The sequence below is a fragment of the Malaclemys terrapin genome, chromosome 12 (assembly GCF_027887155.1).
Source record: "Malaclemys terrapin pileata isolate rMalTer1 chromosome 12, rMalTer1.hap1, whole genome shotgun sequence".
NCBI lineage: Eukaryota > Metazoa > Chordata > Testudines > Emydidae > Malaclemys > Malaclemys terrapin.
This window is the reverse complement of record NC_071516.1, coordinates 12,540,501-12,675,952: the sequence shown is the minus strand read 5'-3', so window position 1 is coordinate 12,675,952 and position 135,452 is coordinate 12,540,501. Positions and strand designations below refer to the sequence as shown.

The following is a 135,452-nucleotide window of genomic DNA, read 5'->3' as shown; positions in this document are numbered from 1 at the left end:
TTTATAGGAGGCAAGGGATGAGAGTGTTGCTTTGATGGGCATGGTGAGATGACAGGTATCAAGGATTCTTCTCTTTATATGCATATCTACAAGTTGTTCTAGACTGACAAGAACAAGCACCTTCTTTGTCTTGGGTAAGCGTGTTGCCAAGCAGGACTCTTGCTGACCCAAATGATGAAACTTGCAATGCCAGCAATATCAAGCATGTTGAAGAAAAGAACCATTGGCCACCTATTTATCTTGCACCTGCAGGAGTACATTCTTGCAAGGTGATCCACATTATCAACACCACTTTTAGTGTCATTGTAGTGGAGAATTAGGTGGGGTTTCTTTTTGTCTCCTCCAACAGTCTTGTCTTGATACATCATTACTGACTTGTCCTTCTTTGGAGCGTAGGAAACCAGGGTGAGTAGCCCAGCAAACCCGAACAGTGATGACAATTTTTCTCTGTTGCTATATGGATGCATCTCATTGGGTATATCTATCTTGTTTCATCGGATTGTTCCAGCATAGGTCAAATTTTTGTTAAGTAGATCTTCAGTAAGCTTGAATACTGGTGAAGAAGGTATCCCCCCACTACATTTCATCCGATCTTGTACCAGGGCTGAACACAAGATCCTCATTGGCCGAAGACTAATTTGATAAACAATCAACGGAAATATGGTCTTCCTTCTCAGAGTAACTGTCAACACAATCTGGCACAAAGGCACTATCACCTAATATGTGGTCATCTCATGACAACTTGCGTTCAGAGTTGCAGATCATTTTTATATGGTCAGAATATGTGCTCTTCATTTGCCGTCTTGAATAGTGAAACACACCCAAGTCCCCTCAAGAATCTCTGAGTCTGCAGTATTTGAAGGGCCACGATACCTAGATTTAAAAACTCCCCACAAGAATGTTAGGCAAAGAGAGCCAGCATTATTCTGCTTTGTGTTGGGGATACCCAACATACCTGGATTTGAAAGGACAAACCTCCCTGGAGTATCCTACTTTAGGATAACTATATGCAGCACCGCTGTTAGTGCAATGCATTGTCAGTTAGCAAATGCTAACTATTACGCTACAAGAGTCTCACCTGAAGCAAACATGTACATAAAACTACTGAAAAGACAAGATAACTATGCAACACATTTGGAGTACATTTGTACCCCACATATTTTTAATATAGAAAAAATGTTTTTATGCTAAATTAATTTTTTTGCTCAATTGTGTACATGTGTGTAGGGGAGTCTCCTAAAACCGCATAGTTGGAGAGCAACTTGTTCATGAGTTATTGCAACATATGTGCTTGTGGGATACAACATTACCCCATGAATGTGGATGAAGGTTAAGTGTAACAGTTGATGGCAAAAAAATTTATTCTGACCTGTGTGTGCAACTCCCACTGGCACCATTGGGGGGGGAGGGGGAAAGCTGAATGTACTGTCTTTAGTTAAGAGTTTAAAAATCTGATTCCTTGTTCAAATATCCACATTTTAATAAATTAATTTGTCACTGGCTAAGCAGGTGCAACTCCACTAGCTTAAATAGAATTGTGACTGCTTATGTGAATGCTGAATTTGGCCAAGTTATATTTTCATTATGGGGTGTGGAACCAACAGTGATACTCCCTTTGCTTTGCAGTTTAGCTGCATGTTAATGTGTTGAAAACTGATTCCTGTAGGAATTCATGTCTTCTGCCCATCAGCAAAGGTTCAAAAATATTTTTGAACTAAAGCTATCACATTTACGGTTGTTCAGGTTAAGTTTAGAAAGAAATATTTTCAATCGCTTTCCTATGCACTTTGGTATACTGGATATATCCAACTATAAGGACAAAGTCAGGATCCAAACTTGACTTTTCCCTTTACCAAGGCTAGAAAAATGCCTTGGCAATGTTACTATGGCTTGAGGTGCTGTGGGATCATCATCTAAAATACACACAGCTGAATCCATACTCCATCCAAGTTCACACATGTAGGAAGATGGTATTCACATACAACTCAGTGTTACATATGGAAACTTACCCATTCACAGCATACTATGGCATTTATTTCTGGCAAATATATATAAGGTAAGTGGGGTGTATCTAAAGTTAAACATATATGTATTTTTATATATAAAATATGTTGTATATTAATTTTATAGATCAATACCTAGTTTAAATTTCTAAGTTCACTTTTATGACTATATTGCTCAAATTCTAAGGAGAGCAGAAGAAATATATCTAGGAACATACACCAACTCTGTTAATCAGCAAGCCAAGGAAGTGATATGAGTGTGTGGAGAAAAACCTTTACAAAAACGACCAGATCAACTATCTAGGCCAGGGAATTTAACTTTTGCCATTCAAGGATGTTAATTAATAAAGTAGGTTTAGAAAACTAAAACAGTTGGCATAAGAACATGACCAGATTTGCTTACTCTTTTGTGTGTTTATTTGTGCCTAATTACCATATGCAATGGCTATGTTTGTGCACACAAATCTGGTAATTAGGCACATGGAAGCTGAGAAGCTACATATATTTAAATGTGAAATCATAGCATCTGTGTCCAAATTAGTCCATGTATTTTTCATGTGCAGTTGTGTGCCAAAGTATATTTTAAAAAAAATCTTATAAAGTTTGATTTTGGTGGGGGTGGCATGTAGCCAATCCACTTGTAATAGTCTTGATATTTAAAGGACATCATGAGCCATCCTTAAATATTAGACTTCCAGTATTGACACTCCTGTGTAATTATTGGGTCTAATCTTGCCTTTATAGTCCTGTAATACAGCGTGCCCCTATCTAATCATGGGATTAGAATGGCAGGACTTGTTAGAGTGGAACAACAGAAGAAATATTCCTGTATGTCATACAGAGGCCAAGTTAATGGTATCAAACGTGCAGACTGATATATTTATCTGACTCTCATTTGGGTTTATGATTGCACTGCATGATGACTCACTACCAGGAACGGTAACTGAAACAGTAGCTCTTAGCTTTGCATTCGAGCTGGTCTAAAAATGCTAATTACATTTCTCATGAGAATTTCTGGTCTTTAAATCAAAAAAAAAAAGGAAAATTTCACTGAGACCCAAACACTTCTAACAAGAAAAAAAAAATCTTCAAAATTTGTTACTGTTTTGAAAACAAAACTGACTAGCTCTACTTTGCATGGAGTTGCCTGACAAGGAAAAATGACTAGGACTGAGCGATCTTGGGTCCCAAACCTGCCATTTCTTATGCAGTGTGTTCTTTTAAAAAGTTGTTACTATAAGACACGCTCTTGCTGAAATTTCCCCCATTACTAGCATTGGTTCAGATTCAGCAGTGGCAATGATGGGAAGAAGGCGAGTGTAGACAATGCCCCAGGTAGTCATTGTCTTTTTTTAAGGCGCTTTGTCAACTCCTGCTCAAAAAGTCTACACTGCATGGTGCTTAAAATGACCACTTCTATTTGCACCTCGTGTATTTTTGTTGTCCCAGTATTGGTATTGTTAGTAGAGCTGAATTAGTGCTAACGATAAGAAATCTTAGGGAAAATAGACGAGAGGGATAGACAAGTCCTTTTTTTGCTGCTGGATGTGAAGTAGAACTCTAGATGTAAATGGTAAAGGGATACAAAGTCCATCTCCAACCATCCGGTTCCCCAGCTTTTTCTATTATAAGGGGCAAACATGAAATTTTTTTTTATTAATTATGTGATTATCATTGAGGTGATGCTCTGTTTTTCTGTCTAATCTTTTTTCCAAATGTGCTAGGATTGACACTAATCTTGACCTGGATTTATATTAAAGTCCCAGTAAAAATGATTGTTTTGCACTGATTTTTTTGTATCACAAATGTAGTACTTTAGGCTCTGATTCAGGAAACCATCTCAATTCAGGAAGAACACTTTAAGCATGTGCATTAGTCTCATCAACTTCAGTGAGACTTAAGCACATGTTTTTAAAGTTAATCATGTGCTCTCCTGAACCCGGGCCTCAGATTGAGTTATTTTGAATTCATGGACTAAAAGGATGTAACCAGATGAAGATAACAAATCTGCTTGTTCTTTCTTCTAAGGCAATTTATTATTCTAATTGTCTGTTGTATTAGTCCTACTTCCAGATTACTCAAACGCAACATAATTGATACTTCCTTTGGATACATAACCGTTGGGATGGAAGGTGCTTGTGATGGCTGAGGATGAGGGAACCAATGGCTTTGTTTACTTAATCCATGGCTGAAATTTCACTTGTCTCATAAGATGTACTTTCTCAAAATTTACAAATTTCAAATCCTTTCTTCTTTATTTTAAAGGAGTGAACTGTTTTGGTGTTTAACCAGGAAGCTAGCTAATCTTTCTATCCATTTGGGAACCCCCATTGTTAATGCTGCATCATAAAGTATTTACCCCATGGATATGAGCACATATTTTGCCAATTCTGACTGGTTATGTTATGATGAATAAATGCTCTGTACTTCAACTGAAGAGTTCCTTCAATTTAAACTTGCTGTTGTAAATCTCTGTTTATACCAGAAGGTGGCACCATTGATGGTGTCTTCCAGGCAATCTTTAAATAGAGTAATGGATGACTGTCATATACAAACCCCCACTGTACCTTAAAGCTTCTGTAGGAAATTACAAGTGTAAATATGTATCTGCTATATTTCTAATGCAGAAGTGGATGAAGCTGAGGCCTTTGAAGAGTCCAGTTTTTTTCTATTGTAAATAAAGTAATAGGGTTTTTTTGTCTGATCAACTCTATACAATATGAAGTAGCCAAAACTGCACTTGAGGCCTTCAGGATTTTTATTGTGTGTAAGGAGCTGTAGCAGCCAAGTCAATATGCCTCTAAGTGCTATATCCTAACACTAAAAGTTTGGCAACTCTTAATAGATAAAGATCATTCTTGGTCTTTACAAACTTATATGCTACATTCCATAAAAGCAGATATATTAATTCATAAACAACTAATTACAGTCTGCTGCTATACTACTTTAGGCTGTGAACGAACACATTTAAGCAGAAGAAGGAAAGTCAGCTTTGCTAGGTGTGCAAGATACCTTGGGGGGCCTGGGTGATGGTCCTGAAAATGTTCTTAAACCAGACTCCTGCAGCAAGTGGTGAATGTGAATCACCAAGTGATAACACATCCTTTTTAGTCCAAACAGAATCAGACCTGCAGCATAGTGGGATGGGACAGGGTGCTTTCCTTTCCAATGAAATATAAAGCTTATGTTTTGTTCATTCAAATCTGGAAGCAGGAAGAGGATGGGGGGCCTTAGTCCTGCAGTCTTGGCCAGATTTCAATTTGAGTAACTACATTCTTGCTGCTGTTTTAATTGGTTTCAGTATTTATTGCCTATCCCAGGCTTTTATGTAGTGCAGGGGTTGGCAACCTCAGGCATGCAGCTCACCAGGGTAAGCACCCTGGCAGGCCAGGCCAGTTTGTTTACCTGCCACGTCGGCAGGTTCGGCCGATCACGGCTCCCACTAGCTGTGGTTCGCCATCCCAGGCCAATGGGGGCGGCGGGAAGCGGTGCGGGTGAGAGATGTGTTGGCTGCGGCTTCCCGCCACCCCCATTGGCCTGGGACGGCGAACCGCAGCCAGTGGGAGCTGCGATCGGACGAACCTGTGGACACGGCAGGTAAACAAACTGTCCCGGCTCTCCAGGGGGCTTACCCTGGCGAGCTGCATGCCACAGGTTGCCAACCCCTGATCTAAATGGTGCTTTGAGAGTACATTGATAACCACTCTGAAACCCTTGATAACCCATGCTTTTTTAAAAGTGCCAAACCTCTTGCTGGTATATTTGGAATTAATATCGGGGGAAAGTGTTATTCAGGGGGCTGTGGTAGTGAATAGCCTCTGGAGGGTCACTTGCATCATAAAATTGGCCAGGACAAAGCACTGGAGAATAGACAGTAAGGAACAATCCTAGTAAAAAGGATTCTCAAGATCAGGTCTGTGGCACTTCCTATATATTCCCACAGTTGGGCTTTGTATGTGACTGTCCTGCATCTTTTGGGTTCTAGCCCTGTCTCCAAATACTGTTAAATCATTCCTGTCAGGGTTGGCTTTTAGCTCTTTGATCCTGAAGACATTTCTGGAGTGTAATTTAATTTTTATGCCTTCGGAGTGCACTAGGTTGCACCAAAGGAGAAGGTATTTTTGTTTTAAATGCCCAGAGGAGGATGCCTTCTATTTTCTATCCAAAAGATTTATTTTCCCCCGTTGCAAATTAGTCAGTATCTTGGAGTGGAATGAGCTTACTTAGGCCACTTCATGGCTGTCCAAAAAAGGCCATTAGAGCCTGAACCCCTATATAGAGGGAGCAAAACTGTGACTGCAATTACTTAGCATATACCAAAGGGCTCACAAAGCTCGGAGGGGAAAAATGATCCCCGGCCTTTAAGGAGTTTGACAAACACTGGACTAGATGAGAGCATCCTCCAGCACTACCAGAAAATGGATGTTCAGTTAAAGGTGAAGGGTGTTTGAATTTTGAACAAAGCTGGTTTTCTCCCACGTGTTTCTCAACTGGTTGTGTTAAATACAAATTTAAAATATTCATGAAACCACTCTTTATTAATCAGGTTTCACTTATATGGCATCTCTGATGTCACGGTCCCACCATTTCCCCCCTCAATCACTCTCTTCCAAATAAAAATCTAATGTCTCTCTCTCTCCCCTCCCTCCCCCCAAAAAGGCAGAATTTAAGAAGGAATTTCCAATGTGTAAAACAAAACAAAACACGCACACTTGCCAGGCTTTTTACATCATAAAGATGTAAAAGGAGAAGCTCAAAAAATCCCCCAACCCAATTATTTCTTCCTCTGCAGGCAACCTTCAGCGTTTTCCTATTACTATAACTAGCAGAATCCTGGACCTTTACTCATATGTACTTTATGTATACAAAGCAGCTGTAATCTTTCCCTACTTATAGCTAGAGTTACCTCTATCTTTTATCTGTTCTTGTGTGTGTTTGATGCAGGAGCTACACCAAAGCACTTCCTTGCATATACAAACCAGAGATTAAGTTTCACCTGATTTAAGAGACTGTCAACCAGACAAAAGCTCATAGGTTACCTGCCCACTCCTACTAAATTACTGAAGTGTCTCTTGTAGCTGAATGTATACATGGAGTAATTAGTCAGGAGGGGAGCACCTTTCCCTTTAGAAAGCGGACACTGATGAATATTGCATCTCTTTTCTGTTTTAAAGAAATCTGTTTATACAACCAATACAGAGTAAACAGTTGGAGTTACTGTGGCCGTCAGCTAGGAAATATTCTAGGCTTATTTTGAATATGATTGTATTTATCATACTTAGCACTCATAGGGCTTTACAAGCAAGTCCACACCCCTGGGTAATTTACCATAGGTAGATAGCATTATCTCCAATTTACACATGGGCAAACTGAAGCACAGAAATCGGGGCTTGCTTGAAGGTGCTGGGAGTCAGTGACGAAGTTGGAAGTAGCATCCTGTCTTCCAGTTTTATGCTCTAATTCAGTGATACTCAGACTGAGGCTCGGGAGCCGTGAATAGCTCTTTAATGTGTCTCCTCTGGCTCTTTTCAGCTTGTTATATTAAAGTTAGTAACCAGTCAGGATGCTTTTACTATGTTATTACCAATTCAGTTATCAACTTGGGCTAAGTTATGAACTTATTTGCTGTGAAGCTAATACGTATATATAAAAACTAAATATTTCCCGTCATACTGTTTAAATATGAATAGTGCTATTGTTTTATTTACTATGAATTCACACTACTGTAGCTCTTGGGTAACTCTGGTTGCTAATTTGGCTCCTGAACCACTAAGGTCTGAGTATTACTGCTCTAATTATTGGTCTCCACTGCCTATTGGAGCTGGGCCTACTCTGTCAGTGCAGCTGCTTCGGTGCACTATAACCTGTAATGCTTGTAGCCATATATTCGATAACGTGCATGATGTGCTGCAATGTTTAACTCTAAATGTGGCTATTTTATACTGATCCTGTTTCCCAAGTGCCTTGGCTTCATTCCCCAGGAGCTTAGAACCTTTGCTTTGCTTATCCATATATGGAAGGTGACCCACATTAATGTCAGGAGGCTATTAGCAACTGATAGTCAAAACCATTACAACCAACTGACCTTCCTTCATTTTTTTGATCTTGGCAGGGGAAGTGCAGTAGCCGCTTCCATTATTGTAATGGCTGCTAAGTTCCCCTTTGCTGGAGCAAACAGCAATAGCATTGCCCTGGATTGGATTATGCACAAATGGGGCTTATCTAGAAATGAGACTCCATGCTTTTTCAGCTCCTCTTTTGATCTGCAGTAGGACAGAGGGATACACTCCACTCTGCTAACCTCTCTCACAGTTGGTGTGTACAAAGATGACATTCTGTCATCTTGGATATCACTATGGGCACAGTTTCAAAGCCTACATAAGTAGAAAAATTATGTGGTGGAAACAAGCATTTATTTACCTGTTATGTAATAATTATTAAACATGACCTTTTAAAATCTAAAATATGTCTCAATTATTTCTGTCTTTCTTTATTCTGCATATTTCGCATAATGAAAATCAGTGGAAGTAGAATTTCTAGCACTGGACGGAAATGTTAACTTGTCTTCAAGTAACTGTTTCCACTGTTTTTTTGTTTGTTTGTGTGGGGGTTGATTTTATTTTGGGCTTGGGGTTTTTTTTTAAGGTGGAAACATTTATGTTATTTTCAGTGTTTTATAAAAGTTTGGATTACAAAATCTAAATGTTTGGCTGTTAGTTTACAGCCTCCTTTTAATATAAAATAGGAAAACTAGGAAAGCTGCTAGGGAGCAGAGCAAGGCAGTTTGGGTAAAATAAGATGTGGCTCGGAGAGCTAAATTCACCAGTTACACCTGCAGAGAAGTCAGTGGAATTACACTACCAGAGAATTTGACCCTAAATCTGAACCCTCAAATGCCAGTTAACCCCCTCAACTCTCCATCCCAAACTTATTTTCAAATCCTTAAGCTTCTGGCCGCAAAATTTGACAAACCATCACTGACAACAAAGCTACCTGCAACTTTCTGTGTAAGCGTAAGATCCCCTAATTGTCATACCAAAACTTGAACCAAACCATTATCTTTTCATTCCAACATAAATTCCAGAACGTTAAGATAGAATTCAGACCCCCAGAACCAGAACCTACAAATACGGATCTTTCTTGGGGCAGCTAAAGCAGTTTAGCTCATTCAAAAGAGGGACTTGATATACACGAATTATATATGCACAGTGCTTCATAATATAATGTACATCTCTGTATATCTACTTCTTGAAATATAAAAGAAATGAAGGAGAGATGGCAGATAAGAAAGACAAAGATTATATATATAGGGATCAATAGAGAGAATTGCTTAAGAAAATCTATTTCATTGGAGCCTTCTACTAAGTCCTGGTTGGCCTGGGGTCCTTGAGAGGCTATTAAGATACTTGGTCCATATGACAGTCTGAGTCACAACCAAGACTGACATAGGTCCATCATCACAATGGTCTGGTCTAGCTTATCCACCTCACAACCTGGGCACCTTTCTTTGGTGCTGCTGTTGCCATGACCAGCACCATTGGGAAGACAAGAGTAAAGATGGTGTACTAACCCCTGCCAACTCTTTTTCTAACTATGATTCTGCTAGGAGAGAAGATTCCCAATAGCTGCCTTTCCATCAGTGAGTCCTACCAGAATGTACTAGCTACCATCCTACTCTTGTTGGGGCTCCTTGCCTTACTGGACAATGCCATCAAAAATGCACTCCTGGTAAGCAAGCAATGTTGTGGATGGGGAGGGTTGCTTCTTCTATTAGGCCCATGACATTTCTCTTTGAGTCATTACTAACCACAGGGCCCTAGCTAGGTGCTCCTCTCCTGAATCATTACTGACCCGTGTCCAAGCATTTTATTTATCTACTGGAATTAAGAAAAATATTTTTAGGGGTTCATCCCATGCTCTGGGTGCTTATCTCATGGCTTAAAAACAGAGTGGTAAGCAGATCTGTGTTGGAGGGAGTGGCGTGGGTTACTAATTAGGGAGCATTCTCTCCTCTGAGTCAGTATTGATGCCACTGCCACATTGTGAGGTTAGGGGGCACTGTATTGCAGTGGGTGATTCACTGGGCATTTTTGCCATTCCGTAGTGATAGCTTGGTGCTAGGGGGAGCTGTGCTGCATGGATTGCTGTGGGTGACTCAGTGTGAGCATTCTTCCCTGGGTCACAACTAATCTACTGCCCTGATATGGCACTAGGTGGTACTGTGCTGATTGAACCTTCTGGATAAGACAGAAAAGGTCTTCTGAGCACTTATGATCCTTTAAGATCATATGGCAATTTATGTAAAAGACAAGAGTTTAATCGTGTCTTGCTCAAATTCCAGTCTCAGTGACTGCTGATTCTCTCCTCTCTCAGTCCCAATTGCATATAGTCTTTATTTCCTATCCTAAAGTGGTCATCCCTGGTCAGTTGCCACAATCCACCCCACAGCTGGCTGCCCCTCTGCAGTGAATGATCCCTGTTCATTTGTTGTATTGAAAAAGGAGGCTAGATAACTTTATGGCTAATAACATTTGTAGTTATGCCCTCTGAGAGAAGGGTAATGAGCTGTTATGCTGATCTCCTGCAGCAGGGAGCTAAAGGGCATTTCCTCCCCCTGAATGGCATTCCACGGTTGGCTAGCTGTATTAGGAATTTTAACACTTTCTTCTAAAGGCATTGGTCACTCTGGATGAGAGAGATCAAATTAGCTGGACTAGTGATCTGATCTGATATGTCAGGAACTGGGATTCACTTGGACCTGTGGCCTGATTTAATATAGCAGGTTGGGGGAGAAGGAAATATTGAATTGAGTGGAGCAGTGGTGTGGGATACAGGATAGATATGGGTGTCTGATCCACTATTACATCTCGGTTATGAGTTCAATCCTTGAGGGGGCCACTTAGGGATCTGGGGCAAAATCAGTACTTGGTCCTGCTAGTGAAGGCAGGGGTCTGGACTTGATGACCTTTCAAGGTCCCTTCCAGCTCTATGAGATAGGTATATCTCCACATATAATATATTATATTAATATATTCCTTTTCTGAATACAGTTCTGTTCTATTGCTGTTAATAATGTCCACAGAGGTATGACTGCCCAAATATCCCCCATGTGATACTAGGGCCAAGGCAGCTTGAAGATTGTGAGGGTTTTGTTTTTTTGTTTTGCAACAAGAATGGGTGGGCAATTCCTAGCTAGTTTGCCCTGCAATTTCAGGTGTGATTACATTACAAGTTTGCTCAGTGGATACTAAATTTTTTGAAGGCTCTTACACTTGTGGTTCAGGTACAACTAGGTCAAGAATTTTTTAACTAATGTTTTTTCATCAAAAAATGCCAATTCATTGGAACTGAAGCTGTTTGTAGGAAAGGGTTGATTACAATGAACTGACAGTTTTTAAATGGAAGGTTCTATTTTTATTTCAAAATATAAGTTTAATTATAGTTTAAAAAAGCCAAAACCAAAATGAAAAGTTTTGATTGACCCGAACCAAATTTTTTTTCTTCAGATTTTTGGTTTGTGAAAAAATTTGAGATTGACTTTTTGTCCCAGTTCAAAATGGGGAAATGCTTCAAAATCTTGAAAATTCTCATGGTTTTCTCTCCTTCTTCCCTTCTTTCAGATCTGGATTTACCTGTGTCAGTTTCTGAAGAGAATCTTCCACTATTTCACCACCAAAGGTAAATTGGGGAAGATGAGGAAACGTTCAATTTTGTTTGTTCTAAACTGGTTTTGGCCAGTTCTTATTAGATGATACAGTGCTCTAAATGCTAGTGTCTACAGGAACCCTGTCTACACTAGGGCTCCCACTCACCATTACTACCACCAGCAGAGCTGCACCAGGATTAGCAGCACTGGGAAATTTGAGAACAAAACCTTTAGTGTAGATGTAGCCTGTCTGTGTCTCTTTCACTCCCCTTTCCTTTCTCTCTTTCTGTTTCTGTCCTTTACCTTCCCTCTCTGTCTCTTCCATTGTCAATGTGCAGGCAGGTCTGGGGAAGATGAAAGAAAGGAACCAGACATTGTCTGGCCAGGGATTACATGAATTTACTATAATAGGTTAGCCACCACATGGACACTGTACTTCCGTTAATTCATTTCTTCATTTTTTATTCTTCCTCTTCATTCCTCTGAAGCATACGGATGGATCAAGGCACTAACAGCCATTTCCTGCAGCAAGAAATCCAGCGGTTCGAAGGAGCTGGTGCTGACCAAAGGCCAGAGAAATATCTCCGTGTTGCGCTTCCACTGCACTCTGGATCCTCTGAGGCTAACCGTGAACATGAACAACCTAAATGGGCTGAAAAGCCATTGTCCCCAGGGTCACAAGAAGGGCAAAGGTTACCATGGTTCTTGGCCAACCCATCAAGACACTGATGATGAGAAAGCCAGTTGGTATGGGCACCAGCAGCAACACCGTCAGGCGAACAACCGGCCTAACCTAGGTCAACGTTACCGTGACTGGGAGAGCCAGTCCAGCTCCCGTCACTCAGACAGTGACAGTCCTCAGCCAGTGTGCCCGGCCGGATCCACTGTGTCATCAGTGCGTTTTCGCACCAGCTCCCCAAAGCAGGTTGTCAAGGCCAGAGGCAGCTTGGCTGACTGGGGCATTTACATACACAACCCACAGAGGGTCACTGGAGATAAAGAGCTCGGCCTTGACAGTGCAGGAGAAACTATGCAACGGCAGAGTTTCCTGCATCAATCTGCTGTTCCAAACACAGAGGAACCCATCGGCCTCCATTCAGAGTGCTCTGCTGTGCACATTCACCCCCAAGTCAATGAGGCACACTTCATACCCAGCCCAATCTTCCCAGGCCCTAAGCGGGTAGTGTACTCTGCCCTGGCTCCCACCCCAGAATCCAGAACATGTCTCAACAATGATTACCACCACTCAGTGTCCCAGGCATATCATCAGAGGAGTCCTGAGCACCATCCTGGGACTGAATTTCACCAGAGCTTGCCACTGGTCCAGCGAGCCGAAGTCTACATCTATCTTGTCAACCCATCGCCTTCCAGCCCAGAGCACACCGCTGAACAGTCCACCCGCCCCTTTTCAGCATCTCGCACCATCTTGGTCAAGGACACATTGGCAAACCGGGTATCTGTTGGCCACACCTGGGAAAGTTCCAACCAAGGCCCCACAGGGCAGATTATCTGTGACACCCACACACAACGCAAGAGCATATGGGAGAGAAAGCACCAAGCTAGCACTCTGCAGTTTAGCCCAGACTATGAGAAGCTGGCAGGAAGCAGTGATGGTGCCAACCTGATCCACAACCCATCTGTCCTGGCAGACACGACAAGAGGAGCTTCTGAAACAGCACCACCCAACATTAGCAATTGAAGGTACCATACAACTGGATTTACCACTCAGCTGACTTCAATTCCTGGCATGGATGAGATTCCGATGTCTGATGAACCCTGGGGGATCTGAACTAGGTGGGTGGGAATAGTACAAATGGCATTCTCTGCTATTTTGTGGTGCTGTCAGGACGTGCTGGGTTCAATAAATAGCAAAGCACAAAGCTCCTAGTTATGCAGATTCTCTGTAGTGACAGCTGGGGGTGTGGGAAGAGCCCAGGTGGCATGGCTTCTTCATATAAGAAGCAGCACTTCACTTGTACATTTTGACCCCACCCAGGTTTCCTAGCTATGCATTGCAATTCAGTCTCTGTGGCAGGAATGCTCAAGTGAGTATGAGCTCCGTGATTTCTCCTCTAAACGGATATTAATTTGGGGCACATAATTGTCAGTAGGTGTAATAAAATGTGTCTCTGGTCTTGGCACAAATGAGAAACTTTCTGCAGACCATCTTGGGGTCAAGAAGGGAAATAGCCATTCTGATGAAGACTCCAGTTCTCACCCCATCCCATACCATCCTGGGAAACTGATGCAGGCATGCTCATGGGGTATCAGTTTGAGAAGCATGCCTCCCATGTGCCCTTCCTATCTAGGGACGTCACTCCTGTCAGTCCCAAAGTTACCTACATTCCACACAAATTTCATGTCCCCTTACTTTTTATTGATGAAAATTATTTACATCATTAAAAATAATCAATCATGGAACTCAGATGAAAAGCTGTTTACACTACATTGATCCTGCAACATTTTAAGTTTTATGTATGTATAATTTTTGTGCCCCTCTTTGAAGGTCTTTATTATCCATTGCATCCAATATTTGGGCCTTGGCAAGCTAAGAGCTTTGGTGAGAGGAGCCTGGCTTGCTGTGGAAGCATTTTGTATGACCTGCCATTGCAGTTTGAACTCAGGGGATCCTTTGCAATACCTGCTCTAAATGGTCTGCAAGCAGAGTACTGCTGTAGTCTAACAAGTGGTCACAAGAGCTGGGCTTGGCACATCTTAATGAGTTTGCAACAGAGGGCATGCCTCCCAGCCCAGGTAGCCAGATACGCACTCGCTCTGCTTCAGCTAGCATGCTAAAAATAGCTGTGGGGCTGTTGCAGCACCAGCGGCATCACAGGGTAGCCGTCTGAGTACAAGCCCACCTGAACCCCTGGGTCTGTACTCGGGTTGATAGCCCATGCCTCAGCATAGAATCATAGGACTGGAAGGGACCTTGAGAGGTCATCTAGTCCAGTCCCCAGCACTCACGGCAGGACTAAGCATTATCTAGACCAGGGGTGGGCAAACTACGGCCTGCGGGCAACATCTGGCCCATGGGACCGTCCTGCCCAGCCCCCAAGCTCCTGGCCTGGGAGGCTAGCCCCTGGCCTGCTGTCCCCCTGCCCCTGCAGCCTCAGCTCGCTCGCTCCGCCGCCGGCGCAATGCTCTGGGCAGTGGGGCTGCGAGCTCCTGGGGCAACACAGCTGCAGAGCCCGGCCTGACCCAGTGCTCTGTGCTGCATGGTGGTGGTGGTGGTGGCAGCGGCGGCAGCATGGCCTGGCTCCAGCTGGGCGGTGCAGCTATAGTGCCGCCGGCCACCGGTGCTCCAGGCAGCACGGTAAGGGGGCAGGGAGCAAGGGAGGGGGGTGGATAGAGGGCAGGGGAATTTGGGATGGTGATCGGGAGCGGGGGTGTGAATGGTGGTCGGAGGGAAACGGGGTTGAATGGGGGCAGGAGAGGTCTCGGGGCAGTCAGGAAGGAGGGAGGTTGGATGGGGCAGTAGGGGGCAGTCAAGGGCAGGGATCCTGGGGGGCCCGTCAGGAATGAGAGGCGGGGTTGGATGGGGTGGCGGGGGTCCGGGGGCAGTCAGGGGACAGGGTGTGTGGATGGGGCAGGGGTCCCAGAGAGGCCATCAGGAAACAGCACGGGTTGGATGGGGCAGGAGTCCCGGGGGGGGGGGGGGCAGATAGGAGGTGGGGGCCAGGCCACAACCCCCTCCCCTAACCGGCCCTCCATACAATTTAAGAAACCTGATGTGGCCCTCAGACCAAAAAGTTTGCCCGCCCCTGATCTAGACCATCCCTGACAGGTGTTTGTCTAACCTGCTTTTAAAAACCTCCAATGATGGAGATTCCACAACCTCCCTAAGCAATTTATTCCACTGCTTAACCACTCTGACAGTTAGGAAGTTTTTACTAATGTCCAGCCTAAACCTTCTTTTCTGCAATTTAAGTCCATTTCTTCTTCTCCTATCATCAGAGGTTAAGGAGAACAATTTTTCTAACTTCTTCTTGTAACAACCTTTTATGTACTTGAAAACTGTAAAGGCCTCTCTCAGTCTTCTCTTTTCCAGACTAAACAAACACAATTTTTTCAATCTTCCCTCATAGGTCATGTTTTCGACTTTTAATCATTTTTGTTGCTCTTCTCTGGACATTCTCCAATTTGTCCACATCTTTCCTGAAATGTGGTGCCAGAATGGGACACAATACTCCAGTTGAGGACTAATCAGCGCGGAGTAGAGCAGAAGAATTACTTCTCATGTCCTGGTTACAACGCTCCTGCGAATACATCCCAGAATGATGTTTGGTTTTTTTGCAACAGTGTTATACTATTGACTCATCTTTAGCTTGTGGTCCTCTATGACCTCCACTATGACCCATCCACACTGCTATTATTAGTGCGCTAGCTGGAGCGGAGCTAGCTCATGTCTGTCTACCCAAGCTGGGAGGCACGCTCCCAGTAGCAGTGTAGACATACCCTGCGAGGCCTTAACTATGGTAGGACAAGAGATTGTGATTGGCCCCATGCTGCCTAGCACATCGACTACCAAGACTTTGCCTGTAGTGTAGACAGCTGTTAAACTATATGCTCATTGTTCTGTGTTTGTACAGCACCTAGAACATGACTCAGGACATTAATTAACCATCGGAACAACTTACCAAGGATCGTGGTGGATTCTCCATCACTAACCATTTTAAAATCAAGATGGGATGTTTTTCTAAAAGATAAGCTGCACTAGGAATTATTTTGGGGAAGTTTCCTGGCCTGTGTTATCATCTAGTCTGACCTGTATCAGAATGGTCCCTGCTGGCTCTGGAATCTATGACTGGGGGTCCTACTTGTTAGCACAGTGGAAATAATAATAATGAATAATTTAAATAAATAAATAAATAAATAGCTGATCATGATAGACTCTAGTGGGGAGCTTACCTAACAGCATCAACCATGGCCTCTTTTCCTAGTGTTATCAATGGCCTAAGAGTCACATTCTGCTGCCAACCGACATTCTGTGGAAGGTAAAAGTAAGCTGTAACAAATTAACTCCGTGGAGATGTGAGAGTGTTGGAGAATACAGAATCTGGCCTAATACCTATTTTCAAAGCACTGTGCAATGTCTGTTGGGAATTCCCAATTCTGAAATAACTCAGAAGATTAAGCTGTTCCATCAAAAGACTCCAACTGAAGCAACACACATGGGCAAGGGAGAGGTCCTCTGTTTGAATGTTCCATTAAAAGTGACCCACAAAGGATTATAAAAGCAGGTCTGTTGTAGCAGCTGCACAGAGATGAGCAAAGGTCACCATGCATTCAGGCCACCAAAACTAAGAGAAAGAGAAAGGGCTGGAGAATGTATTTCCTCCTACAAAACAAACCAAATGTGATTCAGTGCAACTTCCCCCCAGGATGTCTCAACCCTCCTGCCACTCTCAGCCTGGACAGTGGCCAGCATCCAGATTAAGCATTAATAAAACTAACAAGCTGAACAATTCCCACAGTATATTTCTTATTCTTTGGATAACTAACTTAACCACAGAGCGTCCAAAAGGGATGTCCCATTCAAGGTTGCTGCAGTAACCAACAAGCAAGGTCTCCATAGCAAATCCAAGTGCAAAGCCCTTCAAGCCTGGCAGAAAGCAGCAGCATTAACTGAAATAGGTCAACGCTCCACAGTAGCTCTGCTCAGTTTTAAAAATAGTAATAATCAGTTCCCTGTGATGGGGCCTGATCCAAAGCCCCCTGAAAGGAGGGCATTCAATGGCCGTTGGATCAGACTCATGGTATGCACATGCTTCACAGTCCTCTCCCAAGGAGAAACCAGAGAGAGATGGGGAATTGCTTGGAAAAGCTCACAGGGGAGTCCTTCCTCAGCAGCCCTAGAACTGGGAGGAAGCCCAGTCACCCTAATGGGCTCTGACTAGTCTGTCTCCCTCATTCTCAACTCCCATACCGGTAGCCTCGCCCACTTTATTTTCACCATATTTACTCGTTCCCTCTGGTATGATCACTGGTAGTCAGGACTCTTTTGGCTGGGGTCGTAACACCTACATGATGGGGCAACGCAGTTCTCTTACTACAGTCCTGTGTTCTGGGATGTGGCTCAGTCAGGTCACACCAGCAGCTGAGCCGGCTTTTGCGAAGTAATGGGAAGTCAAAGTAAACAGAGGTTCACCATATTTTTTCTCCCGTTCTGGACGTACTCTACTGGTGCTGCCTGCCTGGCTGCAAGGAGAAAGAGGAACTGGAGTTCAGACATGTCATAGAACTGCTGTGTTTGTGCTCAGTGGAGAAAGCAGGTGATATTGTTCTCCACACACATTTCCTGCTGGCTGACGTGGGTAAGCATTTGTTTAGCTCTCAAAAGAGGGTAGACGTATTAGCCATCTGTTCTTGTGCAGGAGCAGGGAATCTGTTATGAGCCTGATCCTGCACCACTTAGATGAAGTGGAGATTTGCTATTGCCATCAATTGAAGCAGTATGAAGAACTAGGGAAAGAGGGTAAGTGAAATCAATGAGTTTTGTAATTAGCCGTTAGTAATCCAAGAAGGAGCCCACACATCTCTAATGGCAGAAATAAGGTAGGTGTCAGTGGTATGAATCAATGATCATGAAGACTCTAGGCCTAGGAATACTAAGAATTGGTCATATAGCAGGGAAAATGTGTGACCAACCACAGGCTGTCTGCACTATACATTGTGGAAGGTAGGCAATGGCTTGTGACTCCACCAACACATGTATGTCACAAAACAAAGCACAAGATTACATCAGGCATGCAATTTTTCAAACATTGACTCTCTTTATTGCAAAGTGGCATGAGCTTCTCATTCATGCAGTTATGCTGGGAGATACTCAGCCAGCACTATTAAGATGGGGCCTGATCCTGCCTCATTGTAGTCAATGTGGCCTTGAAGGGGAATATGACACTTTGAGAAACAGGAAGGTGGACTGCTTCCTCCTTAATCATTCATGAAGTCTATAATGTGTGGAGCAATAGAATCAATGCAACCAAACATATAAATGGACAACTGTGGAGTTCAGATTTAAAAAAAAAAATTGCCTTAAAACAACTGGCTTTTTGTTTGGGGGCTTTTATAAAAGAAAAATATCTTTAGAAAACTCTAGTCCAAATCTGTTTTTCCCAAGTGTTCATCCTACAAAGGCAAGACAGACCAAGAAGTTTTTTTTTTATTGTGGACAGACTTCTACCTCTTGTAATGGGCCCTGGTACAGAACCCTCTCCTTCCCAGCCATACACACAAAAGGTAAATTCTGTTTGCTTCATTTACTTCCACAAGCAATATGATCAAGTAAGCAGCAGGACAGATTCCTAAAAGAGGATGGCTGAAGAACTATCATACCAGAGTCAAGAACATGTTTGGGAAGATGTGGGTATAAAACACTAAATCAAAGTAAAATGGCCACATGACTTGTCCTGGGTTGCCAGTTCTTCAACTTTCTTATGTTTCACCATGATAATAGGAAAAAATCAGATATAGATTTTTCTTGTCAAATTAACTTTTAAGTACTATGTAGAATGAGACCAGTTACTCTTCTATGTGCACTGGAGGAAAGTAACATTTTGGAAAAGAATCTAATTGATGAAACAGTATTACAGATTTGCAACAATAGCTATGTTTAATGCCCACTTTCTGTTCTTTCAATTCTTTGTTAAAAGCAGGGCTGGGGTTCAGCTGGTATGCAATAGTATGGCATACTGACAGCTCGCTGAAATTCCGGTCTTGTTTTCCACACAGTCAGTTTTCATTTCAAAAGAGCAGCAACAACAACCATAACAAAGTCTCTGGTTTGTCATGGTTGTGATGCTAACTTCAGAACTGTGAACCGGGTCTAAGAGATGCAGAGATGGCTATGGGTATGTCTACACAGCAGCGGGGAGGTGTAAAGTCCCACATAGGCAGACATATATGCCACCCAAGGACATACCTGTGGGGTTGGGCAGGGCAGCTAGGCAGAGCTGTCAGGCCACTCTGCTATTATTAGCTGCTAGCCTGAGCAGAATTAGCTGGTGTATGGGGAATGACACATCTTATTTGCTGGGTAGACATACCCTATGGGAGTCTGCAGAGAGCCTGGGACATTATCTCTGAGAGGTTTGAACTGCCCCATTCATCTATGTCAGGGGTTCTCAAACCGGGGGTCGGGACCCCTCAGGAGGTCACGAGGTTATTACAGGGAGGGTGTCAACCTCCATCCCAAATCCCGTTTTGCTCCAGCATTTATAATGGTGTTAAATATATTTAAAAGTGTTTTTAATTTATAGGGGGGGGGTCGCTATGTGAAAGGGGTCACCAGTAAAAAAAGTTTGAGCCACTGATCTATGTGAAGTGTCAACTCTGATGCCTAGTGATGATAATGTAAATACTGTTAACTATTTCACTGCTGATGTAAGAAAGCAGAGGGAGATTCACAGCACCATATAATTCACTGAGTCATGTCTCCTTTTGGTGCCACAAGTGGCTCGTGTTTGGGAGATGCCATCACTTACTTCTCTGCCATCATGAAGGAGCAAGCTAAAGGAGCTTAGCAAAGCCCAGGGGCATATCCAATGTCTCACCCAAGGAGAGTCAACCTCAAGGAGTCCAATGGAGCTCAGAGAACTCATATTATCATATTTTAAACATCTGCACAATCTACTGTGAACACTCTCATTTTGGCAACTTATGTGGGTGGAGTTTATTTTGTGGGCGGAACGTGGAAGAGTAGGACTAGTATCATTTTCCCTTCAAGTCAACCCCCGCTTAAAACACACTTTTCCAACAAAGCCTTTTAACAATAACTCACCAACGAAAGAACATTGTCTGTCTGTCCCGCTTTGAGAAAGAGCCCTAATGTAGACTGTGTACTGTTTGTCTAATTCAGCCTGTACACACCTGACCTTGTCTGCTCTGGCTTTTCTTTTAAAATCTCCCACCTTTGCAGCTCCATTTGTGGTAGCAGAGGTGGAAGTGCTAGTGTAGATCAGCTGCCAGTGTTTTAACTGCTGTGTCATCTGCAGTGCTGCACAGGGGGAATTACAGCTGTGGGAGATTTTAAGAAAAATGGCAGCGTAACCACAGTCCTTGGGGCAGTGTAGCACCCATGTATTCCTCTGCGTTCATGTACATTGAAGGTGCTCCTTACAAAATAGCAATACATTAAAAGAGACACGTCAAATCGCTTATCTGAAAAACAAAAGTTTGAGGGCATAACCAGAAGTGTGTGAGCTGAGGAGGAACTGCTAGTGGTTCATTTAGTGCATCCCTGAGTAGGGAGGCAGAACAGATTTCCTCACCATCTAATCCATCTCTGGATAGGCCTTGAATCTCACCAGAGGAGTGGGCTCTCACAGTCTCCTTTGTGGTGTTGCCCAAATTGTCCTTAGTTATAGGGCAACACCACAGGTTTGTCTCCCCTGGGGAGGCGGGGCCGGAGCCCGGCTGTGGGGCGGAGGGAGAGGATGGTACAAAAAATGGGCCAACCAAAAGAATCCCTTTGTCATACAGTACTCAGAGCGGGAAAACCTATGGGATTTAAGAACATAGGAGACAGGCAAAGAACCACCCAGGATAGACAGGGATGGTGGAGCCTCATTTGTGCCCTAGGTGACAGCTGATGGCACAGGAAGCATTCAGACTCAGATACAGGGTGCCTAAACAGTACCCAAAAAACACGTGCATGTGCCTAATGTGCACGCTCTGTGTTTGCATGCTCAAATGCCTGCTTTGCACATGCAAACATCTGTTCATACATGCACCAATTGTACAGGTGCAATGTCGAAGGGCCAGTTTAGAAATGGGGTTGATAAAGGCACCCAGCTCCTCATCTCTATATTTATTTTTTCCAGCGCTTGAGCTAAAACCTCAGGCCTGCCCCTTGTACTACGTAATAAGAGAACAAGTTGTCCCAGCCTTCTCCTTCTAGCACCCCTTTGTGGTCTAGTGCAGCCCCAAAGCACAAAGTGAGCCAGCCAGGCGAGGCACGCAAGCCCTTTGATTAATTTATCGGAGTGCCTGAAAATGTGCCAGTGATTAAACATTTGCAGTCACGATTGCTGCAAAGTTTAAAAAAAAAACCACCTCGTTTTAAGCGGCTTTTACTGGCGGGCTCCTGGGCACAAACATTTGCTTTGCAAACATATGTTTCCTACTCAAATTCAGTGCTGCCTGCTCCGCTCGCCCTCTCACTCCACCCTATTCAGCTTGCCTCTCTCCTGCTGCTGATTTGCATGCAGCTTTCACCCAGCAGAAGGCTCCCGCTGAGGCTGCTGGGACTTGTAGTCTACATCAAAAAGAAGCAGGCGTTTGGGAGATTTTCGTGGGAATTTTAAAGACTCTTCCAGGAGGCGCCTCCAGACTCAAGTACCAAGGTACATACAAAGAGTACTAGGCCCCTAACCGTGTGTGCATTAGATTCCCGGGGAAACCTCAATCTAGAAGTAGATTAGAAAAATTAAGAGATGCAGAGAACTGCCCATTTATTTGGCCTTTTCAGTGCATGAAAATATATATTCCCCTTGCACTTACATAGGCAGTTCTAGCTGGAGAAGTGGAGACATCCCTAGCTACAGAGATATTGTGAGATTTAGAGCCAGTGCATGGCATTAACCAGGAAAGAAGCTAGATTTAGCAATTGGCAAGCCAGAAAGGGTTTATTTACTTTTATGTTGTACCCCATCCCCTATCCGTTGTCTGGTTAGACTGTAAACCCTTCGAAGCAGGGATTGTTTCCTTTCTGTATTTGTACAGCACCTAGCACAGTGGGGCCTCAAGCCCAAATGGGGCATTTGGGTACCACCATAATATAAATACTAACAATAACCATTACAGGGTTACCCTTTTTTATTTGCCTTTTTGGATGTGTCTCTCTCTCACACACACACAGTCTCTCTCTCATCACACACACACACAGAGAGAGAGAGAGAGAGAGTCTCTCTCTCTCTCTCTCTCTCAGCTAAACAAGCAAATTTAGCCGAAATCCAAAGACGTGGAAAAATAAGTATTTCCCAGTTTCTCGACGTCTCTCTCTAGCTACAGTTACAGCTCGAGGCAATCACTTAGTAGCTCGCTTTTGCAAAACACGTTGAGACAAAATGATGCATCATCCGAGCGCGTGTCTAAAATGGAGTAGCTGCGAGGTGACCAGATGTCCCGATTTTATCGGGACACCCCCTATATTTGGGACTTTGTCTGATCTGGGCATTACCCCCATCCCTTGTCTCGATTTTTCACACTTGCTATCTGGCCACCGGGCTGGAGACAGATGTGTCCCTCTCTCCAGCTGACACGCTCGGTGGCCTCGGTTAATGTCAGCCGCGGCGCGGTTTGCAGCCCGCTCAGTTCCCTTTGGCTCCTGCCTCGCGTTGTTATTTCAGCGGCGGCTGCTTCATGGCAGCCCCGGCTCCCCGCCCCGCCCCCAATCGACCCTCCCCGCCGCGGGTGGGAACTACAAGCCCCGGGGGCCTTTGCGCCTCCGGGGTTTGTCTCCCGTGGGGAGGCGGGGCCGGAGCCCGGCTGTGGGGCGGAGGGAGAGGATGGTACAAAGCCCGGCGCGGCGGCTGGCAGGCAGCGGCCGCTTCTGTTCCCCGGCGCCCTGCGGGAGGTCATTGCACAAGAGGGGCTGGAGCCAGGGCTCTTCGCGGGCAGCGGTTCCCGGTGCATGGGGGACAAAGCGACAGCTGCTGCTCCCGCTGCCTGCTGCTGCGTGGGGGCGGCCCCGCCTACCTCTGCCCCCAGCTGCGTGTGGTGAGGAGGAGGATGACGACCCCGGCCCAGGGTGTCTCACGCCTCTTCTGAGCCCCTGAGCCGTTTGCTCCCGGCCGCCCGTGGCATTTTGGATGCTTTTTGCAGCGGCCGCCGCCCCGCGCCCGCAGCGCCATGCACACCGTGCAGAAGGACACTACCTTCACCAAGATCTTCGTCGGGGGGCTGCCCTACCACACCACCGACTCCTCCCTGAGGAAGTACTTCGAGGTGTTCGGGGACATCGAGGAAGCGGTGGTGATCACCGACCGGCAGACGGGCAAATCCCGGGGATATGGTTTTGTAAGTGCGCCCCCTCCCCTCCCCCAGCCCAGGCAGGTGCCGCGGTGATGGGCGCGGAGTGAAAGGCGGGCGTTAGCCGGGGCTGGTGCCCTGGTCGCTTCCTCGTGTTGGTCCTAGTAGCCCGGCTCAGGCATGTCCCAGAGGAGCCCGGTCTCTGAAGCTGGGGGAGTTGGTGATTGTAACTTGCTTTGTGTCGGGTAAAGAGCGAGTGAGCCTGGGATCCCCCCTCTCCCAGGGAAGAGAGCCCCTACCCCAGGGAAACACCGTCCTCCCCTCCCCACTGTATCCCATTAGCCTCCTCTAGTTGTCAAGGGTGGTTCCTTGCGGGCCTTTCTTCCCCTGGATTCTCTCTAACGCAGGGGAGAATCTCTCTGTATGCCCCCCACGCTCTCCATGGGCAAGACCTCCCCTTCATTGCTCTGCTCTCGCACCAGCTAGCGTGGGGGTTACACAGGGCTGGGTGGTTTGGAGGTCTCTTCTGTGCAGAGCCACCCTCTGCTAAAAAGTTGGTTCCCCCTTCTTCATCGCTCAGATCTGTTTTTCTTCCTCCAGGACAGACTGCTGAACGCAGGAGAGCTCGGGTGTGGGGGTGAGGCAGAGAGTAACTCCCCCACCCCCAAGACAAAGGCCCTTGATTGAGAGCATTGGGGATAAGAACCTCCGGTGCTGGCTGTTCTGTAGTTCATTTCAACACCCCTTCCCCCACGCGTTGCTGGCTTGTTTCTTTAGAGCGCTTCAGTGAAGCACATTCTGTACAGCCTCAATTTCTGCATCTTCTGTATGATTCATGAGTGTGTCCTTTGCTTCAAGTTTCCTTGAGCAGCCTCTGCTTTAGGGAGTGTTGGGTGGGAGGGGTTAAGTTACTCTACCAACTTGTGTGTGCTAGAGTGGAAAAAAAAATTGCTGGCAGATCCCCAGGAGAGAAACTTGTTGGTGCTTTCTGTTTTCACCCGAGTGCACAGGACCCATTCTTGTCCCTCTGAGTCTTCTCCCTCCCCCGCAAACTGAGATTTCAAGAAAGCAAATTTAACTCCTCACCCAAAATAAGCCAACTTCATCAAGCCCCACTCAGTGTAGGTTTTGTGGAGAACCATTGCTACAAAACAGGTTGTGCTTAACTCCAGGTGACCATGGCCGACAGAGCTGCAGCTGAGAGAGCGTGCAAAGATCCCAACCCCATCATTGATGGCAGAAAAGCAAATGTGAACCTGGCATATCTGGGAGCAAAACCAAGGAGTATTCAAACTGGTGAGTTCTCAGCTCTCTCTGTTCGAAGAAGCCTTCGTTGCAAAATGGGAAATGTGTTGGTAATTGATCTGAAAAGCCACACTGGCCACTCAGTTTTGCCTCTTTAGTGCACTATGTAATTCAGCTTTCTCAGCTCCCCGTTTCCTTACTTGAACTTTCTATGCCAAAATTATGTGTGTGTATCTGTATATACACGCAGCCTCACATAGTTGGGATAAGGATATTGTCCCTGGAAGCTAGTGCATTTATATTCTTTTTCTTACAACTGCTATAGTATAATTGTTTCTACCACTCCACCTTTGGGTTTATTGCATGTTGTAGAAAATGAGTGCTTGTCTCTTTGTACGAGTGAGTTTTCTGTGTTCAGAATTCCAGTCTGATCTGTGTGCATGTTACATGAGTATATTTAAAATAATTGTACCTCTAAAAAGTATTCTGTTAGGGAGTTTAAAATGTTCTCTCTCTCACTCACACACACACACACACTTGTGCATGTATGCATTATAATATCTACACACTGTAGTGAATGCTTTTGTTTAATACTAATGCTTTCCCCATACTTTTTCAGGTTTTACTATAGGTGTGCAGCAGCTACATCCAGCCTTTATTCAGCGACCATATGGGTAAGTGAAAGTATTTTTTTTATGTAGTTAACTTCAGTCAGTTTGAAGTCAAATGCTTGAATCAACTTCCTCATTTTTAAAATGTGTGAGAACTCTAAGTCATAAAGAGGAATACAGCTTCAGCAGCAGTAATTCAACTTCATAGTACTTTTTCTTTTAGGCAAGCATTGGAAAAGTTTTGTGTAGCATTTTTTTTTTTTTTTTTTTTAATTTTCAGTTTTCATATGACTCCTAAAGATCCTCTTTTCAGCATCAGCAAATCCGTCTTCATAAATCACGAGAGGTTTGTTTTGTAATAGGTTTTCTTGCTTCTTTGGCAATTCAGAGAATGCAGAAGAATCCAAATAAGTGGCATGTATTTTTCTTGTCATAATATTATTTAAGGTGTCAAAACAGTCAAGAAAATAACATGTTCCATAGCATGCTTTTTGCACAAGATCTACTCTCTCCATCTTGTTTCCCATGGAATCACACTTGAGGTACCATTTTAGTCAGGGAAACAAACTGAACTGGAAACAAAGTCTAATACTTAATGAAAGTAACATTAGGTCAAAAATTGATTCTGGACAGATGTTATACACGGCTTGAATAGTCTGTAAAAGTGGGCTTTTGTCTGCTGTTTTCAATAGCTTATACCATCCCGACTCAGTCCGAGAAGTCCTCCTTTTTATACATCTAATAGGATCTGGCAGCTGCTCTGGAAAATACAAGTGTGCTTCAGGAGAACAATAGCTACTGTCATACTGTCTTCATTTAACTGTTAAATGATTGATGCCGTTCTTTTTCACATCATTTCAGAAAGTGAATCTTGATAGTGGGTTTTTGTTTAGAGCATCAAAAAAGTGCACCCATTTTCTTAAAGTTCTTGAGCACTGCCATTTTGTAACTTTATATGACAATATACCTCGTTTTTATTTAAACAATATTTCATTCCTTCCCTGTCCTTAATTCATAGTCTCCTTCTTTCATTCCTGTCCCCTCACACCTATAGGCCCACAACTGTCTTGGTATTCTTTCCAGCGAGTGTATGGATGTAAGAGGCGGTGTTGCCGTAATAGTACTCACACCATATGCTGAGTGTGTATTGTTAAAACATGCTAGGTTTCTTAAATAGTTAAGTCTGTGCTGGAAGGACTGGAGTAACATCTGTTGTGAAAAGAAGTCTTTCGTCTGAGGTGCGAAGAGCAGAAATGTTTCAGGTAGACAGTATTTTTTGGTCTTGTCTTTTTAAAGCTTTGTTTGCATGTGAAATACAACAGCTTTCTCAGCTAATGAGACAACTAGTAACCTTGGTATTTCTGGCACATGCACGCTAGAGGCTTTTCTAAAGGGTGCACAAGCACATAATTAATGTGGATCTTAAAAACTGCCCTCAACAAGACTCTCCCCATGTGAAGTGTAAAGAGAAGAATAATGCAGTGAAACAAACTAAGCGCCGACTGAAGTCAGTCGGCTTTGGATCAGGCCCTAACTCAAGCAAACATGCTCTTGTCATTTCTGTCCCTGACACCCTGCACAGCCATTTCAGCCATATAGGCGGGGCAAACAAAAGGCTCTTTTTTGCAGAGGTTTTTATAACTTCCTTTTAGCTTCACGTATTAAGAAGTGTGAGACTGAATGTGTTCATTGTGATCCACAGTTAGTGTTCCATTTCTTAGGCCTCAGTTTCATCATTAAAACCAACGGGGATACATTTAGTACATATGACAATGAGCACTACAAATTATTTATCAGTTGCCAAGAGATGGAGGAGGAGGGAGGGGATTATAGATCTCATTTGCAAGCATCAGTAAACAAGAATTTCACTGCATTCTTCTCTGGCAATAATTTAATCACAGGAAACGTGCATTGGCAAAAAAGTCATACAGTTTACCTTGGTGCCATGAATTGTACTATGTTTCCAAAGTGAGGTGTTCATTTGAGCAACAAAGTCTGTCAGTTCTGATTTTGTCCTTTCAAAGCAATCAGCAAAGTAAAAGCCAGTCTAGGGTCTAATCCTGCATTTCTTGATAATCCAAAACTTCATCTGACGCCAGTGGGATTTTTGGATCTATTACGCTTCTAGAATCAGGCCGCAGTTTGTTTCACTTTAAGTTTAATTTAGTCATCTCCCACCCTCTTTGGTAATTGGCTTGTCTACTATTCAGTGACTTACAAATATTACCTAAATAAGTAACCTGTTTCTAAGCTACCTACATACTTGGTACAGGGGCAAAACACACTTCCAATGCTGTGCCACTCACAAACATCCCTATTAAAGTGTTAATGTTCCAATAATGGAATGCTGGGATTTAGAGACCGCTGCTACGGTTCTCTGCATCTCAGATGCTGCCGCAGAACACAGCAATGAAGTGGTTAATGAATAATTTATTAAATGCTACACAATGAACTAGTTTTAAAAAAAAAAAAAAAAAAACTAACTTCAGAATCCTGCTGAAGAGCATGCTGAGTAGCGAAGGCCCAAAATGCAGACTGATGGGGGAGGCAGGAGCTTATTGAACTTAAAATGAATAGGTGTTTTCATGCAGGTTAAAAACCCTAAATAACCGTGAAAGGTATTCTTTTTGGTAGCTTTAAATTTAAACCTTTCCCGGCACTGCTGGGGACCCAAATGCAGCTGCAGCATTAGGCTAGTGCATACAAAACAGAAAGTGAAACTAAATCCGCTTCTGTGCTCTTCACTCTGTTGAAGCAGCGAAGCTAATCAATAAATAAACAACACAAAGGGGAAAAGCAAACTTAGATTTTTTTTTTTTTTTTTGAATCTCCAAATTCTAATCTAAGATTTCAATAACACAAGCACAGTAGTATTTTCCTAATTTTTGAGAGGCACTCTAAATTTATGGGCACAATTTTGCATCCACCGATTGTTCCTGCAACTAACAGGCTTAGTTTGTAGAATTGACACAGTTGGCTATCTTGTTTGTGGAAAGTTGGGAAGCTAAATGTCTGAGTTCCACGAATTTGTGTCTGCAGTTATCTGTGGGCATGATTACTTGAAGACATAAAATTGCACCCCGATGATCAGAACATGTGGTGAGGCAACAATCGGAGCTGTTTTTGTTGCTATAGTGTCCCTTTAAAATTTTCCCCAAGAACATCTGAGACTTTATAAAAAGCAATGAGGGGCAACTGTGTAGATGGTTTGACAAGAAACCTTTGGGGCAGCTGCAGTGTGGTGTATGCAAAGCTGGCTTTAAGTCCTCCTTTGTGGCCCTCTGATCTAGGGGCTGCTGTGCATCAGCCTGTCATTTGGCATAAACTAGAACCGGGCATAGGGAATTCCTGGCTACATCCTCTATCCTCAGACATGTCTCATGCTCTGGTCAGCAGCAGTGTGTGGCATAGGCACTGCTACAGCTGTTCTACCCCCACCTATGGAGCCCTCTATGGGGGGCGGGGAATCTTTATTTGGCTGAGTAAGCTGGCTTTAGGGCTGCTTTCTGCACTGTTGGACTATTACAAAGGTGGTTTAATGCAGCAGGATGTGGCCCACTGAGTAAAATACCTGTCTGAAGTGGGTCTGGTGCCAGCTATTGAGCCTGATTCTCCATTGCCCTGCACCTTGTGTAGTTGCTTATATCAATGCAAAGTGGATGTAAAATGCTACCAAACCAGATTGGCTTGCACTCCCGTAAGTGACTACCCAAGGTAGAGGCGAATGGAAAAAGTACACCGCATCCAGTTGTGTTGGGCCTGCTTGCTCCAGGTCAGCGTGTGGCCGCTGTCACTTTTGCCTTGAAATAGTTAAATCTTTTCGGTTTCTTTCACAATCTGCTGCTACAACCAGGAAGTGAAGAAAGTCCCTTGGTAGTGGTTATCCTTAATGCCGTTCAATTGGGGTGCAAATAAAAAGAAATTTTCTTCTCTTCTCTGTGGTTTTGCTGTTTTAAAAGTCACACACATTCCTGACTGTGGTGCCTCCCCATGCTCTGGCTTCCTGTTGTACGACTCATCAAAAAACACCCTGCTGCAAGACCCCAGGCTGCTCTGTCAGTCACAAGCGGCTCCTGTGGGGTGGCTCTCGCAGCACCTGTTGTCTGTCTGTGCCAGTAACATGAAAGCTTTTTGGGAGATTTCCAAAGAAATAGTCAAATCCAAGTGGCTTCAGCTGTTAATTCCCAAGCATGGCGGACGCACAGGCCAAACAACTGCCAGTCAGAAAGGCTCCCTCTTGAACTGAATGCCTGTAAATACACACCTACACTGTACTGCTTTACCACTTTGTCTGAGACCTGTGTATGAAAGGAACAAAGATTCAGAGTGCAGTCAAGAGCGCCATTCTGTTCTGTTGGGCCCAATTCATCATTGCCCTGCATCTTGTGTGGTTGCTTTCACTAGTGCAAAGTGAATGCGTAAACACTGCCCTTCTCATCTGATAGCATCTTGTGCTTATTTTGCATGGGGGTAAATGACTGCTCAAAGCACAAGGCAGTGTCTGGCCTGTTTCATGAGCCAAATTCTTTATTCCACTACACTCTGAGCTACTCCACTAAGTCACTGTAAGAGTCAGTCTAATCTAGAATATAAATTCTGCCCCCACTCTTAAATGTGAGAGTAGGGGCTGGTCTCCTCTCATACTGACATAATGGCTTCAGTGGAATTACTCTTGATTCTCACCAGCGTGAGGGCAGTCTTTAGCAGTGGAGAACTGAGCCCTCCCACCTTGTGTAGAGGCTTACACCTGGGCTAAGTGGGTGCAAGATGCAACCATTCTGATCTGGTATTTAATACACCTAGGCCAAATGTAGTATTTACACTGGGTGCAAGGCACACAGGGTGTCTTCAGTATTGTGCCCTGAAAACTTGCTCAAAGCAGGTACTGAAAGTGTGATGAATGCAGCCCTAATAAATTCATGCTGAGGATACCAATAGGGGTATCTAATTAGCAGCCCTGGTAGTGATTTTTGGAGCAAGGACAGCTCTTCACTCCTGAATTATACTCAGATCAAGAACTTGTTTTTTCCAGAGGCCGTCAGACTTGGCAATGACTTTTTTTGATCACTACATAGTTGGGCTGGATTTAATCTCTTAAACTAGAGATGAAAGGCTCAGGACTGCATGGTTAACCCCTGAGCCTTCCATTCCGCACTCCCTCAAATCTGACAGCTGGATCCTGGATGACCCTAGCAAGCCCTCTGGAGCTGCCTTTACACGTTCCAGCACTCCTGAAACACAAATGTACTGAACCTCCACCTGTTCTACGTCTTTGGCAGTGATTGCATGCAAGTTGTGCAAGACTCACTGTACACACAGATGCAGCCAGGAGGCTTTGGAATAGATGGAAACATGGTGCAAAGGGAGGCATTCCACCACCTGGTCCTTCACAGTAGGTTTTGGAAGCAGGAAGAAAGAAGTGTCTTGGCTAGTTGAGGTCAAGGAGGTTTGGAAGTAGAACTGACCAAAATCTTTTGAATGTAAACTTTTTTTTTTCTCTGAAACATTTTGAGAAAAAGGGTAATTTAACTTTTTTGAGAAGTTTCATCTCTTTTGTTGGTACCAAAAAAAAAAACCAACAACCTTCTATCCCCGGCCCTCCCTCCCAAAATCTAACCACTCAAACAGTGTTTTATCAAAATCTTTAATTTACCAAAAATGTTTTGGTAAATTAGATTTTGATTAAAAAAAAAAGTTAATGATGACTTTTTGATTAAAGGTGGAAACATGCAAAATTTAAAAAGGTCAATTTTGATCCCTTCTGAAACAATACTTCTAAATATTTTGCAACTTTTTCCCCCCAACCAGCGCTACCTGGAGGTCTTAGGAGGATTTAAAGAGACTTCTTCAGGCTCTGGCCTTCTTTCAGTTGCAGTGGAGGGTTGGAAGTATTCAGCAAAAGGCAGCATTCTTGTGAACCCAAAAGTGGACTTCTTTATGCTTCTGTTTTCCTATCTGTAATTTGAAGATAATATTTACCTCATGGGGTGTTCTAAGACTTAATGTTTCTAGCACTCGCACTCCTTTGGTATATAGATATACAAAGTAGTACATTATTTCTTTACCATCAGTATATTCTGTTGTATCTGTGTTACATTGGAAGACAAGAGGTTGCTGTATACCTGAGATCTCATGGTGAGACTTCCAAGTCTGAGAGTTTTTCTTTGTCTTCACTGTGATGTGATTCTTGTTTTGTCCAGATGTTTCCATCAGCTCTGTTGCTTGAGTATTTTTAAGCCTGCTTGTCCAGAACTATTTCTTGTCCTTTAGAGCGTCTCTTTGGGGGGTTTTCTTGGGTGTGGAGGAAGCAAGATGTAGAGGATAAGGCTGTGGTCATGTTCAGCCTGGCACAACTGGGTTTTGATCTCGCATTGTGGGTTGAGCTGAGAGAGGAGGATTAGATCTTTGTTAGGGGATGTGCACACCACGTGTTTGTCACCTCTTTCATACCTCTGCACTAGCTGTACATCCTAGGAGCAGGTGTGGGTGGCGTCTCCTGTCTCTTTTTCCACCTGTTGCATTCTGTGGGATCTGTTTCCTGGATCTTACTGAGGGTTTTTTCCCCTCTACTACAATCAATTTTCTAGCGGGTGTTGTGTTTTGTTTTTTTTTTATCATCATAAGATAACCAAGCTGTTGCATCTTGATGTTGTCAGCCTCATAAAGTAATGACGTATTGCTGAGCCATATGGTTTAATGTTCCCCCACTCCTAAATTGCCTAGCCTTTCAAAATTAGGTTAAGTGGGAAATCCATTGATCTCTTTGATTTAACCACTTCTCATTCTCTCCAGTGGTAGCCTTTTGTGCCACTTCTGTGGCCAGCAGTAATAGCCTCAAGTCCTATTGTGTACATGTTTTCCACTCCTCTCCCCATCCCAGTCAGTGATGCTGGCATGTAGCCCTTACTAAACTGCTAAAGATAGTTAAGTCCAAAGCAGACTGTGAAGAACTTCAAAAAGATCTCACAAAACTAAGTGATTGGGCAACAAAATGGCAAATGAAATTTAATGTGGATAAATGTAAAGTAATGCACATTGGAAAAAATAACCCCAACTATACATACAATATGATGGGGGCTAATTTAGTTACAACAAGTCAGGAAAAAGATCTTGGAGTCATCGCAGATAGTTCTCTGAAAATGTCCATGCAGTGTGCAGAGGCGGTCAAAAAAGCAAACAGGATTTTAGGAATAATTAAAAAGGGGATAGAGAATAAGACTGAGAATATATTATTGCCCTTATATAAATCGATGGTACGCCCTCATCTCGAATACTGCGTACAGATGTGGTCTCTTCTCAAAAAAGATATACTGGCACTAGAAAAGGTTCAGAAAAGGGCAACTAAAATGATTAAGGGTTTGGAACGGGTCCCATATGAGGAGAGATTAAAGAGGCTAGGACTCTTCAGCTTGGAAAAGTGGAGACTAAGGGGGGATATGATAGAGGTATATAAAATCATGAGTGATGGGGAGAAAGTGGATAAGGAAAAATTATTTACTTATTCCCATAATACAAGAACTAGGGGTCATCAAATGAAATTAATAGGCAGCAGGTTTAAAACAAATAAAAGGAAGTTCTTCACGCAGCACACAGTCAACTTGTGGAACTTCTTACCTGAGAAGGTTGTGAAGGCTAAGACTATAACAGAGTTTAAAAGAGAACTGGATAAATTCATGATGGTTAAGTCCATTAATGGCTATTAGCCAGGACGGGTAAGGAATGGTGTCCCTAGCCTCCCTCTGTCAGAGGATGGAGATGGATGGCAGGAGAGAGAAGCCTGTTAAGTTCACTCCCTCTGGGGCACCTGGCATTGGCCACTGTCAGTAGACAGGATACTGGGCTAGATGGACCTTTGGTCTGACCCGGTACGGCCTTTCTTATGTTTCCTGGTTTTCTCCCAGAGTGTTTACTGCTTCCTTGTTGGGATTATGCTGTCAACACAGTTACTGACATGTTGAGCTTGCTTTGATTGCTGTGTAAATCTTCTTGCTGAACCTAAGAGAGAGAGCGTAAGACAGAAGAGGAGGCCAGAGGGAGTTTTCCTAAGATGCGCCTTGATTTTGTTAAAGGCAAATGAGTTGCAATGAAACACCTGCTAATCTTTAAGGCCGCCTAGAGGGCACCTAAGGCAAATCATATACATGTAAGGAGAGAATTATTGTTGAAGCATTTGTAGAATATCTATCTCTGTTTGGATCTCACTTGGAAAGGGCAAAAATAACCAGTTAGTGGCACAGAAGACGTTGAAGTAAGAGCGGTCCTAGACTTCCTTTCTCAGTGCTAACTTTAACAAACTTTATGTAGGAGACTAGAGGGTTCAGAAGTGTGGTGTCAGGTCACCGATTCCAATCCAACCCACAACAGTAGAGATGAATTGGTTGTTACCATCTGAAGATTGTTCTGGTGGCCTATGTGGAATGAGGTTGCTGGTCAATGTCGAAGTCCTGGTGGACAGATGCCTACAAAATCTCCGCCGAAGTTGGAAATCCTTGGCAATCACAACAGAGAAACCAGAGACTAAAGTATATCTGAACTGTGCTTCACCCTGAAGATGTTTGTTTTTGTTTTTCCCAGCTCCATGTCGGAGAGGAGGGACGATTTTGTCCCACTGAACTAGGACTCCTGATATGTGAGTTCAATTCCTAGCTCCAACAGTCTTCCTGTGTGGTCTTGAGTGAGGCACATAGGCCCCCCATCCTGCAAATGTTTGCACACATGCTTTACTTTAACCCTGGGAGTAGTCCCATTTACATGAGTGCTTGATGGTCCAGGGCCTATATTTCGGTCTTCCATTTGTACAATAGGAATTATACAGTCTTTAAAAGCTGTAAACTTTGAAAGCAGGGACTGTCCTTTGCTAGGTATTCGTACAGCACCTAGTGCAGTGTGGTGATCTCAGTGGAGGTGTCTATTGCTACTAAAAGTATGAGGCCTATTGGCATCCCAGAGCCAGGGGATGGCACGGGTATGGGATGGCAGGGAATCCTTCAGTACTGTTTAGAACAATGACTTCAGTCTGCAGGATGCTCAGACTAGCACCTTTCAACGCACTGAACCCAAAGGGATTTATCCTTTAAACATATATCTCTTAGCTGCTGAGCAGCCGGAATGAAAATAGAAGAACAGGAGTACTTGTGGCACCTTAGAGACTAACAAATTTATTAGAGCATAAGCTTTCGTGGACTACGGCTGTTACTCTGAAATGAAAATAGAGAGACCCAGTTCTAGTGGCCAGATGTCTTACGCTTGCACTTGTTGGCAAACACCAAGGGCTCTGTTTTCCTTTTTCTTCAAGAAATAAGGAGGCTGTTTGGCCAGTATCACTCATGTGCTGATCTTGCTGCCAGGTGCCCTGTACGTGGTGTACTCAAGCAATAGGCAACTTGGCATTTCTGTGCTAAACCTCCAAAGCAGGCTCGTGCCTCTGATGTGATCTTTGCACATACTGCTGATTCTTTCAATGCTTTGGCAGCACTGTTGTCCCCCCCACAGGATGGGGGACTTATCTGATTTATAGGGATGTTGTCAAGGTCGAACAGGAGGCCCACTGTATGGCCTATCATTTTATTTCTGGCCTGTGTACAAAGGGCTGTGTGGCAAGGCTGTTCCTAGAGAAGGGCAAGGATGGTGAAAAACAGCAGTCGGGCTACCCTCTTCCTAAAGCAACCAAGCAAAGCCCAACTTCATGGCTTCTTTGGGAGCTAGAGCTGAGCAGGATGTGGGAGTAAGAGCCACCCATCTTCCTCGCTGCTTCCCCCTAAGCCTGTCTCCTCTACTCTTAAATCTGTGCAGCACACCGAATGGCCCTGTAGCAATCCTGCTGCGTGGCTGGTGGCAGTGGGACTGCGAGGGTTTAGAAGAGTCCTGCCTACTTGCTGTTGTGGAGAGCTGTTGGGAAGGGGGAGAGTCCTTGGCAGCACACAACGTAGTCAGCACTCTTCCCTAGCAGCATGAGCGGCTAGTCACCTAGCTGTCTTGCCTCTTTCCTGGATGACCCTCAGAATGCCACCATCAGCTGCCTAACACAAACCCAACCTACAGTATTCTGAGCACTGCATCCTACAGTAGCAATGCTAACAGGGTGCGTGGGTGTGACTATAAGTGCTCTCAGGGAGAATCCAGCAGCTGGAGTTCTTAAAGGTAAGCCTCATAAAGGCCAAATGACCCAGTCAGCACATTCTGTGTAGGGTTGTTTCTTGTTTTTTAAAGCCTGTTTTGAATGTATTGGAAGCTGCATCTTTACTCTGTTCAAACAAATGTATCTTACATTTAAGCCAGCCCTAAAATGTTCAAATATATAAAGTGTTTCCAGCATGAACTGAATTGCAAACAAGCTATATTCATCCTGTTATTTTTATTCTGCAAAATATAATATCAATAGCTAAGTCTGCATGTCCTCCTCCGATGGCTCTATAACCGTATTTCATTGTCTTTTAATTTTGGCTATTGGGGCAGGTGTGGCGTTGTGCCACATAGTTAGGAACGTTGGGTTAGCGCCTTGATCCTGATCGCCAGCCATCTCACGCTGCCTTTGGCCAAAGGCGCAAAGCAAAGCCCTTGATGAGTCTCTCCAGCAGGCACCAATGATTCTAATTTTAGGTTTGACCATGTTGTTCATTGTGTTCTCCAAGTGTTTGTGGCCTCTACCAATGATTAATCATAATACTCTGAAGCATCTCGTATTGTTGCTATTCACAGGATGACTTTGATGTGTGATGACAATTGCTGATCACTTGACATTTTGTAATCACGCGGTGTATTCTGGATGAAGTTCTCTTCTGGCTTTCAGAACTTCTGGGGAGGCCCTAGAGTCTGATTGAAAAATATAGGTCAAAACTACATTGACATACCCAGATGACAGAATTCCACAGCAGGAGAATAAGAATCTTAAAATACCACTTCAAAATGTAATTAAATTATCCAAAAAGGCTTTTGATGAACTACACAGTTTGTTCCATTTTTACCAGGATCATGGACGGTTGCTACTTGCAGAAAAGATGGACGGCAAATGCAAATTGCGTTCAGCAAAGCTTTAAAAGGCTTATGAACAGTCTTCCTTAAAAATCTGGAAATACAGCTTCAGACCACTTGTGACTAGTAAGCCCAGCCAGCAGATAACTTCATCACGTTGCACTTGATTTTGTTGTGTTTTCTTTGTAGTTGCTAGTAATCAAAGCTGACCTTACCTGGGTTTGTAAGTGGTTTTTTAATCAATAAATGAGTTGCTGTCTGCTCAGCCAATTAAAGTCCAATTGGCATAAACCCTGATTGAAATGTCTAGCTGCAATTAAAAACTGCCAGTGGTCCCTTTAAATAGAACTGGATCCTGGAGTTGCTGTGTGTGATTTTTGAACATAATAAAAGAAGGTGTTTAGCATGCATTAGTACATGTGCTGGGCTGGGGCTTGGCTTTGGAAATGAAGTGCAGAAGTACATGCTACTCGGGTCTTAATACTGTTTGTTCTACAATGTCCTATTTGAGAGAAGCAAATACTAAGAGGAAGAAAATAGTCCAAAAGTTAGTGTCATAAACTGGTCAATAAACCGATCTAGCTTGTCAACTACAATTAAAGAAATACACTTAAAAAAAAAAAAAGTTTAGTGTTCTGTAGCTAAGTGATCAGAGAAAATAAAGCTGTTTGAGGTTTGTGGGGCGTTTTTAAGTCCAGTCCTGCCAGATATTGCCTTCAGCTCCCACCAAAGTTATTGGGAGTTGTGGGCTCAATGCCTTGCAGGGTCCCTTTCTCTTAGGAAAGTGCACGTGTATCCAGCCAAATGGCCAGGAAATAGATGTGGAGGGTGTGTGTGTGTGTGTGTGTGTACACACACAGCATGCAATTCTGCAGTATGAAAGATTGTTCTCCTGCACCTCTGTTAGTTCTGAATGCAGCAAAGAGAATTGATGTCTGGGGACAAATATTTTCATGTCACCCATAGACATCCATAAGGCATTTCAAAGGTTTCTATCCCACTCAGCATCTTTATGCTTTTCAGTGAGTTTATATGTTGGAATGGGGACAGTTAGGTCTCAGTGGGAGATGTCAGAAGCTTGGCCGAGAGTTCTGCATGTGAGTTACTAGGTGCCTGGGAGAGCGGTTTTGAGCATTTGGCCATAAATATTCTCTTGTTAAAAAGGGCCTCAACCCACAGCCTCTAGGTGCGCACTTGTAAATTTGCATGTGTGGGTAAGAATGTGCACAGAATTGAGTGCAAACACAAGGCCTGTTGGTGGTGAGAGGGGAGGAGTTGGGTTTGGTGTGGACTGTTTGTTGCACTTGTAACAGTTAGGATTATTCAATTACTTACAGGCATTCACTTTATTAAAAAAAAAAAAAAAAATCATACCAAGCCCTTTCCCTAGAGACACTGGGAATACTTTATTAGATGGACCATAACTTGGATGGGTAGGGAAGAGGGTTGGTTACAGGTCACCCTCTCGTCTGGAAGGAGCACGTCTTCGAAAGCAAACTTTTTAAAGAGGACTCCTCGATAGAAGAATGTTAGATTTAGGGAGATGATCTGACCCTCTCTTCTTTAACTTTGTCAGGCTAGTAAAGGGGAGAGCAACTGTTTAATTCTTTACGGGGTTTGGGGAAGATTAATATTGATATAAAGAGCTATTTAAAAAAGTACTTTTGAACCCAGAGATGGGCCAGCACCAGAACCCTGCCTCTGGGTTAGATTCAAATCTTCCAATCTGAACCCACCTTTATGGTTCTAGATTAGGTTCAGATCTAGAAAAGGCCTTGTTCCTGGTTCTGAGCTGGGTACAGCTGAAACCTTGCAAGAGCTTGTGAGATTTCAACACCATTGTATGTGAATTTGCCTTTAGCCCTGACTTAGCCTGAAATTCCATCCTAACCCTAATTCAGATCCGAATTAAAACCAACAAAAAGACACAGGCCTTGGCTGCACTCGCGGATTCACAGCGCTGCCGCGGCAGCGCTATGAAGCGCGAGTGTAGTTGCGCCGCCAGCGCTACGAGAGCTCTCTCGCAGCGCTGCAAGTACTCCACCTCTCCGAGGGAATAGTGCTGATTACACTGGCGCTTTACAGCGCTGCGCTCGGGGGGGGGGGGTGTTTTTTCACACCCCGAGCGCAGCAAGTGCAGTGCTGTGAATGGCCAGTGTAGCCAAGGCCACAGGAAATTTCTAGCAGGTTCTTGTTTTATTCTGTTTGGTTAGATGAGTGCTGACATCTAGAGACACCATATGGATAAAGACATTCATGGACGTAAAGGCCATGAGGTTATTGCTTCATGCAGTAGATCTAGGAGTGGGTTGACCGCTGGATTTGTGACTGCCCCTAGCCCTGCAGAGATTTGAGGTAATAGTCTCGAGTCTGCCTCTCCCCTCTCTTCAAGGGGTAGTGCTGTTTCTGAATTGCTTCGCTGATAACTATAGCGCCTGAGGCAGCTGTTGCTGGGGGGCCTCTGCAATGGTGGTATGAGCCATTCACGCTCTGAGCCAGGGATCTAGCTAGTGTTGGCCTGAGAACCCTGCTTAGATGAGCCCTTGCTTACAGGAGATTCCTGAACTGGGCCTCAAGTATGGAAAAGGCTCTGCCATGTTCTAATGGTCAGAATGACCAACAGGAGTATGCACTGAATAATTAGATAGGAGGAGAGTTTACAGCAATCCCAGTTGTTCTATATAGATTCCAGTATAGTGGTGTTACAGAACTGTGTAGTGGGTACTGAAGAGTGCCCAGTACAAGCAAGATCAGAGGAACTGACACAAACCAATGAATTGTTGTTCACAAATCCTGATGAAACATCTTCTTGCAGGGGACTGTGTCCTGTCCTCGCAGCAGAATGGGTTAGATTGTTTGGGTCTTTTCCACCTCTAACTGTGATGATTCAGTGACTTATTGGCCAAGGGTAACATTTTTGACAGTCCCATTTTTAAAAGTGGTTTAGGTACTTGGGCTCCTAAGTTTAATTGGATCAATGGGAGACTTTGGAAAATAGGACTTATGCTCCTAAGTCATTTAAGCACTTCTGAACATTTTTACCCCAGATCTCTCTGGCAGAATTTAAACACTGCATTTTTTTTGAATGACTTAGTGGGTTTTTTTTTGTTATCCTTATTGGCTTATTTAAATATGTCAGTGCAATAGAAGAGGGTATTTCCATGTAACAAGTTTAGTGTAATGCCAGTTTTTTGGTGTAACAAAAACTCGTCTTGGCTTTTATTTTTTTTCAAGGGTCATCTTTTCTGCAGACAGTTTTGGGCATGCAGAGAAATGCACTGGGCCAACAATTTCTCAAGCAGCCTCTGAAACTGCAGCCATCTTGTGCACTGAAGTGTTTTTACATGCAAAATCAGGAATTGTCTAGACCCGTGGTCTCCAAACTTTTTTGATCGCGCACTCCTATCAGTAAAATATTTTGAGTATGCACCCCCTGCCGCGCCAGCTCTATCAAAAACCAACAAAAAAAGCCACTCGGACTCCCGCCTGAACTGACGAAGCAAAAAAAAAAAGCCGGTCCTCTTGTGCACTTGGGAGACCACTGGTCTAGACCAACGTCACTTGTACCTGCAGATTCTTGGACATCTTGCATCCCTTGTGTGGGCTAGTTCAGTTTGCATGTTCAGATTTCTTTTCAGGTTTGCGCAGTCTTGCCCACAGTTTGAGACCCAGCATTTTCCGCTTTTTTTTTTTTTTTTTTTTTTTTTTTTTGGCTTCTTTGTAGTCAGCAGCTTTTAGCTCACCAATAGGAGCTCCTGTATGAATAATCTCAGATTATTTTCATCCCAAAGGGTCTTAGGAGAGCATCACTAAATTCTGCTTAGCAATACAGCCACGTCCAGGATGTGACAGATCAGCTGTTTAACAGTATACAGCAGCACCACAATTTAGGACAGGAAGTGAAGAATACAGTATCCAATTGAAAGTGCAGAGTGAATACATAGGGACTGAGCTGGTTGAGTAGGCAGGTAGATGGTGATACGAGGTTCAGTCTGAAGTTTGGATTCCCATTCACAGTAGAAGACCTTAGCTGTCTTATGTAAGTGGGGCCCAGCACTGATCATGAAATGGAGCCTTAAGTCCAGTCCAGGGAATGGTTTTCCCCGCAGCAGGGAGTCTGTTTTTCCAAGGGAGGTTAGCACTGTGTAAAGCTAGGCAGCTCCTCTTTGTCATCTGTGCTCTTTTGTTTGAAGATCCAGTTAGGTACACCATTATCAGAAAGAGAAGCAGCAGAAAGGTCACAAATACTGAAAATAACGCAAGTCACAGCTTGTTTTTGGGGGGCAGCAGGTTGTTGACATGGTAACTGCTGGGAAGTATTACTCAAAGGAAAGCAAACAGAATTACGTTTCACGTTTTACAATAATCCCCACGTAGCTGTTCGCCCAAGCAGTCTGGCATTGTGGAAACACCAGTGTAAATATATTGTAAATGATAAGCTGGCATGTTAAACCTGGAAGCCCTTTACTCTGATTATATCCTGGAGATATCGGTCCTTGTGTAGTAAAACCATCCTGATAGGGACTTAGGGGTGAATAGCCTCACATCCCTGTTTATAGAGGAATTCCCCAGGAAGAGGAGATCATGCCATTTTAATGGTGTCTTGGGAAGTGCAGTGGTGGGGAAAGCGCAGAGGGATTAGGAAGTCAGAAGGCTGAAGCTGGGCTGTGGTTTTTAACGTGAGTTGGCAACAAGCCAGCATGCCATCCTAGAGTCGGATGCACTCACTGGGTGGAGAAGGTTTGTGAGTCACCAGCATAGAGGAGAGAGTAGAGGCCATGAGAGTAGATGAGATCACTCTGGGAGAGGTGACCAAGAATATGGCTCCGAGGACACCAGGGGGAGGAGCTGCTGAAGGAGACAGCAACACAGTGGAGGGGAAGTTCAGAGAAGTGAGAGAAAGCAAGGTGATGGGGCAGACGGAAGACATTAAAGAGGTCCCAAGACTTCTTCAGGGAGAAGCCGGCGAGAACCATTTCAGTGGAGCGGAGGGATTTTCTCCCTAGAGAACTCCAAGCCCGGTTTCTTTCCCCTGTCATTGAGATTCAGTGGAGGATACTGTAGCGGAAGGGGCATGAGTCAAGATTAGAGGAGCAGAGATAAGGGAGGATAAGGATCAGCTAAGTACCCACAGTATAAGCTTCACCTTGTGCTACTTCTAACCTTCAGGATTTGCCTTTCTTTAATTGTGCCCACCTTTTAATTACGCTGGCACCACACCTGGATGGTGTTGGCAGGCAACACTTCTGTTATCAGTGCACTTAGTTTATTTTTGGTGGGGGGAACCTGACTGACTTTCTATCTGTTTGACTCCACAGGCTCACCCCTCACTATATTTACCCTCAAGCTATCGTTCAGCCTAGCGTGGTCATCCCCACCCCCGTGCAGTCTATCACATCTCCCTACATAGACTACACCTCTGCGAGCCAAGCCTACTCCCAGTACACCACCGCTGCCTACGACCAGTACCCCTACGCCGCCTCTCCTGCTGCTGGGTTTGTGGGATACGGCTACACGAGCGCAGTTCAGCAGCCCATCACAGCTAGCAATCCGGCGGCGCACACCACGGCTTTTGTTCAGTATCAGCCCCAACAGCTGCAGCCTGACCGAATGCAGTAAGGGCCCTGCCCATGCGTTCGCCATGTAGGACAATCTTTTACAGTGGAAGGATACAAACAAAAAAAGCAGAAAACAAAACCACCCAACCTTACTAGGTGCATACGAATACCTAAGCTATTTATAGTGTTAAGGACGAACCTAAACCCTTGCTGTCTGACTACGCTCATGGAAAAGGACTTCCGGTAAGTTTTCTTTCAATTGGGGCAAATATTGTCTTGAAGATGGACTTAAATTGACTGAAATGTTAAAAGGAAAACTACAATTTCTTGCACACTTAGTGATCTGCTTCCATTACCTGTCATCTTCTCACTCCCCCTCCTTCTCCCTTGCCCCATCCATCAGTTGTTTCCTACTCCCCTTCCCCTCCCGAAATCAGATCTGCAATCCTCTCATTTACTGTTGAGGTATACAAGGTACTCGGAGAACATGGATAAAAAGCAATCGTATTTTTTGGTTGTACAAAAACTTTGTAATACTCAGAGATGCCTTACAGAAAAAAGAAGAAAACTATTTTTTAATATTTATTGCGATTTTATGCGCATGAGCTGTGAATTGCAGACAGAAGAATAGTAGTAAGTATCTGCCTTGTTTAATTCTCATTTTACTAAATTATTGTACGTAGGTAAAAGTTCCTAAGTAATTGCTGAATCACTTCAACATGCAAAAGGGAATATTGGCTTTAAGGAAAGCAGAATATTCCTTTAGTCAACGCACTGTAATATTTTCTTATTGTAATTCTTACTCTTAAGATTATCTCAGACTTAGGTATATTTTTAAAATGCGAAAAAAAAAAAAATCAAAAACAAATCCCCCCCCCCACCTCGAATACTGAACATATTGTCTACTATGATAGATCTTTTGTTATAATGCTGCAACTTATGGAGAAATGGACAGTATTTATGTCAAAGTTAGACAGAGTTTTCAGGCTGTTGGCTGGCAAAGTTTAGGAGAATGTCAGGAATGGATTAAAACCTTTTTTTACATATTTGAACAAATGAGTAAATGTAACCTTTTTATGCCTATGGTACAACAGCCAAATAAAGAGACAACAGACCACCTAGGATAAGTGCATTTTTACAAGGAGGAGCAATAAACTTTTTTTTTTTTTTTTTTTAAACCACTCAATACTATGTTGTATGCTCCAGCCAAATAAATATGGTATTAAAGACACAGATGAAATTGACTTGAATTGGATACACTGGGCCTTACCTTGCAGCTGTTGTGGACTTGATCCTGAGCGGTTCTGAGCCACCTTCAAGTCTCCTGGACCCCTCTCTGCATTCAAACTACAGTTTCCAGCAACTCCCATTGGAGTCACATGCCTGGAAGGCACCTGGCCCTTAGTTGCCCTGTAGGTTGTGTTGTCCATTGAGTCCAGTGTCAAGTGGGTCTTTAGTGCTCCCTTTCTAAGCTGGTAGCGTTTTCACCGACAATACGCTGATGTAACTGATGACCAAGGTGCTAGGCAATGGAGACTCACAAGGAGTGCAGTATCAGTATTGTCCTGAGGGGGTTTGCATGGTATCGCAAAGAAACCACATGCTTCTTCTAATGGAAGTTTGCACAATTGATTCCATCCAAAATTCTGTCTCGTGTAAGGGCTGGGTTTCTGAGGGCTTCTTCAATCAGACACGCTGGGATTAGTATGTGCCCTCAGGCAAGGTGGCTCTAGGGCCCTGAGCCTTCCTCAGGTTGGCCACATGGTTCTATTTTATTTTCCCCTTGAATTTCCTTTAGTAATTTGGTTTTCAACTTTTGACCCTCAAAAAAACTGTTTTTAAAGTAAATAAAATGAATCTATTTAAACATGTTTAATTTTCCTTTTATTTCTCCTCTATAAACATCTACAAAGAACTTTTTTTTTTTTTTTCTTATCTTGACTTTTTCTTCTATTACTGGTCACTGAAAAAGTAAGACTTAAGCCATCCTTGTGTTTTAGCACTACCACATGCTGCTGCTAAGAAGATTCTGATGCATAAAATCATTAGTGGGAGTGTGTCAGGTTAGGGGCAAAAAGTGGTGATACTCTACTCACAATCCCAGCTCCCACCCATTATCCTAGACTAGCTGGATGGTTTTTGCTACACATTTTCAGCAGTAAAATAGGTAACAATATTGACATTTATAGGGTTGTTATTATGCTTCAGACTAAACACCCCCTTTAGACTAGTAGACATTGATTTACTCTAGTCACTGCTGTTGTTTCAGGCTGCAGATACATTTCATACAGCGTTGCTCCAGCTCCCTCAGGGTAGGGGGCAGGGGAGAGAAGCATAAAACTAACACACAAAAAGTTCAAGTAATTAGGTTCTTGGCTGCCCCAGAACTTTTATGTGATAGTGACAGCGCAGCACACCAATGAATACTGTCTCAATATGATTCTACGCTCGGGGGAGGATCATGGTCTGAGAAGTCACTAGTTTAGAAATACTAGAAGGGCAACAGCTTATTTAGCAATATTTTTCTCCCTCAAGCCTTTTTTTGTTCAATGGTTTTGGTGGTCACAAAACCCAAATCTGTTGATGTGTAAGTACCTCTTTTTCTCCCTGCACCTCTTGTCAGCATTCCTTGTTCTTCACTAAAGCAAAGCTCCTTTGAATTCAGTATGCAGAGTGCTAAATGTAGTCTGTCTTCCTCCAGGATCTTCACCTAGCTCCCCCTAAAGCCAATAGGAAGACTAATTTGTGAATCAAAAAGCTGTACTACAGTGTACCTTTTTGCTTAATAAAAGAGATTTTTCCCATTACCTCCAACTTCCTAACAGGTGCCCAAAACAGGAAGCAATAGTTACAAGGGAAAACTGACCCAGATGTCTCCTTTTCAATAAATATTCAGCCCATTATAGAAATAGATTGCTGGATCCAGATCAGTTTTGCCCCAGGCTTATTTCTAGAAAAAGCCACATCAAAACAATTGTCTAGGCTGCCAGCTCCCTGTTTGTGAAAACCCAGCGGTGGCTTGGTGGAATAACAATGAACCACCCTGTAGAGCTTTCCAGGTGGAAACAGAGTAGTGACCCACACAATGGAAAGTGAAATGTTTAGCCTTTATCAAGACAATAAAACATGTCCCTCATCCAGTGCCAGGCTAGAACCCCAAAAGCCCCCTTAGATCCATCCCTCTGTTGGAGGGGCCGGTTCAAAATGCAATCTGCTAATGCTGATGTAGGAATAAGAGGTTTCAGCCTCTGGATTGTTACAGGGTCCTGCACAGGAAAAGTCTACACACCTGCCAAGCTCCTAGAACATTCCCAGTCTCTAATGTAACTCTCATGTGGAAGCTTCACACCAAAAGAATGACTTTCCCTCTTCTCCTGTCCTTTGGGATGAAACCTAGAACCAATGTATCTGAAGGGGCTCATGAATAAGGGCTGAAACTGGGCAATAGCTTCCTCTCTCTGAGGCAAGTTGTACTTTGTGTAGCCTGTTCAACTAAAGCTCGCCTGCTCCAGCTGTAGATGAACAAGGGCATCTAGCATATCCAAGAGTAGCTAGGAGCAATGTGTGCAGGACTGACAGGGGGTGTATCTGTTTACCAGGTACTGAACTGCTGTTTGACATTGTAAAGCGCTGAGAGGAGGCTGATGCAATATCCTAGGTGTGTATTTGCACGCTGGCTTACTAATGGGAATTGGAGGCATACCACTAAGTACTATGGGAGTTTTAAAATGGGGGATGGGGAGGGCCCACAAGACTGCAGGGGTGGAGGGGGTGGGAGAAGACAATGCTAGGAAGAAGCTGCAGTGGAGGCTACTTTCAAGTGGAGCTAAGGGGCTACCCCACTTGGTCAAGCCTGCTTGGGGAAGTTTACGAGCCCTAGTTTATGCTCAGGGTTGACAAGTGCTGCTGGATGCTGAGAATTAAAGTACACTTGATGGTTGCACTAAGATTTTTTTTCTTGTATTTGCCTTTATCAAGAGAACAAAACATTCCCCTCACCCAGTGACAGACTAGAACCCCAAAAGCCCCTTAGATCCCTCTGTTAGAGGAAGGGCCTCCTGCACCCTTTTTTTCTGTGCTCCCTCCCCACTTTGACCCCTAGCAGTTCTCCTTTCTCACCAGGGTCAGAATGTCACATGCCTGAGAATTTACATGAAAGATCCCTGGTGTAAACGGCTAGGACCTAGCGACTTCAGAGGGGTGAGCTTTGAGCCGTGTGGGTACAAATGGCTGGAGCTCTGACTTTTAAGGGGAGCGGGAGAGGGGCAGGATTACCTGATGGAATTTTCAGTCATAAAAACTCTTTGAACCTAGGATTCAACAAAACGATCCAGGAGTTCAAATGAGACCATGCTCGTGGACTGTGGTAACGTGCACTGTGTGTATGAGAGGAGGACTAACAGCGCAGTGTTTGCAGCAGATCAGGGGCCTAGGGGCCAGGCCAGTTCGAAGCTTTGGGTTGAACAGCACCAAACTCTCACTGTGATATTTCGGTCCCAGCTGCTGGATACTGTGGGAGCTCAGTTGTTCTCATGAGATTTCTCCCAGCAGTAGGCTGGCATCCCCCTCAAGACTCAAATCCCACTGGAGTTTCTCCTTTACTAAAGAAAGATGCACCCCTCCCGATTTAACATGTGAGGTCAAAGGGGGCTGACCCAACAACCCGTTTACTGCCATTGAGTCTCATTTTTAAACATTTGCTGCTCTTGATAAACTGCCTGGTGAAGGCAGTGGCCTGAAGTCACTACAGTCACCGGCCAGCGTGTTTTATCAGGTTCAGACACTTGTGGAGACTGAATGTTTCCTGCTGGAGGCCTGGGGTTTGCATATCAGCCTAGCAACATTTAGAGGACTGCTGCAACTAAATGAATAGCTTTCCTCACTCCCTGGTGTATTAGCAATCCCTAGAGAAAGGGGCAGAGTCACATTAACCCATTCCCTGGTCTCTTGTGAACTCGGGAGACCAAGAAAACCGGGCTGAGGTTTGGGAGAAGCCCTGATGTGCTGTGGAGAAGTGTCAGCAATGGTGGGGATTAGTTAAATGTGAAATCAGTCAGCAGCCACATCAGCCAATTTGTTCCATTTGCCCACAGTGTTCTAGTTGCTAGGGGCTTGATCGGGCGAGGTACTGAGTAGGTCCTGGAGCTGCTAAGTGCCCTTGACTCCCATGGTGTCACCCCAAGAGAAATAGAAATAGGTCTTTCATAAGACCAGAGCCTAGACAAAGGGACTGAAGAGATGTGGAATAGCAGCTGGGGTAAGGTGGTTTATAATCTTATCACTAGAACAAGCAACTGGGAGTCAGGTCTCTTGAGTTCACATAACCTTTCTGGGACCCCGTTAACTTCTCTGTAGATGAGGTATACTGCCACTTACGTCAGAAAGAGGAGGCATCCCTTTTGTCTGCAGCCACCCATATTTGCACAAGCAGGTGGAAGGTTTGGTCTTTATCTAAAATGCTTTGCCCACAGATCAACCAGAGCCTGCTGAGAAGTGTAACACCATAGCATTTTAACTTTACATAGTTTAGGGCAGGAAGTGAATCAGAGTATCAGGGCCAGATGGAATGAATGGGGGGTGGGATGCTAGCTTAAATACCATGGGATCCTTGATGAGTGCAAAGAGCCAAGGACCTGGGTTATCAATTTCATTGAAAAACACAAGATGGTGCCTGTTTTCATCTGACTGGAACCAGGGTCCAGGATTGATTCCATGGGAAGAGAAGTGCCCCCCTACTGCATCTCCGCCTCATTTTCCACAGCGCAATGAATCTTCCTCAGACGTCTCCCAGGCAAGCACAGAGAACAGCCAGCCTTGCTTAGCTTATGAGACCAGTGCCCAAAGGGGTGAGGCCTAGAGGGGAAAAGGATGAGCATTTATTTGCACATTAACTGAGATAACTGGGCTTTTGCTGCAGTTTACCCGTTAGGCTTGAGTGCATGGTAATGTTTTCACCCCCATGACACATACAAAGAATGCTAACACCATCTGTTTCATTTTCTGGCTGGAACTAGCTTTCCCGTCCTTTGTGCCTCCCTCAATCCTGCCAACGTAGAGATTCCCTTGTTTAAATAAAAAAAAAAAAAGCCCGGATTAAAAACCATCCCTAAAATAGGTTGAATAACAAAGTCAACTGACTCTGTTGCATCGTGCCCAGTGAATGGCTGCCATATATCAGGATATAGTCAAGGGGGGGGGGGGTGGAGGGGGGAAGTCATGTGTTTTACTAGATGGTTCCTGGAAAAGTTTCTGTTCAGCCTGATAGAATGGCTGGCTGCTGTTATCTCTGCACTTGCACTTAAATGGATGTGCTGTGTCTGCTCGCCAGCTATGGTGGTGGTGGAAAATTTCCTAAACTTAAAAAAAAAAAAAAATCCTCCTGTGATACAATAGAAATTGGTTCTTCCTGTGACCTGAATAATAAACAACTATAAATGGTAATCTAGGCTGTGCAAGTTTTCAAATCCTTGTAGTACACACGTTTAGAATGATGATATGAGCATTACTTGGCAGGGGGCGAGGGGGCGGGGGGAGGGGGGGAAGCCTGCCTTGTTATTGAAAACAGAGCTGAAGGGCTGAGCCCTCCTATCTGGGAAACACTGCAGGTGAGGATTACACCTCTCTTCTCATGCCAGATTCGCCCAACTTTTATTTTTTATTTATTGACATGGAACTTTTCAGCCTTTCTTCCAGTGGTTACAATACTAATCAACGAGGATGGGCGCAAATGATGTAATTGGCCTTGGGGAGAGGGAGCATGGAGGAGGGGAGGAATTGGAAATCTGAATTTCACAAACAACCCTTCTTTTATTACGGAGAGCTGAATCCACACAGCAGATCCCAAACTGGGGGTGTTTGACATTTGCATCTGGCTCAAGATCTGAATTTGGCGCTTGAGTCTATTGGTAACAACACCACCTCCAATAATAATATCAAAATAGATCTATGCACTCAAAGGAACTAGAGCAGGGGTAGCTCTGGCAAAGGGAAGTGTCTGTCTCAGATAAGGATAAAGAGTGTGGGAAGGAGATTGAGGCCCACACTTGTTAGAAATGTGCATCCAATTGTGTGCCTAATTTTCACGCAAACCTGCACTCACAGTTATGATGATTGTGCACACAGCTGTAAATGCAGGAGCCTGACCAGTTGGATGGTTAAAATCCTGTGTTCACTAGAGCTCCTGCCATTGTTCTCATTGGGAGTCGCACCTGGGATAATGCACAGATGGAATTTTCGGAAGAAAAGTCCAGGTTAGGCCAGAGCTATGTAGGAGCCAGCTGTGAACAACGGAGCGGCTTATTTAGCTGTGAATGGTTGGTTGAGTTGTGGTTTCTCATGGCAGCAGAGTGAAGGAAAACCTCCACATCCCAGTCTCTATGGGGAGCCCTTACACGTCACAATGGAGTCCCGGATGTGGTTTATATGAAGTGTATGTGGCGCTCTCTTTGCATTGCTGCACGGGAAAGGTTTTTGACAGCCCAGTGATGATTAAAATAAATATGAAACTAGAATGTGCAACGGGGCAATAAAGCCACAGCAGGCCCTTCTTAACCTAAACGCCCACTGCAGTCAATAGAAATGTGGACTGAGCAAGGCTCCCAGGATGTAGCCCAATTAGTTTTCTCGCCACTATTCCCCTGAAAAGTAACTTGCCTTTAAATTGCTGCAACCAATTCACAGGATGGATAAAAGAAAAAGCCAAAGCAGAGGGGTTGGTTCAAAGAGATTAGTATTATACCTTCAGCCAAAGATTTAATGAATGCAGGGACTTCCCAGGAGCACGTCTCTCATTCTGCACTCCCCCTCACCCCCTTTGCTCCACTCCTTTTGCTATTCAGATGCAGAACGATGCCAGTTCAAATGCAGAAGACAGTCTCAAGGCATGGGGCGCAAGTAATCATTTCTCGGACAAAGGCGCTAAGCAAGCCGTGTCAAACATCCTTCTCACTTCCTACGGCCCTGAGAGCAAAAGCTTGTCTGAAACTGCAGAGCGCAGAGGGACAGTGCTGGTGTGTGCAGTGGGGGTGGGGGGCAGTCCAGGCGACTGGCAAACAGTAAGCATAGTCCAATTCATTCTGTGCCTTGCAGGCTGAAACCAAACTTAGGGCAGAGTCACAAACAAATCAGTGGTAACAAAAAGGCATTGAGCCCCGAATAAATGAGACTCGCAGTGTTGAGGTTTCACGTGCACTCTCGTTTTGCTGACACGTGGCACAGGCATTTGGTCTGCTTGTCACCCGGGTCCTAACTACAGCCAACAATACAAACCACATATAGAAACCAGCTCTGCATTAACCCTGACGCGCCACACCTCACACTAAAGAACATCAGCTACATATTCACAAGAGGCAGCCGCCCATTCTTGGGCTATGCCCTGGTAGCCTGTGGATGTCAGCCTGGGCCTCAGTGAGGGATCACTGTCTTGCCTAATGCTCTGGTTTGTGCTGGTGCCACATTAAAACCTGCCTTCCATAACGTGCTGCAGAATGCAGTCTGGCAATTCTTCAATACCCATTGCAAAAGAGCCAGTCACTTCCAGCAGTTGGAGGCTGGTTTGGAGTTGTGCTTTGCTGTGAAAATTCTTTGCGTTTTTGCAATCGATATAGGAGAGTAATATTCCTTATAAAAATGACACGCTTAAACCATCATTATCAGCCATTTACAAACTACTGTTTGGCCTCTGCTTTCAAGCACTTTTACACACACCTTTAACTTAACATTTCAATAATAAGTTAAAGAGACTGAGGTCAAATTTTCCCCAACCCCTAAATGGCACAGGTGCCTTTCAGTATGACAGTGCTTTACCGTATGAACAACTAGTGTTCAACAAACTGGGGTGTAAATCTACCTTGCGGTACCATGCTGTGCACTAACGCCTCATATAGACCATGCTGCTGCATGCTAAAACTGCCCTAGTGGGTGTTGCTAGCATTAGGACACTTTTAGTGTGGCATAGCAGGGCTTGGCCGTCCCTGGGCGCCAGTGGGAAGGGGGACCTCAGGCTGGCCCTTTGCAGGCAGGCGGGCTTGGGTGACCCCGCATGTGGGGGGGAAGGAGGGAGGAATAGGGTTAGCCCAGGGGGAGGGGGAACTTCAGCCCAGCCCTGTGCCAACCGGAGTCAGGGAGGTCTTGGGCCAGCCCCACATGGGAGGGGGGGTGCTCAGGCGGTGCCCTGTGGGTGTCCCGTTTTCCCTTTGGGAAAATATGGTCACCCTAAGCAGGGGCGATATGGACAGTCAATGCAAGGTAGATTTACACCCATCCTGCTGCATACTAACTGTTCATCTTAAGAAACCCTTAAGTGCCTAGGAACAGATTTTTAATGATACTTAGACAACTAAAATTGTAATAGGTGCTTAGAGGGATTTTTCCAAAGCCCATAGGCACCTAACTCCCAGTGAGGTCAATAGCATCAACATACATATTTAAAAAAAAAAATCTGGCCCTTCGCCACTTCAAAATTTTAACCTTACCTCTATATTTATAGATATCACTTGCTATCGGGCTAGGTAGATTTTTTTTCCCCCATTCTTGAGTCACTAATAACACAAAACTATTTAAAGGTGATTTTAGATTGGGAAAACTAAAACCACACATAAAAATGAACTAGAGCCAACCCTCATTATTAATGCTGAGGTCAGGCCTGAACTTTTGAGTAGCACCCAGTGTTTTAAACATGCGCAAGTGTGTTAAAATCCACCCCCTCAACAATCCAGTTTAGCGTTCATCATTTATGCTGCTTTTTATTTCCCACAGCGTCATGTGATGCCGTAATTTCAGTTTCTGTTGCTCATCAACGTCACATGCTCTAGCCACTGTTGTAAACAGGCTTCAGGTACTGCCAGGGCTTGGTTATATATGTATGTTAGATTAAGTGTAGGAAGGCTCACAACATTATACAGATGGGCTGGATTTGCAGGGATTCAGCCATCGCTAGACAGCAATGAGTAAAGCGCCCATCCTCTGTAGTCAGCATGGGAATAGTTTCAGTCATGCAGGTTGAAAACGGTCAAGACTGGAAGGTTCCTTTTTTGGCAAAATGGAAGCAAGTTCTGTTCTCGTGCTTAGCCCACAGTAAAAACAGCAAACGGTGCTTACAAAGGCTTTGCAGCACTGTAATAGTGTTATACAGTGCTGACCGTACTGAAATGGGCATGGCAGACTAGCTGTATTAAAGAAGATTTGGCCTTGCCATGGTAATGATGCAGTGGCTTATGTTTATAATACTGCCTTTCAGCCTAAGCATTATACAATATATTGGGCAGTATCACTTCACTATTATTATTTAATATTGCTATGGAGGAGAGGGTAAAACCTAGAGGCCCCAATCAGGGATTAGAGTTCCACTGTGCCAGGCACTGCATACACCTATGATGAAACAGCACTGTCCCAGCAGCCCTGAAATGCAGCCACTCTGGTGTGGCACACAGCAAAGGATGAACACGCATTGCAAGACTAAATAACAGTTTAAGACCCACATACTTCCAGGAGGTTTTTTTACATAATGCTTCCAACTTTCTAACCTCAACAGCGAGGTGTTCTGTGACAGCCCATAGTACAGCACAATTGTTGGGAGGAAAAAGGGTAGCGTGTATGTGTGTGTAAAAGTAGGACACCACTCGATGAAAAAAATAACAACTATTTTAAAAAAAGGAGGATAAAAATTTCAAGCGTCTGAATTCCACCTTCAAAAGTGACTTTGGCACTTCGGCGCATCAGTGAGATTTGACTGTAAAGCACTTTTGTAAATGAAGCTTAGGCACATTTAAACATTTTCCTCATAGCCTACAAGGCAGTTAATTCTCAGTGAAGTAAACTGGTCACCTCTGATTTGCCACTAAAGGTCACCATTCTGGATGTGAGAAACCCAGGGTAGTTTAGAAAGCTGCTCTAAGGACTCAGTTTGGTCTATTGGTATAATATACATTTAGGCAGTTCTTTGGCTATGTATATTGCTGGGTCCCATGAAACATATACTCTGGCCTGTCAATAAACAGCTATCTGCAACGTGCCTGAAGGTGCCAATCCTGCTGAGAACTCTGTACAGGCACAGTGTTAGCACACGTGGAAAAAGCCCATATGAAAATTGTTTAAATACGGTGGCTGCATTTGCAGAGTATTTTGAAGGAGAGAAGCCACCTATATAAATCATGTTGGTGCATTTAGGTTTGCCGGACTTGGCCAAGAGGTAGATGCTTGCTGAATAGTGAAGCCACTTGTGGTCAAACCAGAGGTTATCAGTAATGGGTGACTAACAACAGCTGCAATATACTGCCATAGAGAGCCATAGAGCCAGATTTTTCAAAAGCGCACAGCCAGATTTTTCAAGTGCTCAGTACACACCATTGGTGCAGGTTCCTAGACCTGCTGAAAATTCTAGCCATAGCTTTTATGATAACTGATGAGCTAATAAATGCCAAATTCCAACTGAACAAATGTGTTGATCTCACCAGCTTTCAAATGGCCAGAGACTGATTATGTGACTTTAAAGTGATGTGATGACTACACGTTTCTGTAACGCTTCCTATGCGCTCTGTTTCCGGAGTCAGCATTTCTGTGGGCGACATAGAGGAAAAAGCAAGGCGCTAAGCCCAGGTTTTGTGGACGAATGGAAGGAGCAGCAGGTGAGTGAGCAGGTTGTTTTTTCAAAGCCTTCTGCAAATAAGCAGGAGTCCAGCAACGCCTGCCTAGAAAGAACTACAGCATGAACATGGACGGCATTGTTCCACTAGGGCCCAAATAATTAACAGCCACTGTCCGTGCTGCAAGGAGGCCCCTGTCTGCTCTGAAATAAAAGAAACTGCAAACTCCCTGACTTTGGAGGGTTTTTTGCACCCAGGGTAGTTACACTGATAGTGCTGCTCTTGCACAACTGCTAGCAATGACGTGCTGCACTGCTGTAAAAAGTGACTTTTACCAATGTAGCTGTGGGTACAAGCAGCCTACAGTCTCCCTGAGGCTTTCTATAGCATCCTGGTGTCCAAGAGTCAACCAAGCTGTCCGAAGCACAGCAGCTCAGGACAAAAGGTGTTGTCTGCTCTCTTCTTTGTTTTAGATAACTTTGCACAACAAATACAGGAGGGTTGGAGTCCCACCACACTATGCTCGGTGAGGAGGAGTCTGGTCCGACTCTTGGGCGTCACGGTTCCTGGGTTCTCAGCCTCGCTTTGCCACTGACTCACTATATGAACATAGGCAATGCACTTCCAGCTCTTTGAAGACCTCAATTTTTTCACCTGTTGAATGGGTCTATCGATAAGGTGGACTATAAACAGTCCCTAATTCACAACGTTAGTTTGGGGGTTAAGTATATTTTGCAAAGTGCTTTGAATGAAAGCAAAAAAAAAAAAGGACCAAGTTCTGGCTGGACTTAATATTATAATACAATAAAAATACTGGCAGCGGAGTCGAGAGGACTGGAACTCAGGGACCTTGGAGTGTATTCTGGGTTCTGCCACAGAGTGGCTGTGACCCTGGGCAGGCTGCAGCACCTGAGTTTCCTCTTGCACCTCATTTGTTTAGCTCTCTGTGACAGGGACTGTTTCTTATTATGTGGTCAGACAACACCCAGCTCAGTGGTTGGAGACCTTCTGGTGGTACCCTAAGACCAGGACTGGCTCTAGGCACCAGCACACCAAGCACATGCTGGGGCGGCACAAAACCGAAAGGGGTTTTTTTGTTTGTTTTTTTGTGCTTCGGCAGTTGCACTCTCGGAGGGTTTGGGGTTTTTTTGTTTTTTTGTGGCTTGGGGCGGCAAAAAACCTGGAGCCAGCCCTGCCTAAGACAAATAATAAACAACAGCAAACGATTTGTTTTGTAATTTGCAGCCTACGAACATAGAGTTTTAAGGGTTTACAATTTCTTTGTTTAAGTCACTGCAGCTCCCCGCAGACTGTTGAAAATTCGGACCCCAGATTCACACAGACAGCATCCTCCTTCCAACCATAACTGCTATCAGTAGGGATGTGTAATAGATGAAATGCCAGAGAGAAATGCTTTCATGCTGCCTCGCTCCTGCATCGACTGCCATGCGTCGTTACAAGGCAGAGTCCTGGCTTGGTACATGGTAAGGGTTACATGCTAAGCTGATTTAAAAAAAATGAAACGTTCTTCAGTCACCATCTGGTCACAAAAAGAGAACTGACACTTACTCATTTCTGCAGTGAGGAAAAGTGAGCTACAGCACCCTACTGCCATTTACTCATGGTGCAACTTTAAAGACCACAAACCTACTCGCTCGTAGGCTCTTCCAACTGCAAAGTGAAAGGCTGCTGGGTCTGGGTTGTAGAGCTGCCAGGATGATAAGAACCAGCTTCCTAATCTCGACTCCAGCAGCTGACAGGATGACACAGATAATAAACATTACCCTCTACTGCCATAGAGGGATGGCATGTTTTTAGATACTTTCAGACTGGCCTGTTTGTAAACTTGCCCTCACGTCAGCAGGAGTCTTAGGCAGGAGAAAGGGGCGGGGGGAAGTCTCAGTGGAACCGAGGTGGGAGCACAATACAGCTAGCTGGCTGTAAGCAGTCCAACCCTTCGGGAAAGGGGTGACTTTAGTAATATTGGGCAGAGCAGTGGTGCCTACCTGGCCATATTATAGGAGGGCTTTGGAAAGTCAGGGGGAATTGGATGGGTTGCATATCCTTACAGATCAATTCTTAGGACAGCCCTGAGAATGATCCCAGAAAAGACCTTAAGTGGGTTCCATGCTTTTCCCTCTGAGTCAACAATGGCAGAATGGGCTGCAGGGACGGCTGGGGGTACAGAGGGGCAGACGGTAGAGGATATGAAAGCCAGGAAAGCTAAAAGCCCCTGGATCTCATGTGTCCCAGTATATACCGGGGTCAAGGGCAGTGAGGTGGAGTCAGGCTCCAGTTTCTAGGACGTGGGTGGAACGAGGGAACCACAAAACAAGACAGAGTATGAAACCAGATTAATGGATTGGGATATAAAGCCATGGCAGTAGTGATCGTACTTCCCCCAAATCTCCTATCAACCATATGCTGGAGCACTGCTGAACCTCAAGGGTGGGACAAAGAGATTAGGGGTTTCCACGGGGTGACACTGCTAAGGACTCAGCCACCCCAGCCTTGATGACATTGCAGGAGCAGAACACACAATTCATAGGTGAGAAACCTAAGCAGCACGTATACAATATTAGTGGGGCTTGCGGGCTGGGTGGTTCCAAGTGCTGGATGTCAGGATTCCTGGATTCCTTTCTGCTATCAGTGACTTCCCAGGTGACTTGGGCCTCTCAGAGACACTGCAAAGCATAATGTGTTGTGGTCTGCAGATTGTGAATGCTACGAATGAGGAAATCTTTATTTTATATCATTAAACTGCAGTGTTAAAATGCACCAAACTGCAGCTTCCTAAACATGTTACATTAGAAAAGGCTCCAGTAGTGTTGGGCAGAGACCCAGAGCATTCCCTACCTCCATGATCAGATATTGATAATCCCTAGAAGCCCCCATGAGAATGTGGATTTAAGCAAGTTCTGCTGGAGGAGGAACCTTGCAAGGGAATATGAAATCATAGAATCATACAAGATTAGGGTTGGAAGAGACCTCAGGCGGTCATCTAGTCCAACCCTCTGCTCAAAGCAGGACCAATCCCAACTAAATCATCCCAGACAGGGCTTTGTCAAACCCAGCCTTAAAAACCTCTAACGATGGAGATTCCACCACCTTCCTAGGTAATCCATTCCAGTGCTTCACCACCCTCCTAGTGAAAAAGTTTTTCCTAATATCCAACCTAGACCTCCCCCACTGCAACTTGAGACCATTGCTCCTTGTTCTGTCATCTGCCACCACTGAGAACAGCCTATCTCCATCCTCTTTGAAACCCCCCTTCAGGTAGTTGAAGGCTGAATGGTTGGTTAGAGCTCCTGGAAAAATATCACACCAGGGCTTTCCTTTTGCTGAAATGAGGAATGAGACACGCTTTAGGGGTTGAGGACTTTTCTTCTAGTGAGCTTGTCTCTTCCATGCAATCTGAGCAAAGGAGGAGTTTGAGATCTACGGGCAGGAATGTGCCAGAAATTAGTACTATGAATGTTTTCCTATGTGGTGGTGAGACTCTTCTCTGGTTAACAAAGTGCTTTACAAACATTGTACAGGTAGGGCAGCTGAAGCACAGAGAGGAAACGTGACTTGCAGCAATCCAGAGAGGTGAAGGTCATGCAGCAAACCAGTGATATAGCTCAGGGATATCCTGTCTCCTGCTCAATCCACTAGATCTCAGCTGAGTTTGTCATTTATGTTCTGATGTACCATGCAGTCGAGTGGGTGAAGATTAAATGGAAGTAGTACAACGGGATGGAGAGGGGGAGAAGAAGGTGAAGGAAATATTTGGCCATTAAAAAAAAGTTGTATTAATTTTTCTAAAAGAGAAAATATACATTTTAGTGACTACAATCATACCCCAGTGTATATTTACACTGCAAATAAAAGGTATGTTCTTAACTTGGGTGCTAACCTGTGCTAGCAAACTCATGTTAAAATGCCAGTGAAGACACAGCATTTCTGCTTTTAACTTGGGTTAGCAGCTCCCCAACAGCCTTTCATTCAAGCCACTAACCTGAGTTAAAAGTCAAGCTGCTGCGTATTTTAACCTGAATGATCTAATCCAAGGCAAGAACACACTTTTTTTTTTTTTTTTTGCAGTGTAGACATACCCCCATGAACGGTATGTACAATGCAAAAAGAGAGATAGTATTCAGCAAATGTGAAAAACGAAATCATGCAACAAATATGAGTAAAAAGCGAGGAAGTCAAGAACAGTGGAAAATACAGACAAGCGGGTGGGAAGAAGCAAAGAACAGGTGTTGAAGTGAGTAAAATGACATACGTTTTCAGTGTAAGACAAGAAATGTACCCATGTATAATCAAGATGTCTTCATGATTTAGTAATCTATATGCATTACTCTCCCACAGTGCATGTGTGTACATCATAAGAATTATCTAAAGAAGTAGACAGCTCTTTAAATTAGCAGAATTTTTTTTTACGACCTGGGACAGACACCATAAACAAGAGAATTGCCATACGGTCTTTGGCTTCTCTGTTGAAACTACCAGTTAGAAGGCCAGTTAGTACAAAACGGCTTTGTGTTTTGTTGTGATGTGGACATCCACCCGCTAGGTTGAAACTCATTTCGCAAGGACACCCAGTCAGTAAATCACCGAGCTGAGCTGAATCTGGATTTTTGGAGAATTGAAGGACCGCAAGGCTCTGGTTGGGACTCAGTCCCCAGGTCAGTCAGTCCCACGGGAAAACTTCAGCTGTGATTTTGGCTGAGACATGTGGTTTCACCTACTACTTGTGAGACTTGGCTTACGCCAATATGTTGCGATGGCCATAATGGTTTATTTAGCCTAGAATCCAGACTCCAGCAGTGGCCAGTAGCAGATGCTTCAGAGGAAGGTATAACCTCCCTACCTTGAAGAATTATAATTATGGACTAGCATACCCAAAGGAGAAGTGTCTTCCTAGCCCCCAGCAGCTCAGAGATAAAAAGCCATGGTTACAAAATCCACCTCTCCCATCACCAGACTTCCATGGATAAACCTCAATGGACTTCAAAGGGTCTGATCTGAAGTGTGGCTTCTTTCCAGTGGCGTGAGATAAGTCATAAAATAACTTACTGCTAGTGGTGTTTGCTCGTGTCCCTGTTGTTACATTTTCCACATGCTGCCACCCTCCCAGCACAACTTTGGGCATAACAAGGCTCATCCTAGCGGGACCACATTTTATTTTTACAATTAAAAAAAAAAAAGTATTATTAGTGTGCCGAGCCAGGTATGTCACAGCGCGTCACGTATGCCAAGCGGCACAGCACTGAATGATGCCTGCGTCTGCAGCTTCTGAAGACAAAAACCCTGCCTCTGTTTGGTGGGTTGTTTTTCCCCCCCACATTCCCCCACTTCTCCACACACTACCTACCCTACACCACACATTCCCCCCCTACCTCCTCCAGACTTGGCCAAAGGGGTGTTATCATGCTACTGAAGACGGCAGAACACAGAATGTGTTTGTACCTGGGAGCCTCAGGCACTGCAGAGTGGGCATGTGCCAAAGAGAACACTGGATTCTGTTTTCCGTGTCTGTTTTGGCTACTGCATAATGTCATTTGGCCAATTCCACTGAAACAGAACAAAAGCAGAGAATACCAGATGAGAGCGAGCCAATGGCAGGGAGCCGTGGGGGCCGGGGGAGGGAAGGAGAGGGCCTGTTTTTTACAGAGCTTTTCAGCAATGGTAAAAAGCTACATTACATAAAAGTTAAAATCACGGCCCTCCACAAACACACACATGCCCTTTCTTAGTGGTGGAGTTTCTTTATGTTAGCGTGAATGGTGCCTGATTTGCTGGTCCCATCAGTTACATTGCAGATGCTGGATGCCAGCTGAGAAGAATGTGGACGAAAGAAGCCAGCATCCCTCTCTGAAAGGCCAGCTCCACGCTGCTTGGAATTAGCAGCATATTTTTAACCCCTTTGCTGCCAACTGAACAAATTATTAGTTTTTTGCTTTTTTAAAATCAGAAGTTATAAGTGATCACAATAATTAACAGAGCTTGGCAATTTGTATCTCAAAGCCTTGTATTAGCCAAACAACTAATCATCCACAGTTTTCTGACAATCATATAAGTTGTATTTAAAGGAAAAGTGTCAAATTTGGCCCAGTATTTGAAAAGAAGAGGGGGAACACTTTAAAAACTTAGGTCTCATAGAAATGTTTTAATGATTAAAAAATAAAAAACAAACAAAAAAAAGCCCATGGAAACAATTGTTCTTAAACAACTAAATATTTGCCAGAAGAATCTGCAACCCAATTATTGCAGCATTAAGAACCTGAAAGTTACTGTTACAAAAATGTAACTGATTTCATTAAGTGTCATTGACCAAAATGAAAGAAATGGCACAAGTAAACAGTCTAAAGAGCAAAAGTTAAATTGGACTTTAAAATCCCTCTCCGTTTGATACTTAGAGCAGCCACCTCTGAGGTAGCATATAACAGCTGTGCAAAACTACGTGTTACAAGAGATTAGGCCAGGCCGTTGGGTACGGCATGTGGACATAGGTGTAAAGGAAAACCTCAGCTCATGGAATGCTGTGAGGAGGGTCGGTCAGCACATGCCCTGGGATCTGGAAAGTGTCACAGACACTCTTTTGCAGTGTGTTACACAGAACTAACTCACCAGGTCATGTAAAATTCTAGGCGGCAGCAGAGAGCTGGGAGCCAGGAAGCCTCAAATGCTAATTCTGGATCTACATGATGTGGTTTTAGGTAAGATACTTAGGGCCTGATTTTCAGAGGTTCTGAGCACCCACAGCTCCCAGTGACTTCAGCTGTATGTTCTTGGCATGTTCTTGGCAACCTGTCTGACTCAGTTTCCCCTGTGTAAAAATGAGAGATTATGATCACTAATTATTGTTTGTTAAAGCAGAATACTATATAAATGCTAAACATTCTCCTTAGGAGGAGCTCTGTGGAATATTCCTTGGGGTTCCTTAGCTGTATCATTCCACACAGTTCATGTGAAACAGTTCATAGGCTCTGGGATTCTTCCTTCTTTCCACTCAAGAGGAAAGAGCTCATATTTTGATGAACTTTGGTCAAAGCGTGATTTTTGTAATACCAGAATTTGAATTGCCCTTCATTCAAAGTGTCTTTATTTTGCAATTGTACTTTCATTGAGGTCAATGCACTCCTTGGCCCAGACTCTGGTGCAAATCTGGACTAACTCCATTAGTCACAATAGAATTATACCATGTCAACAATGAGATAGGAGTCCGACCCACTTACTAGTGGTGGTGCTATCATGTATGGGATGCTCCATTTACTTTGTCATGTATTTACCGAAGGTCACAAACGTGCAATTAAACAATAATTCTCAGCATTATCTGCAGAGAGCGGCAAGTTATCTGCCAGGCAGGTGCTCACTAATATCCGGGGGCTTGGCTCCTTCTGTGAGAGGGCACAGATACCACCCATAAAATCTAGCTGGATTGTTTTCCAGCTGTGAGACTGCCAGTACCTACACACGGCGTACCTCTCCCCACACAGTGCTGTCATCCCCAGAGCACTGCCTTATGCTAGAGGGGTGGAGATGCTGATTCTGGGAAGTCTGTTACAATGATTTAGTTCTCACATGCTAACTGCAGGTGAGAGCCGGACACCCCCCCACCCCACCCCACTCCTGACACAACACCCAACACAATGTAGGTGCCCAAACACTCCTCCACTTCCAGGGGCAAGACAGGACTTTCACACATATGCCTTGTACCCTTGTGTATGTAGATGAGGAATTCTCCCTGCAGGCCATACTGACCTTTCCTTTGGCTCTGTCTTACCTCAGAGAAACTCCCAGCCTTTCATGGTCCTGAATTGAGATGAGGATACTCACGCTGTCTGGAAACCAGGCTGAGTCAGCAAAATCGCGCCCTGCACCTGCAAACTGGGATCTGCGGTCTGAATCCTCCAGTGCAAGAGAGAATAATTTCATTCAAATGCGAACAACAAGCCAGCCGGAGCCTATTCTGAGCCCGTGGAGCCATCTGGTTCGTTTGCATACCTGCAGAAATTTTCCTAAAGACCAGGCCAGCTGAGCAAAGTTCTGAGCATCAGGGAAAAAAGATGGGACGCTTTTTATTCTACCATTTAGCTCCCTGTAACAGAAAGCATTGGAGTCAGTGGAGTCTTGACCCCTGCCACATGACATTACTTCCCAGCCAAAAGCAAATGCAACCAGTCTCCCTTGCCAGCACTCCTGTGTGTCACATCTTCATTGTACCCAAAACCTGCTTGATGAAACAGCCCCAGAAAAGGACAATGGAACAGACCTGGGGCTGATTAAACTGGGCTTAGCTCTTCCACATAATGAATGAAAATCGTTGGACTTTATTTCCTTCCTATAATTAGAAGTGGACATACTGAATTAACCCCCAAAGTCTGGTATGTTTTGATACCCTTCCATTGCACTCCTTCGTTGTTACTTCCTGCTGATTCATGGATACCTAATAATGATTTTAATATTGAGTGTTGGTGAAAAGTGCTGCATTAGCACCCCTGGAGCCTCAAGGCCACTTCTATGGACTCACTTCTGCCTTGATGCCCAAAAGACATGGAAACAAATCACACAAAATCCATCACTCCAAGTTCCTCCTGCCGCTGGTCTTCCCAATGTCCATCTTCTCGGTTTGTAAATTTGAGACTGTGCACATTCTGGGGCAGGAGCGACCTTCATTTTGTGCCACGTAAGCTCCAAGTATATTGCCAGTGCTTAAAAACAATAAGTGAGAGTACCTAGTGGGTACAGCACCCAGTACAAACTTCATCTTGTTCTGCATGGCACCTCTCCCTCAGCCTTCAGAGGCAACCTCTAGACATGAGGAAGGTAGTTCAGACTCTGTTCCCATTCAGTCCTTGGCCTCTCTGCTGACACTGCCAAATAGTACAAACCATGGTGATAGCCATTGTGAAGCCACCAAACCAGTTCTGCCTGGGGCACTGTATGGCCACCAGATTGTGACAACAGTCAGTTACTACCAACCCAGGCTGGATTCCAATCCAGGGCCGCCCGGGGGGGGGGGACAAGTGGGGGCAATTTGCCCCAGGCCCCGGGCCCCACAGGGGCCCTGCGAGCTCTGGCCCAGGGGCGGTCCAGGTCTTCGGCATTTTTCAGTGGCGGGGGGTCCTTCAGTGCTGCCGAGGACGCGAAGCAACTGAAGGGCCCCCCGCTGCTGAAATGCCGCCGAGTGAGTACAAGCACCGCAGCTCCCCCGCTTTGCCCCAGACCCCTGTTCCAATCAGTGAGCTGCAGGTGGAAGCCTTGGTATTCCATTTCCAATCGCACTAATCTGGCCTGGCCAGCCATCAAAAGAAGAAGAACTACTGAGCATTTCACATGTGCTTTTTGGAGGGGGAAGTAGGAGTGGGGGAGTGGTGCCCTCCTTTTCCCACCTGTCTGCACCTGTTGACAGCAAGGATATTAAGTCCAGTGGCCAATATATCAGGTGCCTCAATTTTTGGGATGCCTGACCTAAGACATTGCAAAACAGCTTGATTTCCAGTGGGTGAGTGCTTGAAGCAGGCTGAAAATTTGGTCCCTGTATGGTATCTAAAGTTCAGCATCCAAATATTTAGGCACCCACAATCATTAGTTGCTTTAAAAAAATCTTATCCATGCATATCTATAGACAATACATTTCTATCCCAAATAACAGAACAGAGACCATGCCATCAGCATTAACCTCTGTATGACTACTTGCAGCCAGGGCAAGAAGCAGGAAGTATGGGTCATGGTGAACATGAATTATGTCTCTTTATTAAAGTGAGTTTAGCATTCAAAAAAGAAAGCCAGATCATCAGCATTGGACACTGGAGCTTCTGCTTATCCACACAGCAAGTTTCCCCAATGCAGCCCCTCCAGTGGGCTCATCCTATAACGTGTGGAGGTCCCTCCAGAGGGAGCTTAGTGACTGATAGAATAAAGCTAAGGTGGGTGCTAATGATTATCTCATGATCTAGCGCTCTGGGCCCCTTATTGATCCTCTCATCTGTCTAGCCCCTCAAATGAATTGACTCCTCATTTGACACTAGCTCTTTTGCCTTCTGCCAATGGTGCATCTATACGGCGGCTGGGGGCATGAATGGCAGCTGATGTAGACGTACCAGCGCCAGCTTTAATCTGACTTGCTCAATAAAAAACAGCAGCACAGGCTTCAGTGCGCGTTGCACAACCCCGTCTACCCCTCCCCCGCCCCCAGGCCTGTACTTGCTGGTGCAGCCCATGGCACGACGTCAGCTGTGACTGCACCCTGAGTTCTGTTCTCCACGTTAGCGAGTAGGGGACTTACAGCAGCCTGATACAGCCTGAACACTGTGGCCACCTTCCAGAAATAAAGGCAGCTTCAGGAAGCAGTTCCTTTTAGCCTTCATGTCATCTCACTGCCCCATAGCAAATAATCCCTGTCCTATTATTGGGCACCAGGTTTGATGGTGCACCGGGCACCAGGATGTAATTAAAATCATACACTCATATTACCTATTGTGGGTTATAATCTAATACACAATAGATTTTTAATTGGAGAGGGTCAGATCCTCGTCTCTCACCAGATGTATTGTGCAGATTTACTCCTCATTTTCCCCAGTACAACATGAGGTCAGAATCAGATTCTTTTTTCCAGTGAACTTCAGAAAGGGGGCTCTAACTGAACTGGTCTTTGGTTCAAGCAATGGCTTTTGAAACTGCTCTCTCCCCACTGACTCACAAGATGGGACAGTGCTCTGAAGTGAGTGGGGCACTCCAGATGGGGTTTGCCCCAAGCAGAATTTATGACATTTAAATATCGCCAATGACGACTGGAAGCGGCCAGCTCATATCTATAATAAGGCTAGTCACTGAACCTGGAGCGTACAAATGAAGCGCTGTGTTTGCACTCTGGTTTTGCATAAAGCCTAGTGCCGCTTTGAAAGGTGACTTTGCAAAAATGCTCCATGCTCACTATGTCTCACTGTCCTTCCTTGGGAGAGGGATAGCTCAGTGGTTTGAGCATTGGCCTGCTAACTCTAGGGTGGTTGTAAGTTCAGTTCTTAGGGAACTGGGGTAAAAATTTGTCTGGGGATTGGTTCTGCTTTGAGCAGGGGGTTGGACTACATGACCTCCTGAGGTCCCTTCCAACCCTGATATTCTATTATTTCAATTGTGCTCAGTTTAAAGTAAGAAAATGTTTCTTTGAAAGTCAGTCTGGTTTCTTTCATCCCACACACCATCACCCATGCCAAAGGTTCAAAAAGTGCTCAGGGACAACTGTGCACCCCCATTGTCCTCAAAGGATGTCTCGTGATATCTGTGCAGTCCCATTGCCTTTGCTGGGTTTACACAGGTCTGGATGATTGGAACTTGGCAAACATTTGTGTTGACGGTGCATGAGATGGAATAGAATCCTGCGTTTTATCTGTGCTGGCTCTGCAGGGCTAGCAGGTCTGAGACTCAGCCAGCACTAGCTTCAGCGGCTGTGACCCTGAAGAAGCAAATGGAACAGATCTGCCGAGTAAGGCGGTGCCATTTTTTCCACCGTCACTTTTCAGAGTGGTAATGTACTTCAAATGCTTTGTCTGCGGATCTGGTAGACACTGCAGAACTCTGTGAAGAACATGGCTAAGAAACTGGTTGAGACAGTTTAGTACATGGAACACTGCTGCTCTCCCCACCCGTAGCCTTCATGGGGCTTTAGAAATCACTCACTCAATCTTTGCTGGATTAGGTTGAAGCCTTCATGTCAAGTAAGCACTTCAGCACTGGTGTCCAGACGAGTCTTCTGTGCCTGAAACATGTGAATGGGAAACGGTGGCTCATACTGGTTGCATTCCATTAGCTGCTGGGATTGCTAATGTGGATGTCGTGGGTAAAAACCTCACTTCCGTGGGCAGCTTACCCACGAAAGCTTATGCCCAAATAAATCTGTTAGTCTTTAAGGTGCCACCAGACTCCTTGTTGTTTTTGTAGATACAGACTAACACAGCTACCCCCTGATACTTAATGTGGATGTGAACCATAAATCCAAAAGAGTTAGATTTAGTTTGACTGTAAATAATTTAAGGCCTAAGTCTCCTAGCTGATGATTGCCATTTCTTTGTCCTTTCTCTAGAGGGTTTACAAGGGTTTAATTCCATGCCATGGCTGCCAGAACACCATGTCATGTTTTAACATAGCCAGTGAGCTCAAGCAAGGACATGCTTTTCTGTGTTAGGGAATAAAACCTCTAGCTCAAGGTGTGTCGGTCCCAGGTCCACTTCTGGCCATGTATATTTCTGCCTTTGTCTGGGAATTAGTTTGAGGTTATCCCGTCCCCAAAGGGCTCTGCGTCTAAGGGGCAGCTCTAAAGCCCATTGAAATCAGTGGACAGACTCCCATTGACTCAGTGGGCTTTGGATGAAATACCAAAGCCACTTGTCTGCCATGTGATACGTGCTGTCACTCATGTTCATGAATGTCTGGGAGTCCATTCTCACCCTACAAACTTTATCTTTAATCTCCACCATTAGCTGCACTATTTATATGATGTGAGACAGAAACAGAGAGACAGACTTGTGGGAGGGAACACGGGGGAAGAGATCAATGTGTGTGTCTCTTTTGATAACTACAGGCAGTGTCAAATGATACTTCAACAGGATTGCACCTCTCTGAATGTGAGGGAGCATTGCTGTGATCATTCGAATGTATTTCAAGAGCTGCACATAGAGCTTCTGACCCATGCCAGTCTCCTGACAGTCATTTTTAGCACTATACATCCTGAAAAACACATTTAAGTAAAGATACAAATAGCCATGGGCTGGCTTAGCTAATCTCTGGATATACACAAATCATTTCCCAGAGACTTCTCGGGAACCACCAGAGCCTGGACACACTGTGTGAGCGACTCAGGGCAGAAGAGCTATTTGTGAAGCATCAGCTATGCTTATGTTGCTATATAAACAGCAACTGTAATTGAACCCAGAGGGGGCAAAGGCTGAGAATAACTAGAAAGGTGTGGCTAGTCCTCAGCACCCGCAAGTGAGGGCAGATCTTCTTCTGAAGAACTCAGCATTTTGGGCATTAGCTGCTTTGAAAATCTGGGAATAAGTCACAATGAGTCCTGTTGTAAATCGGATCCTTCCATGGGTTTCTCAGCTAGGTGATGGGCTCTTATGAAAATTCTGGCTTTAAAGCTTCTATATTGCAATATGTAGACCAGTGGCCTCCAACCTTTTTACGCCCAAGATTACTTTTTGAATTTAAGGGCAGGAGTGGCGCCAGGGTTTTTGGCGCCCTAGGCAGGGGTCCTTCCGCGCTCCCGGTCGTCGTCGGCAATTCTGCGGCGGGGGGGTCCTTCTGCGCTCCCGGTCTTCGGGGCACTTCGGCGGCGGGTCCCGGAGCGAGTGAAGGACCCGCCGCAGAATTGCCGCCGAAGACCCGGAGCGCGGAAGGACCCCCCCTGCCACCGAATTGCCGCCCTCCCAAATCCTGGTGCCCTAGGTGACCGCCTAGGTCTGTTTAAGGGCAACACCGGATCTACTCAACCCCTTCCCCAAAGCACCACCCCACTCACTCCATCACCCCTTCTCTCCATCACTCGCTCTCCCTCACCCTCACTCACTTTCCCCGGGAGGGGGCTGGGGTTCGGGAGGGGGTGCGGACTCTGGGATGGAGCCGAAGGGTTCGCAGTGTGGGAAGGGGCTCTGGGCCGAGCCTGGGGCAAGGGGTTGGGGTGAGGAGGGGTAAGAGGTGTAAGTTCTGGGAGGGAGTTTGGGTGCAGGAGGGGGCTCCGGTCTGGGGCAGAGTGTTGGGGTGCAGGAGGGGGTACAGGGTGCTGGCTCTGGGAGGGGGGTCAGGGCTGGGGCAGAGTGTTGGGGTCCAGGAGGGGATAGGGGTGCTGGCTCTGGGAGGGGGTCAGCACTGGAGTTTGGGGTGCAGGAGGAGGTTTGGGGTGTTGGCTCCGGGAGGGGGCTCAGAGCTGGTTTGGGGTGCTGGCTCTGGGAGGAGGCTCAGGGCTGGGGCTTGGGGTGCAGGAGGGGATTTGGGGTGCTGGCTCCGGGAGGGGGCTCAGGGCTGGGGATTGGGTGTGGCCTCCCGCCAGGCAGCACTTCCCTCTGGTGGCTCCCGGTTGGTGGTGCAGTGTGGCTGCCGCTAAGGCAGGCTCCCTGCCGACCCCTGCCCCACGCCCCTCCCGGAAGGCGCCAACACACCCCTGCGGCCCCTGGGGTGGGGTGGGCAGCACATGGCTCCGCGCGCTGCCCTCTCTGCAAGCACCACCCCCGCAGCTCCCATTGGCCACAGCTCCCCATTACCAGCCAATGGGAGCTGCGGGGACTGTGCTTGCAGGCAGAAGCAGTGCGCAGGGGGAGACCCCTGGCTCCCTCACCTCCAGGGCCACGCTGGCTGCTTCCGGGAGTGGCATGGGGCCAGGGCAGCCAGGGAGCCTGTCTTAGCGGCAGCCCCTCTGTGCCGCTGGAGATCACGATCGACTGGGAGTTCCTCTAGGATCGACCAGTTGGTGACCACTGATGTAGACAAACTTCTACCTGTACCAGAGGAAGCTACACCCAGCACCTTGGTATATTACTAACACAATGCACTCCATATTTCTGAAACTGATGTACTGGGACTCGCTTATTACACCAGCCTTACAGCTTCGTTCCTGTACCATGGGAGGCACTAATAATGAGGGGGAATTATAGTGGTGAATGGTAACATCACCCAGTATATGGTAGCATCACACCAGACACATTGGCTGCAATGGGCTGAAAGAGCTTACTGTTCTGTCAGTTATTAGAGCAATCTCTTGAATTTATTTTAATAAAAATGAAAAATATTTTCATATTGTTTCAATTATCTCACATTAGCTGCAATGAGTCTTTTCATTCTTAGTTGCCTTAAGTATTATTATGCAGGATCTTTTCTAAGACTCTTCCCAGGGCCGGCTCTAGGCTTTTTGCCGCCCCAAGCAAAAAAAACAACAAAAAAAAACAACCTCCGAGCGCACCCGGAATGCCGCCCCTGGAATTGTGCTGCCCCAAGCACGTGCTTGGTTTGCTGGTGCCTAGAGCTGGTCCTGACTCTTCTTAAAGCATTATGAACTGCAACACTGCTGAGCGATTACGCAAAAGGCCAGGGAATGTGTCTAGTGGTTACAGCATACAACTGGGAATCAGAAATCCTGGGGTGCTAGACCCCACTCTGCCACTGACTTGTTGAGTGATCTTGGGCTAGTCAGTTATTCCCTCAGCTTCTTCATATGTCATAGTCAGATAATCAAATAAAAACAGCCATATAATAATACTTCTCTGCCTCTTTAGTTAACAAAAAGTGTGTGATCCTTGAACACAAAGAGCTACGTATTATGTGCGGCGCCGTGGCCTAGCTGAGAGTGCACTGGACTGGAACGCAGTATACCTGCGTTCTACACCTCTCTCCTTGTGGTTTGCCTATGAGCATCACCCTCTGTGTGCTTCAGTTTCCCCCCCTCCATAAAATGGGGATAACGAGATTGACTGCTGTTGTGATCTGTCCATGAAAAGCACCATATAAGAACTAGCTTGTGTTGTTATTATACCACCTCCCATTTAAGAGTCCTAAGGAGATATTCTGCAATTCTGTACAAGGCCCAGATAGCTGGACTTTCTGTGGGTCTCCTGCCAGGGGGTTGTGGAAATGAAATCCATGCAACAACTCACAGGTAACCCCTGGGCCTGCAGTCCAGTCCCTCAGTGCCCTTCCTTATTTGCTACTCGTTGTCCCTGCAAGTAGCAGCATTTCCCATTTCACAGCAGAGGCAGCAGCAGCTCCACCACTAACTAGCCCTGTGCTCTCCCCAGCACTCTGCACATGCATTCCTATTCAGAGCTGGCATGAACTGCTACTCCCTAGCACACAGGACGTTAGTAGGCCCTTCTGGGTGGCTGCTGCTCATGCCCTCATCATGGTGAGAAATACTGCAGTGCTCAGTGTCGTGGGGCAGGGCTTCTGCCCAGCTTCCAGGCATACTCTGCCCCCGCCCCCAAAGCCACCTTTAAATGGGCTTTCTGTCCAAACATCGGCAAAACAAACACAGCTCACCCTTAGTCAGCCAGTTCTGCTCTCCGCTGGTTCTGTTATGCTTCTGGAAGAGCAGGTCTTGGGTACCTGGCCTCTTGCTACAGCCCCCCCCCCCCAGGTGTTAGCGCCACTCCTTCGTGGCTCCACTCCCCAAGCACAGCCTGTACCGATAACACTGCCTCCTGCCCTCTGACAGCCCTTGCTAACCCCAGGTGTAGCCTGGCCCCCTTTAATTGGGCCAACCTGCTCTGACACAGGAGTGCTGGGCCTAGTCTACTCATAGCTACCCTGTGATACTCCCCCTCGCAGGGGTCCCGCACCCAGGGGGTGAATTTCACGACTAAGGAACTCCCCTAAGGTAAGCACAATGGGTTTGCCCAGTTGTTCTGTCTAATCACTCTGTTGCATATTTTCTGGGGGGGGGGAAATTGCAGCCCATAGACACATCCTCCCCATGAAACATGGGCTGGAACCCCCTCTTCCCACTGTCTACACTCCCAGGGTGGCATGTGCGCTTCAGGATTCACATGGAGATGGAGCCCACTGACACTGAAATTCATCTAAACTGTGAGCGAAAGGCTGTATCTGTTCTAAAGAGACCTGAGATACAGAGCCTGTAGGATGTGACAAGGGTGTCCTTCTCCTGGGCCATGACATGAGAACATCGCTTTCACCAAACAAACGAGAGTCAGTTACTCTGCTGGATGGATGGATGGATGGGAGGGAAGGGACTCTCAGGCCTAGATCCTCGAAGATATTTTAAGCAATGGGAGTGAGGAGCCTAAAATACTGTTGAGAATCTGAGCCTCGGTCTCTCTGAACACTCAGGAATTGTTTCTGGCAAAGAAATGGACAAAGCTGTTGCTTTATTTCCAGCTGTGCCCGGACAGTGAAAAGTCCCTAATTTTGGTGCTGTGAAGTTCCTGAAAGTTCCATTATTCTAGGTCTTGCTTTGGGACTAGTGATTTAGAAACAGCTTCAAAAGACATGGCCAGTACCTCACACCAGCCAGTGCATCCTAGGCCAATGTTTTGGTGACAAGTCGGTTCTAGCCATCCAGCCAGCACTGACACTACCAGTTCTTTACTTCTGAAGGGAGTTTTAGGCTCCATCTATTCCTGTCTCACAGGCACATTTAAGAAGTGTGTTTAAATGTTCCCCACGGAGCCATGCTGTAGGGTGGTTTGGCCAGCTGGTGCTCTAGCCTACACAAGAACATGCTTTTAAAAACGGGGCTTAGCGAAAGCTGTTTCAGTTCTCTGAATTTTGAAAGGGTGACAAAAAACTAAAAAAAGAGAAATTTTTTTAAGTTGTGATTTAAAAAACCCAAAACTCCTCCCCCATCCAAGAAATAAACTAGGTTGATGAAATTTTTGCAAATGTCAACCAGCTCTAATCTTGACAAGGTTTGGCCCATCCATGCAGGCTGCTACCAGCAATCAGGCCTGGTGTGCAGCACAAAATGTTACCCATCGGCATATGGTAAGCTCATTGGGGCGGGGGGTCTTTTTGTTATGTGTTTGTACAGCATCTAGCACAGTGGGGTCCTGGTCCATGATTGGGCTGTTCAGCACTACTGTAATAATTAATAATCATTAATTAATTATTATTAGTATGGATGTTGAGCACAAGTTTGTGGTCAGCAGAAACTAAATTCAGCATCATGCCAACTAACATAAGCTTTCAGACCTGGTACAATTTTACAGTGTAAAACAGGCCACTTTGTTATAAATTGGTTGAGCAGAAACCACAGTTCAAATTTGGTTGTTAATCAAGGCTGGGAGGCTGGCATGGACAGTTTCCACCGACTGACTGGCCTTATTTACACCATTGGACATCTGTAATAAAATAAGCAGAGCTCCTAATGTTCCTCCCCACTGTGCAAAGCTGTGGAATTCTGCTGGGCAGTGGCTGTCCCGCTGAGATTCAATGGGCTGCCTATGTAGTTCTGCACATGCAGTGCAAGCGCCGAGAGGCATGACTGGACTGTGAGAAAACGAGGCACAGGAATTTCCAGAAAGGGCTACGCGTATAACACCCGTCATATAGAAAAAGTGAGGCTTTCCCCTTTTAGCCTGCAACTCTGTACAAAGGGAATTCAGCGAGATGCTGGCTCATGACAGCATAAATTTAACTTGGGAGTGCAGCCAAAGACATTAATAAAGACCATTCCTGCTACATCCACATTTGGTGCGTGGCTGTAAAAACAAGATGCTTATCTGACGAAGGGGAAACACTTTCTACAAAAGAGGCTTAAATGGGTGGGCAGGGAAAAAATCTCATTTTTGCCTTAACTTTACCTACCTGGTGGCCTACAAGCTGGGAAGGTGTTTTTGCACTTAACCACCAAGATAGGAGAGATTGATTTCCCCCCTCATCTCCAGATAGTGATCTAAGTAATAGTAATGAATAGTTCTTTGCACTTCTAAGCACCTTGCAGCCAAGGGTCTCAAACATTAATTAATTAAGCCTCACACCATCCCAGCAACCAAATCCTGATCTCTGTTCTGCTGGCGTAATTGAGATAAGAATCTGTCCCAGGGATTTTTGCCACAACTCACAGCAGGAGCTCTGTACCTCTGTTTCCTCCATTTGCACATGGAAATAATAATTCTTACCAACCACCCAGAGGGTTGTGAAGCTGAATTCATTAATGAGCCTTCGGACAGTGTTAATACAGGGAAAAGGAGTCCTGGTCCCCCATTGCAGATATCTATTTAAAAGATTATTTCCCCCCCATTTTATTATTACTCCACAAGCTCTGCTGGGAGAACAGGCCAAAAGGACAGCTGCTTAGCCCCGCCCCCACTCTGAAATGCCCTGGAGTGCATAGGGCAGGAAATCTCAAGGGAATATGCTCTCTCATGAGAATTGTAGGCTTTCGGGCTTCCAGTCAGGCCAGAAGTACGCTGAGGACTGACAGCCTCTCTCCCCTAGGCCAAGGAAGGGCAAAGGTAGGCAGAATGCCAGGGAGAACACACATGAGAGCAGCCATTGCTGTACCCTTTACCACTGCCACACCTTGAACTAGCCTGAGAGCCGGCTCTGGGCTGAGCGTGCCAGGTGGAGGAGCAGGGTATGTCTTCACTGCTGAGTTAACTCAGATGCTCAGCACCCGGGTGGGAGCCTAGCCTGGACATGAGCAGCCACACAGTAAAGCCCTACCCATGATACCGTGTGCTCCCTGGTGCTGCACTCCTCCACATGTGCTACTAGGACGTCTGGGGACATATCCTGTGGTCCTTTGTGCTGCAGTAGGCTGAGCTGCTCGACGAGTATTTCCCCGTGAATGGTGGGATAATTTATCTGTCCTTCTGGGCATGCAGGGGGAATTGTGGGAAGGCACTGGAGGACTATCAGCATTTGAGTGACTGAGCCTGCATCCTCACTGCAAAGTGAATGGGTGGGTTACCCACCTGAGTGAAAGCAGCACCCGGGCTTTAACCCAACCCCCCAGCAGTGCCACTTGGCCTGGATTGAAAGCACCACTGAACTTGTGTGAGAGAGATTTGTGCCTGGACGGGAGGGGGACAGGGACAACACCCAGGTAAGAGCCTGGGCTAACTCTGCAATGAAGACATGCTCTAAGGGCTGGCTATGTCTCTTTGTATCCTGCCCCTTCCCCACACCTTGCTCACCCAGGCAAGAGTGACCAGAGTCTAGCTGTAATGAATCTCCAAGGGGGATATTGTTATTCCTGTTTTGCAGATGTGGAAGTGAAGATGTGGAAGATGAAGAACGGCATTACTGCTGACCCCTAACTTGCCCGAGTCAGCAGCAGAACTGAGAACAGAGCCCTGGAGTTCTCTGACTGAATCATAAGACCGTCCTTCTCTACTTCCTCCAAACCAGTTCATCCAGTCCTAAACTTCACAGCCAAGTGCAAAGTGCAAAGTACAAATAAAACGGGTGCAGCCCAGTTGGGAGCTGGATGATGATGAGAAAACCAGAAAACACCATGTAATATTTAAATCAGACAGGTCACTCAAAGCCTATGGACCCTTGCTGAGCTCGAGGGGAATTCTAGGCTCTTTCATCTTTCCCTCCTATGCACCCCCACGCTGCAGAAATGAAGGTTATTCGCTTGAAACCAGAGGTCTTTGAAATACTCTCTACCATCAGCGTCCCAAGAGTGTGAATGTGCAGAGCGCCTCTCGAAGGAGAACAGGACTTTCTGAGGGGCTATTACACAGACATAAACTGAGCTGCATACATGTGCCATGAGGAACAGCAGAATGAGTTAGGATTAGGGTGACCAGATAGCAAGTGAAAAATCGGGACAGGGGATGGGGGATAATAGGTGCCTATATAAGAAAAAGCCCCCAAAATCGGGACTGTCCCTATAAAATTGGGACATCTGGTCACCCTAGTTAGGATTGAATCTAGAGCACTCAGGCTGTGTCTACGTTGGTCTTTATTTTCTTAGTTCTCCACCGTTGCAGCAATTTATGGGTTCAGTGGTGGGAACACTGGACCATCCAGGGCTGTTTCTGCTGTTCTAACCACCATGCCCTGAAATACTGCTCAAACCAAGTCTAGACATCCCAGTGGATGAAAGGGCTAGTGTGGATACAGCTTGAGGAACGGGTTGCTTGGAAAACATGCTATGGCATTTGTCATATAAACCATCACTGATGAAATGATGAGTTCTTACCACTGACCTGCAGCCTCCGATGATGACTTTGCCTCATTTATTTGAGTCCTTTTGTAATCAGCTGTAGCTCTGCTCTTGAGTCTAATTGGGAGCGGGATCTGGCCCACACCTTGTAAGCTGTTCCAAAAGGGAAAGACGTCAGTTTTAGACGCCATGCACCGTCATCACACTATATGAATAGCAGTAACAACGTACAACCATGGCACCCATAAACCACTCATCTGCATGTTCCAACCAGGAGTTGGGGCAGAAGGGAGCTTCTGGACAAAAGAACGGAACTCAGGCACTCAAATTTCTGTCCTGCATGTTTGCAAATGGGCCCTTTGTGGGTGCAACATGCAAACGTGGATAGTTGGCAGCTGTGAGGCTGCAAGGCTGGAACATTTAGTCCAGTGCTTTTCATTTGTCCAAACTAACCTCTCCCCATCGCCCTGAGAGCCTCATTTCAAACAAGAAGCAAACTGGGAAACATTCAGGTGGGTATGCAGTGCACGTGCAGTCAGGAAGTGACTGTCTTCCTGTTAGCACTGGAATTGCCCTTTAAAGTAGCACCGATCTGCCCCAGCACAATCCTGGAGATAAAGCTAAAGGATGATAAGTTTGTGCTGCCATTATAAAAAAGAAACCCAGACCACCTCCAATACATTTTTTTAATTGTTCTATTTTTCAACTGCTTGTGTATCCCTGGCTGTACAGACTCTTGCCAGGAAAGCAGAGGGCTTTTCATTTTCAGATGGTTCACACAGCTCGAGCTTTCTTTTTTTTATTATTATTTTGTTTGTTCAAGGATCCAAGATGATAGGGGAGGGGAAAGAACTTTTGTCCTTTGCTTAAAATAATTCAAAGAGCTTTCCACTGCACATGCCAGGCGCAAGTAGACATTTGCATAACAAATGAGCCTTCCTCACTTTTTAGCAGGGTACAGCAGGCATACTTAACTGACTGTTGCAGCTCCTGCTACAGCTCTGTATCCAATCCCAACATGTCACGTACAGACTTCTCTCCCATCCTGGCTGCCAGCTCATTGATAACTAGGCCTGAGTGGAAAAGTTTTTTGTGGGGTTTGAACTTTCACAGCATTTTACATTTTTGGGGGGGAGGGGAGTGGGTTACATTTTTTTCATACTTTATGTACTCTACGTTTTTATTAAAAATGATATTAAAATGTTCATTTATGAAAAAATCCAGTTTGGGATGAACTAAAAATTGTAACAACTATTTCATTTCTGATAAAAATGGTTGCAAATATTTTGTGGGGGGAAAACTGATGAATTCTTTTTTATTTAAACCCCTCCCCCCTAGTGCTGTTGCAAACGGTTATTAAAAAAATATGGACTAGCTCTATTGTTAATTGATGGTAGCAGAAGAGGGTGAAAGCTTTTGTTTTGTTCTGTGGGTATGTCTACATTGTAGCCAGAAGATGTAATTTCCAGTTCAGGTAGACATACCTGTGTTAGCTCTGATTAAGAAAGGGATAGATAAAACAGAAACTATCCTAATATCCTAATCCTTCTATATAAAACCATGATACACCCACAACTTGAATACTGCATGCAGTTCTGGTTGCCCCATCTAAAAAATGATATATTAGAATTAAAAAAGGTACAGAGGAGGATAACAAAAATGATTAAGGGTATAGAACAGCCTCCATATGAAGAGAGATTAAAAAGACTAGGTCTGTTCAGTTTGGAAAAGAGACAACTGAAGGGAGATATGATAGAGGCCGATAAAATTATGAATGGTATGGAGAAGGTCAATAAGCAAGTGTTATTAACTCCTTCACACAACACAAGAACCAAGGGTCACACAATGAAATAAATAGGCAGAAGGTTTAAAACAAACGTAAGGAAGTACTTCTTCACACAACGCACAGTCAACCTGTGGAACTCATTGCTTGGGGACTCCAAAACTGTAATGGAGTTCACAAAAGAATTAGATAAATTCATGGAAAATAGGTCCATCAATGGCTGTTAGCCAAGAGGGTCATGGATGCAACTCCATGCTCTGGGACTGGACGACAGGGGATGGATCACTCCATGATTGCCAGTTCTAGTCATTCCCTCTGAAGCACCTGGCATTGGCCACTGTCGCGAGAGAGGATACTGGCATTGATCTGACCCAGTATGGCCATTCTTATGTGCTAAAAATAGCAATGTTGTGATGACTGCATGTGCTGTGGGATGGGCTAGCTACCCTGAGTACAATCCTGTCTGAAGGTACATACACAAGGCAGCTAGCCCCTCCGATTGCCCACATAGTCATAGCCGCACAGCTGTTTTTACTGTGGTTCCTAGCACAATGGCATCCTGGGCTATGACTGGTGCTCAATAATAAAGCTAATCAAGCCCCTAATAGATTTACAGAGAGGACTGTTGCTTTTCCTCAAGCCAGCTAAACACCTTTATTACTTTGAATGTATATATTTTTTTCCCAGTAGAAAGGAAAAACCATTTTGCTTTCGTTACTAAATAGACTCTGCTTAAATAGCAAGTCCCAGATTTTTCAGCACAGGGCACGTTTGCCTTCATTGCAGGTAGTACCATATTGGCTCCGTTACTCTGGTCAGCCACTGGAGGGGGGAGCCAAATTTCTGCACATTTTGAATGTGTTCTATTGGGACTGCGGGCCAAGACATTCGAGGTATCAGCTGCACTTTTTGAGCTGGGCTCTAGGATTTGCCTGGAAAGGCAGAACAGAATTGTGTAACTCATCACCTCCGATTTCTTCCTACTTTACAACTGCACAGCAGTGTCAGCACTGTAAGATCCAGGTCCAAGACCAGAGGTAGAATTGAACCTCTGAAATTATGAGCGGCGGGGCAATGCTGAGTTTCTCACGCAACCTAGAAGGCCAATATTTTCAACCATGGCACTGGTTTAAATACTGGACTAGAGCTGGCTGGACCATTTTTGACGCTGTTTCATGGAGAGGTACCAATTTTGATGACATTTTCATCTGCATGTTTTTTGAGCAAGCCATTCACTCTCTGGAGCCCGGTGGATAGGGCGCTAGCCTGGGATGTGGGAGACCCACATTCAAATCCCTGCTCCACCTGATTTGGAGCTGAACTTTTCATCCCAAATCGCACAGCAAGGACTTGAACCTGGGTCTCCTAGGCTCCAGCACACACACTTCCTGGATCAAAAAGCTCAGGTTTTGACCCGAAAACAGACATTTTGACACAATTCTATGGGGATAAAAATGTTCCAAATGTTCTGTTTTTGTTCCAGTATGGAAGGAAAACAACTCTCAAAAACTTGAAAGTTGCTGCAAAAGAGTATTGTCATCCTCCAGCCAGCTCTGCACTGGCATCTGCAGAACTTTGGGGGCCACCTTGGAGCTGCTCTGAGCAACACCTTGGAGCTCTTCCTGAGGCAAGTTCTGCATGCAATGCAGCTGCAGGAGCAGACATGCTACCCTCCAGTGCAGCATCAACCCACAGAATTGTGGCTCTACAGCTTATTGGGGTTCTTAAACTTCATCGCACTGCAACCCACTTCTGACAACAAAAATTACTGCACGACCCCAGGAGGGGGGACTGAAAGCCTAAGCCCCACCTCCCCACGTGGGGGAGGTGGAGCGGGTGGCAAAGCCCCACCTCCCCATGCAGGGGAGGGGGAGGGGGGTGGCCTGTAACCTGAGCCCCACCACCCAAGGCTGAAGCCCTTGGACCTAGGTAGTGGAGCTTGGCCTTCGGCCCTGAGACCCAGCAAGTCTAACGCCAGCCCTGGCGACCCATTAAAATGAGGTTGCGCCCCACTCTGGTGTCCTGACCCACTGTTTGAGAACCGCATCTGATAGCTACATCTATAAATAACAAACATAAATGTTAAATAACTGCAGGAAGGTCCCTCCGGTAAGCGCTCCATTGTTTTCCGTTTGTAAGTCATGCATCGTTTCTCCTTGCCACTTCTTCATTTTTGTGGTTTATTGAAATATTCTCTTTTAAACAGCCCCGCAGTTCCAGCACTGGAGCCAGTGTTCTTGTCAGTCATCTATATTTTCTACAGCATGTACCTCCCCTCTAGCACAACAAATTAGGCTGGGGGTAAAATTTTCACAAGTGCCAGAGTGATTTAGGAGCCTAAGTTCCATTTTCAAAAGTAACTTAGGAACCTAAATCCCATTGACATTCAATAAGAGTTAGGCGCCTAAGGCATGCAGCCACTTGTGAAAATGTTGCCCTAGGTCTACACTAGTTTCATTCCTATTTCCCACCATTGTACTGCTGGTTTCATTCAGGGGTGTTAGTGTAACCAATACATCACAGCCATGGGTGCTTTAGTTTGACTGAGAGTTTCAAAGTAGCCTAGGGGCATTAGGTGCCCAAGTCTCACTGAAAATCCCAGCGTTAGCCATCGTGGCTTCTAATCCTCCTCAGAGATAGCTCCCTTGTAGCGATGGATTAACCCAAACAGTGTAGATAGGTTAGCTTCATATGGTACCAGCATTCCAGCCATCACCCCGCAGCCACCATTCTATTATCTCCAAGTGTGTTCAGACACAGGTGTTGACAGCTGGGTTCTAGGACTCACTCCGGAGAATTTTCTAGTTTCTCTTCCCCCCCCCCTCAAGAACCACCTTATAACAATGGTATAAAGCCTAAGGAGGGGTAGATTCTGCCGCAAAGTCTGGCTCACATTGTACGCAGAGTAAACAATCCCTATAGACAGGGCAACAGCGAGAGAGCCCTGCTAGCCGCAACCATGTTTGAAGTCAGTCGGAGAGAGCACAGTTTTGATCCGTGGGTGGGCAAATACGAGAGCCACCACTGTGGTATATCTGTGATTTCTTTACAGAGGCGTCAAAAGCTATATCATTTGGACCTAGAAGCCCCAATCCTCAGCTGCTCCAGAGCTCAGGAGAACATAATAACCTCTGAGGGAGGGGTAATTCTGCTGGCTGGGGTTTGCCTTCACCTGCCCTGTCAGATCTCCTTTGCCAGAGGGGGGGTGACACAGAGCTGGCTGTATGCCAGCCAGCCATTCCCCCCTACTAGGGGAATACTCCGCTCCGTGTTTAGAGCCTGGGCAAGGATCTTTTGCAGAAGGTGGTGCAAAGTGGCCCTAGCATGGGCCAGGATCCATGCCCAGGAACCTGATTCTCCTTTAGTGCTGGTTTGAGACCAATGTAATCCCATTGATGATAGGGGAATTACTTGTGAATTACAGTGGGGTGCGATCAGACTCCACACCAGAAACTCTCCTCGCTCAATAGCTGCTATCATTTTACCTTGCTCGCTCTCACATTTTTGTGCCTGGTCCCAGCCTTTGGAAAATCAGGACCTCTGTACGTAGCATTGACACTAGACATGGTCCAAAATGCCAGGTCCAATCACAGCCCAGCAATGGGGGACGTTTAGATCCAGAGCCCAGGTCCGGCCCATCTCTAATCAAACAGGATTCTGCCATTAGCACCTGATTTCTATCCGGTCCACAGTCTGAAAAGCCAAACTGTCTTTGCTGCTGCTAGCTGCATCTGGCAGCTTAGTTCTTTTTAGGATGCCCCCTTGGAAGATGGGGATTGTTTTAAGAAGGGTCTGAAGTGAGTCCAATGTTTTAATAATAGACACCACTTCCTTTAACTGAAAAAAACTCGTTTCCCCCTATATTTAGAAGCTTGTTTCACTGCTCTGCCCTGGGGAGCTCATGTTGTCATAATGGCCTCAGTGTCGTGCTTCTGTCTTATTTTTGACTTGTTGCAGCAACTGTCTGAATCAGATGGAGCCCAAAGCAGCTGCAGACTTACACTAAGGATGTCCCCCTGCTGTTTCCTAAAGCTTGGAGGGTTGAAACGGAACTACACTCAGGCAAGTCACTGGGGTTTTTCTGGGTGGTTTTTTTTGGTTTGGTTTTGTTTGGTTTTTTGTACTGGCAGCATCTGAGGTCACCATAAGACCACAGCCTAGGGAAGTTTACTTGCTCTCATTACACAGGCTCATTTGTCCTTGAGTTAGACAGAGCTGCACAATTCAGATCCAGAGCTCCCCAAAGTCCTGGGGCATTTTGTTCTGCCCTGGGACAGAGGTGAGGGCCAGCTGCAAAATTCCTATTCAGGCTTTGAACCAGAAGTTTGTGTGTGTGTGTGTGTGTGTGTGGGGGGGTGATAGTGGGTTTGGGGTTTCGGTTCAGAGCCTTTTCCAGTTTATGCCATACTAAAATTTTTACCTTCTGTAAATCATGCTGAAAGACAACAAGAGCTGTGCAGGGCCTGCATGGGCTTCATAAGAACCTTTCACAGCTGAAGTGTCATTCAAAGTCTGGGGTTAAATTGTCCCCCTCCCAAAATTCAAAGCCAGAATCATTTACAAACCAGCACCTGTGGGGAAGAATGGGACTCACACAGAAACCAGCATCAGCTCTGCACAAAACTGAGGCTAGCCAGCACTGAGGGGCACCCAGGCAAGCTCCTGGTTCTCCTTCGCGTCCCTGACTTCTCCTCGGAGGAGGCGCTCTCTGCAGAGGAAACTGAACATTTGGGCTGATTGTTTTCACACAAAGGGTGGTGACTATCTTTCAAGCACCAGGAAAGGGCAGCAGGAGAATCCACTAGCAAATAGGGCAGCTGGGTTCAGACTCAAGTCTCTTATCCCCCGGCTGAACAAGGTAAGGTCCTGTGTTCTGATGTCTGCATCCAGCCATTTTAGTGAAGTGAATGAGAAACAGAACTGGTCAAGAATGGTGAACGTTGTCCATGAAAACTTTCGAAGTCAATTTTGTTCCACAAATTTTAAAAAGTATCAAATTTGTATTTATTCAATTTTTGTCAGGAAATTGTGTATAGATAATTTTCAATTGCAACCCCCACCCCGCACACACACACACACACACACACACACACACACACACACGCACACACACACAGTTTTTGGTGTTTCAGTTTTCCTTTTGATGCCTTTTTCCATTTTGCCACTGAAGAAGAGGTGGGAGGGAGGAAAGAAGGCGGGGGGGAGAGGAAAAAAATGATAAATCCCCTTCCAACCCCCCCAACCCCTAAATGTTTTCATTTTCCAGTTTTGTTGAAAAAATGTAAAAACGCTGATTTTAAATAAAGGCCTTTTTTTGATGAAAAATATTTCCTTTGAAAAATTTTGTCCAGCTCCATTGACGAACTGTCTCCACCTTGTGAAATGTTTCCTTCATTGTGAGCACTAGGAGCCCCATTTGCCTCTCATTTAGGTCTCAGCCCTGCAAACACACATGCCTTGCTTTGCTACTGTGACAACAATGGGACTTCTGGTAGTAAAGCGAAGCACGTGCATAAAGGTTTGCAATATCGGGACCTTGCACGGGTGTGACTCAGGGTAGCTCCGTCAGCGTCAATAGAGGTACCCCGGTGTAAAATGACATGTGAGTGAAGCAGGTCAGAGCGAAACCTGGGAGGCAGTTGCTTTGTGTTTCCATGCCAAGAATATGTCATTCCTGAATGTTGCAATCAAGTTTGGTTCCTTTTATTTATTTGTTTTTAAGTACACTCTGGCTCTTTCTAAACAGACAGGCACATTTATTTCCCCTGCATTAACAAATACACACAGAGCACTAGCCCACTCTTCATGGACATGCCCCAGCCTGCTTGCCCAACCATAAGTCATCGCTGTAAAGAGATTTTCTCTTTGTGCACCTTGTCTGTTATGCGTTTGACATTTACATTCGATAAACAAAGGTAATACTGATGACAATGAGGAACCACTCTGCATATTTGCCCAGGAACAGAGTCAAGACATTTTTTTAATAGAAATTGAGCAATTTAACTGATGACCGTTTAAACGGTTACATCTACCTGTTGTGTAGCTGCAGATTAATCTGTATTGCAGGACCCAGGCCTGCTTTGTACTCTCACATTGAGAGTCCTCTGCACCCTGCAGGATTGGGCCTAGCTGATTATAAATTTCCTGTTGAACTGAAGTACCAAATTAAAGCAGAGGTCCCTGGGATCAGGTGTCCTGCCTCCAGCATTGCATCAGCCTTATGTTTGAAAGGAAGGCAAACACCTATAAATAAATAGCACCTAAACCAACCCATCATGCACCTGGACGATGCTTAAATACTATCCATGCCACATGATCCTAAGACGACTGACATCAATGAGAGTCCATTGATTGAAATGGGCTTTGGATCAAGCACAAAAGGAACATCGGAATTCTTCCTTCCTGAACCTATAGGTGATGAGCCTAAGCAGCGAAACATGAGATTTAGTTTCTTTTATTTCAGCCTATCTTTACAATTAAACTACAGGCCCAGATTCCCGGCTGCACCTCCTTCCGGCACAGCTGAAAAGGGAACTGCAATGAATGAAGCTGGTGGAAGCTTGCTGATCCTGGGGTCAGATCTATGGTAGCCCTGGCCCCAGTTAGAACATCCTAGATGCTGCACTAGTTGATGCTGGCTGGCTCTGGCAGGGGCCATGTGCTAGCTGGAGATAACTGGATTAAGAGCTGGAGTTTGAACACTCCGGATTTAAGGACACTTGGGTCCAGAGTCGGGGTTCAACCCATCATAAATACACTGGTAGCGGATCTAAAAAAGTTGAATCTGATCTTGCTCTCATTTAAATCTGTGTAAATCAGGACTGACTGTTCTGAAGTTAACAATAGACACTATTCAAGATGCCACTTTTACTTTGTTGTGAGATCCGAATTGGGCCCGGTGTTTAGAAAACAGTGCGCTGAACGCATTACCCTTATAATGACATATGGCTGTAGATATTTTCTGTGCCATTTGTATTATGGTATTGCAAGCTGTAAGCCACATTTTACTCTCAGTAACACCAGTGTATTCCAGAGTAACTCCACTGCAGAATTGGTCCTACACGCAATGAAATTGCCCAGAAAACTTAATATTGCCTCATTGGAAAGATTAACCCTTACATCAAATTAAAAGTTCATGCTTCTGGAAGACAGGCAGTTCGTTAGTATTACTTTAATGAGGCACTAAACTCACTCGAATGCTTTTATTAATGCTCCTTGCTTACTAAGTGCCAATTGTTTGGCTCCTTTCCTCCAGCCCAGCTAGTCTACAAATGCTAATATTTTAGGGGCCTTTGATGTAAAATGTTAGTGCATTACGCCCAGGATCAAGAGGAGTGACAGTTGGTGAGATGAGACAAACTGAAACTCAGCAGATGGTGTCCAGCATTAGAGTGGCGGCTATTGTAAGAGATGGGGGGAAGTAGCGTGGAAGGAAAGAAGGTGCGAGAATGGGGTCCTGCTCCCACTGAAGTCAGTGGCGCACCTCCTGTTGATTTCAGTAGGGGCAGGATCAGGCCCAGAGAAAGGAGCATTGTAGGACAATCAACAGACAATGCGATGGAGAGTTAATGGAACAGGAAGACATCGAGTGTCCCAGGAAAGAATGTTATGATGATGAGTAGCTGCAAAAAAGTACAAAGGGACCTTATTGCTTCCGTCAAGCATTGTTCAGACATGTGAGACCCTGGGCTCAATCATCAATTGCAGCTGAGCTGTGCCTGGTGGACCAAAGATCTGCCTACTGCACCTTGTACACTGTGCTGGGAATAGATGGGCTGCTCCCCACAGTCTCTGCCCAGAGGAGTTTACAGCCTATTATTATGAGCTAGATTGTGCCAGTTAGCCACACCCCGTAGGACCCCTGGACTGCCCTAGGGGAACTCAGGGAGAGGTTGTGCTTGAGAGAGGCTGGTGTCTGGGGGGACTCCTTGCCACACTCACTGGAGCAGTGCGCAGAAGAGTTTGTGAGCTCTCAGTTTATAACTGCCTGTGGCTCTTCTGCGGGGTGCGAGGGTTTTTGTCCCCTCCCCTCTGCATTCCCACATGAGGGACAGGCACCACGTGGCCCTTCCCTTTGTACCGTACTATAGCTATCATCCCCACATACCGCTCTGACCTGGATGCATAGGAGAGTAACCCTGAGCAGCTGCGAGGACAGAGCAGTTTGTGAGTCCTGGGAGGGGTGGGGGGAAACACAGACCATATGTTCCGCCTCCTGCTCTACGGAGCAGTGTGAAAAGAGGGATTAAAAATTGTTGTCCACCACAGCCTGAACAATCAGGCTAAGGCACCAAGACAGGCGGATGTTCCAGCACAGCGTGTATGGCTCTGGCTGGGAGCAGGTGGGGATGCCTCATGTTATCTGGCTTCCATGATGAACAAGCTAGGGAACAGCTTATGCAAGAGCCTTCAGAAGCTTACATAGCTCAGTCAAGTGGGACATCGCTGGCAGAGTTATCCCTCAATAGGAACCTCTTCATACAATGCACATTTTGTTGTGTCCCGGCTTTCATCTGGCCCACAACCAAAGCCATCAGAAACCAGGGTATGTACAAACCTGCAACCAGTTCGTCTCTCAGAAAGCTTCCATCTAGATTAGGCCTGGCTTTAGTCAAAGAGCTTCATCAACCCAAAAGGTGAGCAAAGCAAAACAAGAATTTAACCTGGATCTGCCTCAACGTAGTATCCAAGATCTGGCCCGGAAAAACCTGTTTCTATGTATATTCTTGCAGCCCTATTTCCTGTGTATCACAGTGACTGTACACGTCAGCCTCATGCTGTTTATGAGTATAGGCCAGGGGTCGCCAAACTGCAGCTCATGAGTTAAAGTGTGGCTCTCGGAGCCCACCATGCCCCTCCCATTCTCTACCTACCAGACTGTTTGGGGGGGCTTGGGGCTTCTGCCCTGTGGCAGGGTAGTGGAGCTTGGGGCTTCTGCCCAGCAGGGAGGGGGGGGGTCTCAGGGCTTTAGCCCTACAGAAGGCACCTGGTGGGGGTCAGGGCAGGAGCAGGACTGAAGCCCTAAGCCCCGGCAGGCAAGCCCTGTGGGGCCGATGCCTCGAGACCCCCGACCCCGCAGGGCAGAAGCCCCTAGCCCCACCATTCCGCCGCAGGACTGAAGCCCCGAGCCCCGGCAGATGTGCCCCGGCTCTTGAACTGCTGAAGATTGTAATATACAGCTCAGAGGGCCAGTAAGTGTGGCCACCCCTGGCAAATGCTCATATAGACAAATGATTGTGTATAATCATCTGCAATGCTGCCTCTCATTTGGTGTCATGGCTCAGAGTCAAGCTGCTTGTCTGTGGCCTACAGTTACCTTCAGCACTGTGAATGACTTCAGAGATAACAGACAAATCATGCACAAAGAATGAGTCAGCTCAGCTGACATCATAATTTTGATTTTCTCCATGACTGAATTAGATTCTTTTAGCGTCTCGTGTGCAAATAAAACGCAGGAAAAAATGGAACAGCAAAAAGAAGATGAAAAGGCATGTGGAGCTGGGGATATGTGGTTCAATGGGCAGGGAATTACAGGGCTGACTGTACTGGAGGGGACAGGAAATGGTTGGGAAAAGAAACTGTCTTCCTTCTACAGATTTTGCTGGAGTTGTGCAAAATATGGACAACAAATTGCAAAGCTACTATACTTGAAATTCAAAGATTTCCCATTTCCCGATCAACTTAAAACCAGGCCCATTTTCACAGGAAATTTCACCAACATATGTATGTGCATTTCTCTAGTTTAGCGAAAATAGATATTATTGCTCGTGAAACTAGGTCAGTTTTGGAACAAAAATATGCAGTTATTCCCAAGTAAAATAAAGTGAAGGGCACCTATATTTCAGCTAGAAATCATTGTCACTGTGAATATGTGAAAACTCACTTTTTCACAACTTCTAGATACAAAAAGATGAATTTTGTTCATATTGGGAATATGGGGGATGGGGAAAGATCAGATGAACTGCAATGGCAAAAAACAGAACGCAAATTTCACCTGGTTCTAATTTTCACTTTCCTGATTCTCTCTCGATTACTATTTATTAGTTGTACTCTAGCAGTGGCTCGAGGCCCCTAACTGAGATTGGCATCCCATTGCCGCCACACTGATATACACATAGCGAGAATATGGTCCCTGCCCAAACGGGTGTATAATTTAATGGCCTGGTCCAAAGCCCACTGAAGTCAATGAGAGTATTTTTATTGACATAGGAGCAGGTCTTATAGGTACATGTTTAACTTTAAGCACATCAGTGTCTCCAATGAGATTATTCTTACAGGCTAGCGTTCACCTTTCACATTGTCAGTGGTTAAGAAGGCAGGTATATGCCACTCACCATCTGAGATGGGACTTCGTTATTGGCATATACTGGGAGTGCATTGTTACCGTCACGTACAGGAAAACACACAACATACAGTACAACTGTAAACAAGGTGCATACTGGCACATTTTGATCATACTGGCAAGAATTCTCTCTTACAAGTTGACTCAAGGTAGAGCTGGGAGGATCTGGAAGGATCAGAGTAATGGCTTACTTCCCCAGTTTGTCACATAACACTAAGCAGTTGATAAAAGCTTCCTTTGAAGAGGTGCCAAGTTACTCCTTGCTTTGCAATAATGATATGATATTCCACTCACTGAAGGGAGGTTTCTGACTGTGTAAAGAATTTACAAGAGAGACACAGAAACAGAGAGGTAGTAGAAAGAGTTCCTACTCAGAGAAAGAGATGAGAGACTTGGGTATATTGGTAATTAATTACTGGGGTTTGCTTCTTTATTCTTCCCTGGCAGTAGTACAAATAAAATTCCAATTGTGTTCCCTATAATACAAACCCAAAGTTACTACGACTATCCTGACTGTATTTATCAGCATTGCCCACTTCAAGCATTGAAAGATAATGCTGGGTCCCCCCAAGATCGTGAGGTTGACTTTAAAAGTACAAGATTTTAAATATAATAAACATTGGGCCAGAGGGCTGGAACAATTTGCGTAGTGGGGGTGCTGAAGGCCAAGGAACAAAACTGGGAACACTGTATAGGATGGAAGCTATGCATTTGGTATCTATTATTACCTGCTGCTACACCCCCAGCTCCCTAGTTCCCATGCTCTGTGCTGGGTGCTGGTATTTGCCTTCTGTTTTTAGCTTTAAGAGTCACATTGTCAAGCTTTTCTCTACTAGAAACTTACCTGTTTTATTAAGTGAAATTCTCTGGTGATTCTGTCTGACTCCAGATCTTCAATTTCACAGAGAAGTGGCTGTCTTTAAGGTGTGGGATAATTTTCACCTGGTGAATCTGACTTTTGTTTTCTGAAGAATCAGTAAAAAAAACCCTAAACCCACCCAAAGCAGATAACTCAGGCCACGGGTGCGTTGGCATGCGCATATATGTCTAGCTGGAACAGCTAAAATATGTTACCATTTCCCTTACTTTCTAGTTCAAAGAGCATGACTCTTGTTTCCTCATTGGCACCCGCAGCTGTGAGGTCCTCCGGATAGTCTACAATGTCCCTAAAACTAGTCATGCTTGAACCTTCTCTGGGGCCAGTCTAATGACCTTGTGGTTTAGTGGTTTGCAACACCACATGAACCACATGGTTCTCAGACCTGCCCTCCGGCTCCCCAAGCCTGGTGGGGCTGAGGATACTGTGGGAACTGTATTGCTCAGCCACTTGTAGGGGAATCAGCCTCATATCACCATGCAGCAACTTCTCAAGGGGGAGTGCAGATGTCAGTGAAGGAAGGAAGATCACTAAGCCATCACTCCCACAGAGCCTGAATGCTCCACTGCTTTTCTGTGTGCTCTCTCTCTCTCTCTCATCTTCTTTCTCTGCAGGGAATGCTTCTGCCCTTCTTTCTCAGTGTACATTGCCCGAGAATCTCACCCCCAGGTCCTGTGAAAGGCAGCAGCATTAGGATACAGGGCAGTAGGTTTGTTTTCCTACACGCGGTGCAGTTCTCTGCTGCGCCAGGCTGGAGGGAGCACTGATTACAATGGAAGGAATTCACTTCTTCCATAAGTTTACAGGGTTTTTTTTTTGTTCCTCAGTGATCTACTGAGAATAAAGGTGGGACCGAACGAAATACCTCCCACACTGTAGAAGGTACCCTGTAAATGGTCTAGGGTAACTTCACTCTCAGGGATTGAGGCCCATTGTCAGGGCAGAGTGAAAGGAGCTTGGCCTGCTGCCGCCCGTGCTGCTATTATATGATTTGTACTCTGTATAATCGAGTGGCCCCAACCAAGATCAGGGCTGCACTCTTCTAGGCATAGCACAAAGTGAGGACCAGCCCCTGCTCCAGAGAACTTATGATCTAAATAGACAAGGCAGTGGAAGGAAGGATTGTTATCCCTAGTTTATGAACGGGGCATGGAGCGATCAGACACCTTGGCCAAGATCACGCAGAGACGGTACGTGAACCCACATCTCCCGGGTCCCACTCCAGTGCCTTAATCACAAGCACATCTCTGCTGCACCCGTACTAGACTCCACGGGTCTCAGCCTGGCCCCTTTCAGGAGCACAACATTCACACTGGTTTTTGAAAACATGAGTGCCAGCTCCCTCCTGCCTCTCCCAGGTGACCCGTCCCACCGATTAATGTCTGCACAAACAATCTCTGCCCGCCATGCTTCGCTCTCTTTGTTTAGCCAGCCGCTTTGCTTTTAGTTCCTTCTGAGCAGGTGTTGTTTGCTCTCTCGACTCAGCGTTTGTTCCTCAGTGAAACTGACTACAAAGCCTGTGGAGTTGTTGCTATTTATTTTCTGCCCTGGCCTGCTTTGTTAATGGTGACCAGGCGGTTGGTTCTCCCAGTCATTTGTTACTGGATGGGAGATGTTAAATATTTGCATTAATAGGTTTGGGCTGCTGTTCTTTTTACAATTCAAAAAAGCCCACGAAGGGGAAAGCAACACCCAGACTTGGTAGGCTCCAAGACTCCGGCTAACTCCCTGCTCTCCATGCATGCCTGACTTCCGCAAATGATCTGATCGAGAAAAAGCAAAACAGAAGCCCTATGATTCCATTGCTTTGTCGGAGTTTATTTTACGGTGCAAGGAATTAAAGGATATTATGGGTTTGTCTCTCATTTAGAGGGAAGGAGCCTGGTATTCTGAAGCCCTTCAGAGGCCGATTTTTTAGCAGTATTTCTCCCCTCTTTCTTCCCTCCCAGGGATGACTGTTTGCAGCTTTCAGGAAAAGAATTACAGTAACACCAGTGTAAATCTGGAGTAACTCCAGGGAAGGTAATAGGATTATTTTTGATTGACACAGGTGTCACAGAGCAGAATTTGGCCCTTTATATCATCTGACCAATAGAGTTTCAGGAACCATGGAAGTGATGTGCTATTATGCACAAGTCATGGGTTTACTCCATTAGCATCCTACACAGCAGGGTCTGGACATCAAACCAGCCTATATATCACCTTGGGGAAGCATGTTGTGTCCTTCATAGGAGACCTTGGTGCTGGGGAGAGGAGGTGGAAACTCCAGTTGTGCTTAGGCATTGGTTGTTGCATGGAGTTTAATAGTGAAGCGAAGTGACAGATGAAGAATCTTTGGTTCTTTCTTCCCACATCCCATCTTGGCCAGTGCCTTGTTTCCAGCATCATGACTAATGTAGTGTCAGGACCTGTTACATCACTGTTCAAACTGCAGAGTAAAGTCAAAACAACTCTGTCAGCCAGTGCACTGCATGGAGTAAAAAGTGCTATATTAGAAGTTTGTGAGGCAAAGGCAAGACATATTTTACAATAGTAAGGTCATTTCAAAACGTTTTAAATCGTTCCAGCACACAACAAACACTGGCTGGAGCACTCATTTGCTTGGTGAAAGCTCTCTGTTGTATTGTACCCTTTGAGCAAGAGATGAGATAAACTGGAAACATTTTTCTAGCCCCCCAACCCCCATTAAACATAGCAGGGTCAGCTAAATATAGAATGTATTATACAATTTTAAATTAAGCAAACTCACTTAAATTAAATACCAGTTTTTATGGTACTTAAAATAGGTAGCATGACCTCATACCTCTATAATAAATACCCATCGAATTGAAGAAAAATATAGTGATATACCTCAAAAAACAAAACCCCAGAAAATAAACAAACAAAAGCGGCAAACAAGCAAGCCATAGAGTCATAGAACCATAGGGTTAGAAGGGCCTGGAACTACCCTTTGTTGCAATTCTGTTTTTAAAATAAATCTTGGCTTTGGGTGGGATGCGCTTTATGAAAACATCCTAACAAATATATGGTAACGATCCTACATTGGTATAGCACTTTTCAATCTAGGTGTAAAGAATTCAAGGGAAGGACCATGTGACTGTATGTGGACAGTGCCTAGTGTGATGGCAGCTATCTTGGCTCACCCACCTGAAACTGAGTTGTGGACCTCTGCAGCTGAGAGCATAAATCAACCAGCCAGGCTCAGTAGATGGAGGCTAAAACAGACTCATGTGCTCATTGCAGCTTGGGCACAGAAGGGGATGCATTACACTCACTGAATTACATATTTACCCTGGCCAGTGGAAGCTCATCTCAAGTCTCTGAGGCCCACAGCAGCAGTTTGAATCCTAGATAAGCCTCCATGTATATCACAGCCTCCATTCAGGAGTGAATGGGAACTGTGACAGACCCAGACCAGGGGGGTACAGAAGTCTGGTAGAGGGCAAATATACTGGTCACTGGATGAGTAGTTTTCTGTTCCCTGAGTGAGAGCAGGGGCTGTACTAGAGTAATCAGGAACCTGCTAGAACCAGTTAAGGCAGGCAGGCTAATTAGGACACCTGGAACCAGGCAGGCTAATTAGGACATCTGGAACCAATTAAGAAGAAACTGCTAGAATCAATTAAGGCAGGCTAATCAGGGCGCCTGGGCTTTAAAAAGGAGCTCACTTCAGTTTGTGGGGGGAGTGTGAGGAGCTGGGAGCAAGAGGTGCAAGGAGCTGAGAGTGAGAGGGTGTGCTGCTGGAGGACTGAGGAGCACAAGTGTTATCAGATACCAGGAGGACGGTCCTGTGGTGAGACTAAGGAAGGTGTTTGGAGGAGGCCATGGGGAAGTAGCCCAGGGAGTTGTAGCTATCATGCAGCTGTTACAGGAGGCACTATAGACTAGGGTTACCATATTTTGTGCCTCCAAATGGAGGACACTCCACGGGGCCCCGGCCCCGCCCCCAGCCCCGCCCCAACTCCGCCCCCTCCCCAAAGTCTCCGCCCCCTCCCCTGCTTCCTACGAACATTTAATTCGCGGGAAGCCTGAAGCAGGTAAGGGGGGTGTGGGGGGGAGGAGGCGCGGCCCAGGCTGGCCCCCGGCGGCTCCAGCCTGGGTCAGCTCGGGCCCTGGGGTGCCGGCCCCGGCCGACCACCCCCGGCCCGCCCAGCACTGCCGGCCCCCAGCGGCCCAGCGCACCCCCCCCCCCCGCTATTGCGGACTGGCTCCCGGCCCCGCGGCCCAGCGCACCCCCCGGCGGCCCGGCCCCGCAACCCCGGACCGGCTCCCGGCTCCGCGACCCCGCGGCCCAGCGCACCCCCCCCGCCACCCCGGACCGGCCCGCGGCCCAGCGCACCCCCCCGCCACCCCGGACCGGCCCGCGGCCCAGCGCACCCCCCCGCTACCCCGCGCACCCCCGGCTCCCCGCTCGGCTCCGCGGCCCGGCGCACCCCCCCCCGCTACCCCGGACCGGCTCCCCGCCGCCCGGCGCACCCCCCCCACTACCCCGGACCAGCTCGCGGCCCCGGGCACCCCCGGCTCCCCACCCAGCCCCGCGGCCCGGCGCACGCTACCCCGGACCGGCTCCCCGCCCGGCCCCGCAGCCCGGCGCACCCCCCCGCTACCCCGGACTGGCTCCCCACCGCCCGGCGCACCCCCCGCTACCCTGGACCGGCTCCCCACCGCCCGGCGCACCCCCTCCCCCCGCTACCCCAGACCGGCTCCCTGCCCGGCCCCGCGGCCCGGCGCACCCCCCCGCTACCCCGGACCGGCTCCCCACCGCCCGGCGCACCCCCCGCTACCCCGGACCGGCTCCCCACCACCCGGCGCACCCCCCCCCCCGCTACCCCGGACCGGCTCCCTGCCCGGCCCCGCGGCCCGGCGCACCCCCCGCTACCCCGGCCCGGCACCGCGGGCTCCCCGCCCGGCACCGCGCCCGGCCCGGCACCATGCCCCCGGCCCCGCGACCCCGGCCCGGCTCCGCACCGGCCCCGGCCAAAGAGGCCCCGGCCGAGCCCTCCATCCCTCCCTCCCAATTTTCCCGGACATGCCTGGCTTTTGGGGATTTCCCCCCGGACGGGGATTTGAACCCCCAAAAGCCGGACATGTCCGGGAAAATCCGGACGTATGGTAACCCTACTATAGACAGCGGCAGTCCACAGGGCCCTGGCCTGGAACCTGGAGTAGAGGGCGGGCCCAGGTTCCCCCCAAACCTCCCAATTGACCTGGACTGTGGGTTCTTCCAGAGGGGAAGGTCTCTGGGCTGTTCCCCAACCCACACGGTGAATCTCTGAGGCAAGAAAATCCGCCAATAAGCGCAGGACCCACCAAGATAGAGGAGGAACTTTGTCACAGAACCTTCAGAGCTGGAAGCCTGTATTGCTACAGCTTGAGCTGCAGAGTCATGCTCTCAGGTGGAGGCCTGTAACGGAGTCCCATACTTCATGGCTCAGGCACAAAGAGGGACACAGTGAACTCTGACCAGCGGGTTACACATGCACAGTGGGCAGCCGTGTTCCTGATTTGGGCCTTTGGATGCTACTGCACTCGAAATAGTAAATAGGCCTAATAATAGTTATGTGCTTTACAACAGTGACCAATGGCTTGAAAACTATATGCAGAGATCCAGCATTGGAATGCAGCTACCTCTTGGGTGAAACGTGGCAGCTGTTTCCATTTTTTTTTCCAACAGAGAAAGTCTATAGTCCCATGTTGTAGTTCAGCGGATCCTAATCTGCTGATCTGAGCAATATTAATCTCTGCTGAAGCTCCCACTTCCTCCTGAGTGACTGCTGACTGGCAAAGCTTTGAATTCAGGACCACCAATGACTGATACTCTCATTCCCACATGCCTACTGTATGAGGTAGTGCTAAGTGTCCTTTCTCCTATGTTCCAAACAGACCGAGTGTGCACTTGGCACTGCATGTGCTGTGGTTTCAAACGCTCTCTTCTTTCCCCCTCTCTCTTTCTTTCTTGTAAAGCCTTTGGTTTGTCAGACGCTGTCAAACAACTTCTTGTGCCAGGTTTTTACAAGAATCCTACTTGATGCCCACTGCCACATGCCCTCTTTAAACAATACGCAGTGAGGTACTGTATGCCATATATAGCCAAAAGCTAGGGATTTCCCAGGCCCAGAGGAGTGCTTGCAGAACAGAGAATGCCTCATTTCACCACCTTAGCTCAACAGAAGTGGGCATGGGAGCCAGGCATATGGCACGGTCTTTTTATTGATTCCATACTCCAGTGGATGGGCATACATTTTTTTTTAAAAAAAGCAATGAAACAAGGGAACCTGACCCCAGACACATGCTGAGCCCTAATGGATACATTCCCAAAGAGACCCAAACCGAAGCAGCAATAACACAAACACACAAAAACCACAGTGACACAGGATCTGAATGCAAAGTTAGCAATAGTCAGGACACGACCAAATAAGGCCCTTATTGCTTTGGCCAAATGTAAACAAATAGCTGGATTACACAGAGTTGCAGCCTGAGTTTTGACAAAGATGTTCATGTAATATTTGGCAATTCCTCGGGCCCTCGTTAGCTGTGTTAACAGTCAGAACGCTGGATTTTTATGGGGCAAAGGAAAATGTCAATACTGTGCAACGAGACAAGGTGGGTGAGGTAATATCTTTTTTCGGACCAACTTCTGTTTGAGAGAGAGCTACAGAGCTCTGATTCCGACCTGGGAGAATGTGAAAAGCAACATGTGAAATAATCACAGAGACAAGCTTTTGAGCCACACGGGGCTCTTCTTCCAGCTCTGTGGCTGGAAAGCACGTCTCTCTCTCTCTCTCACCAACAAAAGTTGGTCCAATAAAAGATATTACTTCACCCGCCTGGTCTCTCTAATATCCTGGGACCAACACTACACTGCAGGCAATATCGTACAGACACATGCATTTCAACACGTGGAGGACACGAGAGCAGCAAGAATACAACACAAGCCCTGTGATTATTTCACGTTGCTTTCCCCATTCTCCCATTCAATCCCGCAAACAGGAGTGTGAGAGCTCTTTACTGGCTGAGCAAAAGTCAATGGCGCCGCCGTTCTATTTGGAGTGGCTAATGAGGATCCACATTCCAAAGAGCTCTGCTAATCTCTTTCTCAGTGACACTTGCCAGCCTTCCAGCATCACTCCAGTCTCTGTGTTCAGACTCCTTCCCGTCCTTTTGTTCGGAGCGTCCAGACTCCCAGGTTTGCTGACATGTGGCTCATCTCCTTGCTGCCAAGTCTTCTGGGACAGGATGTCAGCCCTACAGGATCCAAACAGAAGCCTTCCCTGGAGTAACTGTTGGAAAACCTTTACATAAAGGCTGGTGCTTCGCCCTCTCCTCAGATTGCTAAAAATGTTCATTCATCCTGCATTAAAATGAAGCCCTTTCTCGCAGAACAGAGACTTGGAAGCATTGCGAAGATCTGTGGAGAAATCCTGACACATGGGATGAAATGCTGGGCTGGATTCTAAACCCTTTACTTAACGAGGCAGTGTCTGCGCTCGACTTTTGTTTTAAAAAACCCTGCCTACTATTGCCACCACAGTTGTAGCTCTACTGGCGCGAGCAATGTCGGGAACCATACTGTAGACGAGACACAGATGGGCGCCAGCTCATCCCCTCATCCCCTCACCGGGGGTTATACGAGTGCACAATGGGTGGAGCAGGAAAGGCTCTTTCTACCTTCCCCCAGCCCTATTTACATCCCTGCTCAGGGCTACTACATATCCTCTAGTCCTCTGCAGTCTATTTAGCTAATAGAAAACACCAGTAAAACTCCAAGGAAGCTCTCAGGGCAACTGTTTTGTTACATCAACCTAATGTCACTCACAAATTCTGCTTGGGTAAAGTTAGACACCGGACCGTACGCTTCAAAACTAAATTGCCAATTAGCGGCAATCGCTAGTGTTGGAAGGTTGCCGTTTTTGTGGCTCTGTCCCAGCAAGAAGGGATGTTTCCATGATACATTTGCCAGAGCCCTCAGATTTCTGTGCTGCTTCTCCTGTGCCGCCCAGCTCGGGGTAATACAAAGGCACACATTGCTCACTGCAAAGGGCAGGCTCTTAAGGCAGTGCGAGGGCTGAGGGCTAGTGTTACCGCTGGTTTTGAACACTTAACGTCTCCATGTGCATTTCATTAGCATGCACTTGCTTTGCTCCCACCGATGCTTTATGGGAGGGTCTGTCAGAGCTGGAGCCTGAATGTCACCCACTGAAAGCCAAGAGCCGCATCCATTTTTATAACGAGTTTGCCTATAGATATGTTGCATTATCTGAGCAATACGTAAGGGAAAAAAATGAACTGCAGCTCCTCTGGCCACTTATTTACCTTCTGTTTAAACAGTGTCTTTTAAATCCACTCAATCCCTCTGCGGAGCACCCATTTCCTTGGCACCTCTAGCGGTGCTGGAGAGTCTATTTTTAAAAGCACGCTGCTGGCTTTTATCTTAAGCTGCCTGCATATTTTTCAGCACTCATACTCTTAAACACGTTGGCAGATAAAAGAAGAGAGGAGAGCTAGGCTAAATGCAGCACGCTTGGCACTGCAAGCTGAGAATTAGGGAGGAGGTGGGTAACCAGTGCAAGAAAAAGTACCTAAATGCTCCCTGGAATAAACGGTGAGTCATCTTGGGTCAAATATCAAAGGTTTTTCTCAGTTTTGGCTCAAGAAAAACTTCTCGTTGAAGTCCAAGGGAATTTTCCTTGAGTAAGGACTGCAGAGTTCAACATTCGCCTGGTATTGTTAGCATCACAACTCCATGCAACCAACACAATGGAATTAGTGCTTGTGCAGTACACAGGACTGACAGCTCTGGAGACTGCTCCAGTGATTATGCAAACTTCCCTATCCCTGCCACAAGACCAATGATCCTCAGTTCTCATCTTAAAGCAACGTTGTAAGTCTGTTGCTTCTGTCATGCATTCAAATGGCAGATGCGTCGCCTGGTCTCAATTCTGATCTAAAGTCAGTAGAGTTGCACCAGTGTAAAATGGGTGTGAGGTTGGGATCAGTGCCTGGGTGCCCTAGTCTGTACATCATTAGACAGGACATCCCGACAGGAAGTATTGGTAAAATGGCAGCATTCACTGAGAGGGACACCCCGCCCCACTCCCAGTTGTGGGGATGTGCGAGAGTGCCAGGGATTTCTAAACAGCTGTTCTGAAAATCCATTTTCAGCACATATACAGCGGTTCTGACACCAAACCTGGTCAAACTCAGTGCTTGTGCTCTGAATTTGGGGGTTCAAATCTGGAGCTCCTGGCAAAACGCTGGAGGTGGGACCAATCTGAGTGAGAGGGAAGCAAGTTTTGCATTGTGAACCCAAAGAGCTGGTCTTGGCATGCGCTAGATGCACTAGTGTTCCCCAAAGTTAGGAAGGATCTCTTTAATACCTACAAAAACAACAAGGAGTCTGGTGGCACCTTAAAGACTAACAGATTTATTTGGGCATAAGCTTTCATGGGTAAAAACCCACTTCATCAGATGCATCTGAAGATCTGCATCAGATGCATCTTGCATCTGAAGAAGTGGGTTTTTTAACCCACGAAAGCTTATGCCCAAATAAATCTGTTAGTCTTTAAGGTGCCACTGGACTCCTTGTTGTTTTTGTGGACACCGACTAACACGGCTACCTCCTGATATTTAATACCTACAAAACACTCCATAATGGATAAGCAGCTGGTGTTTGAAGTCTGCTACTTCTTGTATTGCTCCTAATCATTCTCACTGTGACCGTGTCCTTCACTTGCCTTGTTTGCTTTTCTCCAGCTGTCGTCTCTTGTCATATGCTGAGATGTAAGCTCTTTGGCACAGACACTCATTCCTATGTCCAATGATACACTGATCCCTGATGAGGTCTTCTGGGCACTAGTGCATCACAAATAACAATATAGCAATAATGACCCCGGTGCAGTGTGTAGTCTGACAGGTGCTCCAGTTAAACAAGGATTCTGGTTCTATCGATTTCTGCTGTCTCAGGTACAAATCCTGCTCAACTTACCCATACAAATGGAGTTACTGACATGAGCAAGGCAAACAGGATCAGGCCTCTTCTGGGGATCATTAAAACATTGACTGAATTTTCCTGCTTGACACATTTTATGCTCAACCCAGCAAACTGGAAAGGCAGTATCTGTGATGGATGCAAGGTATCTTGTGCCAATTCTGAGAACAGATGGAGTGGCCGTCTCTTTGTTTGAGAGATACGGGTCTCTTCTTAATGGAAAGGTCTGTACAGGGGACATCCAGGGTCAGTAAGCTGACTATTTACAGCAAGTTTTGCATAAAAGATATGATAAATCCATCACCACTCAATGGTGTTACAAACAGGGCTGCTAAGTGAGACAAGGAAATGGTCCATCCAGAAACTGCAGGATGTAATTTAAGGGTCTGAATCAAAGCCCACTGAAGTCAAGGAAGACTCCCATTGACTTCAGTGGGCTTTGGATCAGAACCTGAGACAACATTGTGAGAGGTACCGATTCCCGGTCACTGAGCTGTCATATATACAAGGCTCAGACAGGCTCTGGACTGGATTAGATGGCATGGTGGTAAAACGTCTGCCCTTATCTGAGCCTTATCTATACCACTGCAGCCATCTCTAATGGACCCATGCCCAGTGGGAAAGATGGGTCTGAAAAATCCTAGGCAAACTAGGCCTCCTTTGTATTTACGTTCAGTCCTGCCACTCTTTGCACTTTGTTTTTTCCCCATTATGCCAGGCCGCATGTTCCTGCTCTGCAGAGCCACCATTTGCAGAAGAAACCCTTTATTGTCACACAGCTGATAAGGAGGCCTCTTCCAGAACAGACACTTTTCTGCTGGTGGTGACAGTGTCCTGAGCACTGAGAGAATCCCATTAAGTGTGAGGAACAAAGGGGCCTTGATTCTGATCAGGTGCTCCTGGTTCTTTAAATATTAAAGAAGCAGTAATCCTGGTGGTAGTGTCGAAACACTGAATGAAGTCATAAGTACAACTGGATCCAAGTTGCATGCTGAGATCTGGCTCCAAACTTCTTCAGAGCTTGGAGATGTTCTAGTCTGGGGTTTTGTTTTGGGGCCATCTCCACTAATAATAATTCTCTTATTGGCCCTGATGCAGACACAAAGCTCTCCTATGTGGGCAGCTGTGGATTCCCCTGGAGATCAGAGGCATATAGCCACCTCCTCCACAATGGGTCACACCAAGCTGAGTTCAGCTGGACCTAAGGATCAGGGCATTAGTGTGAAGGAGGATGACAGCACGAGAAGACTCCCACAAGTCTAGGTAAAGTGGGAAGGAAATGATGGACCTTTTTACCCGATAAACTGCAATATGCAGCCAGAGCAGGAGTTTGGAGATGCGTCACAAAGGGAAAGTGAAGTCAAGGAATTTTGAGTTACACAAACAAATGGGAAAGGGCTTTCAATTCCAGAAGATGGGGAGGAAAAAGAGCAGTTAGAAGAAAAGCAAGAGGATGAGATTAGCCAGGCAATAAAATGAAAATGAGCAGGAGGTGAAGCAAAATGTGCTGGAGATAAGAGGTGGTAGATTACGCAGCTGGCAGACGGACAGGAGCAGGCAGCCAAGAAGGGAACAAAAAACCATGTACTAAATCTGTAAAAACCTTAATGGACTATTTAAAAGACCATTTTCTCCAGAGAAATACATCATTAGATCAGAGGGAACACAGTCTCCCTCCCCTGCTCCGGGGTGAAATGAAATCATACTACATAGTGCATATATGAGATGAAGGCTGGTTCCACTGTACAGTGTACAGGCCAGTCTGTGCAGCTTACACATAGCCCGGGCACCTGGGAACCAAAGAGAACACCAATCCCACATCCATTCTCTCCACCCCACCATCTACAATGCAGCAGAAATCTGGCTCCACACAGACTGTCCCCGCTATATGCCACTTCAGTGGTGTGGAGGGGACTTAAATCTAGGGCTGGTCAGAAAACACACATTCCATTTCTGACTCTGTGGCTTGATGGTTAAGGCACTCAGCTGGGATGTGGGGGAACTACAGCTCAAGCCCCTGCTTAGCCTGATTTGAAGCAGGCACTTGAGCTTGAGTGTCCCACATCCCAGTGAGTGCCTTGACCAGTTGGCTTTCATGGTATGGCTGGAAATTCCATCCCGGACCTTTCCAATGAAAAACGGTTTTGTCCAAATGTTCCAGAACTGCTCTATTTAAAACTGCCCTAAAGGAATAGCTGGAGATTCCTGGGTCACATGGGAAACGACCCATATTACCCACCCGCTGCCTCTCCATGTAGAAGGAGCTCCTGAGAGTGGAGCCAGAACATGCTGCACTATGATGACCCTGAGGCTTTGGACTTACTCCAGGCTAACTTAGATCAACATTGTGACTGTTCATACACATATGGGGGCCTGCTCAGCCTAGGCCAGCCCCAGGAATGGGGGAGGGGAAAAGATGGTGTATGGCCATTTTAGGCTAGTCAAGCTGAAGGTCCAGCCCAATACATTTTGGGTGGTTACAGAAGAATTCAATAGATCAACCTTTGACGTTCAAGCTTCCCATGGTTTCATTATAATGCCCTTGACAATGTTCAGCCAAGCTGGGCAGATAGCTTATTACCAAAGGGAGGTGCTGGTTTGTGCCATGGACAGTAATGTTAGGGTGTATGGCTTGGTCTACAATGGAAAGTTATATCGCCATAGCTACGTCTGCAGGGATGTGAAAAAAACATGTAGCCGTGCCAATGTAACTCCCAGTGCAGACACAGCTGTGTCGACAGAAGAGGGCTTCCATCAACAGAGCTAACTTTCCCGCAGTGTAAATGCAGCTAGGCTGTTGGAAGAATGCTTCTGTCAACCTAGCTACCATTGCCTGGGGAGGTGCGGACACTGTGTCTGTAGTGTAAACATACCCTTAGTTCAGGGTGGTCGCCAGCAGAAAATTCCTGCTGTTGCTATAGGCGGCGTCTATGGTACAGGGTTAGAATGGCCGAGCTTTTGCTGGGGTAGCTTCCATAGTGTAGACAATCCGTGTTTGTGTGCGCACACATTCTGAAGAACAGTTTTTAAGAAACTTTTAAAAATAATATTTTCATTCAGTGTTTAAAATGAAAATGCTTTTGTGCTGGTGTGCTGTATCGCATATGATTAAGTGCAGAAGGGGCTTTCTTTGAGTTTGCTCACCGAAGTGGCTCCTTCTGTCAGGAAAAGAAACAGCTGCTGTTGCATATATTTTGATAACAAAGAAAAAGGAATAAACTGGAATCACCGTAGCACATATTTGAAATTCCAGGGCTTTGGTGCAGTTACCAAAACACTTCTCATATTCCCTTAAGCAGCCGGGTGTTTTATTCCTGAATCTTAGGGGTCTTATGGGAAAACCCAAAAAAGCACAGGACAGGTAAGATAAAAAAGAGAGATCATCATAATGGAGTCCTAAAATTAGACAGAATTCCTCCCGGTGGTGCATCTTTGGCACGGCCCTCCACACCCCTCTCTTGCATCTGGGATCTCCTAGGGCAAAAACTATCCCTAAGACCTGGTCTACACTACATAGTTAGAGCAACATAAGGCAGCTTATACTGACCTAACTCTGTAAGCATCTACACTAACACGTAGCTCCCACCGACGTAACTCGCCCGATACACCGACTTAATAACTCCTCCACCACAAAAAGAATGAGGAGTACTTGTGGCACCTTAGAGACTAACAAATTTATTTGAGCGTAAGCTTTCGTGGGCTACAGCCCACTTCTTCAGATGCATAGAATGGAACATATAGTAAGGAGATATATATTCATACAGAGACCATGAAAAGGTGGGAGTTGCCTTACCAACTTTTGATCCTATGCTTAGGTCAATGTAGTTAGGTCGACGCAGTTGCTGCCTTTCAGAAGCCATCCCACAATATTGCACATTGATAGTCAGATCAGTGCAAGCACTGCTGGTGAGGATGCGCATCATCGACACAAGGAGCCTAGTGTGGACATGCAAAAGCAATTTAATTACTGCAGGGGCTGTACGTCGACGTAACTTAGATCGACTTAATTTTGTAGTATAGACTTGCCCTAAGGAGCAGGCCCTCAGATCTGTATGCAGAAAACACAGTTCCTGTCCTGTGGGAAATTCTGACATTTCAAATTTTCCTTTCATCTTAAATCGGGACAAAAAGTTGAAATTTACAGAGAAACGGAAATTCCAAAACATTTCATTTCAAAAACACTGAAATGACCTTATTGAAATGTTTCGTTTCCAAAATGCCCAAACATTAGAACATAAAATATTAATTATTATAGACTATATATAAATACAACACATCAATAATATATACCATTCAAATCATCAGCAATTGTTAAAAAGTTACAAATGTAAAACCAAACGAGAAATATTCCATTTCAATTGGAATCAGTTTGAAAACTTTTCTTAGAAAACTCGTGTCAAAAATCAACATGCTCCTGTGATATATCTTGACTCTGGCAAAGCAGCATTTCCTGACAGAAACTGTTCCCCTGAAATTTCTTCAACTAGCTCTGTCACTGATGAGCTTGCTGCAGCCTTGTACCAACGGAAAACGCTGCTGCTGCCTTATTGCAGAGCTCCGAAGGGCCCTTCGTAGTTTATGAGCATGCAGGACAGCAGATGTCTGTGGATTTATTTTCTTGCACTCTAAATTTCTTAGAGTGCAGCCAGAACCCCGCTTGCCGCTGGACAAAACAATTACTTCATACCAAAGATGGAGGGAACTGCCTCCTGCTGAAATGACACAGATTTATACTTCGAGTAAATCTTGTTCAACGGCATGAAAACGGCATATCTGCTTCCTTGACCAAACAAGGCATTTCCTGGAGCATTGCTGAAGTACATTAGCCAGGACTAGTTATCTCAGTTAAGGATGATAAGGCAACTTTTATCAAGTAACTCTCATGAATGCGTCTCAATTGGCATTAACTGATGAACAATTAGCAGACTTTTGACTGCTATTTAAGACTCATCATGCCCTTTTCAATTAGCTGTAGGTCTTTTGGAAGATAAACTTTAGTATGTTTCCAACTCTGCCATTTTAGACGGGCCACACAGTGGCTTTTGGACCTGATTCTGAGCTCTGTTCTCCCAGGGTGACTCTGTAGTAACTTCCATTGACTTACGCTGGCCACTGTGAACTGGCAGCAGATGTTTCCGACGTTAGGGGGGTCTCACTAAATCATTTACAAGAGTGGATTTTTGCTTTGGGCCTCTGCAGGATATTGTTCGAGCCTGGGTTCTCCTAGACTGTGGGGCAGATGCAGGAGCGGCGCCAGGGTTTTTGCTGCCCTAGGCGGCAGCGCTCCTCTGAGCCTTAGGCGGCGGGGGGTCCTTCCACTCCGCGTCTTCGGGGCACTTCAGTGGCGGGTCCCGGAGCGAGTGTAGGACCTGCCGCCGAATTTCCGACGACGACCCGGAGCAGAGGGACCCCCCGCCGCTGAATTTCCGCCGAGGATGGCAAAATGCCGCCCCCCCCAAATCCTGCCACCCTAGGCGACCGCCTAGGGTCACGTAGTGGAAGCGCCGGCCCTGGACAGATGGAACCTGCATTGCACATGTCTTGTAGAAAAAGGAAGAGCATGCAAGGAAAATAGGTGGTTAGATTGTAAGATCCTTGGGGCAGAGACTGTCCTTTTGTTCTGTGTTTACACAGTGCTTAGCACCGTGAGGTCCTGGGGCACCTAACTGTTACCATAATATAAATAATAGTAATACATGTTTATTATCTACTTAACCGTTTGCAGCCCCTCCTCACCATCTGTGTGCCACGCCAGCCACATAGGAAATAAGTGGTTTGAGTTCCTGACACTTTCCACTTTGGACTCTTATTAGCTACCTGAAGGTGACCTACACAGGAGGCAGAGTAGGGTGACCAGATGTCCCGATTTTATAGGGACAGTCCCGATTTTTGGATCTTTTTCTTATATAGGCTCCTATTACCCCCCACCCCCGTCCCGATTTTTCACACTTGCTGTCTGGTCACCCTAAGGCAGAGGGAAAGGGGAAAAGCAGTTTGCTTTACTTGATTTTTCTCTTTGTTATAATATATAAAGAACTTGAGATATTTTTGGTTTTCCATTTGTTTTTTACATTCAGGTCCTATCTCGGCTGCAGGCTTCATGTAACTGAAGTATTAAGAAAATGATCACAACCACAAAAACCAGGAAAGTGAAAGTGGGCAGATGAAGGGATTTTTAGTCAAACACTTCAACGACTGCTTAACCCGTTGGAGAAAAGTCATCTTGGTTAAAGAACCAACACAGGGGGGAGAGGGATAGCTCAGTGGTTTGAGCATTGGCCTGCTAAACCCAGGGTTGTGAGTTTAATCCTCAAGGGGGCCACCCTAGGGATCTGGGGCAAAATCAGTACTTGGTCCTGCTAGTGAAGGCAGGGGGCTGGACTCAATGACGTTTCAAGGTCCCTTCAAGCTCTAGGAGATAGGATATCTCCATTAATTTATGTCCCGTTCAATTAGGATATGAGCGATAACAATAAGATCCCCAATAACGCCACCAGCAAAAAGCAAAATAAACAACAAAACAAACACACACAAAACCAAGTTACCAGACAAAAACAAGCAGCAAAAAAATCCCTTACAAATGTCACACCCTCCCTATACATCATAATGAAGGGGCAGGAGATGATAGCATAGGCCTAATTTTGTCAAAATCCTTTGCAGTTTACCTTTAAGATTCTCTCATTTTCCTTTTTAGTCAGATGAAGCAAAGGAATACATTATGCCAAATAAATGAACTGGTCTGGATCAGAGTTGATCCTGCTTGTGGCTGCACCTACCATTTCAAAACCACAGACTGGAAACACAATACTATAACCTTCTTGAGTCTCATCAACCTGTTACCAGCAATGAGAAACATTTCAGGAATTGTATATTCCTGTAATACAACTGCCTGCATTCCTACAATGGCAACATGCAAATATTTTTGATGAAAAAGGACAATTTTTTTGTATAAAAATAGGTTTTAGTCAAAGATACAAGAACATAGGACCGGAAGGGACCCCCTCGGTCAATGAATCCAGTCCCCTGCTATCACAGACGATTGTGTCATATGATCGCTTTCATAACATAAGCGATAGGGCTCAGTACAGAAGTAACTGTATGAAATTCCATGGCCCATGATATACAGGAGGTCAGACTACAAGACGTGATGATGGTCCCTTCTGGCCTTAACAATCTAGACAAGGCTCACGGAATGTCCCTCGTTTTCTGACTAGTTCTAATGAACTTTTAGAAAAAGAAAAGCAGAAAAAGTCATCACCCTATACTCATGGCAAGCTAACTCCTCTCAGAAATAAAGCCTGTGTATAAGAGGAGCCAACTGCCCTAGTAGTTTACATTTGGCTTAGGTTTTCAGCATTCACGCTCCTTCCCTAGCCAGACCCAGAAATGGAAAACTCAGAAACTAGCATCACCATGAGAAAGGACGGTGAGTGCACTGGTGAGCTGAAATGCCCTGGGATTGGCTGAGGTAGCACGGGGCCACTTGCTCCTCATTTGTCCTCAGAAGCAGCTGTAGTTCACATATCTCTGTTCCTCCTTTTTCCAGACTGTGGGGCAAGATAGCTCACCCTGCTGGAAACTATAACTACAAACATTGTCTAAGATTGGAAACAAATCCGCTAACACCATCTTTGGATGCCTCCAGGCGAGATCCTCAGTGTGCCCAGAAAAATTGAGTTAAATAAATAGCTGATCTGAAATTGACATAAAAGGACATTCCAAAGCTTGCAGTTTTGAAGTAGTAATTTCAGTACTTATTTTTACATGAGAAAGCATGATCTACAGATACAGTAAAACAAAGAGAAAGTGCCTGTAATTGGCTTACCGAGGCATGATTTCTACAATCCACGACTGTAACATCTTGTAAATATTTTATCTGAAATCGCCCTCATGTTTTAGGCTCAGTCAGACACAAAGGATCATATCCTGGCATCAGTTTCTATGCAGAGCTGAGTTCCATCAGCTGATTAATGCCAGGATACACAGCATATATTAATCATAAAGCTATGGTAATGTCAAAGCTTCCTTCTTACTCAGGCAGCAACTGTGAACTACTAATTACCACAACGGGAGTGCAAAGTATCATTTAGTATTATGAATTATGTTAGTCCTCCTAGGTCTTGAAAAGCCTATTAATCTCTCTTTTCTTTTTATATAATATACATATTATAAATATAATTTATTATAATATACATACATAATATACATATATTTGTGTTCATTACTGTAGTAGTGTTGCAATTATTCTACTTTAAAGTGTTACCTACACAATTTTTAAAGGGTATTTAAAATACAGTGTTTATTTCATTCTTAAGAGGAGAGCAGAGGAACTCAACTATACTATAGTTAAATACAACTAATGGACAAAACCAGCCACTCCATATGTTTTTGATGCTAGCCAAATAACAAGTAGATAGTATATAGCAAGCTTCACACTTGCAGTTGGCTTTATCTAACTTAGATCAGGGATTTAAAGCTTCATATATACTCTTCTGCATTTCAATCCTGATCTGCAATGCTCTCTGGGCTGGTCTTGCCCTGACAAGAATTTATTGCTATTCAAGCCATGGTGACATGGGACCAACATCAGCTAAAGTTTAGACTGAGGCCATCATCTGCTTTCACTTACCAGCCACAAAATGGGGGAAAAGAAACTAAACTTCAGTGTCACATGGTTAAATTTGTGCAGTGAGGATGTACGGTAGCTTTTCATATATGATATCAGCACTAAAAACCTTGTATAGATTATTTTGTCAATGAACATATGTGATCTTATGATACTTCCCTGGGCCTCTCCTAGGTCCAAAAAAAGGAAACAAACAGAAGCTTAAAACCCCCCTTCCTCCTCCTGCATTACTTAGATAGTAAGCGCTTGGGGCAAGGAATGTCTTTTTGGTCTGTGTTTGTACCGCACCTAGCGCAGTGAGCTCTGGTCCATGACTGGGATTCTTAAGCAATCCAAGTAATAAATAGTAATAATAAAACAACCAATGTTTGCATTCCCTATCTCTGGTCAGTGCTGGTGATCCAGAATGAGTTGGAAATGATGAATTACTCTTCAGCTAACTTCAGAGTTGTAATGCGGGTCTCCAGCCTAGCATACTCACACACTATGCAGCTTTCAGTGCTTTTAAAAACAAAAGCAAGCACGCTTTTTATTCAGTCTATCACCCGATAGCTACTGCCCTGTGTTGTGCAGGAGGCCAGACTAGATGATTATAATGGTCCCTTCTGGCCTTAAAATCTCTGTAAATCTATTAACCTATTTAATCTAACTGATCTCTTGAGCATTTTTAAAGCATTCTTCACTGCAATGTCCCTCCAAAATGAGCATCCAGACTCATTTAGAGCATGACCCTCCAACAGTTAAGGCAACCAATGCTAGGACTGAAGAGCAATTAAAAAAGGAAGAGCACACCCATATTTGAACCTTTCCGTTCTTTCTACCCTCCGGGATTCCTGCCAAAGTGCAGGATCCTGGAATCCCCCTGAAGTCCCAGGAGTCTCTGTTCCTATGAGTTTATAGTTGGGCCCAAACCAAAGCCTGGGAGCTGAATACCTCTAGACGTTGGGAAAATTTGGATTTGGATCCAGATGTTACAGCTCAGGCTAGAATTCAATCCACTAGAATTCAATGCTTATGACTGTATTAACACGCTGGGCTATTACTTGTCTGACAGAAGTGATCCATGTCACTTGGAAGTGCACAGCCATTGCAACTGTTAATCATTAAAAACATTAATCAGTAGATCAGGGACTGACGCTGGTGTCAAACCCTCTGCAAACTATAAAACTTTCATGGGAGAAGTTATCAGTGGAAAAAGCTGAAGGAAACTGGGGATGTTTTAAAGAGTAATACAAATTCTTATCAGTGACTGTTTTGACACACATTTAACCTCTGACTAAAGTACAGCTATTTAGGAGACATCTGGCAACTGATGATTTTGCAAAGAAGTGTATTGCTTTTAAAAAAGCCAACCCACATGGTTACATGAATCAGAGCTTAGAGAAAGAGGGGCCCAATTCTCGGCTGCAATACGCCTCTTATGCTGCTGGGGAAGTAGATCCAGCCCTTGGAGAAAGCATGTCACATGCGATCAAGTGCAAGCTTAGAACAGCGCTGAGGCCCCAGTGTATGGGAAGTGCAAAGGTCAGATAAAGGCAACACCTTTTAGTTCCTGTGCTGAGCACAGCTTGACAGTACAAGAGAACTGGAGCCAGTAAACATAATGCCACGCACAAGTCTGCCGCCTTAACTCATGTTGAGTATCGTCGTCCTTGATGAGGACTCCCACTGCAATCAGCTGGTAGGGTTACTTGCCCAGTAAGGCACTACTCAGTGGGAGTTAATGCAGAATCTGGCCCTCCGTCAGATTGGTGGTTTGGTCCTGGATAAATTATGAACAAGTGTAAAATATAAGAAAGCCAGAGCAGAGAACTTCCTTGCTGTGTCAATAACAGGGAATTCGGACAGATCAGTTTCCAGGTTCTTTACATATTTGGCCCTTTGGGAATATTTCCTCTGATTAAAACAAAAAAATCCATCACCTGCAAGTGTATGAAAGCATAGCCAGGTGCCACAGGAGGCTAGTGGGATTTCTAATGCCTTGGTAATGTCCTCCATCATTTCTCAAATGCCCTGACTATACCATAAGAAAGTCCTCTTTAACACCCCCCCCCACGACAAGCCATTCTCAGGCAGACTGCAGAGTTAATCCCCAAATGGCTGCAATACCCAAACCTGAGAGGTGCAGAAACACCTGCAGCTCCTGGTGAAATCAGGGCCTAACCTTTCTCCAAAGCCCATTCTTCCGAAGGGAAAGCCTGCACGTCTGGACAGGGGAAATTCTGTCTCAGAGTGTGGCAATGTGGAATGTGTGGCAATGCTAGAACATCTTACATATTCAGCTTAAACACAACAGTGCTGTACATTTCAGAGTAGATTCATATCCCCCATCTCTATTTTTCAGGCTGAATCAGTTTCCAATGTTATTTGCCTCATTTGCCAGAGGCTTTGAGCATCTCTTTCTCATAACTAATTCCATATGAATATTGATGAGCAAATAATTGATTTTTTGGTTGGATGACCCTCACCAAAACAAATCCAAACCAAATTGGTTGGTTTCAAACCAAAACTAATTATTTTTTAATTTTTCTTGCTAAAGCAAGACCCAAAAATATTTTGTTGGGGTTGATTCAAATCAATATTTTCTAAACAAAAAGTTGATTGGAAACAAAATGAAATAGTTTGTTTCAGAAATGTCAAAAGTGAACTGTTTCAACTTTTTCAGAGATTTTTTTTTCTTTTTTTCAATTTTATGCATCCAAAACTATTCACCAAATTGAACCTGAATTTGTTTTGGTTGCTCCGAATCTGTGTTTTCAGTGAATTTACTATTTGACAAAAAAAGAAAAAGAAAAAAGAAAAAAATTGCCTCGCTCTACGTATGAACAAAGACAACAACAGAAATTCACTACTTCGTGGGGCTGCTATGCTACAAACGACCTTAGCAGCTATGTCCAACTACTTCCCTCAATGAGAAACTGTCAACAAAAAAGCCACATACTCCTTTAAAAGCCTATTCTATTGCTTGCCTCAAAACCTTAGGAAAATTCAAGCAAATGAAGTCACACCTAGATTTAACTCCATTACTAACCAGTAATCTCTCTCCAGGAGAGAGGCTAAGAATTTTATACATCAGGGGCCAGTCCTTTCTTATTGAACTCATAGGTAATTCCGCCTATCCCCACGGACTTCAAGCACCAAAAATGTCTGTGGATGGTTGCAGCTTTTTCTGTAGCTTGTCTGGTTCTATTTCAGCTTCTGGGAATGAGTTTTCAGAGCTGTCTTCTCACTTATCATATATTGCTCTGATAATAGCCCCTTATACAAGCTTGACCTTTTGATTGATTTGAACTTTGACCAACATTAACCCACTTGTACTAGTGGAGGAAGTCACTTGTGCAACCCTCTGCTTTGTGTAACTGACCAATAAAAAATACAGGGTTTTTAAACACAGTCCATAGAAGAGCAGGAGGAACAAAGTCCACCAGTGATGTCCCACTGAAGCTGTCAAGACTAATCACACAAGATATCCTTTGAGCTCATCCTCCAGTGTTTCAGAGGACCCATGGGAGGGCCCACATCTACATGGTTACAGTCTGTTTTCTGTGAGGGGAATCCAAAGAACACTTTGGAAAGAAAAATAAACCTACGCTATCATGCAATCAAGATGATGGCTCCTTCGAGGGTTAGTCAGGTCAAATCCGGTCCAGAGTTTTAATAAAACCAACCAACAAAAAAAAAAACCTAGGAGTGACAGAAATGTTTCCAGGACATTTCAAATAAATTCAGAAAGATTTTTTATTTAAACAAATAAACATGCACTTGCAGCATTTTGGAAGTCAATATTTGCAGGATTGTGCTAGTGGATGAAAACCAGAAAGAGAACATAAGAATGGTCATACTGCATCAGACCAAAGGTCCATCTAGCACAGTATCCTGTCTTCCAACAGTGGCCAATGTCAGGTGCCCCAGAGGGAATGAACAGAACAGGTAATCATCAAGTGATCCATCCCCTGTTGCCCATTCCTATCTTCTGGCAATCAGAGGCTACAGACACCTTCCCTGCCCTTCTTGGCTAATAGCCATTGATGGACCTATCCCCCATGAATTTATCTAGTTCTTTGTTGAACCCTGTTATAGTCTTGGCCTTCACAACCTCCTCTGGCAAAGAGTTCCACAGAAAACTGACTAGAAATATAATAAAGAGCAGTGAAACTGATTGGCCATTGTCCAAGTGAAAAGTAATGCAGAAAGTACAAACAAACAAACAGTGAAAAGTAAATTGGACTTGAAAACAGTTTCAGAAAACTATGGTAGTATTATAGAAACACATGTAAGAAATTTTTCTAATGTAAGATTTTGCTGTATTTAGTTACTTACATGGTGGTATTGGAGCACTTCTGAAATACTTAAAATAGAAAAAAAAAAAAAAAAAGAAAGTGCCAGAGATTGACTACGGACTTCACAATTGCTATTGATTTTATATGGAAGACCATCAGACACTACCTTGATGAGTAGTCATATAAAACTCTTAAGATAGAAATAAGATTCTCTTTTTCCCACCCTCCAAGAAGAATAGCTTGGTTAGTTTACAGGGTTTTTGGTTGCTGGCTTGTTCAAGTTTGTGTGTGATGAAATTATTGGGGGAAAACTTAATTGTAGAACTGAGTTTTACATCTAGCCCTGAAAATGCTGAGCTCCGTGGTCATTATTATCTCAAGAGTCAGTTCCATACTCAGATGCTAGAGATGCAGTTCCTGCCTCAGTTCTGGTTACTGCACTCACAAGTCCTCTGGTGGTTAACAATGGCATTGTTCCAGCGGAATGTAGCGGAAGTTCATGGTTGTGGAGAGAGAGGGGTGAGCTCTCAGGTAGCTAGGCCCAGTACCCTGGAGGACTTTGACTATCAGGCCAGAGGCCTCCAAATGGACTCTATAGTCAATGGGAAGCCCGTGCAGAAAGCAGTTCACCCAAGTGATATGGTTATGTGATGTGTGTTGCCAAGTAGAGGGGCCACTGTGTGGCCCGATCTGTATCTGATTGGATGAGGCTGCAATCTTATAGTCAGGTGTACATGAAAGATTTGGGGGGGAGGAGAGTGAGAAAGAGGGTTTGCAGACATGGTATTTGGACACCCAATAGCACTGAGGAGTCCAAAGAATTGCAAGGCTATGGAGTGACTACAAGTTGAAGGCAGATAGTCTCAAAAGAAGGGTGGGAGAAGGTATAGAAGAGGCAAGTTCTTCAAAGTACTGCACTCGCCTACCAGCAACCCTTCAGTCTTACCTGGGTTCAGCTTTCGTCAGCTGCTCTTCACCCAGGTGCTGATTTTGGCTGCAGGGCTGCCCAGAGGATTCAGGGGGCCTGGGGCAAAGTGGGGGAGCGGCGGCGCTTGTACTCAGCCGGCGGCGGTCCGGGTCTTCGGTGGCATTTCGGCGGCGGGGGGCCCTTCAGTCGCTCCGCATCTTCGGCAGCACTGAAGGACCCGCCACCGAAATGCTGCTGAAGACCCAGAGTGACTGAAGGGCCCCCTGCCACCGAAATGCCGCTGAAGACCTGGACTGCTGCTGGGCCAGGGCTCACGGGGTCCCTGTGGGGCCCGAGGCCTGGGGCAAATTGCCCCACTTGCCCCCCTCTCTGGGCAGCCCTGTTTGGCTGGGCATTGGGAGAGCTGGGAGATGGTACTGTTCATCTTCAGTGTTATTGGGAACTTTGGGTGCTAGGAAAGCAGGATTAGGCCCCAGATACCAAATGACATGTTCAAAACAGTGACCAATCAGTCCATCCACCAAGGCTCATAGTGGGCCGGACGCAGCACCCTGTTAGCTGGCTGTGGCAGGAAGGTCGGGGTAGCCAACCATGAGGCAACCACTACAGCAGGGTGGCGGGAGGATAATGTAGATGGGCCCCAATGCAACTACGGATGATGGGCTGAACTCTGGCCAGTGGGATCAACAGGCCAATAGCATTCTCATGTCTGAGAAACCTCATACAGCCAGGTTACCCTCCTACCTCTCTATTGTACTGTCCCCTAGGGGCCAAATTTGGAACTGCTGCACTTATCTTCTATGGCAGCTGTCCAAACCATAGTACTAGATCATTTGGCACCTTTCCTTTCTACCCGCCCTAGTAAAGAACCCTCTATTACGTACTAGAAGCCTGTGCCCATTTAATGGGAAGCCAGCTAAAGCTCGAATCTGTAAAGTCTGGTGCTCAGAGTGGCTGCAGGGCACGGAGAGTGTACTACCAAATATCCGAAAGGGACTGATGTGCCACGTCACCCTGCACTGGGGCTTGAGTACAATACATCACCCTTTGTACAACGAGTCACCAAGGATTTACCGAGCCCAAGAGTACAGTATGGGAATGAAAAAGAGGGGGGAAAAGAAAATTAAAGCTAGAGTGTTACTTTTCAAAGCCCATTTCTTTAATTGTGCACATAAAAGATACAAAAGAACCATGAGAGCCACTTGTGGGACCCAGAATACCAGCCAACAGCCAGGGAGCAAAACCTTTTTTTTAAACAAGCTCACAGGCACTAGGGCTTATAAATTTTACATGGCTGCACGCTGTTCTTTGGATCCTCTCCCCCATCCATTCACATTTGGAAGTTTAAAATAAAGTTAGTATCTTGTGAAATATTCATTAAAGAAAGAATTATACTGGGGCCCATGAATCATTTGCTGGGTTCAATATTTGTCAGTGTCACCATGGTGAAGAGTTTCTCTGTCTCTAGCTACAGTGCTTTAGTTATAAAAACTAAAGGGCTTACCACACAGCTATTGTTGCCAGCTTGCCAAACCCTATAAACCTGTCATTATGAACTGTGACAGCTCAGAGATCAGAAGATAAAGCTCTCAGACTGACACAGTTATTTTAAGTTAATCCACAGAGTGTGTGTCAGCTGCAAGAGTTAATGTTACCAAAAATTTCTGAGATGGAAAGCTATCAACTGTTAAATTTGCATGACAGTAGAGAAGAAGCGGAAGTGGAGCCATAGCATATCCCAGTAACCTCATCTAATAAGTTAAATGCCAAGTGACTGGGATATAATATTAGGAGCTAAAGTCCTAATGATTGCATGACCAGAAAAAGAAACTCCTCCGAAGTGTAAATAATTCTCCCTTTCTCAAGAAACCTCATGAGAGCACATTTCAAAACACACACACACCAAAATCACCACAGAGAGTGTTGCAAGGGACAGGTTTCTGAAGATGTACATTTGTAGTGACCTAACTTACGTGTGCAAATTCTCAGCATGAGCATAAAAATCAAGGTGTCTGATCCTGCATATAGCCACTTGGTTGGGTGCTGAACTGGTCCTGTCCTGGATATTTGCATTTGTTAAATCTGGCCTTTAAAAAGCTATTTATAGTTACTCAAGAGAGGCCCAATCATTTTGCAACATCTGGGTGTTACTCAACAAATTCCCCCCCACCCACTGACGGGTTTCTAAGCGGCTTGCTTTGGGAGGGATGCTGTGATACGTTTGGAATGGCTTCCCTTGTTCCTGTGCTATAAAACGGAGCTGCAGTTATCGGAGCAATAAATGCCACAAAGCTAGGAGGTTCATCCCATTAGACGGTATCAAGGCAAACGGGTGTCAGTGAGAACAGATTAATCTCAGGCTGGAGCTGCTCAGATATCCCCTTCCCCCCTTCCCGCTCTGATTATCTCAGATCATCAGTGTTCTGGATGGCCGAACAAACAGGATTATCCTCTTCCACTGCTTGTTAAGTCAAAATTCTATGGCGATCCTATTAGTGGATTGAAACAGTGTCAGTGTATTCAAGCAGGAGATTATCCTTTGCTTGTTCTTCAGAGATGAAAACATTATAGGGAAATTTTTAATCTCCACAAAGGGGACACTGGCACTTACATGGAGAAAATCAAATTTATTTGTTATTAGCATCCTCAATCAGCTGCCAGCTTAAAAAATTATTAGGATTGACAATGTTATAATATGCTTTCAGTGATACAGGAATGGATTCGGGATGCCAATGAAAAGCATTGTACATGCATAGCCCCTTTCATCCAAATGGATCCCAAAGTGCTTTACAAGCATTACATATAACTTCTGGGTGGCATTTTCATATCATTCAGCACTGGCTTAACTCTGCTCCTGTTAAAGTCAACGGTCAAACTTCCATTGACTTCAGTGGGAACAGAGGCCAATGCTGAGCACTTTTGAAAGCCCCACGCTATACATAGAGGAATCGCTTCACCCAGTATTGAAATGCAGCCCACTCTGGGCTGAGTCATGGTAATTTTTTCACAGCATATGGCAACATTCCACAACAGACTAGGGTAGGAAATGAAGAACAATGTATCCAACTGAAAGACGTGGGGACGTTTAGGTGGGTAAACTGTAGTGATCCAAATTGGAATTTCGCCAGGACATTGGTTTAACAACCTTGTCCATAAGCAAAGTTCCATGGAACAATGACCCCATTCACCAGGACCTTGGTTTTACACCTCCTCCAGAAAGGCGTGGTGAGACACAATGAGGCATGAAATGTCGTCACTTTAAAAATGTCAGTAATTCATCTCCATTAGTTATCTTTCAAACACTTGAAGATGGAATTATTGAACGAAACAGCAAAGAAGCGAATACCCGTCTCTGTACTGAAATCTCAGACAAATTGTCCTGGTTTAGTGCTTAGCCTGGTGTAGCATGCAGACAAAATCATTCAGCTTCCAACATTCTTAAATAAATGGATGCAGAAAAAAAATCAATTCCTTCAGAAGAAACATAATTAAGCATGAAAGTTACCATATATTAAATTATGCATCTAGTAAAAATCAGTCGTTCGCACAGTGAGCAGACTGTTAATGATTTCAGGTTCGCCGGAGGCCGTGAACTAATAAGCCATTATTAGTGATTAACCATTATTTCTTGGCTATTTATTGCTGAAGGCTGGGAGCCTGATAGTGAAAACCTCGTCAGTGGTTTATGAACTGGGGGGGGGGGGAGTGACTTTTTCTGGCAATAGAAACTATTGGAGCTGCACATAGGAATGGCATGTTGGGATTCCTGGATAAAATCCTGGCCCTGCTGAAGTCAACGAAGTGGTGAAAATTCAGAGCCACTATTTCAGGGTGGCTACGAGGGAACATATAGCAAAAAGGTATGGGGCTGTGTAAACAGTAAAAAAATTCACCCCAACCTTGGTGTCCTGGGTCTCTAATCTCCAGAAATGACTTCAGTGGGCCTCAGAGTCCATCCTGCTGGGTTGTTGAACATTGTCATCTCCCACTGGGAGCTCCTGATAGAAGCTTTGAAAGAGGAAGTTCCAGCAGTTAGCTCCAAAAAATCTGAGTGGTGCATCTTACAATCTTTTCTGTCCATGCTGCCACCTGTTAATGATTTCCACAAGCGGAATCCCTAGTAATCAGCCCAGCAACTAATTACTTTTTCTCTCCCCCTAGCAGATCATTACACACTTCTATCGTCTACTGCTGGGGACTCTGCAACTACACTAAGAATTGGTTAGGCAAAGGTGGAAACCAAATTGAAATGATGAGGAGATACCTTGGGTCAAGTCAATAGGAGTTCTGCATTAGCTTCCACGGTAGCAGCATCTGACATCTAATTATGACCTAGATGAGAGTTTTTCACTTTCATAGCACAGCCCATTGTCTCATGAACACCTCCCCTTATACTCAGGATTGCCTGGATCACCACTCCTTTTGCTCACAACCACTTAAGACTCTTCCCCTCCCCTTCTTACAAAGTGCTCCTCTCTTCCTCTTCAGTGTTTGGTGGCACAGGCGTGGAAGCACGAAGGATCATTACAAGGCCAAGTTCGTCAGGCCTGCAGGATAGAGAAGGACTTATATATGCAGTGCATTTATTTGCGTGCGGCAAACTTTTCAAAATTGGATGCACCCACAAAAACCTGCATTTGCATAAACTAATGGGCATTTGCCCACACAAACTGGGTGACTGTGCACACAAACTGGTAGTTTAGCACACAAATGCCTGTTCACAGAAGCAAACGTGTGTTTTTCAAGGCTCACAGTTGCAGCCATATTTAAAATTTGACCCATAGTGTATATTTATACTAAATAATTAAACTTCTTTCAAAGGCACCAATTAGTCAGCAATTCCAAAAGGGTGAGGAGATCTAACCATACAAAATCTAATCATACAAAACTGACTGTGTGGAATATTCCCACCTATCTTGACCAAGGGAATGAACTTCACCACTTCACCACTGGGGGTTGGAGGAAAATTCTCACCCCTCAGAGTCCCTAAATTTAGTGATCCATTTAACCACATGCATGTGAGTAAGAATGTACTCCCATTTATACTTCAAAACTCCTAAAAGAGTTAAAATCTATGTGGTTAATGCTGGTGGTAACAGAATAATTACAGATAGGGACCAACACCAACACCCTCAAACTCTGGAGAAAGCTATGAAATTTGTGACTGCACCTAGGCTACTTCCTATCTCTCTGATGTTCCAACCTAAAACCTCAGATCCAAGCAGACTTGAAATGCTAGGAAAGTCTGGATCTAAATGTTGCGGTTGGAGCCCATCCTTCCTATCAGTTTCCTCAGGCCATGATCATCATTGTTTATAATTCACGTCACAATGTTTGTCACGACTGAACAGCACAGTTTGATTTTGTGGGAGTGCAAGCGCCCCGAGTGCATGCCGGTTTTTGCTTTCCTGATTTGTTGTTCTACAGTCACACATGAATAGGCTGGAGAAACCCAGCTGTTTCCTTTACTGCTAGCTTGTCTGTTTCTCTTCTCTCTCTCTGCCTCTTGCTAATTTCTTCTCCTCACTTTCTTCCTGTGATGAAATGTGAGAGTGTAGAAACTGTATTTCTTCACAGTGACCAGAGCGTTGCTGAGCGTTTTACTGTGTGTTCCCTGGAGAGTAGCTAATGGCTTGATCTGACATAAAGTTCTCACATTTAAAATAAATAGTGTAAACACAGCATTCTCCTGGGAGGTGTAAATGGCAAAGCATGGGATTTATCTCTCTCTAAGATCTTACTTACATCCTATATTTTTTCCTAATGCTATTTACTAATTAGACAGTGGTTATGATGACCTATTACTCTATATATCGTTTTCAGAACATGGTATTTTCTCCTTAAGCATTCTTGGTCCCCAAACTGTCGTTCCCACATGAGGAATGTAAAAGTTGATCCTGTTCCCACTGAAGGCAATAGCAAAAACTCCTCTTGGCTTGATTGGGAGCAGGATTGGGCCCACATGGGAGTTTTGGGATGCATGGTTTCCAGGGGAATTATCTATGTTTACTGACTATAACAATAAGTACTTACATTAATTTTTGTCTACAATCCTTGCAGTCCCAGATAAAGTACAACTTTGAATGATGTTTTGTTGTGCTTGTTGGTTTTTTGCACCCTACATAATTTGCATCATGAACCAGGTAGGCCATACACACATTGCTCCTCACCTTTATGTCACAGCTGCTAGTTAGTTACTATGTGCACAATGTGAGCTTCTTGGGTTTTGAGGAGGAGTAGTATAAACTTCAGGTAAAATACTCAAAAGTGCTTTCATTGAGACTTAGGATCCTAAGACCCAGCTCCTAAAAGGTATTTAGGTGCCTAACTCCCATTGATTTCACTGAGAATTACACTTCTAAATACCTTTGAGTATCTGTGCTCTAACTGTCTAAGTCACTTCTGAAAATGGGCCTTCCTTGCTAGCTTAGCTGCCAGACAGCTGAGGCGTTCAGCCTCCCAGCCCGACTGTGGCTCCCCCCTGCCTGCCCAGAAGATTTTGGTCAATTTCACTTTTCCTTGCAGGCATAAAGTGAAACTGACAAGAGCCCACCAGGCAGGGCAGCTTGGGAGCTATAATTCGATTTTTCCTGATGGAAAATTGAAATTTTCCTGAAGAAAATTTGATTTTGCAAAAAGGACATTTTTCTGTCAGAAAATCGTTCTGACCGGCTCTAGTTAAGCCAGCAGGACCAAGCCGGGGAAAGTGCCACCACTGTGTTTTCATTGTTCAACTCGTTAATGTGAATTATAAATTAAGCTCTACATTCAACACCATTGTGCCATTTTCACAAACAAAAAGCCCTCCGGGGAATGGTTTTAAAACACAAAGCAATGGCAGTTTCTGTGGACATTGGTATCTACAAACTTATTGTCCAATGTCCTGTATGGTACTTCAACACGGTACTAGCTAAAAACCAAATTAACAGTCTGTTATTCATTTCTGTTATTTTTAATAATTACTGGTATCACAGTAACACTCACAGGGCCTAATCAAGGTGCCATTGGATCGGGCAGTGTGAGCAGAATATAAAAAATCCTTACCCCAAAGAGCAATAAAACAGTCCATAGCATATGCTGAGGTCTGTTCTCTCACTGCACTTAAACCAATGACATTTGTGACTGTATGAATTGCTTAAATTTAAACAAACTGTGTTTCTAAAGAACGGGAGGGCGGGGGTTAAGTGTCTTAATAAATTTTCCATTCTAAACTTAATTCCAAGATATTTTTGAGATGGCAACGGAGCAAAGAGCTACATTTAAAGGAAGAGACATTTGCATACATTTTGCTGATTATAGTAGTTGCACATTTTAGTTTTAAACATCAATGGGTTGCAACTGCCATTCAAATGATATGGAAATTGCTACTTTATACTGAAATTTCCCTTAAGCAACAAAAGGGAAGGATTAGCAAATGGCACTGCTTTCTCTCTTCTCCTCCTAGCAGTTGTAAAGCCTGACAGCACACGAACAACACCTGTGTTAGTTAATATTTTATTTATACTCATTTGCAAGGTGACCAATCCCCTTGAAATTTTACAATAATTTCCAATTTAATTGTTCTTTACAGATCTGTAGCACACTGAATTAACCCCCGACAAAAACACACACATACCAAGATGGATTGCATGTATGCCTTTACCAAAATACATAAACAGAGAGAGACCAAAATTGAGAGAGAGATCTGACCAATATTTTATTATTGAGGAATTAAAAAGATCTTCAGATTTAGATGAAGTGAATCAGATGGAGGCTTTGAGGGCCTGATCTTGTAAGTGCATAAGCAACATTACACATGTGAGAAGTCTCACTGAGGACTGATTTCATTTACACTAGTGGAACATTTACCAGTGGGACTGCTCATATGATTAAAGTTATTCTAAGTAGTTGCAGGTCTGGTCCCTTAAGCCCGGACCTTGCAAAGGGATCTGTCCAGGTGAACACTGATGCCAGTTCAAAGTCCCATTGAAGTGAACAGGTCTCTGGGTGGTTGCAAGAATCTATCCATGCACACCCATTTGTAGAAGTAAGGTTCTAATAATTTAATTTTCTTGCAATCCGGAAAGTGCCAGCTTTCTACTGGCTTCTAATGGCTACCTCAAGCAGCTAGATAAATTCAGAATGCCCATGATTGTGATGATTGTGAGGACATATGAACACAGTTTTACCGGACACCAGAAAAGATAGATTAGTTATGCAGAACTGAATTACAAATTGATCACATTTGGGCATCCAATCTATAAGTATAGATACTTATAGGCCGCTCCGGGCCAATGGGGACGATGGGATGCCGCGGCCAGCACATCCCTCGGCCCGCACCGCTTCCAGCAGCCCCCATTGGCCTGGGACGGTGAACCGCGGCTAGTGGGAGCCGCGATCGGCCAAACCTGCCGACGCAGCAGGTAAACAAACTGGCCCGGCCTGCCAGTGTGCTTACCCTGGCGAGCCGCGTGCCAGAGGTTGCCGACCCCTGGCATATATAATACAGTGGTACAAATTCAGCTATCATTTACACCTTGGCTACCCCTTTGACTTCCCTGGATTTGCTCTGGCATAAGTGAAAGGAGAACTTGGCTCAGAGCATGTTTGCATTGCATTAGTCATATTAAAACCAACACCGAATACTTCAGAGCAGAGTACAATATCTTCATGCAAGTATACACTGATAATTGTACTTACAATTTCTGTTTTGTTAGTCACACATGAATATTCATGAACATTTAAATTACTAGGTCACTGATTTGAATACGGCCCAGGTCATCACAAACTGAAAGGGATTATCATCTGACCGCTGTTAAATTGCCTGTTAGAAATGAGTGGGTGGTCTTAGTCCATTTCTTAGTGGACAGGTGTCTGAAACACCATCACAACATGCGTTTTGATTGGCAGTCGGAGGTCTGAGGAACTCACAATACAATACCTGTGCTGTGAGTGGAGAATTTAAGTTCTTATTGTTCCTATTGTGACGTTGTACAACAATTCATGCTAAGCAGGATTTTATGAAAATATGCTAATGTGTGTGAATATAATATAACCGGAATATGCTTCATACAAAAGGTCTCTTGTAAGGTATCATTACAAAGCTTATAATCTACTGAGTGTGGTCATCCTATTTGCATAAATGTATCATTCTTGTACCCGAAACTAGAAATATGAAATATAACTCTGAGGTCCTATTGTAATTATTCAAAGTGTGGGCCATTAATGGTGGTTTGGAATCTTTATGGCTTCCATCAACTAGGACAATTGGTTGTAAATGGCTCTGTTTACCTGCAAGCCTTCCTGTGAGTCAGGCCAGGAAGAATGAAGGCTTGGGGTCTCACAGGACATGTGACCATGTCACCTGGTACTGGAATCCATCTTAAACCTAGTGCTTTTCCATTTAGAAGGAGGGGTAGGGACCCAAAGAGACAGAAGATTCCTGCCTTGTGCCAAAGCTATATAAGGGGGTGGAAGAGAACAAGGAGGTTCCAGTCATGAGAAAGCCCCTAGTTACCACCTGAGCTGGAGCTAACAAGAACTGTACCAGGGGAAAGGATTGGGCCCAGACTAGGAAGGAGTCTGGTCTGTGAAAGAAGCTTATTGGAACATCTCTGAGGGTGAGATTTTATCTGTAATCAGTTTCTTAATGTATTAGTGTGTGCATCTCTCTCTCTCTCTCAGTATTATAGAGGGCGGACAATTTATGAGTTTACCCTGTATAAGCTTTATACAGAGTAAAACGGATTTATTTGGGGTTTGGATCCCATTGGGAGCTGGGTGTCTGGGTGCTGGAGACAGGAGCACTTCTTAAGTTGTTTTCAGTTAAGTCTGCAGCTTTAGGGTGCATGGTTCAGACCCTGGGTCTGTGTTGGAGCAGACTGGCATGTCTGGCTCAACAAGGCAGGGTTCTGGAGGCCCAATCTGGCAGAGAAAACAGGCTCAGAGGTAGTCTCAGCACATCAGGTGACAGTCTTAAGGGGGTTTCTGTGATTGAACCCATCACACCTATTATATGTTATTTGTATTGCGGTATCACCTAGTCATGGTGAAGGACATTAGGCGCTGCACTGACAGAATGAACAGACGGTCCTTGCTACAAAGAGGTCACCCTCTAAGTAAGAGGTTATGATGTGAATACTAGCAGCTGCTGAGAATCAGGCACTTGTTACAAGCACTAAAATTTGCTTTCATATGTTGTAAAGAGAACAAACATGAATGTTATTTACGTGACGGTATATTCATGGTGGAGGCAGGGCTAATTGATGGCTTCTGTTGTGCACTAGCCAAAGACAGAACATCAGTGGGCAGCAGTGGGAGCCCAGGCAAGATGACTAGATTTTCAAAGTGAAAAGCAGGACACCTCTAGGGGCAGAGGGCACCAAAGGATGATCCAATGTTGTAGAAATCTGTTTAGGAGAAGGAAGAAAACAGCAACTCCACTCTGCTGCTTCTTCTGTGCCACTCCGTGAAACTAACTCTCTGGGAAGACAGAGGAAACAGAGTGTTTGGGGGTATGCTCAATGGAAGGGATGGAGAAGGACAGGCGGTCAACTTTGGATGGACATGGTGGAGCTGCTAATTTGAGCAACTCAGATGGCCAGCAACATGTTCAGGTGGCCAGAGTCCTACCCCTACGTAATCCCCACGGAGGTCGACAAGAGCTTTACATGCATAGGGAGTGTAATGGTTGGCCCTAAGCACTACATCTTTTTCAGCTACGGAATAAAAGCATCTGTCAGGGCAGAGATCACATTAGGAGACTGGTTTCCTAACACAAGATAAGAGATTAACACAGTCTGATCACGCTAAACCAGCGGCACGTCTGCTGCACTTCAAGTGTCTATCTTCAGACCCTATTATTAAACAGAATGATGCCACTAAGGGCTGCTTTATACGATATTTAATAGAAAATGGTGCAAAACCAGGAAATGTCAACATCAGCAGTTTGCTTCCTTTTTTTTTTTTTGCATCATTTGTGCAGCACCTATCCTGATGGGGCTCCTTCTGCTTCTCTTCTAGCAGAAATTAGCATTACTGATATTTATTATGATTTTATTATTCCTGCAGACATTCCATCTGCCTGGCTTCACTTTCTGGATCCCCAACAATATAATTCCCACCTGAAACAATTCATGCTAAGCAGGAACTCAATTATTTTAAGTCGACATAGAACAGTCCGTGCATATATCTTATGAAAGGTGTGGTGCACGCACAGTAGTCCAAGCATACAGTAATCACATAGTCAGATGGAAAACTCAGCATCAGTCTTTTGTTACATTTTCGTAGGGTGAATTCAAAAGCCAGACACACTGAGATTCTAGAGCGTGAGATGATCCTGATGGGAACAGTGTTCAGGTTGGTCAGTTTCTTGGGGTACGTCCACACTACCCAGATCGGCGGGTAGCGATCGATCTATCGGGGATCGATTTATCGTGTGTAGTGTAGACGTGATAAATCGATCCCCAATCACTCTCCCATCGACTGCTGAACTCCAGCTCGGCGAGAGGCGGAAGCAAAGTCGACGGGGAGCCGCGAGGACACAAGGTAAGTGATTCTAAGTCGATCTAAGATTTGTCTACTTCAGTTACGCTATTCTCGTAGCTGAAGTTGCGTATCTTAGATGGATCCCCCCCCGTGTAGAACAGGCCTTGGTCTAATAAAATGGACAGAGTCTTTTAAAATCTAAGCATTTTGGCATTTTCCAAGCAGAGATGCAATAATCTTAGATTTGGCCAGTTAGAGGCATAATGCTTGGATTGGTGCACATCTTAGGACAGGCTCTGACCCTTCCGTTTTGTTTGGGTGCAAAGACAGGGATGTCAAAAAAGGTTTCGCTGGCCTTCGTCATCCCTTCCCTTTGCACTGCTCCTGCAGGAAAAAGAACGGGAATCCAGCCCTAACTCCCTTCCCCAACATATCTACATCTAGCATATCTGGGTCCTAATGCCACCCACTCTGCAGCCGACAGCGTAGGAGTGTCAATGATCTGGCCTTTGGTAAGTTGGTTTGAATATCAAGGGTGGTACAGGGCAAGCGAGAGAGAAGTGGCTGAGTTCAATGCACTATGAGTCCTAAGCTCAGCTGGCAGATGGACCCTTAGGCCAGGAGGTGATTCTAACCTGTGACTGGGCAGAGCTGGGGGAGAGAACTGGGAAACTGTAATGGACGGTCAATTAGAGACAGTAGAGAATCTGGTCTTTTAAAATACATATAATAGTTGAGCATATTTTGCAAAATCCATATAATCACTCTTGAGGGGGAAAAACCCAAAGAGCAAAATTTTCAGAATGATATGCATGCAAAATGATTGTCATAAGCACAATCCTGCTTAACGATAGTGCAAATGACCAGTTAAATATCTAATTGGAAATTTATGCACATTGTTATTGTCATTGCATTTTCATTTGCAGTAACTGTGAGCACAAGTTACGCATGGAAATGCACTCAAGACTTTTGCAAGTACCCGTGCAATTCTGAAAGCATGGGCCCAATTTGTAAACCTTATAAAAAGACGTCAAAAGGGCAGTGAATAGTATGACCATACTAAAATCACCAGTGAAAAGCTGAGTTCCACCGTGCAGTCTCTGGGATTATAAAATGTTCATTGGTGCATGTTTGTGCAGTGTATTTTTAAAACATGCACTGACTGTTTAGAATATGCACAATGAATATTAAACAAAGACCTGAATTTCCTAGTGCCGGTGCCTGGAAGGAGCACTGCCTTCTGTCTGAGGCGCAGTGACCTTTTGGAATATTTTTAGGCACTGTCCTATACACAATAAGTTTTGCATGAGTGACTCCTGCCCAGATAAAAGCCAATATTAACTATGAGAGAAAGTGAATCTGTGCTTTCTATAATTTTGGAAGAAAAGAAAATTGTGAAGACCAGTAGCAGGATTTATAGGTTGTATAATTTTAATCTTCGTTTGATCCTAAAACATACTTAAAAATATGCCCTGGATAAAGGAACCTACCATTTCCCCATTATTTCAGAGAATGAGAAAGCCTCTAAAATAATGGGAAAATGGAACTGGACAGAATACTAAGGTTATGGGATCTCAACATGCTGTGTAATTTTTAGATCATCAAACAACTTCCTTGTGACAAGAGAGCAAATGTATATCCCAATACAAGTCACTGTAGGTAATAGATAATGCTATATGTGTTTTTCAGTATTAAGCAATATTAACTTTGTTAAATACTGAAAAACTCAACTCTACATAGGAGTTATTTCAAGAAAAACAAACTAAAACCAAAGTTAGAGAACACAGACACAGACTAATATGCAGCCACTAGCATGGCTCTCCCACTCACTAAAGAATCCAAACTCAGCAACCCATCCTCCATGTATAACGGGCCTGGATGGGGGACAGCTGCTGCACTACACTGGGCAGCGTCCCAGGCAGCATGGCTGGAAGAGGAAAGGCTCTGGCCCACCCCTTTCTCTCCCCCCCTGGGCCAGCTGCTGGGGGCACTTGACCCTGGGGAGGGTCACTTGACCTTAACCCTAACCCTAACCCTTTGTGGCCCTCCCTCGAGTTGCCCCTGAGTAAAACCTACCTACAAATGTGAGACAAATCTAGGAAACGACACGAGGAATTAGGATGGTACCAAATGCAGGAGATGGAACTAGACAGAATATCAGGGTTATGGGATCTCAACATGCTATGGAGTTTTTAGATCACAAGTGGCCAGGACCACATTTTAGATCTCATCTGAAAGATGGATATGTATGGAGGGTCTTTCCAGTGGAGCTCTTGGGAGGATTTTTGAGCACTCGCCTGAAAGTTTGGAAGCCACCTCTCTCAATGGAAAAATTGACCCAGATGTCATAAGTCTCATAGGCCAAAGGTCTATTTAATAACCTTAAATCAACTTTGTGGAGGCTAGGAGAGGGACAGTGCTTGTGCTACCCTGCCTGCTTTTGGTAGATTTCCCCAAATCCCACATAAGCATCTTGCTTGCTCTTCCAGCCCATGTTCTGATCAGGAAGGAGTTATAGCATGTATGCTTGATTTGATACAGATCTTAAATATGATCATGTATATAAAATGATAAGATATATCCAAACAGTCTGAAAAGTGTTCATCATACTTTTTAAAAACTGCTTGCACTTTCTCTCTCTACACACTCTCTCTCTCCCCAATATATGAACAAAATATTGAATTGAGTTTTCACTCATACCCTTTTCCCCCCACCAGTATAACCCTACTGACTTCAAGGAAATTACTCCTGATTTAGATGGGTATAAAGGAGAACAGAATGAGGCTCTCTCTATCATAGCAGCTGATGGAAAATGAATGCCTGTGCTTGCTCCACAGACAGAATCCTGTGCACATTGGTAGAGTAATTATGTAGTAAACAAGAGCTATGAGGAAGCTTATCAACTGATCACACCACAAACCAGAGCCTTTGTGAAAACTAAACCAGGGGATGTAGGATTACGGTCTTGTTCTTCTCCACATGCAATGAGAAAAGCAGAAAATGAAACGCTAATAATCAGCAGAATAAAGGGAGACAGAGTTTAGAATTTACTAATTTTTCCAGGGTTTAAAAGAAGAGGGGGAGAAAAAAAACCTAATGGAGAATATTACTGATGTAGAAAGAGAACAGGATATGATTGTGTAAAGGACTGCAGGCTTTAGGTGGCACCAGCAAGCAGTTTCATTCCCTGTTTCATCATAAATTATGTTCTCTATTAAAACATTTTTTTTAAATCTTCAACCACCAAGGACTGATAGCTGACATAAAAACTGATTATTTTATAGTGGCTTTAATTTTAATATGCACCGGGCCAGATCCACTGTTGTTACGCCGACCGATTTAAATACACCTCTCAGTGCTCCAAGGACCCATCCCAGGCAAAGGGAGATAATGGCATTTTCAGTTCTACCTTCCCTGGGGGTTTCCACATGAGAGAAGCAGCTTTAATGTATGGCCAGGGAATCTGGAACCTCCACAAGCAGAGGCTGCTGAAAAGAACCACTGAACAGGTGCATCTTTCCAGGGGCCGCTGCCATGCTAGAATGCTGCCATTTTGGTTCTATGGGCTCTTGGTGAGTCCCACTGGCACAGATCATGGTCTGAATCTACCCCATAGTATTTGAATGTTTCTGAAAAATCTAATACAGCGAGTCCCTTCTTGCCCAGCTAGCCAGATTCTCAGGCCACCAATTCTCAGTTCCCAACAGATCTTGGTTATACTTAAACTAGTGTAAATCTCAGGTGGAAGTCCCAGCATCAGCGCCCAACTATGTCTGTGCATGACTCTTGTACCTCCCATACCAGTTCAGCAGCCCTGCTGGTTTTCGCACTCAGAAATCAGTGGCAAGAATCTGTTTTAGTACAGTTTGCGGTAATGAAGTACATGTGTTAAGTTATCTAATCAAACTACTAAAATAATCTTGTGATGCCTTTTGATAAGTCAGTTTGAAAGATATTGTATCTGTAGCATCTCTTCTACATAAGAGATTTGAGATTAGCTTCCTCTGGAGTAATGGTGCCACCACCAGCTAGTAGCTAGAACTGATTTCAGCACAGAAATCTTGCATTATGGATTTCTCCATGTGCATTGCTTAAGTTTAAAAGTATTTGACATTGAAATATTTTTTTAAAATATCACTTCAGTAGGAATATGGAAGTTAAAAATTGATCGTAAAGTTGAGCTGCAAAGAGGAAAATAAAAAGATTTTTGACACTTCTTGCTTCTTTCTGATGCATAATGATCTGAAAAATGTTCGTGAATTAAAAAAAAAAGCCTGAGAGTAGAGATGTCTGCTTATTTTTTGCAATGGAAATTCAGGCGTTGTCTAGCTTGAAAAACTCTGTGGCAACTGAAGAAAGAGTGAAATAATGATATCACAAAACTCAAAGCTGAACAACTGAAACAATGGAAACTTATTTTTTCTCATATGTATTTAACTCCGATGCCTAAACAACAAGTGAGAGAAAGGATGTCTTTGAAGGCTGTCTTTTTTTTTTGGGGGGGGGGGGGGACTCAGCACTCTGGTCCCATCTGTTATGGTGTAAGAACTCACCATGCATGTTTCTGGGACTCAAACAAAACCAGTGAAGACCATTCCTGACATACCTGACATTTCTATAACCTTTTTGCCAGAGGGTAGTGGCAGTGACCAGGGCCTACATCAATAAGATGTCGAGGGGACCCTTCCTAATATGAATAAACCTCCCCACCTAAAACATTATCCACTCCCAGATTTTAGGAACTTAAAATGTAAATCACCTGGTCACCTTCACAGGTGTTTCTTTCCACTCACAAGCACACGTGAGTCCTTGGGAATTCAAAACTACAAATACCTTTAACTAGGGGAAAACATGTGAACCAAAGAGTTGCACAAAAATAAAAATGAGCAAAACCCATATAAGGGTTCTAGCCTACCCCACAGCCCCAGCTGTTAATTGCCTGGCTTATTGAGGCTCAAAACACTTATTCACAAGATAATCCTCACCCATCTAAACACTCAATCACAAATCCAAATAGATTCAGTGGTAGAAAAGTGGGTGGAGCTGGCTGGAAAACAGGCCCTCCCACAAGCACAAAAATTGTAGACCTTTTGATGAAAAAAAAATGAAACATTTTAATATGGGAATGTGGCCAAGGCACCTCATGGGAGTTGATGTTCAAGTCCTTCATGCTTTCATTCTCCCCAAGCTCCCTGGTTAGACTATATCTCCCATAATGCACCACTGCTTCCCCTCTGGTGAGAGGAAGTGGCTCATCAGCGAGCCCCTGGGTTGAAAATCCAATTTTCTGCTGAAGAGCCTGCCCCACCAGGTCCAGCTCTGACCTGCAGTTACCTGGTCTGATTCCATGAGGTCAACTCCATCAAGTCAGCTGCTGCCTGTGGCCAGTCCTGGTGAAGTCAGCTCAGCGGCTTTATGATCCTGTCCAGCAAAATCTGGTTCTTCATTGCTCAAATCTGGTCCTGCAAAATCCTCTTCTGCTACCACCACTTCCCCGACCCGCTTCCAGGCCAATCCAACGGACTCTCTGGTTGGGAAACCCAAAGCAGAGCAAGAGCTCTGCACAAAGCTCTAGGTTTCTCAGAAAATTCCGCTTGCTGTATTTAGGTTCCCGACCCAACCAGATTCCACTGCCTGTCAGCTCAGGGTGACCAACATTCTATAGCGTGTATCTCTTACACAATTCATACGTCCTTTCATGAACACAGTCACGTAAGCAAACTATTACTTTATCTAGTCTCAAATCTCTTGTGTAGAACAGATGCTACAGATACAGTATCTTTCAAACTGACTTAACAAAAGACATCACAAGATTATTTTAGTAGTTTGATTAGATAACTTAACATGGGTTCTTCATTACTACAAACTGTACTAAAACAGACATGTCTATATCTATATCATCTATATCAACTGTTTTAAAAATCCTTTCCAGGTCACCTTTAAAACAGGTTACTTTAAAATACATCTTTCATGCTCATTTTTTTGAAGTCCTATGCAGTAGTGGAGCCATGCAGTCTTGAATCTACCAATGTAAGGATTTCATTACTCCTAAACTGTGCAAACGAACTTGTTGAAGTCATCTCATTTATTGATAGGCATCAGCAATGAATTTTAGAAACTGCCATTTAATGAATGTGAGTTTTATTGCCTATTATATGAATGGCTTGCCTTCTACTGTTGTGTAAGTCACTTATTTACAGCCCCAAACTCATTCGTTGTATAGGAAAACCTCATTTGTGAATGGCCTTTTTCTGTGAGAGGTAAATCATTTGAAGTTAAACCAACTTCTTTGAAATTGAGATTAAAATAAATTCAACTGCAGAATACATGCTGCAGTATAAGTTTGATGGCAAGCAGTAATCAGGAATAGTTAATCTACTGAAAAATTGTCTTGGTCAAAATGTGGGGGAAAAGAGAAAGATTTCACATAAAGAAAGAGGAGCAGCTGGTTAGAATTAGGGTTTGGCAATTTAGTTTGGATATAAAATAAGAACTGACACAAACCTTTGGGTACACTTGAAAAGAACCTTAAGCGAATCTTTAATGAGGGCAAGGAAAGGAAAGGCTTGGATAACTTTTCTTATCACATTATTTTTTATGCCTCTATGCTTCTTTGTTCCCAGTGACAAAAATCCCACGAGAAATCTGTTCTCACAGCATTTCCAGACTGAGCAGAAGCAGGGAGCACAAACTTGTTTTAGCAGAGTTCTACCCTGTTTTTGCATATTCTACAGCTGTATAATTGTTTGCATTTGGTGAAACATTTGGTAAAACTTTGGGATCTTATCCAACCAAATCTCTGAAGCTTTAGAAGAGTGCTTTTGCCGGCCTGGATAACACCCTTAGGGGAGACAATGTCCCTACACCAGCGGAAAAACTCCTTTTGTCAGCATATGCTGCATGTACACTAGGGGCTATGATGACATAGCTATATCAGCACAGGCTGCATAGTGTAGGCGTAGCCTAAGAAAATCAGATTTTCAGTAAATGAGGAATTTTGGTAATTTCAAAAACAATGTTGTTAAAATGTTGTTTTAAAATACTGTTTAAAAATCATGAAAAAATTTGTTAAAAATGGAAAAGGGTCCATTTCAAACTGCAAAATGGAAAGAACTTTGGAATTTTGAAAAAAAAAATTGAAATTATTTCCCTGTTTTTCAACTAACTTTACTCATGAGTTGTGTGGTCATCCCAGTATAGCAATAAATATCTTCTGCAGCAGTTCCACATGATCATACAGGCTCTCTTAATTAGTATAGTTCATGCTATGTAAAGTCCTGATCCACAATCCACTAAAGTCATTGACTTCAGTGGGCATTAGATTATTAGATCCTTAAAGAACGAAACCTTACAATCAAGTATTTTCCTCACTATATTTCCCTGTTCACTGAGGTAGGGATGGCCTAGTGATTGGAGCCTGGGCCTGGTTTTGGGGACCTGGGTGCGTGTCCCTGCTCCACCACAGACTTTGTATGTTATGTTGGGCAAGTCACTTAGGTCCCCATCAATAAACTGGAGAGAATAGCATTGCTGTATTCCACGGGGGTGTTGTGATGATAAATACACTAAAGATTGTGAGGCAATCAAATCCAATGGTAATAGGAGCCTTATTAGTACCTTAGCTAGATTTGTTCTATTTGTATTTTACAGAAATTTAGTTTTAGTGAGAGTAAAATAGCGCCTGATTCTGATCTCACACGTTTTTCCAGTGTAACTGAGATCTGGTTCTTAGTTACACCAATGTCATTCTGGAGTAACTCCATTGACTTTAATAGTCACTCCAGATTCACACCAGTGTAAAGGAGACCAGCATCTGGGAAAAGATCATTTTTTAAAATGAGCACCAACTGACCTACCATTTTTGAACGTTACAACATCTCTGTGATATACATATTGCCTACAAGCTGGCAGTAGCAGTTCTAATTTTTAGCTGGCTTTATGTATGCTTTTAGATGCTGATGAGGGACACCTTTGATAAACCCTCCGAAACACTCATTACACAATCTCCCAGCGTAACGTTACTGGTTCCCATCCTTGCATTCACAATATTGCACCTGCATATTTTATTCCATACACAAAAGGTCAAAAGCTTACCAGCAGCCTGTCTAGCTACCCAGGCATATAATGCATTGGAAAAACAGAACTCAAAGGAGCTTCTTGCTGTAATTTCCTGTAATTTAAGACTATTTTTAAAACTTTTGCTGCCAACCCCCCATCTGACTGTCACACTCTTACTGAATTTTTGCCATCAAAACACAGTAATTTATTAGAGCTCAAATCAAACTGGTTATTTAAGTGTCTCAGCTTTAAATACTACTCAGCCACTTTAGCTGCACTACATCTTTGGGACTCTCTATAATTAATGTTTCTTAAGACAGTAAAGTGAGCAGACTATGTGTGTGCAGCTCCATTTTAATCCTTTTAACACCCCTCTGAGTTTAGAGTGCAAAATTACAGGGAGGGCCACATTTTTGAAAGTGTCTTGCAATGGGTGACCTACAAAATTGTGTGCACATCTGCTGACACTACAGTCTCACATTTGTACACAAATCGGGTAAGTATGTGCTTCACTAACATTTACACACATAATTAAACTATTTGTGTGATCAGACCATGGCTTGTTTGTGTAAAGGTGGGTGTCTGTGGGCTCAACAGGTGCACATCTCTGTGTGCACACAGGTGTTTGAGAGGGGTGTTTTGGGAACGCCTGGAGCTGAGAGTTCCATGGGAATTGTGTGTGGGGGTGGGAGGTAAGGGGATTGGAGCTGTTAGGTGAGATGATGGGACCCTGAATATCCTGTGGCAGTTGCTGAGGGGGTTGGGAGCCGTCAAATTGAATTTTGGGGCCAGAAAGTTCTGTTGAAGTTGTGGGGTGTGTTTGGGCAACTGGAACATTGAGACCCAAACGTTTTGTGGGACGCGCAAGTGCGTGCTGAGGAGTTCAGAGAGGGAATGTTGGGGCCAAAAGACTTCACGGCTATTGGGTGATAGATAGTCCTTTTGGGTCCAGAACCAAAATCCTGATGTTCTCTCCCAATTTGATCCAGCCCAATTGGGCTTCACGGCAGGCAGCAAGCCCACAAGAGGAAGTGAGGGGTGAACAAAGTTGGGTCAGTGCCTGTCAGTACGTATCATATCTCAATACTCACCAAAAGGCTGCCCTGACTGGTGGGGGCAGACCAAGTCCCCCCTCTGCCCGCGGCAGTCGGACCTACTTCCCTGTCAACAGAGGAATTTTTTTCTTGCCTCACTGACATCTGCCATCCATGGGCAGCTGTCACAAGCTTGTAAACTTGAGTTTTGATGAGCTTTTACTTGTGGCGTTTTTCTTTGTGCTGCTTGTTGTCAGAGATTGCCTTGAAAACAATGAAGTTAGAGGCTGCTGCTGTCCACTAGACACCAGGGTAGGCCAAAGAGTCACAACTGCTTACCCAGATCCTGCTAAAAGAGACCCCTGACTTCAAGCCAGTTTGGAAATGTGGGCTCAGTGCACAAGGGCTTATTTCTGCAAACACAGCAATCCTTTGCTGGTCCTGAAATTTGCACTACAACTTTCCTCTCGTAACGAAACAAGTGCTGAACAATTCAAAAATATTTATGGGTATACATCAAATGTCGCTCCTACACAGGTTGGCTGATTCTATATATTAACTGTTGTGCTGTTTGGCTCAATATTATCTGAACCTGAATAAGGTCAGGTAGCAGGTATTCGGTGCAGGAAGTGTTATTATTGAACCAGTGTTAAAAAGAGGATTATAATCTGAATGACCCATGGAGGTCAGTGGAAAATCTATTGGGTTTTTATATTGTAGAGAGAAAGTAAAAAAGAAAAAAACACCTTATAGACAACTCATTGTACAATGCTAGACTATGGAGAGGCTGGTGTCTCAGTTTTTCAGTGGGTGTAATAATATTTACTTTCCTCAGAGGAGTACTGTGAGAATTCAATTAGTGAGTGTTTGCATGGTACTATTAAGACATGAACCACTGTGAACTTGATCCAGCAGTCTTTACTCACAGGCGTACTCCCACTGAAGTCTCACTGGAGTCAACGGGACTACTGGCTGCAGGCTAACCCCCATCTAAGAGCAAAGATTTATTGCTGTACTGTAATGCCTACACCGGCATCTACTTAAAGGAAAAACATTCTTCCTTCCCATCACAATTTCTTGGAATCTGATCAGAAAGACATAGGAAGAGAAAAATATAGGAGGATTAAGAAAAAGGCCAAATGGCTTCCAGAAAATAGTTCTCTCAAAGCCTTTGTGTAATTGTTGTAAGAGAGGAACATGCCTGGACATGCCAACAATCCCCAGAGTGCATCAGAGAGGAACAAGCCTTTGTTTAATGCAGTGCCAGGTAACCCTAGCACCTCTTAATTTTGGCAACCTATGGTAACCATAGAAAACCATTATGTAGGATATGTAGTCTGAAAAATGCAATATCCGTTTCTTCAGATATAAAAAGTCTGTTAATATAACAAGGACATATTTGAACACAGCTTCCTTCCTTGCTAAAGTGTGAGCAAGCTGTTTCTGCTTCTTTATGTTGGGTTGCTACAGTATAGACACTATCTTCTTGGAAACAAATCATTTTACTTCCTACTGTTTTGGGTGCCCTGGTGTAAATGAATCTCTTGTTGTTAAATAGCTGGTTACTTAAAAGTGGAAGCATTTTGTGATGTATACATCTTTAGAATGTAAATTATTGTTTGTGTGTGAAGCAAGACATGATTTCTGTGGGTCAATCAGTTCATGCCATTTTAACTCTTGCTTAGTGAATGCACTCTGTTTAGATTAAGAGGGCTTTTTCATTCTTCACACAATTAAACTTGAAGTCTTTGAGAGCTGGAATTGACAAGTAATGGTGTTATAGTGTTAGCTTTAGCTGCACTCACAAATGTATCCACAGAGCTTGTGGGTTGTAATCCTACTTATTAAGAAGCACCGGACCTGATGTTTTGTAACACTCCAAAGTAGCATGAGATTATATTATCCTGTTGTTTTCTCTATGGGATAGACATAAAGCAGGAAGTGACAGCTGTGGCTTTCTCTAGGAAGCCAGCATCAAAAGGAGTAAAATATGGCAATAATCAATAAACTATACAAAAATTTGTGTCTTAAACAGTAATAAAGGAACTGGCTCAATTATTTTTCTTACAAAAATGCTGGGAAGGGGGAAAAGGTGCATCACCAAAGCATTGATACTATAGTAAAGTATTATACCTCCAAAGGTGCTGGAGGGTGATGGACAAGTGTAGTCAAATACATTAACGAATGCAGTGTTCTGCCCAAGGTGCCCACTCACTTTCTAGCTAGAGACACCTCTGAAAATCCCAAGGAGCCACATACACACAGGAAGCCACCAATGGGCTGAGAGAGAACATGCCACATCCCCTCCCCTTCCTGGATACATTTGGTTAGTTGCACATATCCTATTGCCTCTGTCATACCGCAGAAGGGAGCACATGGCCTCATGGGATTAAACAGTTTCATTATCCAAATTACATGCATTTTTCAAACTCATTCCTTCTTCAAAAATCCCAGTTGCATTTGACTGGCAGGGTATGTTACACAGTCTTGCTACTGTCAGATACTTGTAAGTTACTCTTTAAAAAAAAAAGATTATTTATTAAGCATTAAAGATACATTTTCCTTAAGTCCTCTAATTACTTTATAAACAAGAAGTTCCCAATCCAGTCTCTAACTATTGAAGAATGGCATCTGGCTAGTTAAAGCTGTAGGAAACTATGAATCATTTCAACTTGTACTGATTCTTTCCTGATAACTAGATGGCCTTCTAGTATTTTCATAAAAGTCTGAATTTTGAAAAAATATTATCTATGATTAATGGGTTTAATGATTTCAGGGAATGTACGGTTTCTGTGTCATGGGATCCAAAAAAGGGCCTTTCAGTGTTAGAAATCAAAGGGCTAGGCTGCTACACTGGTGTAAATCCATTGCTTTGGTATTGATTTATACTGGCATTACTGAGATCAATCCGGCCCATAGGTGTTAACCACATTAAGGCTAAGGGCCAGATATTTAAAGGTACTTACATGCCCAAAATGCAGATAGGGGCCTAGTGGCATTTTCAAAGCACCTAACTCCTATTGACTTCCCAATGAAATCAATGGGAGAGAGGCACCTAGGTGCTTTGAAATTCCCATTAGGTGCCTATCTAGATAATACTTAGTCATACCTCAGTGCAGGAGACTGGACTAGATTACCTAACAAGGTCCCTTCCAGTCCTACATTTTATGATTATATCTACATCTTAAAGTACCTGAGTACCTTTAAAAATCTGTTACTCAATGTATAGGAAATTAAACGGTCTCTGCCTCTTCTCCATACATTCAGGTGCCTAAATATGGACTTAGATACCTAACTTTAGGCTTCTAGTTTTGAAAATGTTGTCTAACACCAACTGTACATTTAACAGTAGCTATTGCTCGGTTGAGATTGGGAATTTGGTGCATTTGCACCTGTCTCTTGTTCTGGTTCTCCAGCACCTTCCTTGATTCACACCTCATAGATGCTGCAGCAGTATGAGATTCTATGTGGTATAGTAAGGGGCTGATTGAACAGGTGTTATTGCAATAGGGACTTTGGGAGTGCCCTGACTACGATATATCCAGTCCCCAATGTTCCAGGTAGAGTTCTTGTCCCTGGGCTGCTCTTTCCATTACATTGCAGACCCACCACTGGGCACGCTCCAGAAAGATGAGCCAAGCGGTCTCCAAGCAAGGTGCACCTTCTCAATGAATGACATTTTACACTTATCTTGCTCATGCTATTTATTGACTTGGTTGTGGATTCAAAGCAACCAATTTATACATATAAGGATTTAACAAAAAGTGGTATTTTTGTTTATTAGTAACTTGTCTAAAAAAAAAAAAAAATCACAATTGCTTTTTTGTTTCAGATCAAGAACATTTCCTTTTCACATGCCAACAG

General features: G+C 44.8%; 1 protein-coding gene and 1 long non-coding RNA gene across 3 annotated transcripts; both read left to right on the top strand.

Annotated features, from left to right (window-relative positions):
- The first annotated feature begins 23,168 nt into the window (after positions 1-23,168).
- RBM38 (RNA binding motif protein 38) lies at positions 23,169-43,878 on the top strand. 2 transcript variants are annotated; one of them, XM_054045874.1, is made up of 4 exons: positions 23,169-23,670; positions 24,795-24,918; positions 25,487-25,541; positions 34,053-34,110. In XM_054045874.1, the coding sequence occupies exons 1-4, from the start codon at positions 23,503-23,505 to the stop codon at positions 34,093-34,095; spliced, it is 390 nt and encodes a 129-aa protein (XP_053901849.1). In that variant the 5' UTR covers positions 23,169-23,502; the 3' UTR covers positions 34,096-34,110. The 2 variants fall into 2 exon arrangements, with proteins under 2 accessions (XP_053901849.1, XP_053901847.1); XM_054045872.1 differs by lacking the exon at positions 34,053-34,110 and adding an exon at positions 41,768-43,878 and having other exon boundaries at positions 23,170-23,670.
- A 9,589-nt stretch (positions 43,879-53,467) lies between these two features.
- LOC128845889 (uncharacterized) lies at positions 53,468-65,493 on the top strand. The gene is made up of 3 exons (XR_008446749.1): positions 53,468-53,631; positions 54,880-55,073; positions 61,369-65,493. It is a non-coding gene; the product is annotated as an uncharacterized LOC128845889 (long non-coding RNA).
- Positions 65,494-135,452: the final 69,959 nt, after the last annotated feature.

Coding starts and splice junctions, on each gene's coding strand:
- RBM38 (XM_054045872.1), top strand. CDS start 23,503: ATGCACACCGTGCAGAAGGACACTACCTTCACCAAGATCTTCGTCGGG. Junction 24,919..25,486: donor ACCAAGGAGTATTCAAACTG/GTGAGTTCTCAG, acceptor ATACTTTTTCAG/GTTTTACTATAGGTGTGCAG. Junction 25,542..41,767: donor TTTATTCAGCGACCATATGG/GTAAGTGAAAGT, acceptor TTGACTCCACAG/GCTCACCCCTCACTATATTT.